Source organism: Urocitellus parryii, chromosome 8 (genome assembly GCF_045843805.1).
Source record: "Urocitellus parryii isolate mUroPar1 chromosome 8, mUroPar1.hap1, whole genome shotgun sequence".
NCBI lineage: Eukaryota > Metazoa > Chordata > Mammalia > Rodentia > Sciuridae > Urocitellus > Urocitellus parryii.
Window position 1 is genome coordinate 40,605,705 of NC_135538.1, and position 144,179 is coordinate 40,749,883.

The following is a 144,179-nucleotide window of genomic DNA, read 5'->3' on the forward strand; positions in this document are numbered from 1 at the left end:
TATGTTTAGCAACAGAAGACTATCAACATACTTGCATAAGCTTTTTTTCATAGAAAAAAATAATATAAGAAAAAATAAATATGATTTTCATATTTTTTATCAGATTATTTCTAAGAAAACAACATTGAAAGATATCATAAGTTTTCAGACTCCTAAAAATATGTTTTCATTTTTAGGGACAAAAAAGGAAAAAAAGTTACCCCAAATAATCACTCAATGTTATTCAAGTCCTCCTCCATTTATTTCTCCCCACCATCAAGTTCATTCATTCATTCATTTATATGTTTATTGAATATATATTAATGCCCAGACACATCAGAGCACACATGCTTCTCTGAAAAAGATCATTAGGAAAACAAATCAGAGCTTCATTAAAATTTTCAGATACATAGTTTTCAAATGACTTATTTAGTTTTTAATAATAGCAAAATATTTTCTTTTAAAAAATCAGGTTATTCTGCATAACCAAAAATTACAAAAAGATTAAGGAGAACCAAAAATTCATTAAGCCGGGCAAGGTAGCACACACCTGTAATTCCCAAGGTTCAGGAGGATCACCAGTTCAAAGCCAGCTTCAGCAATTTAGTGAGGCCCTCAGCAACTGAGTGAGACTGGTCTCTAAATAAAATACAAACTATGGCTTAGGATTTGGCTCAGTGGTTAAGTGCCCTGGGTTCAATCTCTTTTTTCTAATAATAATAATAATAATAGTGATAGTAATAATAATTATCCATTAGCCAAGCAATGACAAACTTTGCAGTTATAACCAAAAATCATAGCACTTCTGGCAGGCTAAATAATGGTTCCTCCAAGAAGTTTACAATCTAATTTCCAAAATTTATGAATATGTTGCATTATGACACAAAAAGGACTTTGCAGATGTGATTAAGTGAAGTATCTGGAGATGGGAAAGTGGCTTGATTATCCTGGTGGGCTGGATGTAATCACAAGATAAAGATGCAGGCAAGGAGGGTCAGAAAGAGATATGACAACTGAGGTAGAGGTTGGAGGTTAGGATGATAAAGGAGCTAGCTAGAAGCAAAGGTTTCAAGGCAGATGGCGGGGGGGGGGGAGAGAGAGAGAGAGAGAGAGAGAAATGAATGAATGAATGAAAAGCTTCCAGAAGGAATGAATGCCAGTCAACACTCTGATTTTCACCCATGAGACCTATTTGGGACTTCTGGACTTCAGGTAATAAACTTGTGTTGGTTTAAATCACTAGTTTATGTAATGTATTATATCAGCAATAGGAAAAATGTATGACATCTTTCTGAATACTTAACTGTGTGCCATTACATACACATTATCTCATTTAATCATCACAAGAGCCTATGAGGTAGATACAATTACTCTCCTTGTTTCCCAAATGAAGAAGAAGAATGAAGGCAAAACTTTTAAAAATTTGCTCAAGAGACTGAACTCTTAATCCTCACTAGATATTTCCATGATGAAGCAAGTTAATGTGAAAAAATACCAACCTAATAGCAATTTTATTATTAAAATATTCTGTCAAAATGTTCCTAATTTTTTTTTAATTTTACTTTGTTATTTGACATACATTTTATAACTTTACATGATTATGAACTTGGAAGATTGCTTGACTTTCCCAACAAAAGCAGTTACTTTTGTTTATTTCTGAATGCTGCATCTCATTTCTGACATTTTCTATTTGTTTTATTTCTGAGAATTTGGTGAGATTTCTGCCATTGTCTTGCCCTTTCTCAGAATTTAACCAAAACAACCAGCCATCGCTATACACAAATGATATTTAAACAACTTAAGGTTAAATGGTTTATTTGACCAAAAATACTTGGGGAATGGTAAACCTAGTACTGTTTAAAAGTAACAATTGTTGGAACAGAATATACATATCAATTTTATGTTAGAGCCAAAAACTTCATTGACTTCTTTTTTAAAAAATTACAACTTTTTCTCAGCATCAATATAGAAAAATATTTTTTAGCATATAACATTGGCAAGCTCCTGTTTAGAAACCATGTGTGCTTAGTCAAACATGAAAAACACCTGTATGATTACATTCTGTTTGTCCATACACAAATGAAGAAATCACCTGCATACATATTTGAACTTCTTACAATTTTCTATCATGCAACAAATTCTACATAATCTTTTACTATTACTTTCAGTAACTATATGTGTTATGTGTTTCATTTGGTTAAACAAAGATGAGCTCCACTATATTTACTATGTAAGTATACAGTCTATTTAAGTACTGCTTTCTGCTCAAAACAAAACAAGAAACTTACATGCCCTTTTTCATGTGCCTTTATTTCCAAAAGGTTCATAGACAAGTTAAACACTCAAATTCAGTGCACTTTTTCTCATGTACAACTAAGAAAGCTATATTGTTCTGTGGGATGTATTTCCCTAGAGGTTAAAAGTGAAGCATTGAAGCCTTAAACTTGATAGTAAGATATCTGATTCTAGATAATACAAAAGTAACACTTGCTTCTTTATTTTACTAAAAGCTAAATTTTCCAGTTGTTTATTTCGAAAAGAATAATAGCATGAACTTCTAACACTGCAGAATGAGAACTGCCAGTTAAGATGCAATTGCAATGATTGTTACTGGTGAGAATGCAAAAGACAAAAATAGCACTACTTGTTGACAGATTACAGATGGAGCGTGGGTTCCCAGAAGAAACAAAAATCACATTTCAGTTTCAACAGTAAACACACTTGCTATGGAAATCTCTGAGGAATAAAAATATATTAATTGTTGCAGTCTTATTCACACAAATCTATACTTTCTGAGCTGAATTGTTATTTTTATACTTATACCTGTAGAATTATTTATCAAACTTTCTAAAAACCTTCAATACTAAATGAACATTTTCTTGTTAAGAAATGAGATGTTACAGATTTTTAATTAGTATGCCAATATTTTGATTGTTGTTTTCTAAAAGAAAAAAAGAGATTTATTTATTCATTTATTCATTCAACTTATTTTATTGACAGACCAGCCTAAGCCTTCTATCCTGAGGTGACAGAAATGCATAAGGCATGTTGTCACTGTCCTCAAGTAGCCAAGTCTAGTTTGTGAGAAGGGACCTAACAAAGTAATAATAAAGTGATGTTATGTTCAATCATGTAAAACTGCATAGGTCACATATAGAGTGAGTAAGTGATGAGACTTAATATTAGAGATGACCCAAGTAAAAAGAAGGCAGATTGTCAAGAAATTTTTTTAAAGGTGAAACTATGCTTAGTTTTATTGGATGAATAGGTGTCAGATGAAAACATTTATGGCAGAGTGGGAGGGAAAGGAGTGCTGAGAACATATCAGGTTGAAATTCATGAGCAGATATCTTTCCAAAACACTGCACAATATTTTTTTTCAACAAAATTAGGAGACAGCTAAAACCCTGGCAAAATTGGAGAAAAAGCTGACAAAAATTACTGGAGATGAAATAAGGATATATTCAGGAGGAAGAAATAACAGGGTGCCTTGGCTATAGATCCCAGAAATAAACAGAAAAATCCACTTCTCATGGGGAAAGGACACACTTTAAAGTAAAAACCTAAATTTGTTATTCACGGTGGTGTAAATGAATACTACGCAATGGTTACAATGCTTCTCTGGACTGATTTAGACATGAAAAGTAGAGATAGGATTAAGGGAAAGATCTTGGAAATAAGTTATAGATAAAGGAAGAAAGCAATGTAGAAGAAAGGAGAAAGAAAAGAGAAACTTGACAGGAAGGTAAGGGATGTGGTGGGAAAATTTCTACCTGATAAAGAGAAATAAAATATAAATGACACCCAGTTCCCGCACTCCCCCAAATCCTAGGTCAAAAGGAAAGTTTCAAAGGTGGAACATGGTCCTGGCATTCATTTCTCCATATGAAATGTCTTCGATTATCAACTCCTGGAGGTGGGTGGAAAATCACCACTTAAAGTATTAAGGAAGTCAGATGTGGTGGTGTATACCTATAATCCCAGCTGCTTGGGAGGTTGATATAGGAGGATCAAAAGTTCAAAGCTAGCCTCAGCAAAAGCATGGTGCTAAGTAACTCAGTGAGACCCTATATCTAAATAAAATACAAAATAGGGCTGGGGATAATAGCTCAGTGGTTGAGTGCCCCTGAGTTCAATTCCTGGTACCCCCATCCACCCAAAATGTGTTAAGGAGCACAGAATCTATATGAAGATTTTAAAAGAAATAAATGAGAAAATAGATATGAAAACAAATGGAAGATGAAAATTAAGGACCAGAAAAATAATGACATCTAACTGATAAAAATAGTTAACTACAATCTTAATTAAACAAATTAGCCTCCATGAAACAATAGTACAAAACAAACATAGGTATAAAATCTTAGTGATTAATGAGGAAATAAAAGGAAGAGAGGAAATATGAAATATCAGAGGTCAGGTGCTAAGTGGAGAAAAACTCAGAAAAACAAAATGCTTAAAATAATTAGAAGATAGCATAAATGGAAGATAGGCAGAAGAGAGTCAACATATAAATAATAGAATGTTTGTAAAAAATGATAACAAATAAAAATATAATGTAAGATGACTTTCCTGAAAGAAATAAAACTTGAATCTACCCATGTAAGTGTTTACCATGTTCCAGGGACAGGTGACTCAGAATCTCCAATACAAAGATAGATACTAGTAAGGTTACTGGATTTAAAATTAATTAAATAATACTTTGGAGATGGCAGGTTTAAAAAATCAGGTTAATTCTACAACCAGAGACACGAAAAATCGTGCTCTAAATGTGTACTATGAATTGAAATGCATTATGCTGTCATATATAACAAATTAGAATAAATAAATAAATAAATATATTTTTTAAATGTAGATTAATTATAAGGGGAAAAAATCAGACTGACATCAGACACCTTCACAAAAGCGTACTAAAATTTTTAAAAGACTGGGAAACACATTAAAAGCCCACAAGAAAAGAGAAGGTAAACCAATAATGATATTTCCAGTCAAAATATTGTTCAAATGTAAAAATTTTAACATTTTTTTAAACAAGCAAGAAATTAAGGAAACTGGCTGGTCATGGTAACATACCTGGAATTTGGAAGACTAAGGTAGGAGGATCATGAGTTCAAAGCCAGCCTCAGCAACTTAGTGAGGCACTAAGTGACTTAGTGAGACCATCTCAAAATAACAAATAAAGGGGCTGGGGTTGTAGCTCATTGGTAGAGCACTTGCCTAGCATGTGTGAAGTACTGGGTTCTATTCTCAACATCACATATAAATAAATGTACTTTTACATAACAGAGGAGCTCCCTCAACTCATAAATGCCAATTTTCCAGTGAACCCCCAAAGGATGTCTGCTTTTTGGTCATGCTATGGGAGATCATAGAGCTCTGATTTGTGCTTTGAATAATCCTGGAAAATACAAATCTGTGTCAGCATTTGCTCCAATTTGAAACCCAGTGCTCTGTCCTTGGGGGGAAAAAAGCCTTTATTGGATATTTGGAAACATTTGAATAAATGAAAGGCATGATGAGACCTATCTTGTGAAATCCTATCCAAATCAATAACTAATTGATCAATAGAAAGATGACCAGTTTCTTCTAGATGGACAATTACTCCCCAATAATTTCATAGCTGACTGTACAGAAAAGATATTCCTTGTTGTTTTTAGATTACAGGATAGTTATAATCATAGCTATACTTCATTGCAACCTTTATTACTGATCACATCAGAAATCATGGGAAATACCTGAATGCATGAAACACTTCTGATAAGACAATATCTTTGAGATTATAAAAATATAATAAATAGAATTGCTAAGGAAAAATGTTCCAAAACATAACTAAAATTGCTAAGGGAAAATACTTCAAAACATTGGATTTCATAATGCTAAAAGAACTTCACACTATAGTTAATCACCTGAATAAATATATAAAAATTTTTTTTAAAATAACCTTAGAAAAGTCTTTATTTCATTGAAATTAAGAAACCTCAATACAAGGTTGGGGATATAGTTCATTGGTACAGCACTTATAGCAAGTGTGTGACCCTGGGTTCAATGGAAAACATAATATACCAAAATTTGTGGGATACAGCAAAAGCAATATGAGGGAAGTTTATAGCAATGAGTGCCTTCACCAAAAAACATAAGCAAAGACTTCTCAAATAAATAACCTGGTGAAAAATGCCAAGGTGTTAGAAAAACAAAAACAAACCAAACCCCAAATCAGTAACAGGGAAGAAATAATAAAAATCAGAAAAACAAAACAAAACAAAAACTAAAAGAACAATACAAAGGTTTAGCACAACTAATAAGAGTTTGTGTTTTGAAAAGATGAACAAAATTGACAAGTTTTTACTTAAACTAACCAAAAGAAAGAGAAATACCTAAATAATCTTAAGAGATGAAAAAGGAGGTATTATAACAGATACACAGAAATTCAAAGGATCATTGGGAAATATTTTGAAAAACATTCTAATACTCTAATTCTAAAATATTCTAATATGTTAATAAATTGGAAAATATATAATAAATGGAAAAATTTCTGGACATATATGATCTATCAAAACTTAGTCAAGAAGATATTAAAAATCTAAATAGGTGCAAACCAAGAAATGAAATTGTAGTAATAATAAAAAGTCTTCCAACAACAACAAAAAAAAACAACTGAGGATCAGATGAATTCACTGCTGAATTTTGCCAGACTTTTAAAGAAGAACCAATAACAATATTACTTAAACTATTCCATAAAATAGAAGTGGTAAGAGCCCTTCCAAACTCACTCAACAAAGCCAGTATAACCCTGCTACCAAAACCTACAAGGACACACCCCCCCAAAAAAAAAGACAACTATAACCCAATATCCCTGATAAACAAAAAATGCCAAATTCCTCAAAAAAATCCTTGAAAAAATTAACAGCACTTTAGAAAGATCATACATCATAATCAAGTTGGTTTTAGTTCAGAATAGGTTTATAAACACAAAATAATAAATGTAATACAGCACACAGAACCAGGGATAAAAATCACAAGAACATTTCAACAGATGTAGGAAAAGTCTTTGATAAAATTCAGTAACTTTTGTGATAAAAGCTCTGAATAAATTAAGTAAAAGATCATACTTCAACATAATGAAGGTTCTATACAACAAGCCCATTATACTTAATGGGGAAAAACTGAAAGCATTTTCTCCAAATTAAAATCAGGAAAGAGATAAGGACGCTACTCTTACCCTTATTACTCAATTTAGTACTAGGAATCTTAGCCAGAGTAATCAGACAAGAGAAAGAACTAAAAGACTTATAAATAGGACACAAGGAGGTCAAATTATCCCTCTTGGTAGATGATATGATTTTATAAATAGAAAATCTAAAAGGCTCCAAAACAAAAAAGATTTTTATAACTGATAATCTAGGAAAGTAGAAAGATATAAAATCAACCTACAAAAATTATTAATTTTTCTAAACCAATAATGAACTCAATGAAAAAGAAATCACAAAATCAACCCCACTCACAATAGCCACAAAAAATAAGACACCTAGGAATAACTCTACAATGAAAATTACAAAATTTTGAAAAAAGAAATTGAAGAAAACACTAGAAAGTGATAAGACCTGACATGTTCATGGACTGGGAGAATTAATATTATTAAAATGGCCATACCACTCAAATCATTGCAATCCCCATCGAAACACCAATGACTTTCTTCACAGAACAACAAAATCCTAAAATTCATATGGAAGCACAACACATCCTGACTAGCCAATGCAATCCTGAGCAAAAAAAAAAAAAAAAAAAAAAAAATGCTTCACCATCACAATACAGGACTTCAAAACACACTACAGAGCCATAGTAACAAAAATAGCATGATATGGGGGGAAAATCCAGACATATAGACCAATGGAACTGAAAAGAAAACCCAGAAATAAACCATTAATCTTCAGCTAACTGATTTTCTACAAGTGTGCCAAAAAATACATTAGTAGAAAGGATATCCTCTTCAACAAATAGTGCTGGGAAAACTAGATAATCCCAAGTAGAAGGTTGAAACTTCCAGTCTACATGAGAATCAACTCAAAATGAATCAAAAACCTTAATGTAAGACCTGAAACTGAAACTACTAATGGAAAACCTAGTAAACATGAGGGTTAGGCACAGGTGATGATCTCCTGGTTAGAACTCCCATAGATCAGCAAACAAAAGTAAGAACCCACAAATGGGATTGTAACAAATTTTAAAAATCTATACAGCAAAAGAAACAATCAACAGAGTGAAGAATGGGAGAAAATATTTGCTAGCTATTCATCTGACAAAGGATTAATATCCAGAATATTTAAAAAAACTCAAAAAAAACCTAACAACAACAACAAATAACCCAACCAATAAATGGGAAAATGATATGAACAGATACACTCAAAGAAGTATAAGTGGTCAATAAATGTATGAAAAATGCTCAATATTGTTACCTATCAAGGAAATGGGAATTAAAGCTACAAAAGATGCCATCTCACCCCAGCTATTATAAAAATAATAATAATCACAAATGTTGGTGAGATTGAGGAGAAAAAGATAACCCTTATATGCTGTTGGTAGGAATGTAAATTAGTACTGCCATAAAGGAAATCAGTACAGAGGTTCATTAAAAAAACTAAAAATAGCTGGGCCGGTAGCTCACGTTTGTAATCCCAGTGGTATGCTCGAATTCAGGACCCCCAAAAGACCACCAGAGACCAAGATCGATGTAAACAGCAAACAGGTGTTTATTGCAAGCTAGCTCGGTCCTCCACGCACACACAGCAACTGGTGACGCTGAGAGGCCTGGAGCCCAGGGTTTGCAGCAGTTTTATACATTCTTTGGAGAAGGCAGGGACCCCCACATACATCATAGCATCTCTTAGCAAATCATCATATACACTGCGGGAAAATCAAATAAAAACTCTAAAACATGATTAGCACATTCACTGGCGGGAACAAGTTGGGTAGGGGTGATTGGTTACTACAAGAGGGAGATTCATTTGAACTGATTGGTTTAAGCCAAAAGGGGTGTTCATGCTGAACTACATGGTTTCCCAACACATTATCAACCACCATAAACTACTGGGAGGGTCATCTGGCATCCCAGGTGTTTCCCTGTCTCATGCTGATTGGTGGCTGCTAGGGGGTTGCTATGGATCCCCACCTAGCCTGACTGAGTCAGGGACACCTGGCGCAGGAGATCTCTCCTGTTATTTGTAGATAAACAACTTAGCAGGGTGGGAATGTGCCTAGGAGTGCTCTGTGGGTCTTTCCAAAGACAAAGGTGATGTCCCTTCCTTGGACAGTTTTTGCTCTGAGGTAGAGGCTGGTTTTTCACCAGCAGTTAGGAAGGCTAAGGCAGGAGGATAAAGAGTTCAAAGCCAGCCTTAGCAAAAGCAAGATGGTAAGCAACTCAGGTTTTGGGGACCGCAAATCAAGTCAAGATGGCGCCTGGCAGTTTGCCAGAAGGAGTGGTTTGTAAGGCAACGCCACCAAGCCATTGAGATGGTGGGGATTTCTTATTGGCTGACTGCTGTATCTAGATGATACTAATTGAGTCAAGCTGTATGTAATCAGTTAGGTATATATACTTCTGCTGTTCCGCAATAAAGCAGTTTCCGCTACCATGGGTTCCCACTCATTTCCCACTGAGTGTTCCCCCCCCCCCCCCAATAAAGCAGTTCCCGCTTCAACTTTCAAGTTGCTTATCACCAGACTGCAGCAGTCAGGGAGATCTGTTTTTAAAAATACAAAATATAGGACTGGGGATGTGGCTGAGTGGTCAGGTGCCCCTGAGTTCAATTCCCAGCACCCCCCCCCACAAAACAAACAAACAAACAAAGCTAAAAATAGACTATCATATGATCTAGCTATCCCATACATGGGTATATATCAAAAGGAAATGAAGTCTTCATACAAAAGAGATACCTGCATACTCATGTTTACTCTGACACTATTCACAATATTTAAGATGTCCATCAACAGATGAATGAATAAAGAAAATATGGTACATATAAACAATTATTATTCAGACAAAGAATGAAATTCTGTTATTTTCAGAAAAATGGATGTAATTGGAAGAAATCATATTAAACAAAATAAGCCAGACAGAAAAACAAGTATAGCACATTGTCTCTCATATGCAGGAACAACAACAACATCAAGACCTAAAATTAGAACAGAGACCATGAGGAACTGATAGGGACTAAGAAGGGGCAGGGAGACAGTAGAAGGGGGACAGTTAGGGAAAGGATGAGAGAAGAAAGGGTGGATGTGATCAAAGCACAATATATGCATGTAAGGAAATGTCAGAGTGAAGCCCTTTAATTTGTACAATTAAAGTGTATTAATTATAATATAAAAGTTAAAAATATCCATATAGCTAATAATATTTGTCCAAAAAGGAACTTTGGTTTGTATAGAGGGGAATGGGGGAGGGGTGGGGTTTTTTGTTGGTTTTTTTTTAGTTTTTTATATATTCTGGATATTAATCCTTGAATAAAATTATTTTGACTGACATAATATTTGTACATGTTTACAAGGTACAATATTATGTTTTTATTCAGATTCATATTTAGTAGTGACCAACTCAAGGAAATAAGTTATTTGGAAAACAATAAAAGTAGTACTTTCATAGCAATTGATATCAACAGAAAATGGAATGCTATTGAGGGAAAAATCTATTGCTTTAAAATATAGAATGAGGAAAAGAAATGTGGTTTCATATTTTAAAAAATTAGAGCTGCAGCTGTAGCTAAGGGTAGAGTGCTTGTCCAGCACACACAAAATCCTGGGTTTAATCCCCAGAACTGCAAAATAAGGAAAAAAGAAAAAAATATATATTGAAAATATTCCTGGGAAGAATAAATGATTGAAAAATGAAATAAAGAAAAAAAGAGACTGAAGATGAACATTAATGAACTACATGATACATTCAATTTCATTCATTAAGCCAGGGACAGAAAATGAAAATGACTTCAGTTTAACATAAGTGTTTGAAGCAAAAACAACACAATAAGGCATTGTTAAGCCTGTAAAGGAGAGGAAATACTCACAAAAATATTTAATTCATTGTTTTTTCTAACCTATTTGTGAGATGTCAGCTTGAAATGCTAAGTTTTAGGCCTTGCAAGTTATCCATCCAAAAGCCATCATCTCCATAATTACTCACTATAGAATGAGACTGCCAGGAAGACTGTTCGAGAAGGATACTATGCAGTGAATATTCATCTAAGGAGGCATAATTCACATCACTGATGCTTTTTATTAATTGGGACACTTTTAATCAGATTATGAATTTTATTAAGTCTATTGATGGGAAATTTGCATATTTGTTTCCTATGATATTGTATTGAAAGATTTTGGAAGTAAATGTCTTTTTTAACAGGATTGGTATGTATTTTCTTTTTTTTCCTTAACTTTTTATTAGCACATTACAATTATACACATATAATAGTAGGATTTGTTGCATATTTATACATACACACAATATCACATTATAATTTTGACATTTTGGCTCCCTAATAACTAAAACTTTTAACTCAATTTAAACAACTATACCAATGGAAAGACTGCCTGGTGTAACATACATAATCTATGCTATAATGAGTACACTACTTTTTAAAAATGACCAATGATGCAACATCCTGGTGAAGATTTTATTAATTTGCTTACAGTACTGGGTGATGCTCTTGCAAAATATATATGACAAAATGAAAAAGCAAAAAGATGGAAATGTAGCCTACAATTTGCCAGCATGTGAAAAAGACAGAACAAGATGAATGTGTATTACTGAAATTGATGTTATAGCCATATACGTAGAATGGTTAAGGGGGTCATGTTACTTTTTCTTTTTTTTAATTAATTAATTAATTTTACAGTAGAATGCATTTGACATATACCATTTGACACAAATGGAGCACAATTTCTCATTCCTCTGTCTGTACATGGTTCAGAGTTATTCCAGTAATGTAATCATACATGTATATAGGGTAATAATGTCTGTCTCTTTCTACAGTCCTTCCCATCCCCACAATCTCACCCCTCCTCTTACTCCCCTCTACACCATTCAAAGTTCCTTCATTCTTCCCTACCCCCCACCATTATGGATCAGCAGATGTTAATCAGAGAAAACATTTGGCTTTGGTTTTTTAGGACTGGCTTATTTCACTTGGCGTGATATTCTTTAGCTCCATCCATTTACCTGCAAATACCATAATTTCATTCTTCTTTAAGGCTGAGTAATATTCCATTGTGTATATGTACCACATTTTCTTTAACTATTCATCTGTTAAAAGGCATCTACAATGGTTCCATAGTTCAGCTACTGTGAATTGAGCTGCTATAAACATTGATGTGGCCATGTCACTGTAGTATGCTGATTTTAAGTCCTTTGTGTGTAAACTGAGGAGTGGGAAAGCTGAGTAAAATGGTGGTTGCATTCCAAGTTTTCTGAGGTATTTCCATATTGTTTTCCATAGTGGTTGTACCAATTTTCAGTCCCACCAGCAATGCAAGAGTGTACCTTTTCCCCCCCACATCCTCATCAACACTTATTAATGCTTGTATTCTTGATAATTGCCATTCTGAGATGAAATTTTAAGAGTAGTTTTTTGTTTGTTTGTTTGTTTGCTACTGGGGATTTAACTCAGGGGCACTCAACCAATGAGTCCTATCCTACTGTACTTTATATTTTATTAGAGACAGGGTATCACTGAGTTATTTAGTTCCTTGCTTTTGCTGAGGCTGGCTTTGAACTCATGATCCTCCTGCCTCAGCCTCCTGAGCCACTGGGATTACTGGCAAGTGCCACTGGCTTTAGAGTAGTTTTGATTTCCATTTCTCTGATTGCTAGAGATGATGAACATTTTTTCATGTTTGTTGATCGATTTTATTTCTTTTGTAAAGTGTCTGTTCAGTTCTTTAGACCATTTGTTGATTGGGTTACTTGTTTCTTTGGTGTTGAGTTTTTTGAGTTCTTTATATATACTGGAGATTAATTAGTGTGCTGTCTATGGTGCGTGTGGTAAAAATTTTTTCCCATTCTGTGGGCTCTCTCATCACACTATTGTTACCTTTGCTGAGAAGAAAATTTTAGTTTGATCCATCCTATTTATTGATTCTTAATTTTACTTCTTGTGCTTTAGGAGTCTTGTTCAGGAAGTCAGGTCCTAAGTCAACATGATGAAGATTTGAGCCTACTCTTCCTTCTATAAGGTGCAGGGTCTCTGTGTGAGAGTCTAAGTCTTTGATTCACTTTGAGTTGATTTTTATGCAGAGTGAGAGAAGTTCAATTTCATTCTGTTACATATGGATTCCCAGTTTTCCCAGCACCATTATTTGTTGAGTAGGCTATCTTTTCTCCAAAGTATGTTTATGGCACCTTTGTGTAGTATGAGATAAACATATTTATATGAATTTCTGTTTTTTCTATTTTGTACCATTGGTCTACATGTCTATTTTGGTAAAAAAAAAAAAATACCATGTCTTTTTTGTTAATATAGCTCTGTAATATAGTTTAAGGTCTGGTATTGTGATGTCTTCTGCATCACTCTTCTTGCTAAGAACTGTGCTAGCTATTCTGGGTCTTTGATTTTTCCAAATGAATTTCATGATTAGTTTTTCTAGTTCTATAAAGAATGTCACTGGGATTTTTATAGGAATTGCTTTAAATCTGTATAACAGTTTTGGTAGTAGGGCCATTTTGACTAAACTAATTCTTCCTATCTTCTGAGGTCTTCTTCAATTTCTTTCTTTAGTGTTCCGTAGTTTTCATTGTAAAGGTCTTTCATCTCTTTTGTTAGATTAATTACCATGTATTTTATTTTTTTGAGGCTATTGTGAATGGGGTGGTTTTTCTAACTTCTCTTACAGCAGATTCATTGCTTATGTTGAGAAGTGAATTTGATTTATGGGTATTGATTTTATATCCTGTTACTTTGCTAAATTTATTTATTAGTTCTAGAAGTTTTCTGGTAGAATTTTTTTTTTTTTGGATCTTCTAACTATAGAATCATGTCATCAGCAAATAGTGATAGCTTGAGTTCTTCTTTTCCTATTTGTATCCCTTTAATATCTTTCCTCTGTCTCATTGCTCTAGCTAGAGTTTCAAAGACTTTGTTGAATAGAATTGGTGGAAGAGGATATCCCTGTCTTGTTCTAGTTTTTAGAGAGAATGCTTTCAATTTTTCTCCACTTAGAATGATGTTGGCCTTCAGTTTACCATAGATAGCTTTTACAATATTGAGGTCTGTTCTTACTATCCCTTGTTGTTTTTCTAGTGTTTTGAACATAAAGATATACTGTATTTTGTCAAATGCTTTCTCGGCGTCTGTTGATAAACATATGATTCTTTTCTTTAAGTCTATTGATGTGATGAATTATGTTTATTGATTTCCATATGTTGAACCAAACTTGCATCCCTGAATGAACCCCACTTGATCATGGTGCACTATCTTTTAATTGCATATTTTCTGATTTTAATTTATGCAAGAGAATTCTTTACAATTACTGAACATCTTTGGTATGACTCCTCTTGAAATATTGCATTGTGTTTAACACTAATTTCAAAGAATACCTTTCCAAACATTTAACTTTGGCAATACTTTTGCCATTGGAGAAAGTTAACTTCTTAAAGTTAAAAATTATTAACTAATGAGGCTGAGGTTATTGCTCAGCGGTAGAGCGCTCGCCTTGCACGTGCAAAGTCCTGAGTTCGATCCTCAGCACCACATATAAATAAATAGTTATTGTGTTCAACTACAACTACAAAAATAAATATTTTTTTAAAAGATAGCTTTTTTAAAAAAATTATTAACTAGTTAAGGCCTACAGTCTCCTTGACTATTACTTTGACCTCCATGTTTAGCAATCCTTTTTGTGGAAAAATGAAAAATTTGCATTCTCAAAAGATTTACTAGAAAAAGAAGATGAGTACCTGTTTTATGACAATTTTAACAAATTTTACTGACAAGTACTTATTTATTGTGATAACAAATTCAAGTTTTCTATTTTTTAGTATTTTTTATTTGTGTATTTATATAGAATTATATTTTATTATTGAGAAATAAGCAATAAGCTAAATTTTAAATTTTTCTTGAGGACAGAGGAGCTTCTAAACTAGAGGTAGCTCAGTAATAGACCAGAGTTTGGCTCAGATATGATCAAAGGTTATGTCCTCCAAGGGGAACATATAAAAGCATTAATGAGAAAACCTATCATGGTCTCCTGTTCCAGGAGATGATTTAAGCAATAACACATAACATAATTCTCACAGTGAGCCTGAAGAAGACTATGATGGCCAGCGGGGAAGTTTGTTTCTAGGGCAGGCTTTCTTCACTATGGGGGAAAAAAAGAATTTTTTTTTGGGGGGGGGGGGAGGGAACCCTTTTCTTCCTCTCAAAATTACCATGCTTCAATTAGCTTTCCCAGAAACGCCCTCTGTCCAAGTTAGGTTATGTTCTACATATTTCTGTTATCACCTTTTCCTGAGGTGAGAATCTTTTCTTTGATAAGATTTTCAAAAGAAAAAAAAACAATCTCTTAACATACAATGCCTGGGAGTTATAATTTGATAAATTAATATGAACAAGAAAAGGGCTTGTCTTTTCTTGGGGAGCCTGAAGCCCCCATCCTATTTCACTTTCAGAAAACTGGAAATATTTGACAAGAGCTGGACATAGAGTTTAAAAGATTAAGAAAATTAGAGGGAATTTAAGAACAGGGAGACCAAAGAAAATAAAGTCCCTGTTATGTAGGAGTAGCAGCTAATACTAATTGACCATTTATCTTGGGTCAGACATTATTCTGTGCACGTCACTTGTTTTCAATTACTTTTTACAGCAATATAAAGAAGATAGTTATGTTTTTCCATTTTAAAATTGGGGAATTAGAAGCACAGAAAATAGAATTTGCCTAAGATTAGACATTTAATCTGAAATGGAGATAGAAATTAAGTAAAGGCAGCCTTATTCCAGATTCAAGTTAGATCTCTAAAACATTCATTTAACTTTGCTAACAATAAAATTTTGCATAGAGATCCATTGGGAAAAGTTCATCTTCTGTACTTCATTACTATGTGAGAGTTACTTCCTAAAGGTTAATTCCCATGTACCATTATGTTAACTGACACTCATTATGTTTTTTTCGACTTATGAAATACCATCATTCGTAATTGCTAGATTGTGGTACAGTGTTCAATTCTGCCTGAATCAAAGCATATCACAGAATTGAACCATGGGATGCCCTTTCATGGCATCTAAATTGCTGTATGAGAATTATAAGGAAGTGAAATGTGCACAGCATTTATATTAATGGTGCTGGGGACGCAGTCTCCACAGCAAAGAAATCAGGTAGACAGAACTTTGTCCTCAGCCCTATGATCTGAGAGGATTTAAAAACCTGGATGATTTCCAAAAAGATTAGATTTTGCTACAAAATATAAGTCAGGTCAAATTAGGAAGGAAATTCCCTTCAGGAGATGATAATGGAAGATGGCTTATGGTTGGTTCAAACATGAGCTTCATCCGAAACTAAATCTTTATTTTAAAAGTAGGGCTGTTTCGGGAGAAGAGGTGCAGATTGATCCATGAGCAATAATATCGAAATAAGTGAAAGTCATCCCTAGCTATACCAGGATTTTGAATGAAAGATTGGCGAAAATAATAGAACAAATGACTCAGATGGATGCTACTAAGTAGCTAAGTCTAGCATGTTTTGAAGATGATGCAGAATGGGTTATGGAATACAAAGATGTGAATGCTAGGAAATACTATGGTGCTTTATGGAGAAATACGACCTTATGAGTTTATTTATTGTGTTGGAAAAACTAGAAAATTGTCTACACTTTTGATTTTGCAGTTAAAGTAAATCTTTGCTGTTTTAGACTTAAGGGTAAAACTGTGAAAATCGTACCCGAGGGTTTTGATCACTCAGTATACAGAACTTTATGTATTAATCTGCAGAAGTTTTATATAAGATAATAAAAAACACAACAGTAAAATGAGGTTTAGAGAACTGGGTGAGAATAAACAGTAACTGTCTGAAATCACTTAAGATCAGGTTATTTACAATATGAGGATCTCTGGGGAGGATTATTCTGTTATACATTTAATTCTGATGGGAAGCAAGCTAAGGCCTTACAAATTCAGGTGAATTTTAAAAAGACCAGGATACGTTAGTTAAAATCGAATTACAAAGACAGGTATGGTGGCACACATCTGTAATCCCAGCATCCTTGGAGACTGAGGCAGGAGGATCAAGAGTTGAAAGTCAGCCTCAGTAAAAGCAAGGCACAAAGCAATTCAGTGAGACCCTATGTCTAAATAAAATACAAAATAGGGCTGGGATGTGGCTAAGTGGTCGAGTACCCTTGAATTCAATCCCCAGTACCCTACCACCAAATATATATATATATATATATATATATATATATATATATATATATACACACACACACACACACACAATATGTACACACACACATAGCATTATGAGATATTTGGATTGCTTGAAAATAAAATCAAATTTGACAAATTTCATAAATAAAATATCACTATGACAACCTGAATAACTGTAAGAATATGATATTTGCCCTTCTTATAAATATCTAATATTTGACTTTTATGCATAAAAAGTCAGTCCAGATGAAGTAGATTCAATACCTGAAGCTTAACAAAGACTTAAAACCAAAATACCTAATCACTTAGACACTAAGAAAAGTGTTTGCTTGTATACCATCTGGATTACTGCCTCATTTTTCTCCTTTAGCACTTAGACCTGTACTATCCAATATGAGAACTTGCCATGTAATTGTTCCAAATTGAGATGTACTGTTAAGTGTATAATACCAACTGGATTTCAAACACTTAGTATAAAAATTATACAAATATATCCTTTTAAACAATGGATGTGTAACCGATGTGATGCTGCAATCTGTATACGGGGTAAAAATGGGAGTTCATAACCCACTTGAATCAAAGTGTGAAATATGATTTGTCAAGAACTATGTAATGTTTTGAACAACCAACAATAAAAATTAAAAAAGAAAAAGAAAAGAGAAACAATAAAAAACAAATGTATCCTATTAATAATTTCATATTAATTTTATGTTGAAATTGTAATATTTTGGCCAAATTGGACTAAACTAGACATACTATTACAATTAATTTACCTGTTCCTTTTCTTTCTTAATGTGCCTACTAGAAAATTTTTAATTAAAAATATGGCTCTCATTTAATTTCTAATGGAAAGTGCTAATTTAGACACTGCCTTAATAACACATTTGATAAGGATTTAAAATCTAATGAAAACAAAAAAAGAAGTAATTAAGTTTCTTTCTGTACTATAACATTTTGGGTGAATGTATGCTTTATTTTAATGGAAGTTCCTCAATATATAATTTCCATTATATTTTGTTAATTCCTATGTGAGGTCAATAAATCTTATTTTAGCCAACTGCCCTTGAGATGCAAAATGTTTTAGAAATGCCAATAGCATTTTTCAAGTAGTCACTCCCTTCTCAATGCTTATAAGATAGTATATTAAACATCAGAAACATGCTCAAATTCTCTACCACTTTGATATTGTGAATATGTGAATATTGTGATATATGGTGAATATATAGTTCTTCCTGAATTTACGTATGTTCTTCTCTAAATAAATATATTTTTAAAATATTTACTTCACCAATATCAATGTCCCTGGTTATCATGGTAATTACTGGCTTACATTTTGGCAAAAGAACAGAACATGTGTGGAAATAACTTGATATTTTAACATTCAGGTAATTTTTTAGAAGAGGTTTTTAACTTCGACATAATAGCTTAGTTTCTGACTTTTCTTTCAAAATATCAAGTCTGAATTCCCTTACAAAAGTTGTCTTTAATCAAGATGTGATCCCTTTCAAATCTAAGTTCATACTGACCCCTATGGGTTATCACATCACAAATTCTATTATTCCTACAGAAAATTTTGTTAAATATTTAGACATGTTTACATTTAGAATTTAATATTTTAGGATGAAAGTCATAAAATATTTGTGTGTCCTCTTTCCTTTTATAATGGGAAACAAGTTATCCACAAATTCATCCATTTGCCAATTTATTTTGGGAGGCCAAGATATTGAAGTCCTCATTAGTGTTCAGTGTTGATTTATTGAGAACAAGGGAACTATGCAGCTAATTTCCAGCAAAATATTACTTTGCCCATCCTCAAAATTTTTCATAAACACAGTCCATTGAAAATTTAACTTTGAAGTTTATACATATATTTGTAAAAAGGTATGATGGATTTCATCACCAAGGTTGAGTCTGATTCTAGTTAACTTGCAGAAAGACTTTCATTCTGTTTTAAACTGGAAACTTTTAATGTGATGTGTAAGATTTTAAACCATTTCCTTATAGGTTTGACTACTGAATTGCAGGAGGTTGTGAAAAGTTAAGACCTTTATTTTCCTTGATGTTGAACATATTGTTTTATTGCTATGTAGGTAAATTCTGCAATAAAAGTTATTATTTCTGGTAGATATTTTTCCAACACTTAAATGACTAGTAGCCATATATTTCAGAGTATCTTACTTAGTTACATAAATGTAAATTTTGTACCTAAGTCATCTTGGGGATTATACTGGTCATTACTAATTTTTATTAATATACTATTGGAATTTTTACTATTAGCAGGTTAAGCTTAAATTTTCTCACTAACAAAATATTAATATACAATTAATAATAATTATGTATGAGTTATAGTGCAATATTTTGATAAAACTATGCAATGTATACTGATCAAATTAGAGTAACCTTGTTATACTTTTATCAGGCCATTCATGCTGTAGAGCTTCAGTTCTTTATTTATATAATGTGAGAAGGAACCCAGACTATCTCCTGAGAAAAATATTGCCTACAGTATTACAGAATTCTCAGACCACTTACTTCTGTGCATCTTTATTCCAACATGTATCTTTTTACTCCTGAATTTCTCTAAAAGACTATTAATTTTACATTCCAAATTTAGTATAATGCTGGAGCTTATATCTTATTCTTTTTTATTGATTTTTTAAAAAATAAATGACAGCAGAATGCATTATGATTCTTATTACTTGTATACACACAATTTTTCATCTCTGGTTGTATATAAAGTATGTTGACCCCAATTTATGTCTTCATACATGTACTTTGGATAATGATGTCTATCACATTCCACCATCCTTGCTAATCCCCTGCCCCTACCTTTCCCTCCCACCCCTCTGCCCTATCTAGGATTCATCTATTCCTCCCATGCTCCCCCTCCTTATCCCATTATGAATCAGCCTCCTTATATCAGAGAAAACACTTATATCTTATTCTTAATTGGAAACAGAGAATTCATGCTCAGATTGTTGACAAAAAAAAAAAAAACATGTCCTTGAGTTCTCTGACACCATACTCAGGCCAAAAATATCAAAACAGGTATTCTAGGAGGATTCCAGGAGGCTGTACAGTGTATGTTTCCTTCAATCAGTATTTTTTAAAACTACAATGCACATGATAGCAATTCTGGAATATATTAATATGCATTTTTTTGGAAAAGAAAAAGGTCAAGTAACTTCAGAAAACATTAGGAGAGGGTAAATTCTTAGATACTTCAAAATGCTAATGTGAATATTCATCTAAAGAGAAGAATGTAATATGTAGAATCATCCCAACTTCTTGGAAAACTTTCAGAGGGTGGGCCCTTAATATTCTAATTTTTTAAGAAATTACCCATTAGTGATCTTCTTAAGTTGATCTCTGAATCAGGTCAGCCCATAAAAAAACTTGAGTAATTAGACACCTTTTTTTAATGGTCCTAATTTACTTTTACTTATTTGTCTGTGGGCATCATGACTTATGCTAAAAGAAAAACCAAGAAAAAATTGTGCTCCTATTTAGGCATTGATACACAGTGAAAAAAGTAAGCTTTGAATTGTTTAGGTTCAAATCTGAAAAAGGCGTCATTTTAACTAACTTTTTTGCACAGCTGGCATGAAGGAAAAAATGTGGTGTCTATAATTTCTCTAACTTATAAAAATCTCCATAATTTATATATTGTTGTGCCCATTAAAGATATGTGTGAATCACTTAAATAAAAAAAATAAATTCCATAAAAATACTGAAGATTCAATGAATTTAACCTGTTTTATGTACTTCAAGGCTGACTGTTACATTCAGGAGAGATTAATAAAGACTTTTTGCATTTAATACTGATAAACATCTAAGAAAAATTTATCAAATAGTACAGGAAAGAGCAAATATCTCAGGAAACTTCTTGAATATAGAGAGATGAGATTCTGCACAAATTTAAACTTTAAGAAACCCTGATCAATTTACTCTTTATGACCCTAAAATTATTCACATATAAATATTTTTTATCTCCTTCTTTGGTACCTTGAATATTGTAAATACTTGACCTAATAGGATTCATTTCTTCTATAATTAGCAATATATATTAAGTTTAGCAGAATTAAAATAGGTTGTAATTTGCATTTCCATCTTTTAAAAATTTACAGATACTTTTTTACGACTAATGTGCTTCCTTCAGGAAGGAGAAGCCCTTAACTTGGTGGGTGTGGGAGTGAGGTTGGGTCCAGGGTTAAGGGAGGCATCCCCCTCCCTCCAGCCTTAGTGGGTGTGCCTTGGGCAGCAGCGGTGGCGGTTGTGGAAGTGGGGGTGGTTAGGGAGTTGGAGGTGGTTAGGGGAGTGGGGGCGGGGGAGACCCAGGAGAGGATGCCTTTCCAGTTACAAGGCAGGAATCACAACAAACACAGACGCCATGGAAGCACTATAACATTACTTCTCATATCAACTTAGCTGCCCCTAAGGAGACTGACTGCATACTTATATAGAAACTAGTTGAGACTCTGAAGCCCTTTGGGTTTTTGAAAAGAAAGAGCTGCTGTAGTGCTGGATTTTAATTTGGGGGAAACTAAATAACTTGGTGAAAGAGGGGATACTAGAAATCAGTGAAAGCAAGAACCTTCCACAATCTGTAATCATTCTGTGATAAATTGAAATTACAAGAAGTTAAAGATTTAAGACTATGTAAATGTTTGGGCTAGTGAAGAGGCATTTGTACCAGTTATCAAACTTTGTTTCTATGAGGTAGAAACTGATATTTTGTTTACAAGATTAGCACTGCAGAATATTCCAGATTTGAACCTTATGAGACCACAGTCTGCTTAAAGATTTAGATGTGAGATGCATACATCTTAATGATTGCAGGGTAACCAATGAAATTTTACACCCAGTAACAAACATGAAAACTTCAGGTTATCTCTGAGAACTATCAAACTGTGGGCCAAATGCCACAACATCTATTCCAATATATTAGGCTTCCTCAGTGGTTATTCCTGGGCTATGCTAATAGCAAGAACTTGCAAGCTTTATCCAAATGTAATAGCATCAACTCTTGTACATAAATTTTTCTTGGTATTTCTACATAGGAATGGCCAAACCCAGTGCTATTTTAACAGCCTGAAGAATACAATCTTAATTTGCCTGTATGGGATCCAAAGGTAAACCCCAGTGATAGGTACCATCTTCTGCCTATAATTACACCAGCATACCCACAGCAGTACTCCATGAACTATCTGTGCCTTCACCTACTAGTGCTATGAAGACCAGTCCATTGAACAGTTCTGGCAGCTCTTAGGGTAGAAACAGTCCTGCTCTAGATATGGATGGTCATGGTTGAGGAGTTTAAACAAGATCTTGCTATTACAGATGAAGTTTCACTGAGTAAGGGAGAATGGTCCAAACTTTTTGAAGTTCCAAACTTCTTTCCAAAGTACAAGCGTTATATTATTTCTAGCAAGTGCACCTATGATAAAACAACACCTAAAATGGGTTGGCTTGGTGGAATGAAAACTTCGAATCTTGGTTGGCAGTTTGGAGAAGAATGAATTTATTACACTGGCTCATGTGAATCCTCAGTCATTTCCAGCATCCAAAGGAATCCTGACAAGGAAGAATTTTGCATGATGTGGGTGACTGGGTAAGTGTTTAAAAAAACAGAAAACTCTGAAAATCTCAGTGTTGAACTTACCTATTACATTCAGGCTTTCACAGATATAGTTTATAGGCAAGCAATAAACAGCAAGATATTTGAGATGGATATGAAAATTGCTTCAATGCATGTAAAAAGAAAGTAATTCCATCAACTGCTACCTAATCATTTGCTTGAGAAAAAAAATTATTCAACAGGAATCAGATTAATGGCTCTAAATGGCATCAGCCTTGACTTGTCTATGGACAGTGATTGCAGAATATCTGTGCCTTCACCTACTAATGCTATAAAGATCAGTCCATTGAATAGTTCTGGCAGCTCTTAGGGTAGAAACAGTCCTGCTGTAGCTGTGACAGTAACATCTGTGACCAATACACAGGCTACTGAAGTTTCTAAGCCACAAATAAATTTCAGTGAAAGCTCGGGGTACACCGAGTGAAAGCATTCCTTAAACTGCTGCACACCCAGCCATTTCTCCACCACTAAAATTACTCCAGTTAAGGGATGTCACACACACACAAAAAAAAAACTAAATTTATTTTCAGTCATGTCAAGTCTTATATCCTCCATTCTCCTTTTTTAGCATTTTGAAGATAACAGGTTGAGTTGGCAGATATTGTTTTCTGAAGTTGAGTGTAGTCTTTGACTCTTAGGCTATGTATTAATTAAGGTTTTCTTTTCACCATGACTTTATAATGTCTAGTATACAATATTTCTGCTTCCCAAATCAGCTCTGCACAGTCACCTTGCCTTCCTCCCACCACTTAAGGAAAAAAGAGGTCAACTAACAGGTGAAGTGTAAAATGTGTCTGTGTTTTGTGTAGCTTCAGAGTTAGATTGATATTGCTAGGCATATATTTAGTCTTATCATTTTGTTTATACATTGGGGAAAATTTGTTTATTAAATGTTTCATGTAACTATCCAAGTTTCCAGGCTAGAAACTTGGACTTTTTCTGTTGTGTTTTTTTTTGTTTTGTTTTGTTTTTTTTTTTTTGGTAGCAGGGACTGAACTCAGAGGCATTCAACCACTGAGCCACATCCTCAGCCCTATTTTGTATTTTATTTAGAGACAGGGTCTCACTGAGTTGCTTAGTGCCTCACTGTTGCTGAGGCTGGCTTTGAACTCTCGATCCTCCTGCCTCAGCCTCCTGAGCCACTGGGATTACAGGCGTGTGCCACTGTATAGTGACTTTTTAATTCTAGTTTTCATAACCTGGAGATCAGACTGTTGCTTTTGCATGATGTATGTAATGACTCATGACTGGAGTCTGCTTTGTTTTATAGTAACTATAACTTGTATTTTTTATGAGCTATTTTGTAAACAGATGATGTATTTCTCCATTGAAAATACAATAAAATTTTAAAAAGCAAAAATAAATAAATAAAAAGAATATGCTTCCTTCGATTTTTGTAAACCACTGATAATGTAAACAAGGATGCAAGATTGTCCTTTAGGGTTTATCAAAATAACTAGGAATAGTAGGTAATTCTGATATTTAGTAAGGGGATCAAGATGGTAATCAACCTGTCTTGTAAAACATAACCTCACATTATAAAGTATGATACAGCCAAAAACATCCTTGTTGAGAAAAGTATGATGACATACTTTTAAAATATGAACAAAGCCTAATGATTAGAGTGAGAATATAATTTATCATTCAAATTTGACAACTCAACTGTAAAATATTTATTAAAAAAATAGACCATGGACAGCACAAACAGGTTGAAGGAAAGAACAAAGAAACTTACTCCTCCACATATCAAAACTTATTTGCAAGAAACTAATCAAAACTACATATGAGAACCATAAGTACAGACCATCAATCCATAAAACAAAACAGAAATTTTAGAAACAGACAAATGTAAATGGAAACATCAAATATGACAGCAATGGTATTGTAGTTTAGAAAGGGTGTATTATTCTCTAAATTATTCTATGGCAATTGTGTGAAAAACTAAAATACAATTGGACCAGTGTATTGGAGTTAGCTCAAACCAGTCAATTTCTAAGTATTCAAGAATATCAAATACACATTGTTAAATCATTGGTAGCTGGAAATCAGCTGCAGTGGAAGTATTTGTACAGAGCTAGTTTACCAGCACAACACTAATTGTATTTATACCTTATGTCAGACATAAAATCAATTCTATGTGGATTAAAAATCTAAGTGTGAAGAACAAATTTTAAGACTTAGAAGAAAATATATGGAGGAAAATATCTTAACAATTTTGGGACTGGAAAGGATTTCTTAACAACAAACAAAGTCATGTAATTCAAAGGACAAGTATGTTAAATATGACGATATAATAATCTTGAAACTATAATGAGGGGAGTTATTAAAGAATTTAAAAACTGAAAAAATAATCCCAAACTGGGTCGTGATGATTACAAGATATATAACAAAGAATTCATATCCAAAATGAATGAAAACCATCTATAAATCAATAAAGAATATATAAATAACTGAAAAATTGCATAAGACTTGAAAAGTAACTATATATTGAAAAAAACCTGATGGCCAATAAACAAAGAAAAGTTCTTAATCTTACAGTTATCAAGGAAATGCAAGTTGATAGTATAGACATTTCACTCAAACATAAATTTCTCCCAACTTATTTAAAGTGTGTCATCATTATACAAAATACATGTATGAAGATTTGAATTTGGTGCCAACATACCTTATATACAGAGATGAAAAAATGTGGTATATATGTGTATTAAGAATTGTAATGCAAAAAAAGAGTACAATTTTAATGGCATAATTTGGTGTGAACACACTTTATACAGAGTTACAAAAAGTGTGCTGTATATGGGTAATAATGAGTGTAATGTATTCCATTATTGTCATGTATTTAAAAAATAAAGAAAAAAATAAAGTGTGATAAACACAAATGTTCACAAATATGTAGGGCAATTCATACACTAATGAAGGTATGTTTGGGAAAACCAATTTGAAGAGCAATTTGTGATATGCAGTCAGTAAACTGAGGGAATCATAGCACAAATTATTAGTGGTCCCTAACATTCATTTGTTATCATTTCTTCCGGTAGGAGAAGGAGCAACACAATCAAGAACATTTGTAATTAAAAAGCATAACATTTGTAATTTTTCATGTCTTGAAGATAATGAAAGGTTTTTGGATTTGACATTATTCTGGTTACCCTGTTATGCTTTTAAAATATTTCAAATTTGAAAAAAAATAGTTTTAGAGTGATACCTCACTTTTGGATATGGCACATTTAAGTGCCTATTAAACATCCATATGAAAAAAAAAAACAAACTTGTGTATGGAAGCACTGACTTTATAGTTGAGACATCACTCTATTACTAAATATGTATTTTACAAGTGGTGTCATATAAATAACTATAGGCATATAAAGACAGGTCCCCTAGATCCAAAATTGCAACTGAGTAGGTGATCTATAAAAAATGAAGATTAAATGTTATCTGGGCCTCACCCATACAAGCACCAGGGGTGTGGGAAGAAAACTTCCAAGCTATGATTCACAAAATTAGTCTTCCCCAGGATATAGACTAGAAAATGTTAGGAAACCTAAGGAAGTCATCTGAGAAACTGATGTTTCCCTTTGTATGAGGCTATGTCTACCCTAGGTTAACAGGTTACAGATGTTAGTGTTGATAAGGAAATTAGCCTGAGTTGGTTTTCTACAACACTCTATACATGGCGCTATCATTTATAAAAGCATGTTATATCATTTAATTCCTCAGTTCTAGAAGGTTCATCTTCACAACTCTCTTATTAATGAGGATACTAAGATTCTGAGGAGTCGAATATCTCCTTATATTCAGAACTTATACTGAAAGCAGGGTTTAAAATGCAGAACTTGGCGGTCAAGGGGTGTGAAGATGACAATTACAATCAGTGAGAAGTTACAAACTAAGTTGATAGCTTCTCCCCACTTGATAATTATTCCATGTGTTAAAAATAACTTTGGTTCTATATTAAGGAGTCCGGTAATTCTCAACCATTTCTTTTTGGTTATCTTCTTCAGTCCTATATTTTCAGTATGACTGCAGTGTAAATTACTTTAAATGTCGTGTCTCATTTCTGATTTTCAAGCTTGCATGTCAAAAGCAAATGAGTTATATTTCAGACTTTAAGTCCAACATTTGCAAATTAATATTTTCTTATCCAATACCATTCCTTCCCCCCCGCTTTTCTTTTTGCTCCTAATCAATTAATGATTGCAGTTCTCCCATATTGGTAGGTATTACCCTACCTCCACTACGTAATTTTGGTAGCTATTTTGTGACACGTTCTAGTTATTAGTTATGGCAATAACGATTTCAAGTTTAAGTTATTCATGTGTGCTAGACTCCTCCTCTAGAATATTCTCAAGGACCATTCTTTATTTAAAAATAAAAAAAGAAATTTTATGTGAATATATTCCCTGAGAATGTGCATTATCACCTAACAGGCAAGGGTTCCACATATTTCAACAGCTAATGACAGCCAATAAGATGTTTCATTTTTAATAATTAGTATGTTTCATCTAGGAATTTTTTAAAATGTGAAAACTTCATATAACATCTTACTAGGACAAGAAACTAAAATGTGCATCAGTAACAAACAGAAGTGATACAGAGAACTGAAAGCACCAGATGAATATAAACATCCCAATAAAATTTGTCCCAGGTAGTTAGCTGCAGGAATAAATTGCGTACGAAAGAAGCAAAACAGTCGCTAAAGGGGAGGAAATTAGAAATAAGTGGAGGTGGGACAGATAAACACCGAGGTAGAGAAAACAAGCTATCTTTAAGCGGAAAGGTAACTGATGGAGGAAGGCAAAATGTCAAACACCACTTCAGTTCTGTGTTCTATTAATGCTCAAAAGCAACTAAATGGTAAGTAAAGGTTCTCCTCACATTGTTTTCTTAATTTGAGAAACTACGTTCAGCCCTACGTAGCCAGAGTTCTCCAAACAGCAGTCTGCAGGATAGGAATCTATCAAGAAGCCAGAGTAGGTCGCCGCCCAGGGGTGTGCACGCTCAGTGTCGGCGTAGTTCTCGCGTCACATCCCAGGAACGCCTCGCAGGAAGTGACGTGCCACGGAGGGGCGGGCTGGACTCTGCGCAGGAAGTGTCTCTCAGATAGTAAATAAGCCCTGAAAAGCAAGAAAGAGACTGTCTCCATTTTGTCGGCGCTCGCAGTTCTTGCGACGCTGTGAAGATGGGCAGTGTTCTGGGGCTGTGCTCCATGGCGAGCTGGGTGAGTTGGATCTTTTCAGCGTCCCGGATGCTAGCGTGAGAGACAGGAGAGAGCCACCAGAGCAGGGCTGGGTGAGGCCCAGCGGGAACGAGCTACCCCACCCAACAGGCAGTGCCTTCTGTCCCCATTTTCTTCCCTTCTCCTCTGGTCACTCCGATTCAATTTCTGGGCCTTGGGCCTTGCGAAGAACTTACCATGGGGGTCGTGAGATGCAGTGCAGATTGAAGGTGAACCAGATCGCAAAGATGGAGCGAGCAGTAGTCCCCTCCCGCACCGGTTTCATAAAAACTGCCTCCCTTTCTTTCGGACCCTTTAGGTAGGCCGCCTTTTGTGTCTCCCTAGGCCTTCTCTTCAAAGGCTTCGGCCTTTCCGTCTGCCGGGAACTCTTATCTTTTTTTGTCATCTCTAACCGGGCGACCTCAGACTGCGGCACTGCCATCCCTGGACCAGGCCTCTTTGTTCTGACCGGCCGACTACATTTAAGAAGTGTCCGTTATCTGTGACAGCCTGGCATTGATTTAGTGATACCATTTCTGAAATAAACAGTCTTAGCTGTGCCACTGGGTCTTTGGCCTTGATGACATTAGGAAGTTACTGTGCTTCTCAAGTAATAATTTTACACACCTGGAAAAGCTGTTCAGTTTGGTAGTGTCAAATGTCTTTTGACAAAAAGCATGCATGTGCAATCCCAATTTTGATGTGCTTTTGGGGGTGTGTTTCATTTTCGTTAGTTACAGAGTCGTAAGTGTGAAACCATTTTCATTTATAGTTGCAAGATTTCTTAATCCAGGTGGCACACATAACCTCAGTTTTTAAAAGCTAACTTTCCCTCCTTCCAAAAAAATTAAGACAGAATATTGGCAGTACATTAATAAAGATGTAACTTTGGGTGAAGTATTTAGATTAAAATGTTGTGATTTTTAAATTCCATTTCTAACAATTGCTCCTCAGACTACCTGAGTAATTCCATTAATATACATTAACCCATATAGTGATTATTTTACATACCTAACATCTTTTCAAAAAACGTTTTATTGTGGCTTGAACTGTAAATGTTAAATTTTAATCAAAAAATTATATCGAAGTTGTTAGTCTAGCCCATTCTCTTGACTATGTTGTATTCTTGCAGTTGAGTATGGAAACCTATTTTTATCCTCTAAAATATTGAGAGTATAGTTGAGTCTATATTGAGAATTTTATACAAAAGGGATGAGTTTAGTGTAATAAGAAGTACTATATTTAATAAGTGATTATCATGAGATTGTTGTCCTTAATTTTTTTGGTAAGATATTATGTAATCATATTTGTAATATCAGATTTTGTCCAGTTTTCTTTGTAGATTGTATAGACTTAAAAAGAGGGATATGTGTTTTCCATTGTATTCTCATTCTTGAGTTCAGTGGTGAACAACATTTTTTGTCTCCAGGAAAATTGATGTATGTAAGTTTTAAGAATTTTTTTTTTTATGTATGTCTTAAGTCAGGAAGAAGATAGCTTTAGAGGATACCTTGAGAACAAGTATATACAACTACTTTTGTTGACTAGAAGAATGCCCTTGATAAAACTGACACTGCCTTTTAGTCAGTGTTAATTAGATACTCTGAAAAGGTAGTATCATGTAAGCAGTTTTCTTACCTTATGATAATGAGGTCTCTAAAAAATAGAGAAAGCTAGGTGACCAGCATTGCATATCATGCTTCTAAGTCATTATGGCTGACTTAAGAATTCATAGTGTGTAATATGAGTCCATTCTTTCCTATGTTTTTTACATGCTTCTGTCTTTTTATTTCTGAATTATGCAATTTTAGTGCATATCTGTAGTAATGAGATTTGCCTTCTGATACACAAATCCATCTCCTTCCACATTCTAAACAGTTAATATGTTCATTTACTTAGAAGTTTTAATGAAATTAAAATTATTCAAATTTTCAAAACTCATTCACATCATTAAATTAGTCAGGTAATATAGAACTACAAACAAAACAACCTCATTTTTTTTTTGCATAGATTTCTATAGGTTTAATCAAATTTAGTGAAAATCATTTTCTTATAATTGTGGAACATTTTTGAACTATGAAAAATATGAAAGAGAAAAATTACTAGTCACTTTTAATGAGGCACTTCCCCCATCCTAATCTTGACATTGGTCATTGGTATTGGTGAATAGAAGAGTGACTGGACCTTGTAATTCAACAATTATCATTTTTTTGCCCAAAGAGCTTGTAATTACTGAGTGCCTATTTTTTTGCCAGCCTCTGCTAGTTTTTATTTTTTAATACAGTGACATTTTTTTTGTAGAAATGATTCATAGTTGCTGTGAAGAGCCAAGCAATTCAGACTATAAAGAACATTTTTAAATCACCAAAAAAATCCCATCACCAATTTCTTCTGTCAATGCATATACACAATAGATGGATGAATAGACTATTGTAAGCATTTAAATGTTAGCTCTTTTATTATTTTTATTACGTAGAATGTTCATTAGTTCATCTATGTATAAATATACAACATTTTTTCCTTTCACCTACAACTTTTTGTATTCATTGAAGTTATTGCTTGCTTTATTTTCTGTGTATTTAACTAATTAACCCCAGACTTTTCCCCAGCTCTTAATTTTTAGGAAAGGTAGCATGCTAAACATGTTATGCAGAGCAATAAATTGAGTTTATCTTTAATTTAACCAAAGAAAAGGTAAACTTAAAGAATTGCTGATTTTTTTTTTTTTTTTTTTTTTTTTAATCAGGAAGAGTTTCCTAAACAGGTACCTCTAAGGAGGTGATTCTATAGCAGTAGCTTTCAGTAATGCTTGATTTTGTCCCTACACCTACTGCTGGGACATATGGCATTGTCTGCAAACATTTTTTTGTTGTTACAGCTTGAGGTGAGGAATGCCACTTGCATCTCCTGGGTGGAGGCCAGGGATGCTATTAAGTATTCTGCAATATACAAGGCAGCCCCCAGCCATGAAGAATTATTCAGCTCAAAATGTCAGTAGTCTCATGGTTGAGAAATCCTAAGTTTAGACAAAAGATTGTATGAAACACTGATGTCAGACACATTTTAAGGACATTTTAATTTTAAATTCACTAATAAAGAGGTATAAAAACTTAGTATTCATCCATTCTTCTGTATCCTAGCTTTTTTTAAATTGATTTTAAAAAAAAATAAATGACAGCAGAATGCATTACAATTCTTATTACACATATACAGAACAGTTTTTCATATCTTTGGTTGTATATAAAGTATATCCTAGCTTTTATTAATGACCTTTTAATTCAGAATTCTACAAGCATATTGTTCTTTGTGATTTAAGAAAAGACAGTGTACTCACATTTTCACTTTTGGGAGGCAGTGTTTCTTTAAAATATTATCTCAGTATTTCTAAGTAACATTTATATAATATATGCCTAATTTGGAGGGCCTTTTAGTTTGTTTTTGTTCTATTTTAGACATTGTCATCTAACTGGAAGATTAAGACTTAACACCTGTTCCTTGATTTCAACTGGCCTTCATCCTGCACCCTTACCAAAGTCATACATACATAATTATTATGTCCCCTTGTCTTTCCATAATACTTATAATTTTAGTTAAACATAAGTTGTGACTATTTAAATGAGTTAGTATATGTAAAACTATTGTAAGCATTTAAATCTTAGCTCTTTATTATTTTTATTACTTATAATGTTCTTTGTAGTTCATCCGTGTAATAAATATACATTAATTTTTCCTTTCACCTACAACTTTTTATATTCATTGATGTTATTGCTTGCTTTATTTTCTGTGTATTAAACTAATTAATAACCCCAGACTTTTCCCCAGCTATTTGCATGTCTAAGTAAGTTTAGATGCGTTTAATGGTTGATCTGTCCTTTGAAGTTAGGTCTCCCAGGAGGTAGACATGCTTGCTGCCTGAGGTTGTGCTGTTAGTCTTGCCAGGCTGCAGCTGCCTTAGGCATGAAGGCAACTACCTAGGACCATGGAATCTTGGTGTCACCAGGCTGCTGTGTACTGTACTCCCCCCACACAGGAATTTCTTGCTCCTGCACCATGGACAGTATCCTGATCAGCCACCCCCTGTACCCTGAAGTGTTACTTAACATTGAGCACTCATCCAGGCCTCCAGCATCCTCCTCTGGTTGACAAAGGCAACAGGGCAAATGCTGTTCCACTTCTTCAACTCCAAATCTCTCATCAATAGTTTTGAGATTGTTGTCATGGCCTGTATTAATCTTTCATTGAAAATTAAAGCATCTGGAAGAAAAAGAGATGTGATTAATGTATTCTATCACCTCTCCCAGTTAAGAGCAGAAAGAACTCCCAGCCCCTGATCATTGATCAGAACTACATTAACACCAAAAAAAGTTTTAAGGCAGAAAAGAGGCTGCTAAAGGAGATGGGACATTGTGTTCATGTCAACTATCCCCATAAGACATTGTGATTGTACTTATAAGTCTTAGAATGTGAAGTTAGTTAAACCCTGGTTCATGCTGCCTGGAATTTTATGGAAGACAGTCTTTGAATTTGAATCAATGAATCCATATTTTTATTCAGTTTCAACCAAAGACTATAACATTTGCTAAATGTAAAGACTGTCAAAAAAGAACCACAGGATAGACAACAGACTTCCAAAAGCCCTTACAATGATGGAAGAAAAGACAGCAAAGAAGCAGAAATAAGAGAAGTATAAATTGGTCAAGGTCAAGGACACAATAGTTCTAGAGCATGTAGTATAAGAAGATATAATAATAGGTGGAGTTGATCTGGAACTTACAGCTTGAGATGAAGTAAGTCTCACACTCAAGTGAAAAAGCCCTTGAAGACATAGTCATATTCCGGTTTAGGCCAAACATCCAAGAGATGATTATTAAGAGTTAATATAGAAATGTTTATAAAAGAAAAAAAATCCCATTCTTGATCTCAGAACAAGTCTTAGGGTCACTCAAATACTTCCAAGAAACAGGCATGAAAAGGCATCATAGGAACTTAATTGCAATTCTTATATCTACTTTGGTAAGGTTATCTGTTTAAATGTTTTGACCATTTTTTAATTGCTTGGTTTGCTACTGAGTTTTGAGAGTTCCTTTTAAATTCTAGATGAAAATGATTTATCATATACCTGACTTCCAAGTATGAGGCATATAGCCTTTCATCTTCTGAATACTATCTTAATTTTAATGAGGCACACATTATCAATTTTTTTCTTTTGTGGGTGGTTTTGTATTATAACCAGAAAATCTTAAGTGAATTTTCATATATGGTTTGATTATAAAGTTCACTTTTTAAAAATATATGGATATCCAGTTACTTCAGCACCATTTGTTAAAATATTATTCTTTCCAATTTTATTTGCTGTGGCATCTTTGTCAAAAATCCTTTGACCATAGTTGCAAGTCTATTTCTGTACTCTGTTCTTTATGTGTCTATTCTTTTCATCTATAGCACTCTGTATCTGTACTGATTTCTATAGCTTTAAAGTTAATCTTAAAGCGGGGCATGGTGGCACCCGACTGTAATTCCAGCAGCTTAGAAGGCTCAAAGCCAACCTCAGCAATTTAGCGAGGTGCTAAGCAACTCAGTGAGACCCTGTACCTAAATAAAAATTAAGAAAGAGGGCTGGGGATGTGGCTCAGTGGTTAAGTGTCCACTGGTTTCAATCCCCAGTACCAAAAAAATACAAACAAACAAACAAACAAAAAAATCTTAAAATCAAGTAGTGTGAATTTTCCAAATTTTATACTTTTTTTAAAAAACAGTTTTGAGGTATTCTAGATCCTTTTCCATATGCATTTTAAAGTAACTAGTTTATTATTAAACTATTATTGGGATTATCATTGGAGTTGGTTTGAAACTCATCAGTTTGTAAAGAATTGATATTTTAAAAATATTGAATCTTCTCATCCATGAACACAGCATATCTTGCCATTTATTTAGGTCTTTGATATCTTTCACCAATATTTTGATATTCATAACTTGAATCTTATGTATACGTTGATAGATTTATACCTATGTATTGCTTTTATTATTTGCTTAATTTAAATTTCTAATTGTTTGTAGCTATCATATAAAAACGTTTGATATGTGTATGTTAACTTTTTACTTTATGACCTTATTAGGTTTGCTTGTTAATCATAGTTGCATTTTTATAGTTTGTTTAGGATTTTCTGTGTAGTCAATTGTATTAAGTGTGAATAAGATAGTTTTATGTCTTTCATTATGATTTGTGTGTCTTTTTTGTCCCCCTCATTGTACTGGCTAGGATGTTCGGTGTGAAAGTATGAATACAAGTGGCAAGCGCAGATTTCTTTGCCTTGTTTCAGAAGTTAGGGGGAATACATTTACACTTAAAGCATTAAATGTAGTTGAGAGCAACAGATACTTACAAATGCCCTTTATCTAGTTGAGGATGTTCTGTTCTATTGCTTGTTGCTGATATTTGATCACAAATGGACATTGAAGTTTGTCAAGTATTTTTTTTACATTTATTGGGATGAACATATAGTGGCTTTTATTTCATCTTAATCTGATGAATTTCATTGGTTAATATTTCAAGTTGAACCAGCCTGATTTTCCCAGACTAAACCTATATTATCTTTTGGCTTGAAGTGTTCATTGGAAGTGTGATTTCTTTCTCTCTCCCTCTGTATAAAATATGCCTTTATTTTTCTGATTGTCATTGTCTTTAAGCAGTTGATTGTGGTGTTATTGATATAGTTTCATGCTTCTTTTGTTAGGGCTTCATTGAATTTGGATCTGGAAGTTCATAATTTTTGTTAAATTTGGGAAATTTTGACAATTTCTTCTGACTGGCAGAGACTAGTTTTACTTATATTCATTTTAAAGTTATCTGGCAACGGTGTGATGCTTTTTATCAGTTTTTCATCTTGGATCTTTTCTATTGCTGTATCTTCAGATTAACTAAACTTTAGTTCTCTGTCTTACCAGTATTCTTTGGGTTAAGATATTTAAGTTGGTATGGTTCTTTTAAATTATCTTTCATGTCCCTCCTCAACTTGTTTTCCTCTATTTCCTTGAGCATGTAATGTATACTTATAATAATATTATAAGACCCTCTTTATTAACTCAGTAATCTGTTATTTCCAGGTTGGTTTTGACTAATTGAATCTCTTTATAGATTATATTTACCTACTTCTTTGCATGCCTGCTAGTTTTTTAAATAGATGTTACAGAAATTTTACCTTGCTGAGTGTTAGATAAGATATACTTACATATTTAAAAAATAAATTCTTGATCCTTGTTTTGGACATAGGTGAGTTATTGGGAGAGAATTTGGTTTTTTCGTTACTTTTAAGCTTTGCTAACTGAAACAAGTACAACCTTAAATAAAATGGCAGATTTTTTTTTTTTTTCCTTTCTCCCCTGTGTTATTTCTCTGCCCAGGGCTTCAAGGATTAAAATATGTTTTTTTTTCACTCTAGGTGATAGAACTCCCAGGTACCAGCTGCCTCGACCCACTTGAGTAATTTTTGCAAATGCACATGTCAACCAGTGCTCAGCTAGAGCTTGCTGTCTGTGTAGCTTTATCTTCTCCAGGATTTTGACCTAGGAATTCTAGTTGCCTTAACTTCCCCAAATTCCCAGTTATCTCCCCAAGTCATGTAGACCATTCCTGCACTGGCATTCTCCCCAGGAAGAGAAATGGGCCAATCACAGAGCTCAAGGTGTCTCCTCTCAGAAATTGCTGTCCTACATTTATTGTTATTGTCTGAAATACTATTGTTACATTTATTTATTTATTTTTCCTTGTTAAGGCAGGAGGTTGGTCTGAATTTTGGTACTTACTGCAAGTCTTATTTTTCTTCAGTTTTATGTTTTTGTTCCTTGGTACCAAAGTTATTCTTTAAGTTTGTTTTTCCACTTCTCATTTCTTAGCTGTGTGATTCCTCTTTCCATCTTCTGCTATTACCTTTTTTAGGTTTCCCTTTTTAATTTTTTAAGCCTTTAGCTTTTTCTCCGTAACTCAAATGAAATACTTATAGGGAATTTTCTTACTGACTTACTATTTCAAAGTTCTGTCTATCTTTCTTTATCTGAAGGGAGATGTTTATTTTTAATTTTTGGTAAGAGTAGGCTTATATATTTGCTGTGACATACATTTCTGATCTACGGATGCTTAATATACAATATCTCTGTTTTCTGTGTTTTATCAGTTATTATGAGTCTGTTTTGTACAGTACTTCCTTCCTGTGACTTGTATATAGGTATGTATATTATGATAGCTGAGGACTAAGGGACAGGGACTCTAAGTTGACTTAGCATCTGTGCTACTCACTAATATTCTATATCATGGCTAAATTTTGTTTCTTGCGGATTATTTCTCTCCTTGTGTTATTTGAAGTAATTTTATTCATTTTACTTGGAATAGAGATCAAGGGCTTTTTATGCTTGACTTTGTTCTTTCTTTACATAAAAGTTATTAAGTTTTTTTAGTTTGTAGATAATACATATGAATCAAATACTTTTTGTACCTTGGTAATTGGTCAGTCCTCCCCCTCTTTGAACAGGTTGGATATAAAATTTCATTAAATAATTTAAACTGTACTTATAAAATAATTTTCTTTTTCTCAGATACCATGTCTGTGTGGTAGTGCCCCATGTTTGCTGTGCCGATGCTGTCCTAGTGGAAACAACTCCACAGTGACTAGATTGATCTATGCACTTTTTTTGCTTGTTGGAGTATGTGTAGCTTGTGTAATGTTGATACCAGGAATGGAAGAACAACTAAATAAGGTTAGTTTTTTTTCTTACTGATTGATTACTTGAAACTGTAGAATATGCGTAAACCTGATATTTGGGTATTAAAAAGAGACTAATGTAAAAATAAATAATGTGTAATTACAAAAATTTTAGTAGCTCATAACTTTTCGGAAAGAGACAATATAAGGTCGCTCATTAAGTTTTGTGATGGTGGTAGAGAAAAGTGCTATGATAATCCAAGGAAAGAAATGATGACAGAATCTCATCATGTACCATGGAAAAGGGGCCATAATTTCGCCCTGAAAATGGGACATTCTAAAAATAAGTAGAAATTTTATTTGCATAGATAGAAAATTAGGAAGCATCTCCAGCAGAGTATCTATGCTTTAGGAAGATTAATACTGGTAATTAGGAAGGATAGAAGTCAAGCAGTTAAATCCGGAGGCCATTACATTGATTAGCGCTGTTTTATAGAATACTGATTAGCATTTATATTCTAATCAATTAGATTACAGTATGACTGCAGTGGTTATTAGTCATTTACGATTCCAAGTTAAAATAAAATTGATTAGAATATTGATTAGCAATATTTTATAGAGGCCTTAAACTAGTTTTTTTTAATATTTTTTTAGTTGTAGTTGGACACAATATCTTTATTTTATTTTATTTATTTTTATGTGGTGCTGAGGATCAAACCTAGCACCTCACATGTGCTAGACAAGCGCTCTATCGCTGAGCCACAGCCGCCGCCCCAGCCCCTTAAACTAGTTTTTTATGGGTATAGAGTTGACTGAATCTGGCTGGCATTTAAATATTGATAGTGATGGAATCATAAATAACAATCAGGATCTGATCCTAGAAAATTGGCAGGAAGGTATTACTGTTAACCCAGAATGAAAAATAAAGGTATTTTATTTTTTATGTTGTTTTTTTTTTTTAAAGGGAATCAGATTGTGAAAGGAGCTAGGAAAAATATAGTAAATTTAGTTTCTAGCACATGACATGGAGATTCTGCATCACATACATGTGTATATTTATATATCTTAATTTAGGCTAGTATAACAAGAATACCATAGGCTTAAACAACAGAAATTTTTCTGATGCCAGCATGGTTGAAGCATGGTGAAGGTATTCTTAATAATTTGCAGAGGGCCATCTTATATTCTCATATGGTGGAAAAGAACATATAGGCTTCTCCTTTATCTTTTTATAAAGTCACTAATCTCATCATGAAGGCTTTCTCCTCGAGATCTAATTAACCTCTCCCCAAACCCCACTTCCTAATAATATCCCATCAAGGATTAGGATTTCAACATAGGAATTTTGGACAGATGTGTACTGTTATGTGAAATACATAACAGTACACATCTGGCAGGAAGCAGAAAACATGTTGTATAACTCAGAGAAATCAGAGATAGAAGTTATCTTGGAGTTACAGATAAAAGTTGAAACCCTGACAGCATCTGCTGAACAAGACCATTCAGAGTGAGCAGTGCTACTAGAACTTTGCCAAAAGTTATTTAAGGGGTTGATAGAGAAAGGAGAACCTCTGAAGGAGCAATAAGAACAGAAGAACCAAGAGATGAACAGGCCTTAGGAGTAGACCTTAAGACTTGAGAACTCTTACATGACTAGTGTCATGAATCTTTCAAGTGTTGGGACTGAAAGGAGTGTTAAGAAATAATTCATTGTCAAATATATGAATAATGTAGTTATGGACAATACCCCGGGTTATTTTAAAAGTCTTTTTTGTACTGATTACCGTATGACATTTTCTTTTGGGTGGTGCTGGTGATCAAACCCCAAGGCGTTACATATCACACAAGCTCTATGCTACTGAGCCACATCCCAAGCTCCTTACAGTTTGACTTTGTGAATGGTTATCAGTCTTTCTCAAGATTCCAAGTTAAAATATAAAATGACTGCTAGCCATGTTAAATCAAATCTATTCATGGTTAGAAATAGCACTTACAGAATAAGGGACCAAAATTCAAAATGAACTTAACTTTAGTTCTTAGAAACAAACTTGGTTATTCTGATTCTTTAAAACTTTTATTGACTTTTTTTTTTCTCTTAATTTAGTCTATCACGGGGCTGGGGATGTGGCTCAAGCGGTAGCACGCTAGCCTGACATGTGTGTGGCCTGGGTTCGATCCTTAGCACCACATACAAAGATGTTGTGTCCGCCAATAACTAAAAAATAAATATTAAAATTCTCTCTCTCTCTTAAAAAAAAATTTAGTCTATCACAGTAGAATACAAGTTGTAAAAATTGAGAATAAATCTCCAACTCAAACATCCAGTTTAGGATTAACATTGGTGTTTTATCATTTGATCACATAGAAGTTTACCTCTTTTTTAACTTTATCTGATTAAAATATACCAGGCTTGTGCTGGGGCTGTAGCTCAGGGGTAGAGAACTTGCCTAGCACATGTGAGGCACTGGGTTTGATCCTCAGCACCACATAAAAGTAAATAAACAAAGGTATTGTGTCCATCTACAACTAAAAATATTTTTAAAAAATACCAGGCTTAATCTTGATTACATATTCTTCATAAACTATAAAGAAAACTTTAAAATTTTCAAATCTTTATTTGATTACAGAATTTTCATCTTTTAATGAAAACATATGGATCACAAATTCATTTTTGTTTTTTTAGATTCCTGGATTTTGTGAGAATGAGAAAGGTGTTGTTCCTTGTAGTATTCTGGTTGGCTATAAAGCTGTATATCGTTTGTGCTTTGGCTTGGCTATGTTCTATCTTCTCCTCTCTTTGCTAATGATCAAAGTGAAGAGCAGCAGTGATCCTAGAGCTGCAATACATAATGGGTGAGTTTTGAATAAACTTCAATATAAAATTCTGGATAGCCTCTTCACTAATTCTGCTTAAAGAAATTTTAAAGTAGCCAGGCATGGTGGCACATGTCTGTAATCTCAGTGGCTTAGGAGGCTGAGGCAGGAGGATCATGAGTTCAAAGCCAGTCTCAACAACTTAGTGAGGCCCTAAGCAACTCAGCGAAACCCTGTTTCTAAATAAAATACAAAAAAGAGCTGGGGATATGGCTCAGTGGTTAAGTACCCCTGGGTTCAATCCCTGGCACCAAAAAAATAAATAAAAGAAATTTAAAGCAAAACAAATATAATTTGCAGAATTATTTTGTCTGTTCACGAGTAAGGTAAGAAAACTTTTGCTTCTACTAAAATATGTCATATTTGGGTGTTAAGTTACAGCTTTGGGTTATTTGTTGGTATAACCTGTTATTTATAATGTTTTACATTTTAATCTTAAAAAGAAAAAATATATATATGTATGACTATTAAGAAAGAGCTGTTCCTTCTCCTTTTAGCCTTTGCTGGATCACTGCTGTTAAAAGGAATTCTCAGTTTGCTAGACCTACAATGTAGACAAAATGTAAAACTTTATCTCTGGAACAGGGTATTGTGATCAATTGTACTGGACAACCCAGAAAGAAACTTCGCCCTCCCTCCCCCCCTGCATTAATGTTTTAAAAAATATCTGCTATTGCTTTTCTGGTAACACCTAGGAATAAACAAATGGAATATTAATATTAATGAGAAATATGATGTGATAGTTTTTATTTCATCTTTTTTTTTTTTTTTTTTTGTGTGTGTGTGTGTGTGTGTGTGTGGTGCTGGGGAATTTAACCCAGGGCCTTGTGCATGTGAGGCAAGCACTCTACCAACTGTGCTATATCCCTAGCCCTCTCGTCTTGTTCTTTTACTCATTGATTGTTTAAAATTATTGTTTTAAATGGAGGCATTTATCATATCTTTATTAAAATTTCATTTTTATATTAATTTTTTAAAACATTAGTGTTTAACCTGTATACTTCCTCAGTTTTCTTAAAAAGGATTTTTAGTATCCCACTTCTTATATTAAATAAACAAATATTCTTATGAGTTAATTGCAAATATACCTTTCTTAAAACTATCTAAAATGCAGTTTATGTAATACTCTTTTATGATTTTCAGGGTATCCTCAGAAAGAATTGAACAGTTTTATAAAGTGTGAAGTATAGCTGTTCTTTAAGATTCCCTTATAATATTTCATATATGAAATTATTTGGGCTGGGGATGTGGCTCAAGAGATAGCGCGCTCGCCTGGCATGCGTGCGGCCCGGGTTCGATCCTCAGCACCACATACAAACAAAGATGTTGTGTCCGCCGAGAACTAAAAAATAAATATTAAAAAAAATAAAATTCTCTCTCTCTCGCTCTCTCCCTCTCTCTTTAAAAAAATAAATATTATATTTATTTTCATTTTAGATTCTGGTTCTTTAAATTTGCGGCAGCAATTGCAATTATTATTGGGGCATTCTTCATTCCAGAAGGAACTTTTACAACTGGTAAGAATTTTTTGTTGTTGTTTGGTATGATATTTTATGAATAAAACTGAAATAATAATTGTTACTTAGCTCTGTAACTCATTTTGTTTACTTTTTTTTCCCAGTTGCAAAATCAAGGCTTTAAATTCTACTTTCCCTTTTGTGTACTGAGATTGTGAAAGGAAATAATAATAACTAAATTCACTTATATGTATGCTATTTTTTTCTTTCAGTATGGTTTTATGTAGGCATGGCAGGGGCCTTTTGTTTCATCCTCATACAGCTAGTCTTACTTATTGATTTTGCCCATTCATGGAATGAATCATGGGTTGAAAAAATGGAAGAAGGGAACTCGAGATGTTGGTATGCAGGTAAGCTTTCCTCTCACAAAACATCTATGATGTACTAGAACTTTTGTAAAAACAGGCATGAGACTAGAGGGAAATCACTTAGGATTTTTTTTTTTTTTAAGTTTTTATTTTTTAGGTGTAGATGGACACAACACAATGCCTTTATTTTTTTTTATGTGGTGCTAAGGATCGAACCCGGGTCCCGCCTGTGCTAGGGGAGCGCCCTACCACTGAGCCATAATCCCAGCCCAACACTTAACGATTTTTGGCTTTTCATTTTAAGTTTGTGAATAACACCACATCACACTGTATCAGCAATTTAACTTGTTGAAAATCTTTTGATAGATTAACTGGGAACATATCTAAGAATCTAAATAGGAATAATGTTTCAAAGCCTATTGCTTAAATCATGTGCAATTTCTAGCCTAACTTCCTGGTTTATAATCAGGTTAAAAGTAAAATTTTAAAGGGAAGAGTACTCCTAGAAATAAACATGGTGATAGAATTTATAAAGAACAACAAACAGAAAAGGTGTAAAAACTTTGGGATGTTATTTATATATATATATATATATATATATATATATATATATGTATAGGATTCCTGTAAAGGATTCTATTATGTGTATCAGTTAACTCCTAAGGAGATTTCTATAGTAGGGAAATTAAAAGTTTATTTATTTATAATATATTTATTTATAATAATGAGCTTGAGTCTTACGTTTACACTAAAAATGTGGGTCAAAATTCAGATGCTTATAAGAGCCAAATAAGTAACAAAAATAAAGGAAGAGAAGAGAGTCTCAATCCTTGTGCAAATAGTAGAAACTGCGATGAATAGGAGAGTATGACTGTCCCAACTAAAGTGTAGTTACTGCTCAGCTCCATGTATTAATTGTACTCAGAGAACATGAACTCATCTTTGTTTGATCCTTTTGGTTTTTTGGGTTTTTGTTTTGTTTTATTTTAAGCCATACATTTGAATTTTTAGGGAAAGTAATCTGGGTTTTAGGTAACAAAAACTTAAAACAGTACAAGCCAAATCCAGTTAATCTGGTAACCTAATTTTTCTCTCACACACCTAGTTTATGTTGTTTGGCTTTTAGTCTTTTGGAAATTTCACTTACCTAGCCTCATTCTTCATTGAAAAGTCTAAGAGTTTCTGTCTGTGTGTTCTTTGCTATTTCCCCAGGGCCTGGAATGTTGTAGGCATTCAACAGACAATTATTGAATGGATGCCTTGTCAGTGAGGGAACTCTAACAAATTCTTACACATTGAACACATATTAGCACAAAGAAAATGCATGTTTTGTATATTGAATTTTAAGATTTTAGTTGTTAAGGAAAAGCATCATTGTTTTGTAGGTTCAGCATTAACAATGAAAATATTTTTGTTTTTCCATGCCCTATGTATAACTGAATAATTATAGTTCTTTTAATAGTATTCTTGTTCTAGTTACCTTTATTCTGAAAATAATGCCTAATGTACATGAACATGGTTTGTAAATTGTTAGATAGATATTCCTCATGAAAAAATCATACTAGTGTTATCATACTTGAAAATATGTACAGACTGTAGAATTATTCAGTGATAGAATTCAGAATGAATTTTCTTCCTTGCTTTTGTAGCCTGCATTTGTTAGTGACTTAAAATATAATTTATTGATAAATTGATAGGAATTCATATCAGTTCCTAATATTTGTGAAAAAATCTTATTATTTAATTGTATTATTTTGCACAGCCTTATTATCAGCTACAGCTCTGAATTATCTGCTATCTTTGGTAGCCATCGTTTTGTTCTTTGTCTACTATACTCATCCAGCCAGTTGTTCAGAAAATAAGGCATTCATCAGTGTCAATATGCTCCTCTGCATTGGTGCTTCTATAATGTCTATTCTGCCAAAAATCCAGGTATGCTCTTCATAGTATCACTTTTTATGAAACTTACACCTTTCTGAATCTTCATAAATCTCAAATGATGTCAGAATATTCATCCATATTGTTTAACATTTTGTTTATAGGAGTCACAACCAAGATCTGGTTTGTTACAGTCTTCAGTAATTACAATCTATACAATGTATTTGACTTGGTCTGCTATGACCAATGAGCCAGGTATGTTTTGTTTTTATTTATTTAATTTCAGTGAGTCCCATAGTATTTCCTTTTATTCAGAGGTGGTTATTTGGGGAGGTTAAGCTACTTAAAATTTAGGCTCCTAGAAGAATAAAGCATGTATATAACATCATTTCAGGGCTGGGGATGTGGCTCAAGCGGTAGCGCACTCGCCTGGCATGCGTGCGGCCCAGGTTCCATCCTCAGCACCACAAACAAAGATGTTGTATCCGCCGATAACTAAAAATTAAATATTAAAAAAAAATTCTCTCTCTCTCTCTCTCTCTCTAAAAAAAAAAAAAGTAACATTTTATCCTTGAGGTATTACAATTTTTTTTCACTAATTTTTTTCCTTCACCAACAAAATTATAAGGAAATTATAAGAAATAAGAGTTATGTATAGGAAGAAAAATCTCATTAAGTGATTTTTGACTTTAGTATAATGTTTTTCACATTCTTCTTTTTCTCTGACTCCCTTGAAATTGAATATAATTGGATTTTATAACAAATCTTTTTATTGGCATTCCATGAGAACAATAATCAACATATTGTTATTTGGGGAGATAGATTACTTTTAGAAAAGGAAGAAAATATTCTTTGCCTAAAATAAATATGTATTATTTATACGTATATATATATATGTATATATATACGTATAAATACATACATAATACATATTTGTGTACACACACAAAAGAAAAATGTTCTCTGAATCTCATTGAGTTTACAGAATTTTAAATGCTTTATTACTTGTCAGAGAAAGATTTCTAATTTTTTTCCTTAGTGGTTATAGAAAATTATTAGTCATTTGTGTTGGAGATGAGCCTTCTCTAGTTTTCAATAAGATAATGAAGACTACCAGATCTGGCTTTGTGGGAAGAAAAAATACATATATTTTGGACACTTTAATAAACTTTGACAATCTTTTTTTTTAAATGTTAGGTTATTATATCTCTTTTGTCATTTCTTCAAGAAATCATTTCTTGCTTTTATAGTGTACTTCTGACAAATTGATAAACTTTATGAAGTCAGTATTGTAATTCCATAACACATGGTAGAAAAGCCAGTGCATTATGATTTAGAACATTTTTTTCCTAATTACTAGAATTTTACTAACATTAGATCATCTGAATTTATCCATTTTCTATATATGAAGAGATTGTATCTTTCACAGGTTGAAAATAGAATGAACAAACTTTCCCAAGTGCTTCTCTGTAAAATGAACAGTATAAAGCAAAAACAAAAAATCTTTTGTTAATGAATACAAATTATCCTCAAGAATTTTATTGTTATAATTGTGCTTTTTCCAGCAAAACTTTTTGAATTTGCAGTGGTAGAAAGAGAACCCTGTGCCTTAAGTAATTCCGTTATTCTTAACATTTTATTTTGACTTTCATTTACTTTACAGAAACAGATTGTAACCCAAGTCTACTAAGCATAATTGGCTTTAATATCACAAGCTCTATCCCAAAGGACGGGCAGTCTTTCCAGTGGTGGCATGCTCAAGGAATTATAGGACTAATCCTCTTTTTATTGTGTGTGTTTTATTCAAGGTAAGAAAAACTAATTTTTTAAATAGGAAGTCAAGCTATTGATTTAGGAATCACTTTTGAAAAAATCATTTACTTTTTGTCATCTCTTTAACACAGCATCCGTACTTCAAACAATAGTCAGGTTAATAAACTGACTCTAACAAGTGACGAATCCACATTAATAGAAGATGGTGGAGCCAGAAGTGATGGATCACTGGAGGATGGTGATGATGTTCACCGAGCTATAGATAATGAAAGGGATGGTGTCACTTACAGTTATTCCTTCTTTCACTTCATGCTTTTCCTGGCTTCCCTTTATATCATGATGACCCTTACCAACTGGTACAGGTACTTATATTTTATAAAAACTTAAGATGAGAGAATTCTGATTTTTTTCTTATAGTTGTTTTAAAACATGATTGGATTCAAAATACTTTTTAATCCTCTAATATATTTCAAAATTTACAGCTAAGTGAACAGTGAGAGCAGCACAAGAAATGCAGACTTGACTTTCTTGCTTTAGCAATAATGGAAACATTGAAATAGTTCCAAATTTTGAAGTGACTGAAATAGAAAATTTAAAAATCTAAAGTATGATTTTGTGCAAAAGATTAGTGATTCTCTTCAAGATATCAGGCAATTCTGTTTAATTATTTTTTAATGCATAATATTCTTAGATAATGTGTAAGATTACTTTCAGTACCACCTAAAGATGAAGAAAAAAGATTATTCTTTGCTGCCTTTTTTTTAAGAGCAGCTTTTACTGATATTTAGTACTGAAAATGTTTTTTAAAATTCCTATGCCATATCATTAAGCTGCAAGAATCCTAATAGTTCTCAATAATTCAGTGTGGTTGTTAGATAATAGTAATTGTTAAGACTTATAGAGCAAAGATTTGTTGGTATATTTCATTACTTAAAAGTCAGCTCAATTTGGGGTCTGTTTCTTACCCAGTCTGTAAATCTAAGAAGCAAGGGAAGTGGGTGGAGATAGGTTGGGCGTGGTATACCATATACATTCTGAACAGTCTTCATGTGTATTATCTGTTTATACAGAGGTCACATTCAGTTTCACTTGCAAGAAATATATAAAGTAATTCAGAATCATGCAAAAGAACTACTTAAAAGGCTTTGTTCCTGGGACTGGGGTTGTAGCTCAGTGGTAGAGTGCTTGCCTCTCATGATTGAGGCACTGGGTTCTATCCTCAGCACCACAAAAAATAATATTGTGTCCATCTACAACTAAAAAAAAATATATTTTTTTTTAAAAAGGCTTATGTTATTTCATTAAAAGAAACACCATTAAATTTGTGGAAAGCAAAGCAGCAGATTGTTGCTACTAAAGAATATTTCTGAATAAAGTTAGTACCTTTATGGCTGATGATACAACACTCTTCCCCCACCTTCCCTTTTTGTTTTTTCTTAAATTTTAGGTATGAGCCCTCTCACGCAATGAAAAGTCAGTGGACTGCTGTCTGGGTGAAAATATCTTCTAGTTGGATTGGCATCGTGCTGTATGTTTGGACACTAGTGGCACCACTTGTTCTTACAAATCGTGATTTTGATTGAATGGGACTTCTGGCATGAAAGTCCTACTTTGGTCATCATTTATTTGAAATTAACAGTATTCCCAACTTTTGTAAATTGTGTATGTGTGTGCTTCCTGTGTAACTTCTCTGGTATTGTTCTGGCATGAATTAGATTTTATTGCTTGCTGTTTTATTCATTATATTTTGCCACGTGCATTGATCATGTGAATTAGAGTGAGTTGTAAAGGCAGAGTTTTATGAATAATGGTGGTGATTTTATTAATAAAGTGGACATTGGTAGGCTTATCTCTCTCTGCTCTAAGTATGAAATTAAAAGTAAAAACAAAACTGTCAGTTTGCTTTTAAAAGTTTGCTAGACCTTCCTTAAGCTGTTTTAGAAAAAGCATAAAAGTAAATGTGTATGGCTGCCTTTTGAAATATTTTATGTGTTGCCTTATGGGAGACTATGAAGAACATAGTTATTCTAAAATTGTATAAACAAGTTCACTTACATGGTTAGTTGTCTTAAAAATGCAGGTCACTCAAATTCATTTAAGATTTACCATTAGTATAAAAGTAGAGAACTTAGCACAAGAAAGGTATATTCAGTGGACAGTGGTGTAGATTATGGATAGAGGTTGAGGCATAGAACCTTCAAGAAAAAAGTCAGATGGTTGGTGGTGGTATTGAATACTCAGTGAGATTAGAGATTGTTATCTTCCTTGGGTAGATATGATGTCCTTCTTCAACAAAATGAACTTTGTTTTGGTCATTATAAAATCACTCGAAGTATGGGTTTAAATTGGAATGCCGAAGGATTTAGACAATGTTTTAAAAAAAGTGGATTAGAAGGAAGTTGTTGGAACTTAGGAAGTTTTGCAATTCAAAAGTGGGAAACTTTTGATAGAGCAGAAATTACAAAATACTTGGCTTCAGAAGATAATACATTGATAAAATCTAGTCAAGTTCTCATTTGAAAATTGAAGAAACTGAAAGACATAAATAGCTCCAATTGATTATTAATATTAGCATCCTGACATTGAAGAAATTTCTATTTAAATTACATGCATAATTGATTTTGTATCATATTAATGTTGGATAATTTATGTAATATGTGTTGCTACTGTCCAGCATGCTTTCTATCCATAAACTAAGGCCAGAATGATGGATTATTATAAACTCTTGCTTACAGTAATGTATTACACAGCTCAACAGATGTTTAAAACTGCTTTTGTATTTACTGCCAGGCAATTGAAATATATGTTATTATAATCTTTCACCTTGAAAAATCAAGCAATGTGACAGTTAATTTAGATTAAAAACTCTTAGAAATTTGTATAATTATCTAACAAAGCTTTTAAAATGTACTTTTGCTTCTTAAAAATATTTATTAATGCAAATGGAGCATAACAATTAAGTTTAATTCCCCAACTTTATTCTGTGTTAATATTGTATTCCACAATTTTGAATGGCTGTGTTCTCCTAAATAAATGAATTCAGAGAAAGTGAGAGTGCATTAAATTCTTTAGTAATTAAAATTGAAGGGACTTGAATACTCAGATCTTCCTTTTTCCTATATAAAAAAGAACCTGGCACTGGATAATTAACTGGTCATTTTCTGGTTTGACAACTGAATTGTTTTCCAGGTGGTTTTTATCCCTTTGGTTGTCTTTATATAGAGAGTCCTTCTTAGTTAGGCATGACTGTAGCATTCCAAACATACATATCACCCCCTTTTTTTTTTTTTCTTAACACTTAAGGTTTTAAAGTGCTGCATATACCATCTGTTATGAACATATACTGGAAAGTTTAGCTGTTGGTCACCAGCTCTTTCTTGTCCTACTTAACATCCCCCTAAGGCAAAAGAAAAATGGAGGAATGAAGCATCTTCCTTGAATCCAGATAGTATAGAGACTTACCCTTGTAAAACACAAGTCTGATTATTTTTAAAGAAATGCCATTAATTCCTCCATCTTCATGTGAGCTCTTCCCTAAAGTTGATCCATGTGAAAAAAAATGCATCAAAACAAGGTACTATCCCTTTTAACAATTATTCTTTCCATACTTAAAAGAAAGATACACATCATCTTCATTATAAATTTTACCAAAGCACTTGGGGAAAATCTATAGATTGTTTTAATGTCCCAAACTGGGATAAAAATTTACTTATTTATTTATTCAACAAAATTGAGTCTTTAAGTGATGTAGCATTTAAAAAAAAAAATTAATGGTGAATTCTAATGGAGTCCAAAGGATTGAAAGGTTTGTCTCTTTCTCATCTGAAGTCTAAAATTAGTTTCAAGGACTAATGGGTGGCTCTAAAAACAATGATTAAGGAAGCCAAGAAAACATACATACATATATATATATATATATATATTTTAGTTATAGGTGAACACAATGCTTTTATTTTTTAATGTGGTGCCGAGAATCGAACCCAGTGCCACACAAGTGCTAGGCAAGCACTCTATAACCTCTGAGCCAAAACCCCAGCCCCAAGTTTCCTTTTGAATATATATTTGGAAGTCCTGATAGCCAGGGCGAAATAAGGGATAAGGAGGAATGCATGGGGAAGATTATCAAAACAGACTTAGGATAGTACTATACATCATTTCTTGATATTTATTAGAACTTAATTGTATGGTTATTTCATTGCAAAGATGAAAATATACTGTTCTGATAATCGGTATAACTGAAAATGGACTTTTTAAAAATGTCTAGAAATATTAGCTAAAAGAAACAACTTCTTAGCTGCAGATAAGTGTTAACAGGAACATCCATGTATAACTTTTCACACAGTAAAAATGGGTATAAAATTCTTTGGGGAAGCCAGGCAAATATGAGAGGTCAAATCCCTCTAGTATTCTTTTTTTTTTTTTCCCTAGTATTCTGATTACATTTAAAAGAAGCATGTAACTGCTGTTATTTTAAAACAAAAATCTTAAATTCCTTCAATATTTAAACTTAGAAAAACCTTAAAAAGGACCAATGTAATAACATTTTTCAGTTTTTTTAGAGTGATTCAATTGGGAAGCTCCAAAATGCCCCCAACAACAAGGAACTTGATCATATCCCACAATGAGAAAAGCAATGAGAATGTTTCTCTCCTGTTCATAAAATCTTTATTTTAACAAGCTTTGGAAAAGTGACCTCTTTGGTTCATGCTGAAAACTGTTCCAGGGTCTTGAGCTGAATCATCAAGATCCCACTGTCAGCCAAGTATTTCAGGATCTAAATAGGGAAGCGTTTTCCTATCCCTCTGTGCTAGGCCTTTGTTTTGCTTTATGATATTGGGAATGAAACTCGGGGCCTTTTGCCCACTAGAGTAAGCCTCACTTTGAATCTTGATAGAAAAGAAAAATTTGAAAGATACAATATGGTCAATGGAAAAAAGGTCTTCCTTAGAATTTCTCATTAAATAGCCCTATATACAGATATTAACTGTAGTGCTTCCAGCACTCTGCCTTAAAGGTAGAGTTCTTCAAGTGATAAAGTACCCTAGTCTTAGATATCTCAAATTCTTGTAAGCACCTGTTTGGAACAGAGGAAGTCATTTAATTATTTCTCCTGTCTTCTTTAAGAGCAAAAATTACAAGGCTCTAGTGTTAGCCCCTGATAATTTTCTTTCTTTAGCTACAAGGAGGAGAGGCATATAAGATCTCTCGGTTCTTTATTAGAAACACGGAAAGCAAGTTGGTGTTATCTTTTAAACAAAGTAAAACTTTTAAAACATTAAATTTAGAAACACTATATTCTATTGTTACTGCAATATACTATCTACTTCATCAGACAAGGCAAAGATCTTGGTGTTACATTAGATAATAATGGACAATACATAGTTTAAAGTCACCTTCTTCCTTTCATGTGGGTATTACCTCCAAAAAAAACACATAACAAATACCAGTACTCAACATTCATTATTATTTATTTTACTAAATAGTATGATTCAAAAAAACACAAAACCAGAAAACTTTTACTTAAAACTAGTCCAACTAGTGGATGAGACTCCCAACTCATCCCCACATTCTTTCTATGTATATGGAGCTGGAGCCATAAAAATGAGTATTTGTGTACACTTTGCACTTCCTGTTGAACATGAATGAACTCCAAACATAAATGTACTTCTTCGAACCAAGAGAGACAAATGAAGTTTTACAAGATACAGGCACTTTATGTTCCCAGTTTTAAAAATAAGCCAAGTGAAAAATATTTAATAAAAATAATTGGAACAGAGAAAGCTTTAGAAGTTCTATCATTAGTTCTAGTGACTTACGCTCAAACGCAGACAGACACCATCAAACAAGTTAAACAAAAATAACTGTTGTTAATGGTCATATCTGTAAAATGAAATCCAAATTACAACTGGAGAAAAATGGCCATCTGAATCCAACTTAAAGATTTGCCAATAATGTGCACTGAATTTTGTGTATATCTAGGCAGCTGAGTAACATTTCAAAGCTTTGCAAGAGTGTATGGTTAGTGAGAAAAGCAAAAGGTGCTTTTATTCCACAGTATCTGATTAAACAAAACAAAGCAATTTACAAAAGAAAAGTACCAAATGATACTTTAAAATAAATAGTTCATCATTTTGATGAATATATACATGTTGAGTCCACTTCTTAGGGATTTAGCTATCTAAAAGTGGCATGTCACTATCCAGAGGTGCAGGAGCAAGTTCACATAAATAAAACAGTGTAGCTTCACTAGCTTCAGCTTCAGTCAATGGCTCCAGGCGAACAAGCTTACTTTGGGTTGGTTCTGGGTCCAGGCTGCTATCCAAAAGCTCATCAACTTCTATGGGTTTATCTACAGAGGACATAACTTCTGATGATGCTGTTGTACTCCCCTGTTCAACAGCAGAAGCAGGATTCCCATCGAGGAATGCAAGAAGTGGAAAGGCAGTGTACTGGATAAGCTGCTTATCTATAAAGATTAAAAAAAAAAAAAATTATAGCCAAACAAATGACATGATACTTTGTGTAAAATTTTAAATATGCAAGTCATAAAAGTTAGTCTTATTCAACAATTAAGAAACAAAGTTATTTCAGGTCTCCTAAAGTTAAATAGGAAAAAAAAAAAAAGAGAGAAGACCTTAAGAACTATTACCTCACCAATTCAATTTTTTCTATATGCTAGAATCTTCCAGTGTGTTATTACAACAAGACTTTTCAAGGCTTGCATTAGTTTCTACTAAACTATACAAACTATAAATATCTCTATACCCACCTGGTTTAGACTTAGATTTTCTTCCTTCTTCTGAAACTGGTTGAACTACATTGTTCTTGGTAGCTTCTAATCCTTTATTCTCAGACTGAAAGGGGGGAAAAAAAGGTAAGAACACTTATTTCATATTTTACATATTCCTGAAAAAATCAAAAAATTAAAAATTGATACAATATGTAAATACTGACATACTATCTGAAATAAGTGGAAAAGGAGAATATAAAGAAAAACAGAGGGGAAGAGAGGAAAGATTGGGAATAGATGTAGCAAGAAAACTTGTCATCAAGACAATGAGGAAAAAAAAAAAACCTGAACTATGATGATAAGTGTAAAAAGGGGAGGACATTTCAATAGTAGAACAGACAGATGCTCTCAAGGATACAAAAATAGGAATGAATTAAAGAGAAGTGGTTTCAAATGCTAGTTGAAAGAACATTTAAGCAATTAAATTCATTTTAAATGACTTTGACTAAACTATATCACATTTCTCTTATAAACAATTTTAAGTACAAATTAAACATATTTGGAACAGTTCATGATGACATGGTCACATCCTTATAAATATCCCTAAACTTGGAAGCCTCAAAGTTGAGATGTTTCTTCTTGTCCTTTTTGTGTCTTGAGTTCTTTTCTGTCATTTCAATCACTTTTTTCAACTACACTGTCCTCTCTTCTTATATATAATTATAATAGAGAAACAAATCTTTAATGTTGTCGAAGTTCTTCAGGGATCTTTTCAATGATGTTCAAACTCAGATGCAGAAGTTCATAAACTTTTTTTTGAATAGCTGCAAGTCTCAGGTATCCACAAGTCCCATATTTTTACATGCTGGTTAATTATAGATAGCGTAACAAACATCTATATAATAATTCCTATATTCTCCCTTATATTCATCATAAAATAAAGCAGTACAAGTTTTCAGGATTCAGAAAAGATAATGGTTCCAAGATAAAAACTACTAAGCCTTTCCAAGATTTTACATAAACATTAATACAATATTACATTTTATGCCTTCTAAAATAGGTATTTTCCAAGGATGCCACTGTTGTTATTCTAAAACATCAGAACCAGGATGATAAATGGGTTTCATGTACCATGTAAATTCTTACTCATTAGTGTGTACCACTTAGATTGCCATAGTGAAAAGTAGAGGCTTTTCTGATTAATAAAATGTTATAATCTGTGTCATATAACCCTTGTCGTGACCAGGGCAATGATAGCTGATATGCTTATTATTTGAAAACAATCTGAATTCAGAAACATAATGAACAGTTACTCTCAAATTTAATTCTTTCATACTATTAAACAAAAGGCAATTTGCTGTTTAATGCTATTTCTGAAAACTGCATTCAAGTTATTGGCTTTTAGAATAAAGAGGATAGGATGATCCAAGAATAACTCAAATGTCCAGAAATAAACAGTAAAACACACTGACAAACTTAATATATAATATGGATACATTCAACTTAAGGTCTATAACTCAGTCACATTCAATAATATGATCATATTTACTCAAACAGCTGAGCTGGTCAACAGAATATTTTACTCATAAGCCCAGGCAAATGAATTTGGCCAAATGTCAAATTCAGCACACTGCCTATTTAATAAAGTTTTCCTGAAACATAATCTTACATTCTTTTAAATACTGTTTTTAATCTGCTTTTGCACTACAACTGCAATATAGTGTAGTTGTGACAAAGAACATATAGCTTGCAGAGTGAAAAAATTTACTAGGTGGTCTTTAAGAAGAAGTATGCCAATCCCTGATACAAATCATCCGAACCCTGAAATGTATACTCAATTTCCTAGTTCACAAACTCATAATTCTTCAGGCTTTAAATCAGGTAGGCCATAACTCTGAAAATATTAAAAACCCAGTCAGGCTACATTCTCATCACACATGGTAATAGAAAAATTCAACCCCATCAGCCTAACCACTCATATTCAAGATGTGCTATAAATCTTTAAACTACAAGAATCAAAATGGAATTCTGCCTTACCCAATTTAAAATTTGAACTTGATTTACCTATGTATTCAACCAAAAGCAAAGGTTAAAAAACAATTTGGTATAAATGCAAGATAAAGGAAGTACATTCCTAGTCAAAACAATAAACTGTACAAAGTAACAGAATTTGTGAACATCTTCTCTAACAACTTCAAATTATACTTTCTATTCATCAAAAATCAGTTCTAAAGATCTCTTCAATAATTGCTAAGCCCAACTAAAATTCCTATGTTTTTTTTAAAAAGATGAAAACCTGCCAGCCAAGGTGCCACAGACCTATAATCCCAGCTGCATCAGAAGACCGAGGCAGGATCACCCCCAAATTAAAGTCAGCTTCAGCAATTTCACAAGACCCTATCTCCAAAAAAAAAAAAAAAAAAAGAAAAAAGAAAAAAGAGGCTGCGGATGTAGCATAGTAGCAGAAGAAAAAAACTGTATATATATAAAACAATTCTTATAAGTTAAAAGAAGAAAAAAGAAGTCAGCCAGGATTACATGCCTGCAATCCCAGCATTTGAGGAGGCCAAGGTAGAAGTATGGTGAGTTCAAAGCCAGCCTCAGCAAAAGAGAGGCACTAAGCAACTCAGTGAGACCCTGTCTAAATAAAATAAAAATAGGGCTGGGGATGTGGCTCAGTGGCAGAGTGCCTGAGTTCATTCCCTGGTACCCAAAAAAGGGAGAAGTCCAGAATCCATAGTTCACTGTTTCAATTTGCCTTTCCTCCAAATAGTACAAACTTAGTACAAATCCCTGAGTTTTTAATGTATACTAATAAAATGAAGGAAGCATTTATGGAATAATACAGGTACCAATAAATTTTCAAAAGAAATCTCATGTTGTTTATAGAAGGAATAAGGATACGGAATGAAGCACATAAAACACAGAGAAATCATCTATTATTCACTTCTATCAATGATACACCTGAACAAGCCAAGGTCAAAGGATTTCTCAGTATCAAAAGAGGCTGATTTCATAATGAAAATTAATCTCATATGTGTCAGTAGAATTAAGCAATGATCCACCCCACAATCAAAAGCTCATTTTTCATCTAGAATTTTACTATTTTCATTACACATATTTGGTCAGAATATAAAGTGGTTGTGTTTTCATTTTCTCTTTCTTTTTTGGTAACTGGAAATGATATTGCTCTCTACTTAGTAGGACTTTTTTTTTTTTCAGATTTTTATAGCTATGGGTCCTGAGCAACATGAATTAAAACTTACTTTTGTATTATTGATGTAATCTGTGGGATTCATCTGCACAGAACTAGTGAAAAGCTGAAAGACCAAACAAGAAAGATGATAAGTTTAAAAAATATTTAAAAAGAATTGTGTGTTCAAAATTTTTATATAACCATGTAGAGTGAAGAGATGTAATACCTGCACTAGGAAGTTTCTATACAGTAAACTTAAGTTTGGAAGAGAAAAGCAAGAAAGCAGGGAAAAAAAAAAAACCCACAAAGAAACAAAGCAGAGCAAGGTAGCCAATGCATTAAATGGAATCTGATATTGTAAAATTTATTAACACAGTCGGGTAAATCACTTAAGACAAATGGTGTTTTTCCCTAACTCCCCTTTCCTTTACTATTCTCCATTCACATTCATTTTTTTCTTCCTAAATGCCTTTGGCCTTATGTGGTCCCCAGGGCTGGGACTTGTGCCCTGACAATAAGACTTCACTGAATAACCTGCTAGGTATTAGGTAAGAAATTTATAGAATCTGCTGTATGACAGTGGCACCTAAACCACACATAAAATGGAGCCCTCTAACAATGTGGCACACCTACTTCTTGATTTTTTTTTCACCTCGCCTAACAAAGTCCTTAAGTACTAAGACCACTATCTACTGCACTCCTTAGTCTAGCCAGTATGTACATAATTTTTGTTTTAAGCCATCAGCCTCAAAGTCAATTATGCCAGAGATTTACTAAACATCTAAGAAATGATTGAAATCACGAAGAACACGAGATAAAGACATCACTCCTGCTCCTAAGAGCTTACAATCTAAAAGATAAGACCAACACTGAATAGCCAAACATATGTTTAAATACAATTCAGTATTATAACAAAGGATGTTGAGGCTCAAAAGTACTAAGGAGAAATGAGAAGGGAAGAGAACACACACAGAGAAACACGTAGGATGAAACAAAAAAAGACCTTGATAAAGCTTTGTGATATGTGTCAGTCCCTGGAGAACAGCTAGGACTTGAAAAAGAGAATGAAGGGATGAGTACATAGGAATAGCATTAACAACCACAACGAAGACAGAGTATGTTCCAGAAACGGATAAGGAAAGCACAAATAATGCTTAAGTTTTGACCTGAACAGTATTTATGTACATAGGTTCAAAAAATAAACCCATTCAATTGATGAGGCTGCATCTTATCAGCAACAGAACTTTGGGAGTTGCATGTGGTGAAATTGCAGATATTAAGTTAGCCATTTATAAGAATGAGCACAGCAAATGGTTCACAGGATAAAATGAAAGCAGAGAAGCCATAGGAATACCCTTTCTCCATTTTCTCTAGACTTGCTTTCTCTCCTTAAGGTTCCATACAGTTCATGGTAGCCCTAAAAATATCTCTGGCTCTTTCTTACTTCTTTCTTCTGTTTCCATATCACCTATCGAGTTCTGAAGAGAAAAAGAGCTCAGATCCTTGAGAGTAGATAGTAACACATGACTACTTATTTATTCCAGTTCAACCTGTCAGTACCACAGAAGCCCAATTACATTTTGCTTCTGCTGAGGGGTGGCATCTGAAAGTGCCAGCAATATAAGCTCGTCTCTTCCCTTCTTTGCCCCATGCTCCCTACTCACTCAGGGATCTCTTATATATATTCCCAGCAGATATATGTGATAAAGCATTAAAACAAACAAACAAACAACAACAAAAAAAAACCCCACCACCACCACTAGTATGATTACATGAAAAACTGACACAGCTAGTTGAATTCGAAGGCTACTCTCCTGCTGACTCTACTCTGGATCACCCAATACTAAACATAGGAGAGAAGCCAAGAACTGTATATTCGTATCTTGACTATCTTTGCCATTTCAGAAAACAAGGCAATCATAAGTGGACTTTCTATTTATGACAATATAGCCTTATTCAAGGATAAAATAATAAGGGTTTTGGATGAGGTAAGTTAACAATTGAAATATAAAGCTGGAATGGCTTGTGAATGTTACTTTGGAAAACAGGACTTAGTGAATGATGTGATTAAGAAAAGAAAATCAAAGCCAGGCATGGTGGCACACGCCTGCAATCCAGCGGCTCAGGAGGCACAAGGATCACAAGTTCAAAGCCAGCCTCAACAACTCATCAAGACTCTGTCTCAAAATAAAAAGTAAAAAAGGGCTGGGAATGTAGCTCAGTAGTTAAGCACCCCTGGGTTCAATCCCTGGTATCAAAAAAAGAGAGAGAAAGAAAAAGAAATCAAGGTAATTCTGTGACAACTTTCTTGGCGGACTAAATAAAAGTCAGATATTACTACAGAATACAAGAAAGCTGTAAAAGGTCGCTAGTTTAGGGAAGAAAGAAAAGTCTGACATAAACACAAATCATCTGAGGCAAGATCTGATGACTTCAAAGGCATGAAAATAGAATTTAAGACAAGTTTACTTTCAAAAATGTTAAGCACTGGATATACATACTTCAGAGCAATCTTACAAACTAAAACCTCTCCATGTACAAAAAGAAGGGAGATATAAAAAATAAGAGGACAAAAATTGTAAGTCTTGAGAGAATGTTCATAAATAGAAGATAACAGGATCTTCCAGTAGCCTGGTGAACTGATTAAAAAAGCAAAGAAGAAAAAAAAATGTAGCTGCTCATTTCTACACCATTATAGTGAAGAAGTAACAAAAGCAGACGGAAAAGTAAATGAGCAGAGCAAAATGTCAACATGCTTTTTTTTAAGATGGGAAAGATCTATGCCTATTTAAGACAAATAGGAAAGATCAAGAATAGAGATTGAGGGGAAAAAAGAGAGAGAGAGAGAGAGAGAGAGAGAGACACAGACAGAGACAGACAGACAGAGGAGAGGAATAAAATTGGCCTTAAGAAAAAAAGACCTAGTCTAAGAAAGATAGCGTAGGATACTGGGCCTCAGATATCAGGGAACCAGGACAGATGGATTGTTCTCTGTTTAGGGGGAGTTGACAACAATAAGATTAATGTTCAAAGTAGAATTAAAATGACTTAATGAAGTATGCAAGGATTTATCGGTGGCCAGAATGATGGGATTTTTATTTCATTCTTAGTGACCAAATGGACAAACATTCTGAAAAGTCCCTGGATTCAAAGTGGTAACCGTAGCTAAAAAAATTAAAAAGGGCTCAGTTTACTGTTAACAGGATAACACGAAGTAGGTCATCAATGGAGAAGCTTAATTCACTTAAATGGGAAATAGCAGCATGGGAAGGAAATATTCAAAGAAAGTGAAATATATCTTGTTTAGTGATGACAGTTTGGAAAGGGTGCTAAAGCCTTTTAACAGTGACAAAATCCAATGACAAGTAGAGATGTAAGGTGGTAAATCAATAAACTGGAAATAAGACTGCAGAGTAAGTAAGAAATCATTCTTTTTAGCCTTAATAAGAGGCTCCTACAAGGGTAAGACTGTAGAATCTTTTGATATTGAAAGAAAGCTGTACTTTTGGCAGGAAACATACACACCAAAAAAAAGTAAAAACCTCTTTTCAGAAGAGAAAATAATTCACAAAAGAAAAATGGAAATAGAAAACAAGATTCATTTGAACAGGACCAGGCCAGAGCATAAACAAAGCTTTGGATAATGGAGGGAGTAGCATCATGAAACAAAAAGAGAAGGGAATGAGAAACATGGTTAGTGCCAGAAATGGTAGGTAGAATTCATAATCCAGACAACACTGAAGTCAAGTTCAGAGAGATGGTGATAAGAATTATAGCAGGGAAACCTGGAGACTCAAGACATAAAAATACAGCAAACAAAATAAATTTGAGTGAAAAATGTTAATTCCCAAAGTATTAAGAAATATTTCCAAGCTGTCTCTTGACTAGATACTATTACCAATTTCCATAGATCTGTATTCAGTGACAATTTATTCCATAGTTAAACAGAACAACAAGTCCAGACAAGACATGGATTTAGGTCTGTTGAATAGAACTGATATATTATTACAGAGAATTAACTGAACTGCTACTCAGGCAAGTAGTGATCATTCTCTTTCAATGTCCCAAACCCATTTGTTCATCCTGTCTCATAAAACCATTCATTTTAAAAAAGAAAAAGCACAAACAGAGCAGATACAAACAATACACATTGATTTTTTAAATAATATACCCCCAATACACAAATTAGTAGAGCATAGCAAATATTATCCAAAGTACCTACATCAACCAGGAGATCTGGGTCTATGCTAAACTGTCTTCCTGACAGCATAGCTTGGAAGTCCTCTAAACTGCAATCAATACTGTCAAGATAATCCAACAGTTCAACCCTAAGGAGAAAAAAGAAAAAAAAAAATTAAAAAGTAAATATAAGTTTTCCTTGTTCTTACATTTAAAATAACCACAGAAATTGGCTAGGCAAAATACTCCTAGAAATTGCTGAGTCCTTAACAGTTCTTAATCTTAAGAGATCCTATTGAAGATTTTAGGATATTGAAAATTTGATTAACTGAGATATAGCCTTTATACAAAACTTCAGTATACACTGAAAAGTAGTTCTGAAACAACAAGTCTGATTTACATTCTTCTTCAATACTATTACAAAATGTTTGATCTGATTACTACTAATTACTAATGTTCTTTATGCTGTAAGTCCCTATTAATATGGAGAAACTGTATTAATCCATAGTCATGGTATGAATACATAACACACATAATCACAAACACCTTAAAGATACTCAAAACAAGTATTTCATTAAAGAAATAAGAAAAACTGCAGAGGAATATTCCAAGACTCTTCTTAAGACAAATCCCTTTCATTAGAGAACTCCGTTTTGACAAATAAAAAAGTAGATTAGTAGGTTTATCATCTGAAATGAAGATCACTCAAAAATTGAATATGAAGAAATCAATTAACTTTAGATAACATCTAGATAAGCACTCACTTTCCTAAAAGATTGATGTTATCATTCAAAATGGAATCCATCATGGTCACAGGATCTTCTGTGGTCAGACTGGATGAACCATTTAGCTGGACAGCACTAGACATGAGAGGGTTGATGCCATCACTGTCTGAACTTAGGGATTCTCTGGCTGGTTCACTCAGATCTCCACTCTGAATGACAGGTGCATACTCATCTTCATTGTCATCTTCAACAATGACAATATCAGGGTACTGGCTACAGCTAGACCAGCAATATGAAAACAAAGAAGCAGTTACATTTGCAGACAAATTCAATAAAATTACTCTATCCATTTATTTTCCAGATACTCTTTCCAAACCATGTATCAAAGGCTTACGAACCTTGGGTATGTAGCTAAATCACAAATATTGACACTGTACAGAATATAAGACCTACAAAGAATCAATGTAAAGTGTTGAACTCTAAAATAAAAAATAAATTCAGCCACCCAGGTATAGTTGCACATGCCTGTAATCTCAGCAATTCAGGAGGTTGAGGCAACAGGATCAGAAATTTGAGTCCAGCTGCAGCAAATTTAGCAAGACCCTCAGTAATCTAGCAAGAGTTAAGGGCTGAGTATATAGTTTAGCAGTAAAGCCCTCTTGGGTTCAACCCTCCAGTACCAAAAAAAAAAAGGATTTTCGTTACTTCTTTTTTATATGGTTAAATAAACTAGCTTAATTATCAGTTGAATATTCCAAGTATGAGACAAATGTTAATTTATCAAAGAACAAAGTGGGTGTTTTTAATTTTAGCAACTTAATAATAAAAGTGACAAATAATTTCATAAATTTTATCTCAGAAACTCCTTACTTGGAGGGATCAGATATAACATCCTCATTAGTTTCTGGAATAACTGGGATATTTTCTTCATCCGCATTATCATCAGTAACATCATAAATAATAATGTCATCTGAAATCCGCTCTCTTGGCTTTAAACCTTCAGTCCTACTGTGTGGAACCTAAAAAGTCAGAAAAATAATATATCTAAATATTGAAATCACACTACTAGGATATCACTTTAAAACAACCAGAAGCATACTAGTTACTAAATACTGGGGAAACAGTAATAAGCAAAACAACTATGTCCTTTGTCCTTATGTAATTTATACACTATTAATAATAACAATTCAGTTATGAACTTACAGAGGCATGTATCTATTCATAAAGGCATATGATTTGCATTCTACTTTACTACTTTTACTGTAAGATCCCTGAAAATAGCATGTCTGTATCTATGGGAAGACTTTAAATTCTAAAGTATTTTGTATAGTTATGAAGAAAAAAGTCTCAGAACTTCATATATTTCAAGCATAAGCAGATGGCCATTGTATTGAGGGCATTATTTCATTTCAAGCTGATCTGTTTGACACATTTTATCATTATTCATTAAAGGTTTCACTAAAAGAAAAATGGCACTTCAACTATTCTAGTTAAATGTCAGTTTGGAGTATTAACAATAATTTTTTATTAAGCCACAGATACACTCAGGCCATACTCATTTTTAAAAGTTCAATTCTCTAAAGCAAACTAAAATCATTATTACAATCTAACAATCCATAAATTTCAACACTAGATAACAGGTAAAAGATGTTAAGTACTTTACAATATATAAATCCACTTAATTAGGAAAAAAAAAAGACTTCATCCACTTTAGTCCTACAAACAAAACAATTGGGAATGCTTATTTCTGAACAGTAGTAGGAAAAGGAATCAGGTCTAATATTAATTGATTTGTCCCAGAAAACATAAATGAATCCTGTTAGTTCAATAATAAATATGAAGCAATAGCCTAACAAAAAGCCCTCTATGTTTGATCCTCAGCATCTCCAAAAAGAAAAAGAAAAAAAAAATGACAGCAATAATAAGATTGCATTAGAGGTCTGGATTCTGGACTAGTCTAATCTTAGTCTAATCTGTAATGGCAATGGATAGAAGTTAAAACAAATTATCCACATAACTTGAAGCAAAAATGAAGGTAAACAAAAATATTTTGAAATTTCCAGAGAACAATCAGTCGAATCAATGTACATTTATAAGTTAAAAGCAAACTAACAGAAAAATATATAATCACATTACATTATCATAATTATCACAATGTTCAATTTGTATTTCACTGAAACTAAATCTGTTTTATAAATCTCAAAAGTAATACCAAGTTTAAAAAAAGCAATACAACAAAGTAATACGTACAGAATGATATCATTTACATAAAGTTTAAATACATGCAAAATAATATGAAATATTGTTCCTGAGTTCAAGAGAATGAATCAAGATAGGAAAGAAAAACTTGAAAACAGAAAACTGGGACAACTATATTTGTCATGATTTATTTCTTCAAATAATCTAAAGCAAATACTGAAAAATCTTAAGACTTAATAAGGCTGGTAACAAGGCTGGGAAATGAGAACTTGACACTTTTATTCACCAAGCTTCTTTTACCTCATAAAATACTACCATAAAAAATTTAATTGAGATATTTAATAAACACAAAATAATATACATGAATTACTTTATGATGATGATTATCAGCTGGTTCTTTGACTATGTGCTGAAATAAATTCTTCTTCTGGGCTCCATTAGTGTTCAGAAGTAGAGGCCTGGAAATCAGAAAAATATTCATTCAGTTTCATGAGGCAACAATATGAAGAATTTAAAATGTTTTAAGACCTTCTGTAAAAAAACACAAGGAACTCTTTAATATAGTACATTTTTATAAATAGAAACTGGGAGATAAGAATACCTGGAACTTATAGTTCTCCCTTCTTTAATGCTACTGTTTCTATAGTAAATATAATAGACTACGATCTCCAGATAGACTTCACTGTTTAATGCATTGTACAACTCTTACAAACTATCCACAATAATAAATAAGTAGGTAATAGCAGAAGAACCAGTACTAGCCTTGCAGATAATCTTTCTCTACTGACATTAACAGGTATCACAAACTATGGCTAAAATACAGGTTTAAAAAGACTGAAAAAATTGTGATTTTGTTTTTTCAATGAATTGCCTCTTTTTTAGAATTTCTCTCTCAAGCTCTCCAATGTTCCTTTAAACTGCTAAGTAAATGATAGTTTATTAGTATGTATGCCTATGCCTATAAAGTGACCATTTAGGCTATCCTTACTTCTCAAAAACACCACAAGGATGACAGGAGAAGTTGAATATCAGTACTCCAAAAATCCAAAATCCTACAAAATCCAAAACTTTTTGTGCACCAATATAATGCCATAGGTGAAAATTCAAAACCTGACCTCATGTGATAGGTTAAGGTCAAATTCAGGCATTCAACACTTAGTTTACCAGTGTCCATAGGAAAAAAAGACCATCCAGTCCCTTCAGCTACTTGATACAAAAACTTTGTTTACTTTGTTTCATGCACAAAGTATTTTAAAATATCGCATTAAACTGAATAAGTCGAATGTGCACATAAATGCATTTCACATTCAGACTTAGATCCCATCAGAAAGAATCTCACATTCCAAAATCTGAAAAATAAATCAGAATCTGAAGCACTTCCGATCGCAAACATTTCAGGTAAGCAATACTCAACCTATAAGTCAATCTGGAGATGTTAAGAACTTATCAAGGGAGGACTATTCTTTGGTTCATTAGGAATATACTTGGACCATTCATGGTTAAAAAATAAAATGTCTATTTATGGTTCAAAATGTTTTATCATAAAAACTTACCTTTTGCGTTTTAAACTCACAAGTTGGTTATTCTGAACCAATGTAACAATAAATTGGACAATCTGAAAGGAAAACATGAATAAAAATGTTTCCACCACTCTTTTAACTTTTTAGTCCACATTACTAAGTTTTAGAAAACTTAATCAGATGATAAATGTCCTCTATTCTAAGTCACATAATTTTCACACGTCTTAACATTTGAAATTCAGATGTATCTCACAACTTATGCATAAACACACCAGCTTGCCAAGATGGCGAACTAGAGAGAGGCTGCATTCCTTGTCTCTCCGTGCCTTGGGATTTAAGCAGAGGAAATACTGCTTGAATTCTGATTCCCAGCTGCTTACCCCTCATTTGTTCATCACAACCGCCCACTAGCATATTGCCTTTAGAGCACAGATCACTCACTGACTGCTGCTTATAGTCCACCATTTCCTGCCTGCCTATCCCCCACTGCCCAACATCCACTGGAATATTGCCAACCCTTAGCTTACAGAGTGCCCACAGACTGCCCACTGGCCCCTGCTGCCTGGAGGTCCACTGTCACAGTACCCGTAAGCTGTTACACATGGCCGCTGCCATTTTGGGACACCCTACAGGGCCTGGAGATATATTGTTGGGGTACCTGCAGGTCTGGTTATACCTGAGATCTTTCTGTTGGGTGTGCTAATGGCTTGCCATCTGGCTGCCTCTTTGCAGTGTCGCTCCTTTGTGTGAGCACATCCCTGGTGGTCTCTCTGCCAAGTTGAAATGGCATTGAGACCTTGGGACTGCAGTAAGGCAGAGCCTGGGGAAACCAAAGCCCAGGTCCTTTAGGTTGCAGTGGGGTTTGTGTGGGCCAGTCTGGGTCTAGCAAGCCTCTGGAAAGCAGGAGACTATGGGGAAGCTGGGGGAAGGTACAGGTTGGAGGAACTGGAGAAAACCAGGCTCTCTCTGCAGCTCAGTGAGTCCTGGGGACAGAAGGAGCTGGCAACAACAGGTGGGAAGACTGGAAGAGGGTGTCAGAGCACCTTGCTATCAGCTCACCCATAGGACTGGAGCTGCCATCAAACTTCAGACAAGCCCACCTATCAGTGGAGAAGGGAAGCTGAGAAAATTTTTCAAAGCCAAAGGACTCTATCTTTTAATTTTCCAATGAACCTTTTCTTTTTTTGCCTTTTCCCTTCTTTCACATCTTTGAATCCAAATATTTTTCATGCATCAGTTTATTGAGGAATTCAATGTCTGAATAGTGTATTACAGTTCTGTTACACATTCTTATATTTTTACTTTAAAAAAAAAAAAACTGTATATTTGTTCTCTCACCTGTCTCCCTGAATTCTTTCTCACTTCTCTCATACTAATAGCCAATCTCTATTATTTCTTCCTCACTCTTACTATAAATTTTTACCTCTATCTTCTCTCCTTCTCCCTCATAATCATCACATCTTACACTACTTTTGTCCCTCACTGTCCATCACTAGAAACAGTAAACTGTTTTTAGAGAACTTACTATTTATATTGTACACAATAACTGAACTCATGATTTCTGATTATTGTGACAAAAATGTAAGTGCCTTAATAACAGTTATTTGGTTTAAAGGTGTATACTGATTGCACTGAGTGCTGTTAATGCTGGTCTCTGCCTTGAAGATACTTTGAGGTATTAGAAGCCTTCAAGGACACTATAAGATCACAGGATACAAACTGTACTACCTCAGATCCAAAGCACTAGATGGGAAGACACAAACAACATGAAAAAACAAGGGAACAAAGCGCCAAGATGTTCTAACAATAGAATACATAGACAACACAATAAAAGTAATGTCAGAGAGGGAGTACAGAAGATACAAAGTTATGCTGATCTTCAAAATAAAGAATGGTATTGGAGAGAAATTATAGGAGGTGAAAGATCACTTCAATAAAAAGGCAGAGATTTTGAAAAGGAAATCATGCAGAAATCCTTGAAATGAAGGAAATAATAAACCAAATTAAAATTTCAATAGAAAGTATTACCAAAAGACTAGACCACTTGACAGAACCTCAGGCAATGAAGACAAATATATACTCTTGAAAAAAGTTGATCACACAGAGAAGATGGTAAAAAACCATGAAGAGAACTTACAAGAAATATGGGATAACAAGAAAAGACCAAATTTGAGATTTATTGGAACAGACGAAGGCATGGAGATACAAACCAAAGGGAATACACAATCTTTTCAAAGATGTAGTATCAGAAATTTCCCCAAATCTAAAGAATAAAATGGAAAATCAACTACAGGACTCCAAATGTACAAAATTATAGCAGACCCACATCAAGGCACATTATAATGAGAATGACTAACATAGAGAATAAGGATAGAATTTTAAAGGCTGCAAAAGAAAAAAAAATCAAATTACATATGGAGGAAACCAATTTGGATTTCAGCTGATTTCTCAACACCCAGAGGTGCTGGAATAACATGTATCAAGCTCTATGAGAAAATGATGACAAACCGAGAATTTTATATCCAGCAAAATTAAGCTTTAGATGAAGATGAAATAAAAAATTTCTATGATAAACAACAGTTAAAAGAATTCACAACTAGAAAGCTGAACTATAGAACATTCTCAGCAAACTATTCCATGAGGAGGAAATGGAGAAAAACAATGAAAACCATCAAAGGGAGGAGCTACACTAAAGAAAAGGTTAATCAAAGGAAAAACTAAGTCAGGTTAAAAACAAAAATTAATTCAAAATGACTGGGCATACTATTCATATCAGTAATATCAATAATATTATTACAAATCAATAATAACCCTGAATATTAATGGCCTAAACTCATCAACCAAAACACAAGACTGGCAGATTGGATTAAAAAACAAAAAGAAAAACCAACAAACAAAAAAACGGTATGCTGTCTGTAAGAGACTCACCTCCTGGAAAAAAGAAGAGACTTCCGTCCTTACATCAGAGAGACTGAACTAAACCAAAGTTAGTCAGAAGGGATAAAGAAATGACATTTCATACTACTTAAGGGAATCATACAAAGGACACAACAATTATAAATATTTAGGCCTCAACCAATGGAGCAACTACATACATAAAACAAAGAACCCTTCTCAATTTCCAGTGTCAAATAGTCCACAAAACAATATTCTGGTGACTTTAACACACCTCTCTCACTACTGGATAGATCTTCCAAATAAAAACTAAACAAAGAAACTATAGAACTAAATAACATAATCAATGATTTAGAGTTGACATATAGAGAGTATTTCATCCATCATCCAGTGACTAAACCCTCTTCTCAGCAGAACACGACCTAAAACAGACCATATGTTATACCACAAAGCAACTCTCAGCAAATTAAAAAAAAAAAAAAAAAAAAAAAAAAAAACCAACCCCCAAACCAGACACTACACTACACTGTATTCTACCAGAATATAATGGAATGAAATTAAAAATCAATGATGCTACTCATATGCCTAGAGACTAATCAATATGCTATTGAATGACAAATAGCAAAAGAAATCAGTGATGAAATAAAAAAAAAATACTTAGAGGTAAATGAGAATACAGATAACAACATATCAAAATCTCTGGATACTAGGAAGGCAGTGCTAAGAGGAAAGTTCACTGCACTGAGCTTTTTCATTAAAATAATAGAAATGAATAAATGACCTAACATAACATCTCAAAGCTCTAGAAAAAGAAAAATTAAAAAGTCAACAGGAAATAATAGAACACAGGAAAAAATTAAAATCAGAACTGAAACAATGAAATTAAAACAAAAGAAACAATTCAAAAAATTGACAAATGAAAAGTTGGTCCTTTTAAAACAATAGATAGAATTGATACACCCTAGTCACACTAACAAAGAAGAGAAAACTCAAATTACTAAAATTCATGAAGAAAAGGAAATATCACGATGGACACCATTGAAATACAGAACATAATTAGAAACTATTTTCAAAATTTATACTCAAACAAAATAGAAAATCTTAAAGACACTGACATATTTCTAGAGACATATAATCTACCCAAACTGAACCAGGAGGACACACACAATTTAAACAGATCAATTTCAAGCAATGAAATAGAAGACACCATCAAAAGCCTATCAACCAAGAAAAGCCCAGGACCAGATGGATTCTTATCCGAGTTCTATAAGACCTTTAAAGAAGAATACCAATACTTCTCAAATTATTCCATGAAACAGAAAAGTAGAGGAATTCTTCCAAACTCATTCTATGAGACTAGTATCACCCTGATATCAAAACCAGACAGACACAACAAGGAAAGAAAACTTCAGACCAGTATTCCTAGAGATGCAGAAATTCTCAATAAATTCTAGAAAATCGCATACAAAACTATATTCAAAAGATAGTGCAGCACAATCGAGTGGGTTCATCCTAAGGATGCACGGTTGGTTCAACATACGAAAATCAATAAACATAATACATCATATCAACAGACTTAAAGACAAGAATCATGATTATCTCAATAGATGCAGAAAAAAACATTTGAGAAAATACAGCACCCTTTCTGTTCAAAACACTACAAAAACTAGGGATAGTAGGAACATACCTCAACATTGTAAAAGCTATCTATGCTAAACTTAAGGACAACATCATTCTAAATGGAGAAAAACTGAAAGCATTCCCTCTAAAAACAAGGCAGGGATGTATGTCCTCTTTCACCACTTCTATTCAACATAGTTCTTGGAACTCTAGCCAGAGCAATTAGAAAGATAAAAGAAATTAAAGGGATACAAATCAAAAAAGAAGAATTCAAACTACCACTATTTGCTGATGACATGATTCTATATTTTAAAGATCCAAAATTCCACCAAAAATTTCCTGAACTAATAAATGAATTCAGCAAAGTAGCAGGATATAAAATCAACACCCAAAAAATCCCAGTGATATTCTTTATAGAACTACAAAAACAATGATGAAATTCATTTGCAAAAATAGGAGACCCAGAATAGCCAAAGCAAACCTTAACAAGAGTAAAGCAGGAGGCATCACAACACTTGACCTTAAAACTATACTACAGAGCAATAGTAACAAAAACGGCAGGGTACTAGCACCAAAACAGATGCGTAGACCAATGGTAGAGAAAAAAAGACACAGACACAAACCCACATAAATAGATATCTCATACTAGACAAAGGAGTCAAAAATATTCACTGGAGAAAAGAGAGCCTCTTCAACAAATGGTGCTGGGAAAACTGGAAATTCACATGTAACAAAATGAATTTAAACCCCTATCTCTCACCCTGCATAAAACTCAAAGTGGGTCAAAGACTTAGGCCTTAGAAAAGAGACCTTGTGCCTAAAAGAAAAAAAGTAGGCCCAAATCTTCACCATATTAGCTTAGGAACTGACTTCCTTAACAAGACTTCTAAAAGGCAAGAAATAAAATCAAGAATCGATTAATGGGATGGATTCAAACTAAAAAGCTTCTTCACAACAAAGGAAACAACCAAGAATGTGAAGAGACAGCCTACAGAATGGAAGAAAATCTTTACCACATACACCTCAGATACGGCATTAATATCCAGAATATATTAAAAACTCAAAAAACTTAACACCAACAAAACAACCCAATCAATAAATGGGCCAAGGAACTGAACAGACACTTCAAAGAAGAAATACAATCCCAATCAACAAATATAGGAAAAAATGTTCCACATCTCTGGCAATTAGAGAAAAGCAAACCAAAACTACTCTAATACTAGTCAGAATGGTAATTATCAAGAATATAATAAAGCGCTGGCAAGGAAAAGTGGAGGAAAAGGTGCTCTTATACATTGCTGGTGGCAAAGTAAACTGGTGCAATCAGTGTGGAAAGGATTATGGAGATTCCTCAGAAAACCTGGAATGGAACCACCACTTGACCCAGCTATCCCACTCTTCAGTCTATACCCAAAGGACTTAAAATCAGTATACTATATTGACACAGACACATCATGTTTTACAGCAGCTCAATTCACAATAGCTAAACTATGGAACCAGGCAAATGGATGGAACTAGGGAACATCATGCTAAGTAAAATAAGCCAATCCCCAAAAAACCAAAGAATAAATGTTTTCTCTGATAAGCAGATGCTGATCCATAGTGGGCACAGACAGGTAAGAAAGAATTAAGGAATGTTGGATTGTGCAGAGGGGAATGAGGGGAGAGGTGGGGCAGTGAGGATGGGAAGGAGGGTAGAATGAGACAGACATTATTACCCTGTGTACATGTATAATCACACTAATGGTGTGACTGCACCGTGTAGTCAGAGGAATGAGAAGTTGTGCTCCTTTTGTGTACAATGTGTCAAAATGCATTCTACTGTCATGCATAACTAATTAGAACAAATTTTAAAAAATAAAAGGGAGACCAGTAGACTAGAAGAAGGGGATGGGGGAGGGAGACAGTAGAAAATGAAATTGATTAAATTACACTGTTTTATTGTGTGCACATATGAATACATTATAATAAATCCACTGTTATGTAAAATACACTAATAGAAAAGGGGAAAAAAATAAAACACACCAGCTTTCAGGCAGATTTTTTTTTTTTTAGTTCCTATCTTTTACTTAAAATGATTTCAAGATCACATTATGCAAAATAGAAAACTGGTGTTTGACAGGAAACATTTTCCTCATACTACGTAATATAATTAGAGGCAAAAGGAATTGCCAGTTCTCAGAACAGATCATAAAATTATGAAGTCAGAAAAAGCTGGTTCTATGAAGATTATTGTTGACACCCATCTGTGAAACCTCCCTGCTCACAATCAAGATATGCTGATTTAATCTTTGACATGTGATTAAATTTATAGGAAAAACTTAAAACACATCAAAACATGAAGAAGCTTTCAAATTTTTTAGCACTGTTTCTTAAAGTGTGATCCACAGCCCAGCAGCATTGGCATGGGAACAGGTTAGACATGTAAATGATCAGCCCTATTACAGAACTGATGAATCTGAAATTCTGAGGAAGGAGCCCAGTAACACTTGTGTTTAGTAAGCTTTCCAAGTGATACTGCTGCATGAGAAAGAGTGACTCAGGGTATACCTTGAAATTACATTATCAACTTTCTACGTAAAGGTGGTAAAAAATTAAGGATCATAAACTCAACTATAAAAAGCAGTGTATCAAAGAGAGGCTAGGAATAAAGGCCAAAAATGTTTGAAAAACTATTTAATTCTGCAGAAGACTCACTTACAAGCTTTATGAAATAAGTACATAATTAAAATAGAATATTATAAATTAAAAATACCTTAAAACTGTACATCACCCTCCAAAAAAATGGCTACAAAGTAGAATGCTTTACAATCAATATCAACTTTTCAATGAACAAATATTAAAACATTTTAACTGAAGAGTTAAGACAGCATTAGAGTCTATGACAAAGACACTAAATTGTTTATTTTAAAAAAAAATGCTAACAGCCAGTGAAAATGCAACATTGAAGGTTACAGATATCTATGGAACAATTGAACTTCAATTTTTTGAATTCATAAAATAAATATTATCACAGGTTTCTAAAAACATCAGTGACTGAATTTCAGAAAAAACAAATCACTAGCCAGGCATGGTGGTGGCATGCCTATAACCTAGTGTGTCTCAGGAGGCTGAGGCAGAAGGATCCCAAGTTCAAAGCTAGTCTCAGCAACTTAAAGCGACCCTGTCTCAAAATTAAAAATAAGAAGGGCTGGTGATATGGCTCAGTGGTTGAGCACCTCTTGGGTTCAATCTCTGGTATCAATCAATCAATCAATCAATAAATAAATATCACTGCCCAAAATTCTTTATACATCTCAGTTCCTCAGTTCTCTTGACACTGGCATCATGATCTATAGTGCTTTTTCTCTGAAGCAGATAGGCATCAGACTTTAAAAAAAAAAAAAAAAAAAAACAGTACTATGGATTGAGTTATGTTCTCAGCCCTTTATTTTAAATTTTGAGACAAGTCTCCCTAAGTTGCCCAGGTTGGCTGCCAACTTTTTTGCCTCAACCTCCTGAGTAGCTGAATTACAGGCATCCACCACTTTGCCCAGCAACATTTAACATTTTTATCATTTAACTTCTGTACTTGACAACTCCTATAACTGGTACCTCAATATACTTATATACTTAGTATATACTCATATATACTAAGTTAATCAAAAGCCAACATTAAATAGCTAACTTAGGAGCCAATTCCAGGGGCACATTAAAAATCAGTGTTTGTCATCATGAATTATGCAAATCCACTCACCAATACACATATATTTAAATATAAATTTGATGAAAAAATGTTAGTGTTCATGAAAAACTGAAATGCAATGTAACTATTATACTAATAATTCTTGTTTAAAAAAAAAACCTACAGATGAAGGTGTATTTTTAGTTAACATTTAATCAAAATTGTGTTTTCTGAAAAATATTAAAGTACATATTAAAATACATGTCTTCTTTTAAATCAGATATTCTTAACAGGGGTATGCATTAGAGACCCCGATAAAAATGTTTAAAACACATATTTAAACTAAACACTTAGATTTGAATTCTCCTATACTCAACCTTAATTTGCACACTGATTAAAAAAAAAGAAGAATCTATTTTGACTACAGGCCAAAGGCTGCAATTACTATTTATTTCTGCTCTAAGTTTGCTCCACTAGACCCAGATCCTGTCAGTCACAGACCTATTTTTAGTTCAAGGGCCTTCCAAGTAGGAACAAGCTGAAGCTCTCCCCCATCTTCCCATTTAAAAACCTGCAGCTTAGAGTCCATTTACTCATAAGTAAAAAATAGCTGCCTTAATTATTTTTATATTTCATCTCTTATTAACAAATGAAAGTTGATATGCAACCATTAAATCAGAAGAACACATTTTAGGTTCAATATAAAATCCAAGATTCATTTTACAGCATTAATGATTTTATTTTATTATGGTAATCATTATATTATGACTTTATGCAGAAACTAATAATGGCATCCACTGAAAAATCCTTTTGAATTCCTAATTGGGTCAAATTATTTAAAAATTAACTATGCCTATTATAGTAAAAAGTAAGGGGAAATCTCCCACAAAACATAGTAGGACTGTTTTATAATAATAATAATAATAATAATAATAATAATAATAATAATAAAAAGTGCTAAGAAATTGGCTAGCGTATTAATTAAGTATCTCAAAATTGTTATGCCAGGTAAAAGCTACTGAGATATTATATGAGAGTATAAAACAATCATCATTAGCTATGAGAAATGTTTCTGCTGTTGTTAAAAAGGATATATAACACTTGGCTTGTCTTCAAAATTTTACTTTTGTGTATTTAATACATAAAAAACTAAGATCAATTACTAACTACTCAACAGAGGTTTTTTTGTGTTACACACATAACTCATTAAACAAATGCAAATGATAGTCACAAGGAAAAGAGCTTCTTACCTTTCGAATAACTTGTTGCTGCTGTGCATGCTTTGCTCTTAATTCAGACACCTCCTTCCAAAGGGACTCATTCTCACTATTATAATTAAAAAATAAATAAATACATAAAAAAGATTTAGTCAGAAAACCAAACCCCAGTATCTTAATTAAGAATACTAGAGAATTTAAAAACACAAACCTAGAGAACTTAACTATGTTTGTTTTCACTATGATATGTATTTTTATGAGACCAAAAAGCTGGTTCAATAATACAGGAATGACAACTATCTCAACACAACTCCAGAATCATTCCTTCTTAAATGTATTATCTGCTATTCATGGCAAAATACACACACACACAAAAAAAAAAAAACACTTAAAACACACTTCTATATCCATATAGTAGCAAGCAATTTACTCCTTTTGATAATGTGGTTCATTACTTTTTTAAATGTTCATCACTTAAGTGAGGTTAGACTTTGTGAATCACCTTAGGAAACAAAAGTGACATTTACTGAACACTTGATGTGCTTCAGGCACTATGCTATGCTAAAAGTTTCAATTAAGCATTTAAATTTCTCTAAAATCAGCCAAGTAAGGAAGAATTGTCTTGAAAATTAGGACACTGAGGTATAGAGAATTTGTGGGAACCTGCCCAGTGTCACATAGATAATTCTATAACTGTTAAAGCCAAACTAAAGTGAGACTCTCAAACTACCTTGATAACTGTCTCAAGCATATGCAAACCACTGTTTTATTTTTTTAAAAGATGGAATATTCAACAATGTCAAACCAATAACTTGCCCAATACTAAGATTCTTTTCCTTTGCCGTTTCTTAATTGAAATTGCACTGTGAAAATGGTGAGAAGATATAAAAGATAATCTACCAATTAAATAATTTTCAACTTTTGTTAATCTCCACAAAAGCTATTTTTCTCAGTCTGAATTATTACAAAAACAAATGTGGATTTAAATACACAGGTATATGAAAAGGAGATTTTCTTTAATACTTACTTACTGAATAACTGCTATATTTTTTCAGACGCACCTTTAAAGATGCTATTATCTGCCTACTAAAGGAGGAGATCATTGCCTCTAACACTTAAAGGATGATCTGGGGATCTATTTCCTTAAGAGCTAAACTGAGATTCAAAGAATTAGGTCAAAGTATAGCCAACAGACACATCCTCAGTGATTAAATAAAATATGCAAAATGGAGAAATTTATATTTATTCAAAAAAAGAACCAAAGCCCAAGGTTACTTTAAAATATAGTTACAAATATGCAAATCAGTCCATATCTGAAATGGGTGAAGAATACATCAAGGAACTACTCTCAAGCCCTTGGAAACTATTAAAGGGAAAAATCTCAGCTGCTTACTAAGAGTAGTAATACCTCCCTCCCCGCTCTCTCTCTCTCTCTCTCTCTATATATATATATACATATATATATATATATATATACACACACATATATATTTATTACTTTGGTAAGTTAGGAAAACCTATCAAGTAATGTCATAAAACAAAACAAAGCATATTTTTGAAGAAAAAGGTTTAAATAACATTCTCCCACACCTATGCACCTATGCAGAACAAATATCAAGTAGGGCAAATCTCTTGGGTTCTTTTATTCCCTACTTTTTGTGTCCTACTTTTTCCTAATAGAACTCAAGGAAGAATTTTAAAGGAGGAGGGGGGAAAAAAAAGGATGAGTAATACATAAGATTTTTTGTGTGTGCCCTCTTTTGTTTGTGAACACCTAAGTAGAAATGTATTTCCTACACTAAAGATTTATTGTTTCTTCAGTAATATTTGTTTATCAAATTGTTTTGATGTTCTTAGGTTCATACGTGATCCTGACCATCACAATGAAAACATATTATTAAAGTTAAGTCTATGACTACAAATCAAAAGTAATAAGAACCAATGCACCAGACAACTCCAACACCCAACACATTAGTATTATATTTGGAAGAATGGTTTACCTTTTTAATTCTGAAAGTCTGGACTCAATTGTTTCCTGTTTTATTTGAACCTTCTGAGCACTACTTATAATTTTTGTTAAATCTTCCTGGCGAATTTTATTTTCTTCTGGTTTTGAAGATGAAACCTTCCAAAAAGCAAATTTAGAAAATCAAAAATACACTGCACACCCATGATTATAATTCAAAGCTTCCCTATTATAAGAACTTTTTGTGATCTACTCAAAGGGAGATTTTGTTCTAAAAGCCCAGGGTGGAATTCTAGGAAAAGAATACACTTCACAGCTCATCGAGAGAGAAAGCAAGAAATAATCAGAAAACAAAACAAAACAAAATTTTTAAGTTTCCATGAGCAGTAACATCTTAGGGTTTTTTTTTTTCTTTTCCTTCTGCCAAATTCCCTGTAATTTTCTCAAGCCTTTTTATTACCACATTCCACTTTTAATTAAATTTATACAGTAATGGCTACATGGCAGGTCATTTTCTTTCATGGTTTACAGCCCTTTTATGGATTTAGTAAAAATATCTTATTTCAGCAAAAGATATTCATTCAAAAATGTAATAATTAATGCCTACCATGTACAAAGGACTTATTCTGTACAATGGATATATATCAGTAAACAACAAAAAAAGTCCTACAGTGAGGACTTTTTTTCAGTCAACAAAGGAATGAACCTTCCTATTATAATAATGACTCTTCATCCTCAATCAGAATGTTGTAAGCATTTTCCTTTCATCAAGAAAATGAAGAATGAGCTCTCACTACAGATGAACACAGGGAAAGGTGGAGGATAGAATATTTAATTAAAGTTTTATTGGTCTGATTCATTCTAACAAAGAACACCTGTGTATTTTCTGTACATTCTGCATTACAATAGCTAAAACTGCTCATTGGTCAATCATACATGTCAAAATCTTAGCTAAATAATGTTAACAACAACTCACCTTCCTTTTAATGTTCTCCAACAAGTCATCCTGGCCTTGTTTGAAGTAAGGATGCTGAAATTCAACAGGACCATCTCTTTCCTGCTTTACTATTCCAGAGTCAATATGTACTACTTTACGGAAACCATCTGAAAAAAATAGAAAATTTACTCACACTGGAATTAGACAACAGTCAAAAAGTCACAATACTTGTGTGGAATTTTCCTTTATCATCTTAATAAGAAAAAAAATGGTTTAATCAGTAATTGGTTAGCAGAACAAATAAACTGCTGTGCATACTTACACATATTTAGTTGCCTTACAAAGCTTGCCATGTTATTGTGCTTGAAATATTTTGGAAGAATTTCTTTTGCAAATCTTTGTTCATCTAAGACCAGAAAACTTTGGCCATTCTAAAGAAAACCAGAAAAGGTCAATTAGTTAAGGTTCTCTGGCACACTCATATATATGAATCCCAAACCTGTCCTGACCAGTCCTTCCATGATACCTTCAAATCAAAATTCTATTCCTGATAATGGCAACAACAACAACAAATTGCAATTAAGTGCCAAACTGCAATTAAATTTTTTGATATCTACCTGACACCAAATACTGCATTATATCATTAGCATTTCCATTAAATAAGAAACATAGACCATTTCTGCTATCTTGTATAACAATAAAATAAATAAATTAAAAGGAAACACATTTTATCAGTATCTGTAGTAGACACTCTACTAAGATGCACTGATTACAAATCAACTGCAAAACTCTAAGCTATATGTTTACTACATTAACACTGAAAGTTAACAGTGGCCAGGTGAGGAGGCCCAAGCCTGTAATCCCAGAGGGTAGGAAGGCTGAGGGAGGAGGATCTAATAAATATCCACAATACATACAAAACTCCTACAATTCAACAACAAAAATCAAAACCTAATTAAAACAAAACAAAGGACTGTAGTAGACCTTTCTCCAAAGAACATTTACAAATATAGTCAATAAGCACATGAAAAGGCACTCAATATCACTAATCATTAGAAATAAAATCAAAACCACAATGAGATACCTACTACTTCGTAACCATTAAGATGGTCATGAGCAAAAAACAAAAAATAAGTATTGATGAAGATGTGGAGAAATTTGAACTCGTGTGAATTGCCAATGGAATATAAAAGTGTGGCTACTATGGAAAGAGTATAGTAGTTCCTCAAAAAATTAAAACAATCACTATAATATCTAGCAATTCCTGTTATAGATATGTACTTAAAAGAAGAAAAAGAAGCATAAACTTTGAAGCTCACGATAGCATTATTTATAATAGCCAAAAGGTAGAAACAACCAAAATGTCCAACAGTGGAATAGATAAACAAAATGTAGTATATACAATGAAATATTCAGTCTTAAAAAGTTAGTCATGATACATGCCGCAACATGGATGAACCTTAAAGACATTATGATAAATGAAATAAGATAGTCACAAAAGTATAAATACTATGCAATTCCACTTACATGAAATATCTAGAAAAGTCAATTTCATAAAAACAAAGTGGAATGGTGGTGGTTAGGAGCGGCAAAAAGAGTTGGACATTACTATTTTGTGGGCATGGAGTTTAGTGTAGAAAGAAGAAAAACATTCTGAAGGTAGAAGGCAATAAATGTTACCTAACAATGTGAATGCATTTAATGCCACCAAACTATATCTTAACAATGGCAAAAACAGTTTTATGCCATTTACATTTTGCTACAATTAAAAAAACAAGTGGGAACATCGATGATTTGGAAATCAAATACTGAGCTTTTCAATAAAGGTGCTAGACAACTGAATATGTAGGAAATAGTGAAACCAGATCCCTCAAACCACACACAGAAATCAATCCCACCTGAATTCAAGACATGAAATGCAAACCTTTAAAACTTTTGTATTTCATGTGAAATGCAAAACCTTTAAAACAACCTGCAACTGCAACAGAACAAAAATATACCAGTAACAATACAACAATGTTAAGAATCTAAAAAAAGTTTTAAAAATATACAGGACCTAAAATACACACAAGTATACACATACACAGAATCTTTAATACTAAAATAAAGAGGACAAATGTGTTGTAAAACTATTAATTCTCCCTAAATTAACCAATATGTCAAATTCTCTCTTAATTAAAAAAAAAAGATTTTTAAAGTAAAGATGAAGCGGTGCTATTACAAGATACTTAAAAGTTTATTTGTAAAAAGAAACAAAAAGCCAGGCTCAGTGGTACACACCTGTAATCCCAATAGCTCAGGAGGCTAAGACAGGAGGATCACAAGTTCGAAGCCAGCCTCAGCAAAAGTTAGGCACTAAGCAACTCAGTGAGGCCCTTTCTCTAAATAAAAAATACAAATTAGGGCTGGGGGTGTAGTACAGTACCTGAGTTAGATTCCTGGTACTCACACCCAAAAAAGAAAGAAAAAGCATGAACCACAAAAAATTGATAAACTATACTAAAATTAAGGAGCGATACTCATCAGAAAAGGTACATAAGCCACAAACTGGGAGAAAATGAAAGCAACACATATAACCAAAACATGAATATAAAGTATAAGGAATTCCTGCAAATAATAAAAGTAAAGACAAATAAAAAAATGTACAAAACAAACATGTCACAGAAAACATATGGCTAACTGAACATGAAAAGATTTTATAACTTACTAGTAATTGGGGAAATATAAAAATCTCACTGAGAAAACATTTTATATCCTACTGCCCGCAGCCAGCTCGGGCAGCTAAACTAGAGGTCGCTCCAGTGAATTTCCTAAGGTATCAAATAAAACACAGACACACAATTTACCTTTAAATTCAAACCCCAGGAATTAAAGCTCCTCTGCCCTCAGCCTCAAGCTCCCCAAAAGGGAGAGCTAGGAATGTCACAAGAGGCTGGCAAGAGAGAGCTAGCACATTCCGGAGTGGTCTTTTATTCAGGGGGACTCTGGTTCTTAGAAATTTCCATCCAAAAAAGGTCAAAAGGGCCAGGGTTACAAGGACAGGTAAGGTAACTAGATCCCTGAGGATGTAGGAAGGCATGCCCAAGCATGAAGACACACTTGGCAGTATTTTTACTACTCTCAAGATAAGGGCCACCATCTACAGTCACTTGAAACTGGTCAGATCACTGAAAGTGACTGACAGGGCCTCAACCAATCAGGAGAGGAAAACTCTGGTCACATGACATGGTGGCCACCCACAATATCCATTAATTGTTAAAAATTAAGAATGATAATATACAGTTTGAGGAAGAAAATTAACTGAGAAATTCAAGCACAGCTAATAATAGGAGAGTAAATAGATTTGATCTCTTTGAGAAACAATGTGCACTATCTTAAAATATTCATGTTCTAATTCCAAGCAATTAATTCATATATAGACATACCTTACAGACACCTGATATAAAAATATTAGTAACAGCATGTGACACAGTTGATCATTTATCTTCCTAAACCATTTTCTTTCATTAACTTCGATGACCTTACTCCCTGATATTCCTCTTTTTCCACTGTTTGTTCTCAGACTCCTATGCTGGCTTGTTCTTGACTTTATATTCTGGATGCTGAATACCCAATCTTTCAGTTCCAGTTGCTTCATCAGTTTTCCCAGATTTCATTCAGCCCCATGACTTTGCTGCTCACAAGCGCCAAACTCTGCCCTGAAAGCCAAACTCATACCCAATAACTCATACGCAACATTTCCACTTGGATATCTCAGGGTAGGGAAATCCATCAAGCTATTCAGAAATATTCCTGTTCTTCCTGCACTGCATTTCTCTCACCTTTTTTGGGGGGAGGGGAAAGGGGAGGGGGGAACTACTATGACCAGTGATTGAACTCAGAGAACTCATCTGACCACTAAGCCACATCCCCAGCCCTACTTTATATTTTATTAGCCACAGGGTATTACTGAGTCATTTAGTGCCTTGCTTTTGCTGAGGCTGGCTGTGTACTTGTGATGGTCCTGCTTCAGCCTCCCAGGCTACTGGACAGGTGTGCACCATGGCACTCAGCCTCAATGATTCATTTTTAATCTCAAATTTAAAAACAGTAACCTCAACCAACATTTCTGTTCAGGCCAAATCTGAATCATTGTTAATTCTTTGTTCTTTCTGTACAGACAATTTACTAGCAAGTCTTAAAGCTCTACCTCCAAAGTGGAAATCAAATTTGACCTCTTCTCAGACCACTATGAATACAACTAGCCTAGTTTCAGCCACCATTTTCAATACCACACTGGAAAACTCTCAGTCTTCTAACTAGCTGCCTAACATCCAATTTCCCTATTACAACCTTATGGTGCTAGACCATCTGCTTCTACTTTTCTGATCTCTCTCTCCTAGTCTCTAAAAGATATATCAACAACATGGGCCTTCTTACTTTCTTAAACATTCCATATTCAAGGACTTTACATTTGCTATTCCCCCTTTCTGTGATCCGCCCTTTCTAATCACTTAGGTCTGTTCTCAAATGCCATCTCTTTAATACAGCTTTCCTTCTCACCCTTCCGAATATCCACAAATTTCACTCAGTGTATGTGCCAATTATCAATTTATTGCTCCAAACACGATATTTTTTGTATCTTCTGCAAACATGGAACAGGGTACCTTAAATTCTAATAGCCACAATTAACTCTTTTGTGGCAGAAGATATTTGAGAGAACCTGCAAACAGGTTTTCCAAGCACTTAGCTCTTGTAATGCATGATGATAGGAAGCAAACAAAGGACAGCAACTTTCCCTGTCACTCCCTCTTACCCTTGGGCAGTGAAATGTCCCTAGCAATACCTCTCCCAACATTCACACTTGGATATGGAAATCCAAAGAACAAATTTACTCTAAAACAGGGGGCTGAATTTTTCTTAAAAGGGCCAGATAAATATTTTTTGCTTGTTGATAAGGTCAAGATTTTCTCTGTGTAACAAAAAAAGCAGCTATAGGCAACATATAAATAGACTGATCATGGCTATGTTCCAATTAAATTCATAAAACAGATGACTGGCATTTGGGCTGTAGTTTATCAATCCTTGCTCAGAGTTCTAAATGTCAGATTTCCAGTAAGTTCCACCAGTCCAACACAAATGACTTCTCTTCCATTCAGTGAAATATGGCCACACTTTCTCCAACAAGGCCAGGATCCTAGCTTTGAGGGAAGTGTCCCTACTATGGCATTATCATAGCTATACCAACACTGACTGTTCCTACTAACTACTCCTATATTCTTTAGAGTTTTCTTTACTCCAATTCCTATGAAATAGTAATTCTATTAAACTTTCCCTATTGAAAATATTCTGTGGATGTTGTCTTTTGATTGGATCATAACTGACAGACTGTTAACCTGTTTGCTCTCCTTTATGGTACTTATCACTGCTCAGTTATTCATATTGGCTTATTTTATCTATCAGTACCTTCTATTAGAATGTAAACTCCACGAACAAAAGCACTTTGGTTCACTACTGAATAAATTCCTAGTACCTAGCATACTGGGCAGTAACAGGTCCACAACAAATATTTATGATTAACTTACTAAATGAATCTTTAGTTCAATAAACTCAATCATATCTGTTGAATCTCAACTCTTGGATAATATCAAATAAAGATGAAAGTTTCTTATTTGAATTTGCATTGTCTTCCTCACACAAAGCCCTCATTCACTCCTATCATTCTGTGTCTCTACTTTGGTATTCCTTCAGTCTCTACTCTAAAATTAATAAATTACATCTTTGAGTACAAAAATTCAACCTTATTGCCATAAACCCATGAGGCTCAAGCAATTCAACAGTGAATTCTCCCTTCTCCCTAAACATTTTACAAGGGTCAGAAAGCCATTACTGAGTGGGACAAGAGATTGGTACCTTCTCCTCCATCCTTACCCATAAATGTTGGCAAACTTTCCAAAAGTAGTCAGTAGCCATTGCTAATGCCTAAATTAAACTTTTGGCACTCTTAGTGTAGAATGCTCAAAATGTTCATACAAATAATCTAATACTTTAGGATCACTGAAAACAATTTCCAGAATATAAATGTGCAACTTTAACAAGTCTGTAACTTTTCAATGTTCACCAATTATTTCTTAAGTCTTTAACTCCTCTTTTACATATACAAATAAAAATAATTTGCAAATGAGTCTTCCAACTTTTTTGCAGGCCCATCTAACTTGGATTTTACCCTTACTTTGCCATGTTTATGTTTCACTCTGGAATATCAAAATAATGCAATGGTTGCCGGGATATTCAAATTCCTTCAAAACAGCTAGAAGACACTACAGTTTTCTGGTTTGCTCCCTCCACCTCCTATTTCTTTATTCATCTGTGCTGATTTGAGAATACTAGAGAATTGCCAAAAGGCACAAAAAAGTGGAACAAATGGGTATGAGGTCTCTAGTGAAATCGTGCATCCTTCTCAAGCAATTTGAGAAACAGAGACAAAGGTAAGAACACTGACCTTATAGTAATTTCCTTCTTTTATGCTACTTTATAATAATTATCAACATTCAATAGCAGTAAAAGCTGTTCTTCACTATCAATGACAAGAACTTTCATTTAACCTCCATAACCTCTTGCTTCTGAATATCAGGTTTCCCCAGTTTCTTCCTAGCTAAACATGTGCCCTTCTCTTTAGGATATATTACATTTTAAAACATGCTTTAGGTTGTCTGAAAATACTATCTCTTTTCTTGACTGTGGAAATAAACTGTTTACCAGAACAAAGAACAATTATATGAAATTTTGAAGTTATGGGAAATGTTTAAAAAAAAAAAAAGACAACTTTTTGTTTGGGGAGAGAATAAAGGAAAAACTGAAAAATGTATAGTGTGTTTTTCTTAAAGACCTTGGATCTAAAAACTTATTAAAAATTTTGAGTCAGTAACAAATTTAGTATAATTCTGATCATTCACAATATTATTTCTGTTTAATGAAGAGAGGATTATTTCACTTAATTTTGTCAAATTTCAACAAAAACTAAAGTTACATAAGTCTTTAGAACTGTTAAGCCAAACTTTCCAAACTGCAGCTGGTGAGTTTTCTGTCCTTGCCTTACACTCAAGTTAGAGATTATTTTCCGCCACTGGGGGAAAAATGCCTAAAAGATTGCTTGGTTCCCAAAACATCTGCTTCTTCTAAAAGGCCTTAATACGATTTTCAATCAGATACTATAAATGCTAAATTACCTCAACAGAAGTGCAGCACAAGTATGGGAAAATAAATAAATAAAACAGAAACAACTATAAATAGCAACTTTTAAAAGATACGGGTAACTTATTTTGGTTTTTCATCTAACATCACCGTTTAAAAGTTTTACCTTTCAGTGTCAGCATTGCTTTTAGAAAATATGTGTGACAGCAAGATTGAAGATAGGCAGGTGCACTAAGCTACTAGGTTAGTACTAGATAACATTTATCCAGATTTATCCACTAACTTGTGAAGGATATCATTTTTTTTTAAAGAGAGAGAGAAAGGGGAGAGAGAGAATTTTAATATTTATTTTTTAGTTATCGGCGGACACAACATCTTTGTTTGTATGTGGTGCTAAGGATCGAACCCGGGCCACACACATGCCAGGTGAGCCTGCTACCGCTTGAGCCACATCCCCAGCCCCATGGACATCATTTTCATATAAAATTAAACATTGAATAGGCATGGTGGAGCACACCTGTAATCCCAGCAGCTCAGGAGGCTGAGACAGGAGGATCTTGAGTTCAAAGCCAGCCTCAGCAACAGTGAGCCACTAGGCAACTCAGTGAGACCTTGTCTCTAAATAAAATACAAAATAGGACTGGGGATGTGGTTCAGCAGTTGAGTGCTTCTGGGTTCAATACTCGGTACCAAAAAAATAAAATAAAAATTAAATATGGTGCTAATCTCTATATTAACTTTAGTACAGTTGGTGGAGCTCAGAAATCTAGAAGATTGACCTTGGGGATCAGAAATCTATGTTAAGAGGCTGATCTCCAATCTTGACTAGCTGTGTAACTATAGCTAAGTAATCCAACCTGTCTAAGCCTAGAATCCTCAATTATGGTAGGTGAGATGGAGTTAAACTAGATGATCTCTAAAATTCTTTTCAAATGTTCTTTATCATTTCTACCACTAGCACAGGGATTTCACTCATTCATCAAACACTAAACACCTATTGTAACTCTGGCACAGACACAGACCTGAGTTCATTTTCATTTTCCTACTGGTATATTAGAAAAATGAGTAGTTAAAATATACACTAAGCTGGGCACAGTGTCCCATGCCTGTAATCCCAGTAACTCAGGAGGCTGAGGGAGGAGGGCTGCAAATTCAAAGCCAGCTTCAGCAACTTTTGAGACCCAGTCTCAAAATAAAAAACAAAAAGGGCTGGGGATATGGCTTAGCAATTAAATGCCTGTGGGTTCAATCCCCTGTGCAGAAAGAAAAAAAAAAAGAAAAAAAGCTAAGACTTAATAATTTAATAATGGAATAAAAAATTACTGTCTTATTTCTTTGCCTTAAAATTCATGATATTAAGTGTTTGTGGATGAGTATGAAACTCTGCATTTGATACTTCAGAGAAAATGTTATTAATATACTGGGCTTATGAAAATTTATTGGACTTGCCACTAACATAATAATAACCTTTTATTAAAACCAATTACCAATATATTTAGGTACCATTTCTAAGTAGTATAAACAAGGCTTTTCCAAGTCAAAAAGGTATGATAAAGTCAGCTCAGGCAGAAAAAGTACCTCAATTTCTAACATGAATACATAGATGAGTAACAGTCTGTGCTGATCCATCCTTGTCAACTTTTAATCCTTCTGATGAAAAGCATGAGACATCTGTTTATTTTAAGTACATCCTAGTGGCTGGCTTTCTTATTTTCACCTTTCCTTGCACAACTGTACAGAATTCATCAAATGCTTAATACGCACAGCTTCACCCAGAAGGGTTTTAAAAAAATCCAATTGACAACACAAGAAAATTAAACACTAGAAAGTTTAAAAATTAATAAATGACACTAAGAATAGTCAAAATCTCATATGCTTGATAACCATATTAAAAATAAAATTGAAAACTATTGACAACATTTATTTAGCACGTAACAGGTGTCAGGCATTATGCTGGTAGTTTTGACTTGTTCTCGAAAACTCCATACATGAAAATATTGCCAACTAAGTAGATCATCTACAGTTAAGAAAAACCCAAAATGCCTCATAAATTGATTCCAATAATCCAAGTGTCTACTAAAGTAAATGTAGTGTCGATGTTAATAATCATTCTGTCTAGAATCTTCGTGTTTGGAACTAGAAAGGGTCTCTGGTCATGGAGGCAACCCATCCATCCATCCATCTCATGCACAGAGAAACTTAGACCAGACTGGATAAGAGGCTTGAGTGGGGTTATCCTTGTTTGGAAGCAGAGTCATGATCAAATAATCTAGGCACCCATATTCCATTCTGCGGGCAACTGTTTGGGGAAATTTAGTAATTCATCCTTAGCGCCTCATCAAGTTACTGAACACGGTCTATTAACACTTTCATTATCATAATTATAAAATACCCGATTACACAAACCAAAGAATACTTTGCCATTTTCTATTTAATGTTTGAAAAAGCCATTGATAAGCAATAACCTGCGTTTAAACATCTGCCTACTCCCCCGACAGCTCTCCTCATAAAAGATCCCAGATGCAAAGCGAGGGGTGTGTGCGTGTGGTCAGGTCGCTAGGGTACAGATTTCCCCAGCTAACCCCGCGCCGAAGAGCCCGGCCTGGATCTCCGGTTCCGATCCCTACCCGAGCCGGATGGAGGATGAGTGTGCAATAACGTGGCTCCCGCGCCCTAGGTACGTCGTCTGCCTAGGCTGCGCGGGGCCGGTTCGGAACGCGACCCGGCCGGACCGTTACGGGCCGCCCCTCCCCCACCGCGGCCCGCGGCGAGCGGTGCGGCCGGGCCCCAGCTCCCCTCGTGAACAATACCAGGGGTCCTCTAGAGGCTGCGCGCAAAGGCCGCGCGCGGTGCCGCACAGCCGGCGCGCGCCGCAGACCTGGCAGGGAGCGTCGAGCCGCAGGCCGCGAGGGACAACCCCGCGGGAGGGAGCGGGAGGAGGCGGTTCGGAGGCCGCGGTGCCCCGACCATACCTGGCTCCAGGTGATGAACTCGTTGGTGTGGGTTTCCTCCACAAGCGTCCACAGCTTGCTGAGGAAAGCTGGCACGTTCGAACTCTGCTTCATTGTTAACCAGACGCAGGAATTCCGAATTCTACACCGGAACGCAGCGGCGGTGGTGGTGGTGGTGGTGCTGGCGGAGGCGTCGGCGGCAGCGTCGGCGGCGGCGGCGGCAGCAGCTGCTCCCCGAGAATGCCCACCACGCAGGCGCAGCAGCTCTCGGGCCCCGCCCCCCACCCAGCCCCGCCGGGCGCTCAGCTAGGCTAGGAGGCCCGGCGACCGCACGTGACAGACAAATCTCTGTGCTCCGCCCATGCGCGCTGGTCTCGCGCCGGTCCTCCGCGGAGCCAGTCCTAGGCCCCAGCCGGGCCACAGAGAAAAGTGATTGGGTGCTGCCGGCTTGATGGGCGGGAGTTAAAGGGGGCGCTGCCTTTTATACGGGAGATTTCCCTGTAGCGGACCTTCAGCTTAGGAGAAGACACTTAGTTGTTTCTACTGGGAAGGGCATTGAATTCTCTGGCTGTGCCAGAAAGGGCTACAAAAAGCCATCAGGGGCTTTTCAGTCATAAGTTTAGCAAGCAAAGTGTAATTTGCATCTGGGTAGAGGAAGGGATAAATCACGTGAGGCAGAGGGCAGCTTTCCAATGTGATGTGTTAGGCCCAAATAGAAACTGTTAAAATAATTAACCTTATCCTTAAAGTTTAATTAGGGTAAAGCGACTCCTTTAAAATATTCATCGAAAAGAGGAATTTAAACAATAACTATTTTGTAAATACGGATTACTGTAAACCAGGCACTGTAATAGGCATGCTGTTACATGTTGTTTATAATTATGCAAACATCAGTGCCTACTCTCTGCCCAGCCTAAAATGAATTAGCCTAATTTCTTTTCTGGGGAGGGGGTAAGGAGAGTGAGGGGGAGTTTAGTAGGCAGTGACAGAATTAAACCCAGGGGCACTTAACCACTGAGTCACATCCCCAGTCCATTATTATTATTATTATTATTTTGATGTAGGGTCTTCCTAAATTGCTAAGGGCCTCACTAAATTGCAGAACTTTAGTTCTCCTGCCTCAGCCTCTGGAGCTGCTGGGTTTACAGGCATGTGCCACCAGGCCCAGCTCATTGTCTAATACTTTATATTATTTTAGTCAAATTAATTGTTTTTTTCAGGTACACTGTAGGTACATTTTTATTTACCCGAAATAGTTTGGCATATGGAAAAAATTACTGGGCAAGGAAAAAGTAAGTCTGAGTTTGGGTTCAGCTTCAGGGACACTTTAATGTATGTTAAATTACACTGGTACTGTGTCATTTGGAAGAATTCTTTAATGTATCTGCAAAGTTTTTTTCCCATTTCTTCCTTGGAGATAAGAATATATTTTCCCATAGTTTCCCTAATAATATAGCTGAAAAATTCTTTGAAAGTATGAAGAATTGTGCAAAATTAAACTTTTAGCTTTTACAATAGTCAGCAAAAAATAAGATTTGCAAATAAAGATAATTAGTTTCCTACCTAGGTATATGTAAAATAGTCTATTTTTAAAAATGTACATAATTTCCAATGAGCACATATTGATTGAATACTGACTTTGTGTTCAGCACTGGCTTATTCGATGAAACAAAATCAGATGTATGAAGGGATACAAGTAATAAAGGAAGTGCTATTTGATTAGTTTGTATATATGACAAGGGCTTTACAGCTCTTATTCAATCCCCACAACCATCCAATCATTGAAGCTTCAAAGTACCTCATTCAGATTCTGATTCAATCAATTATGCAAAAATCTGGTATCAACAGTGTAACCAGACTTAATGATTAATAATTATTTTCAAGGATAAGAAGACTGAAGCCAAAGATGAACTACACAGAGGTTTCTACCTACATTCCTTTCTGGACAATGTGTTGATTTTTCTCCATTTTGGAATGGTATTTACCAGATCTAGTGCCTCTTACATCAAATGTGAGTGAAAATACCTCCTATACTTACTTCACAGAGTGAAACTCAACGAACTGACATTTTTCTCCACAATCCTACAGATACCTTTCTAAAACACAAATCTGAAAACCTTATCTTCTCTTTGAAGTCATTCAGTGGCTTCCCATAATTTCCAGAACTAAGTCTAAACCTTTAAGATGGCATGAAAGACCTTCAGTGTTCTGATACTACCTACTATTCGAGTCATGGTCCAGTACTCTTCACACGTTAGCCTGAGCCACACCTGACTGCTTCACTGCTGTTATTTTACAAGTCACATTCTTTCACACCCCTGTATATTTCCACCACTGTTGCCTCTCCTGGAGAGCCCTTCTGGTTCCCCATTATACCCTAAATTCCTCCTTAACGTTGAAGGACAGTTGCGCACAGATCTCATCTCTTTGGTGAAATCTTCCTTGGTATTCTTTATTATAGCACTTATTACATCATATTGAAATGTATGTGCCTTTTTATACTGGACTATGAGAATACTTTTAATATAAAGACTGTCATAATTACATCCATTCACCTACAAAGCTATCACAGTGTTTTGTATACATCAAACTCAATAAGTATTAGTTGAATAAATCAATGAATTCACAGATAAGTGCTAACCATCCATTTAGTCAAGCTTCCTTTTCCTTGAAAAGGCCAGGATAGAACTGAATGACTTCTGACCTTTTAGATCAAAGTCAGAATCAAGCACTGGCTGGGACACATTAAAGACTTGCTAATTAATGACAGAACTCTTGCTTTATAAAGCCCTTATATGTGGTGATTGTTAGATTTGCTATAATTTACTCTAAAATACTCCTACTTAAACAGTAATATGTAGTGTGACCCTTAATTGTAATTTGCACCCTGGGGATAGTTAATGGTTGAAATACTCTAATTAGGAATACAGACTCCAGAGGCAATTGGTTAGCATTTGAAAGATGTATCAAATTCCTACTCTCTGAAAGCATTTAAAATCAGCATCAAAGTTTTGTTAATTAGGATAATATATGTGAAAATGAATCTGTGTGTGAAATGAGTGAAGTTCAGGATATTTGTGTTTACTAAGAACAGTGTACACCTCCACTTTGGACTAAACTGGGAATCCTGATACTTGAGCAATAACACCCTTCTTCTGAAGGTGCCCTTGTCCCTGACCTTAGGATTCTTATCCTCTTAATCAAAGCATTTGGGTGATCTGGAGCGAAAGTAAAAATGGAGACTTTCCTACAATTTTTTTTGCCATAGTTTTCATAAGACATAATAGGTTAGGGATGTGGTAGAGTGAATGCTGGTAGCATGGGTCCTTGGGTTTGATCACCAGCACAAAAAAGAAAAAGAAAAAAGACATGTTTGGTAAAATATCCAAGAAGATCAAATTTAATTATTATTGTCTGGTATTCTGTTAATGGAACAGTGATGTTTAAAATAATTAATGAATAAATACATAATTATTAAATCATGTTTATTCCATATACTTATTTTTTCTTGACTTTATTTCAACAAAGTCACTGATTAGGCTGTCATCATCAAAACTGTTACATAATCTGTGTTGTATGGATGTTATTGATCAATCTATTAAAAATGTGATTGCACTCAAAGCACAAATGTGTTTAAAAACCAATCTATTTTCTAAAATTATTAAAAATAAATGTTGAATGTTGAAAAATTAGGTATGTTCATATTTTGTTATATTCAGAATTGTTACAAAATTAAAATTCAATAAATTATATTTAATAAATTTTAATTTTTAAAAACTATTCACATAAATATCATATTTTAAATTTAATATTTTGAAAGAAAATCAAATGGATTAAATGCTTCAAAAAATAAACTCTCTTTTACTCTGAAACAATTCTGTCTCTGGCATGGATAGAAAGTAGGGTAACCTAAAATCTTGTATTTCAAAGGCATAGGAGATGGAGTGATGTTAAGAACTGTAGGATGCCAACACAGTGCTAGATCCCAAGTGATAGAGGGGCATATTTCTTCTTTTTTTTTTTAATATATGAAAAGACACTTTATTATATTACTAAATAACATATTAATGAATACACTAGATTGCATTTTCTCAAATGGCAAATGAGACACCAGATAACATTTTTCTTTGATTCTCCCAGGAGTCTCAATATCATCTGTCTTTTGGTTCGGATTCTTGCGACATCTATGATACTGTCCATGAGGATACCAATGATGTTTAGTAGTAAAGAACATTTTCCTAAATTTTTCTATCATGAGTCCTTGCTCAAGGTGTTCATCTTTTTCTTCTAATCTGGTTTTTAGCACTTGATCATGTGTTTCTTCATTACTGTGCACAGGATCTGGTTGAGGAATAGGTTGTGTATGTTCTTATGGGATATCCACAGAATAGGACACCATACTAATGTCCTGCCATCAGGTGTCAAAGCAAGCTCTACTTTGCAATTATAGGCATCTGGAAGAGAAGAAAATGAGGATTTATGACAAACACCAGAAAAAAACTCTGTTTTGAATTGGAAATATGCTTCCAGAGAATTTTCTTTGATATCAGCCATTTGAATGCTATCACTGCCATGGAGTTGTAAAGATGATCAGACCATATGATGAAAGATGTTCTGAAGAGCAACCACCTTTAAAATCTGCTTCTAGGCACACCAATTTTTATTCCAGGAGACCGCCTCCACCTATTTGATTCTTAATGAGTGTATGCATTAGGATATTCAAGGCCTTCTAAAGTCCTGGGTTCTAGGCAGAGAACTGCTCTAGAGTATGAAAGTAATACATCTAGATTTTACCAACTCTCTTGAACATTTGCTGAGACCTAATGTTGGAACATTGCAACATCAGTGTACTTCACCTGGTTTATAGAATGGGGTAATAACTTTTTGCATGTTTTTGGTAACATATCTTTGTAACTGTGGCAGAATAGCAACTGATTCTTAGTTCTTCTACTTGATGGTACTGTTGTGAAAAGAAAATGAGTGGACTTTCACTAATTCTGATTCTTTGGGACTACAAAAAATCCAATCACTGAAATAGTCAAATTGGCTTAGCTTAGTCATCAAGAATGTAAATCTGGCAAAATTCTCCAGATTGAAGCAACAAAACAGATCCTTACATTGAACTATGAGTTCAGTTAGATGGAAAACTGAATTTCAGTGCTGGATTGTAGGTTTAATTGCATGGCACCTTTCAGATATTAGTGGTTAAGGATATATTCCAAGATATATTTCCAATCTCTTATGATAAAGACCTCCTAACATCACTCTGTGAAGAACTCCCATTTCCTCCGTATAAGTTCTATACCATTTATTTTCTTGATCTACTGGAACAACCTACCAAACATTTGTACAAATTACCTCATTTGACACCTGGTGGCATCCTTTCAACTTTGACATAATTGGTAATCTAATACCAGATTTATATATATATTTATTTATTTATTCATATACATATATATATGTATATATATATATACACACACATATACATATATATGTATATATACACACACATATATATATTCACATACATGTAGATGGTTTTGTGGATTATTTTTATGCACAGGTATTTCACAATTTTTTTTCTGAGGTGGAGTCTTACTATGTTACATAGATTGGTCTTGAACATTGGGCTTAAGTGATCTTCCTGTCTACTCTTACAGAGTAGCTAGGACCACAAAAGTGCATCACTGCACTTGCCTAAAAAAAAATCTATATTTACTTTTAATTGTGGTAAATATATATTGTATAAAGTTCACTATGTTAACTTTTTTTTTTTTTTTGGTACTGGGGATTGAACCCAGGGGTATTTAACCAGTGAGCCACATTCCCAGCTTTTTAATTTTTTTTTATTTTGATAGAGAGTCTAAGTTGCTTAGGACCTCGCTAAATTGCTGGGTCTATCCTTGAATTTATGATCTTCCTGACTCAACCTTCCAAATCACTGGAAGTACAGACTTGCACCACTAGGCCTGGCTGTGTTAATTATTTTTAAGTGTTCAATTTAGTAGTTCAGTACATTCATATTGTTGTGTAAACAATCTCCAAAACTCTTTTAATATTATAAATGTAAAACTGTATTCTCATGACAACTACCATTTCTCCACTCCCCCAGTCTCTGGCCACCATTTACTTTCTGACTTTATAAATTAGATTACTCACATATATCTGTATCTCATATATATCTGTTCATACAGTATTCATTTTGGAGAATGGCTTATTTCACTTGCCATAATGTCCCCAAGATTCAACCATGTTGTAGCATGTTTTATAATTTTCTTTCTTTATAGGGTAGAATCCTATATGTACACACACACACACACACACACACACACACACCACTGCATTTTGTTATCCTTTTATCTGTCAATGGACATGCTAGTTGCTTCCATCTTTTGGCTGTTATAAATGGTGTTGCCATGAACATTGATATATATATTTTGATGAATTTTGCTTTTCTCATTTGACAACACTTGGTGAAAATTCTTTCAATTGGCACAATTATAATTTACTCCTTTTAATAATTTCATGGTGCTCCACAATGTGTTTAGAGCAGAATATATCCAGGCTACTGATGGACATTTGTTTCATTTCAAGGAGCTTATTTATTTAATTATTTACACCCCTCCCACCTGGGATTAAATCCAGGGGCACTTAACCCCTGAACCACATCCCTAGCCCTTTGTATTTTTTATTTTAAGATAGGGTCTCCCTAAGTTGCTTAAGACCTCACTAAGTTGCTGAGGCTGGCTTTGAACTTGTGATCCTCTTACTACCTCAGCCTCCCCAGATGCTAGGGTACAGGCATGTACTATCATGCCCAGCATTTATTTACACTTAAAGATCCTGAAAAAAAAAGGAGAGAGAAAGAAAGAGGGTAAAGAAGGTAGGAAGGAAGTAAGGAAGGGAGGGAGGGAGGGAGGGAGGGAGAGAGAGAGAGAAGGAAGGAAGGAAGGAAGGAAGGAAGGAAGGAAGGAAGGAAGGAAGGAAGGAAGGAAGGAAAGAAAAGAAAGAAAGAAAGAAAGAAAGAAAGAAAGAAAGAAAGAAAGAAAGAAAGAAAGAAAGAAAGAAAGAAAGAAAGAAAGACTGGCTGAAAGAAAGAAATCTCAAGCTTAAATCCTTAAATATTGGTGCTTTTATTTCTTTGGATTAGTGAATTCAGATCTTCATGAATGATTTACATAGCAAATCTATATTTTCCGTTATTACCAGCATACAAAAAGAAAGTAACACTGGTTAAAAAAAAAAATTCCCCTATTTGAGCCAAGAGAAAGCTATTGTATATGCATCCAAGGCTATGACGCTCCTAGCAACCAGAAATGTCAACATCATGCTTCTATGGCAATAGCAAATATTTAAGCTTGACAAAAGAATCTGATATTTGGTGCTCAGGGGAGATTTCACCATTGGATAGAAATGAAAGAAAATTCCTTTATTCTTTGGTATTTTCATAACCATTATTGCAACACCAGGAAACTAAATCTTGTAACTTTTTGGGAATTGGTAGCTGAAGATATATTCTATATCTGTTTTGGACTAATTTCTTTATGTTTTATTTTTCACTAGTTGAATTAATAATTTATGGTAACTATCTCCTGTAGATTTACTCAACTGCAAGAGGAGAAAAGCAGCTAATATTTATGGAGATATTTACGGGCATTGAGATCCAAAGAATTTTGGTCATATTCCCACAGGCTCACAAATCAGCATGTTTACGTATGGAAATATGTATGTACATATGAGAGGGTACTGGGAGCGTGCAAAACATTTCCACTTTGAAGCCTATGTCTTTCCACTATGTTGTTTAGGATTTATCTTATGATGGGCCTATTCTATGATGGATGAAACCTGGTGTCTCAAGTCTCCTGTATCTAATGTGTCTGGAATAAGTGCTTGCCATCCCCAGTCCAAAGTGGTAGCCTTCCCTTTGCTTCTTTTTCTCTTCTCAAGCCTATAACTGGGCTGCAGTTTTCTGATTTGGTGCAGATTTGGGCCTCCAGTGTATACCCACTTGGCTTGGCTGCTCTCTTAGCTCTTACACATGGTTTGTCACAGGCAGACTGACCTTAGGGGCCAGTTAAAAATTAAGACTATTATAATAAATACAAGAAAGTACAACAAAATGCTGCTTTTTCCAGGATAACTGTTTTGACATTTTTTAAATTACCAAAATCTGTAATAACAAATATGCTACTCCCACAAACAAACAAAAACATATTTTGGGTCTCCTGTTTTACCTAGAGCTTAATTAGGTAACTGAGTACTCCAGACCTGAGTCTTGTTTCAACCAGATAGATCATTTGGATCTTGATGCAAGGTGTTATAGGCTGATTCATGCTCCATAAAAATTCATATGTTGAAATTTTCACCCTGGTGCTTCAAAATGTGACCATACTTGGAGATGAGGTCCTTCAAGGTCATATCCACCCTTCCTACTTCATTTTTATTTTTCTTGTTTTCATTTTATTTGTTCACTCTATAATTATATGCCATCTTAATCTAAAAAATGAAAATTATTTTTCTCCAATTTATTTATATCAGTAGGACATGTGGATGGATTGAATCCAATATGACTGGAAGAGCATACAATACAGACAACACACAGAACAAGGGGTGACTATGTGAGAACTTAAGGAAAAGACAGTTAGTTGGAAGCCAACAAAAGGTGCCTTATCTTGGATTTTAATCTCCAGAATTGTGAGAACAGATTTGTGTTGTTTAATCCACCTAGTAACTCTAGCACACTAATATAGTAGGTGAACAATGTAGCAGCCTATTTGGCTTCCCTGCCTTGGGTTATCTGTCAGTGCTGTCCTCAGTAGAGAAGTTCGCCATACACAGAGAACACCGGATCTGCCAGTGTTCACTCCCATCTGGTCTGTAGCCAGTTTTAGCCCTGGTTCTTCCTGTTCTCTCTCTCTCCCTTGCACACTGTTATTACTGGAAACTTCTGTAGTTAAGACTGCTCATGTATGCTCTGCAGGAGGTTCATGATTTCAAACTACACCAAATTCTCCAGACATCCCCAAAGCCCAACTATTATGCATATTAGAACAAGTTTAACCAAAATATTTTATTATGATAGTTGATTTATAATGACTGGATAAATTAATACACATTTTAAATTATTATTAATATTTGTATTTAATAACAAAAATTAGCAATTAGATATTAAAGCATTATTCTTGCCCTAGGTGAGCCAAGAATTATTTACCTATATTAAAATTAGAATTATCTGTGTGATATTTGTCATTAATTAAAAAAGAGTTTAATGATTATGCAATAAAAAGTCCTTGATAACCTAAGGAAAAAAATTGACCTGGATGTTTTAGAGGTGAAACCAATTTTTCCTCTTTGCTAGCTTCCTGCTTTTGAATTAAATAAATAATTGCATGACTTTATGTTATTTACTTTAAATTGAAACTGTACATCAAAAGATGTCACTCCTATGCTCACTCTGCAAAAGGTCCTCATTTGCCTCCAAGAAACAACTTTTAATGCCTATAAGAGCCTACCTGATTAGTCTCTCCATGACCTGTACCCTCACCCCTCCAGCTTCTCTCTTACTACTCTCATTTCTGTCCAGATAGAGTGGACTCTTTATTGTTCTTTAAACATGTCAGGAGCATATTTCCCTAGAAATTTTTTAATGACAGCTTCCTCCGTCTGGAATACTATTTGCCTATATTTCCTAGAGATAAAAATCCCCTTAGTCTTCGCTCAAATGTAATATTTTCCATAAGGCCTATCTTGATCAACCTATTCAATACTGCAACTATCTCAATGTCCCATCCCACACACTTGTAATTTTTTTCAACAATAGGGATCTTTGCTTTTTCACAGATGTAAATCCAAAATTCTAGAAGTGTGCTTGGAACAGTATAGGTGCTTAATAAACATTTGTTGGAAAATGATAAGTAAAAAGAACAGATTTTTATGTAATACAGTATTTGTAAACATTATTTATAAACTCACATTAATTGTATAAATTAAGGGTTTCACTGTGACATTTTCATAAACTCATATACATGTTTTGATCATATCCACCCTTCCTATTTCATTTTTATTTTTCTTGTTTTCATTTTATTTGCTCACTCTATAATTATATGCCATCTTAATCTAAAAAATGAAAATTATTTTTCTCCAATTTATTTATATCAGTAGAAGATGTAATAGGCAAAACAGTACATACTTGAAGTTTGGTAAACATAGATTTAAATCTTAACTTTATTACATTAACAAAAATGTACTCTATGAACCTCAATTATTTACAAAACCCTCTAAGATTGTTGTAAAATTCTAAATAAATTTATTTTCAAATTTATTGTGAGTAAATGTATAGGAAATTGTAGATGTCGAATAAATGTTCCCTGATACTACTGAATAATGTTGAAATAGTAAAATGCTGTGTTTATTTGAGCATGTTTGCTCAGATGTCTCCTGAGCTTATTTATAATGTTCACTTTCCATTAGCTAATGGGTAATTACATCTCATGCTATTTACTTTTTCATTTTTAAAATATGTACCACATTCTTTCACTGTCCATTAGCTGACCTCAATTTTATTGATTCCATGGACACATCAAATGAGTATCCAGTATTCGATGGTCCCTACCAAGAAAAATATGAGCTAGTGAAGGTACAACATGAAGACATACAAAATAATTGGAGAAATATTAAATATTGTCTAGGTAAAATTGAATTTGAGTATAGTGAAATGAAAGATCAGAGTGGATTGGAGAGATTAGAAAACTCTTCATGGAAAGAACAGAGTATTTGAATGGATACCAAATAACCAACAATGGCATCAACAAGAAGAAGCATCTTTATAGTATTTAATATGCTCCAGGAACAGTTACAAATTCTCTGTCTTTATTAACTTGCTTAATTTCATTATACCCCTATGAATTAGTACAATTTTAATTTTTTTTATAAATGATAAAAGAAGCAGAGTGAAGATTGGTAATTGCAGTTTTCAATCTTCCTCTTCAAGTCTACAGAAAGGTAAAAGAGGTTTACCAAAAGACAGAGTCTGTTATGAATATTGTAGGGAAGGAATCTATTGTAGGGAAGCAATCTTTATCGTCTAACAAGGTACACAATTTCCAGATGCTCTTTCATATTTATCTCTCGCTTCAGCACAATTATTTCTTCCTGCCTCAGTGTTATTCATCTTGACCTCTGCGTTTATATTTACTGATCTTTTACCATTCTCCAAGATCCGTCACAAAGCTTATTTCCTTATAAACATTTTTCATGACATATCCCAAGAAAAATTATTGTATTTTTTATGGTACTCATAATAAATTTATGGATATTTATTTTATTTCTTTCTTATATTATGAGCTATAGAAAAAATAAATAACAACTTTTTTTATTTTGATCTTCCTGATTCATTCCTTTAAGGCTATACCCCAAACATAGTTGCTGGCATTTATCCTCTGGCCTGTGCCTCTGGCTCCCTCTAGTGTTCATTATTTGTTACTTCTGTGATCTGTAAATACAAGAAGAAAAAGACCACCTCTAAGAGAAATGTCTACTAGAAACCTGAACCTGATTTTCAAAGATCCCAAATGGCATTTAATGTGATTAATTTCCTAGTTTCCACTTTCTCTAGGCCCCTAGTGTCATTTAATATGATTAATTTCTTAATTTCCATTAGAATTTCTCATTATTAGAAAAACTATGTTATTGAATGTATTTTAGAGTGTTGCATTTCCTAAGATCAGATTTTCTTCCCTTCCTTAATGTTATTTTTTTAAAATAAAAAATAATGAAACTCCCATTTTTACCCCGTATACAGATTGCAGAATCACATCGGTTACACATCCACTGTTTTACATATTGCCATACTAGTGTATGTTGTATTCTAAAAAAAAATAATAATAATAATAATAATAATGAAAATGACTAAATACTGTTCACTTCAGGTATGACTATACACAATGGCCTATTATTTATATTTATAATAAGCTCATAACATTTTTTAAAAGGTAACTGTGATATATACTTACAATGTAATATCATTTTACAATAAAACTGGAAATAAAAAAAGATAAAATATGAACACATAGCAAGTGCTTCTCTTGAAGGTATAATTTTACAAAAAAGTATACAGATGTTAAAGGCATATGATTTCTCCTATTTATTTAAATGATTCACTAGGATATTGGAAGTTCAGAATATTTCTATATTATGGTTTTTATATCATTAAGTACTTTTAAAAATTATTCTCTTAAATTAAAAACACATGGTCCCTTCTGAGATGTTAGGAAACAAGTACAGCACCTTATAATATTTAATGTTTTATTTACATTAATAACTATGTTATAGAAATCAATAACATGTCTGAAATTCTGTTTTTATAGGCATGAATCCATTGAGTATTAAAAACAGGCAAAATAAACTTCAAAGATGCTTTAGAAATGACAAGACCAGTCCTCCCCAAGCCTGCCAACATCAAGAAAAAATACTAAGGGAAACAGAGAAACTGGCACAAAATGAAGGCGACTCGAGAAACAAAATTACTATAGGTAGTGTGATATTCTGACTTGGATCTTAGAATACAATAAGATATATTGAAGTTAGAAAACATAAAATGTGAATGAAGCTGTAGTTTATTTAATAGTAGTGAACAAATGTTGGTCTTTTGGTATTAACAAATATATCTTGACACTGTAAAAAATAACATAAGGGGAAATAGAATGGAGAATATTTAGGAACACTTTGTGTTATCTTTGGAACTTTAACAAATAAAATTTTATTCCAAAATAAATTCATATTAAAAATTTCAAGTTTAATTAAATTGATCAATTTAATTAAAGAGATTTATGGTAAATTAAATTTTTTTTATTTAATAGCACTCATGTTTAATGCTTTAATTCAATTTTACTTTATGTAGATTTTTAAATTAGTTCTATAGCAGAGCTTAAAAACTCATGGGATGGGGCTGGGGATGTAGCTCACTCAGTAGTAGAATGCTTCCCCAGCAGGCATGATGTGTGAAGACCTGGGTGAAGCTGGGGCACCAAAAAGAAAAAATGTGGGATAAATGTAAATTTGGCATCTCTAGGTTTTGGAATTGACTCTTTTCAATATTTTAAAAAAGTATTTTTTTTTTTAGTAATCAAAGCAACACATATCTTTTGTTAGAACAAAAAATAATAAGAAAGGTGACTAATGAAAATTAAGAGCCCTGTAACTGCTTTCCCCATCTCCACCATATCACTCATCAAGAGACATTGAGATATATATTTATATTTATTATTTGTATGTGGCACTCATAATGCACCAGACCACATTATAAGTGACTTACATATATTGACTTATTTAATGTTCCTAATAGACATGAAGAGGCCACACAAAATGAACATGTACCGCTATTATTCTCATTTTATAGATGAAATAAATGATGCACAGTGGTTTATCTTAGCTGTCACACAACCAACATACCACTAAGGTATCTTCAAAATATTCTTATCTTTTGTATTTCTAGATTTACCAATTGTGAAGGGTCTATTGGCTTCTTGCAATGATAGATGAAGATTTAGCTCATTTTTACCAAGCTCTCCTATATCCTGATCTTGCAATTTGTTTTAATAAGAAAATCTGTCTTCTATAGAATCACTTTAGTTCCTGCCATTTTAAGTTTTATGCTACCTCAACCTCTCGTTTTTCCAACTGTGGAGAGTGCCTTTTCTCTTTCCACTCTGTGCTACAGGAGCAGCTTCCCTGCTTATCTGGTCAGTTCTACTTTCCCTTCTTTCCTTTCTACCTCCAGACAACAAAGCCACATCCCCAGTCCTCTTGACCTTTCACTTTTAATGAGGTTCACACCACTGCATTCTACTCTATAGCCACAAGACTTTCGTACTTTCTCTGTAAGTTGATTCTAAAGTACAAAATTCAACAGAGTGTTAACACTATTATGATCCTGTAGGTATTGTTGAAATATTATGTTAGGAATGCATTATATTTGTATTTCCTTTCTTTTATATCTTTTTTTTCTTGTAGTTTCTAATTTTTTTCTCTTGCATCATCTATCTTTCTTGGATTTTAAATTTTATTAGAACTTCCTGTCATGACTCTTTGGTATTGTAGGTCTTTTTGCCACCTAGTTCCTGCTTGGAGCTCTCCAACTTCCTGATCCACCCTGCTGTCATCCTGGGACTCACTATTGCTCTTCTGAAGAGGATTCATTGTTTTTTTGAACTTTCCTCTTTCTTAGTGTATTCCCTCCTTTTGATGAATATTTTACATCAATTCTAAAGAAATTTCATCAGAAAGCACTATAATAACTGAACTTACTCATTACTTACATGTCAGAAGATATCGATTTTTTCCAGCTCTCATATTTGGTGAATGACTTTGCTGACTAGAGATTTCTGGGTGAAAAATTATTTTCCCTCAAAATTTTGAAAACATCCTTTCATGATTTTCCCTGATCTAGTACTGCTGGTAATTCTGATGATAGTCTGGTTTTTTTTTTGTTGTTGTTGTTTGTTTGTTTTTTAGGGAATTTGTTTTTATCTCCACACTGGACAACTTATTTATAAATTATATTTGTATGTTTTATATTTATAGTTTTGAAGTTTTATAATGATATATCTCAGCCTATGTCTTTCTTTTAGCTATTGAATCAGATACATCATGGATGCTTTAAATTTGTTGTTGTTGTTGTACCGTGGATTCAACTCATGGGCACTCGACCACCGAGCCACATCTTCAGCCCTATTTTGTATTTTATTTAGAGATAGTGTCTCACTGATTTGCTTGGCACCTCGCTTTTGCTGAGTCTGGCTTTGAACTTGTGATCCTCCTGTCTCAGCCTCCTGAGCTGCTGGGATTACAGAGATGCACCACTGTGTCGGCATGGATATTTTCAATTTGCTGACTTCCATGTAAGAAACATTTTAGCTGCAGGAGATTTCTTCTATTTTTATTTATTATTATCACCTTTTCCTGTTTATTCTGTGCTCTCTAATGTTGGACATCTGCAAGTAAACCATGTCTAATTTTCTCTTATATTTTCTATGGCATATTTAATTTTATTATTCTGAAGATTTTTTAATATTAATATTTTAATTTGCAAGAACATACTGATTTTTTTGTGGGGGTACTGGGGCTTAAACCCAGGAATGCTTCACATCTGAGCTACATCCTGAGCCCTTTTTATTTTGAGACAAGGCTTGCTGAGTTGCTGAGTGAGGGTGACCTTCAACCTGTGATCTTCCTGCCTCAACCCTCTGAGTCACTGTGAAGACAGGCCTGTGCCACTAAGCCTGGCTTTCTTATTTCTAACAACATCTTGTACTTGTACTTTTTGTTTGTTCTGTAGATAAGAAAAATATCTTCCCAAATATCTTTGATGGTACCATCAGAAAGGTACCTATATGTCCATCCGTCCTTCCTTCCTTCTTCCTTTTCTTCTTTTTTCTGTGTTGATGAATTATCTCTTTTTTCTGGAGTCACTTTTGCTTATTTTGAGCTTTCTCATATTGCATTTTTTTCCCTTCACATTTTTGGTGGTTCTTGCTGTCCGTTTGCACTATGAAAGCAGTAACAGAAAAGCCAGGTGAGTTTCTGTCAGGTGCTGTTATTGCACTAGCAAGCTTTGTTCTAAGATATGTGGGTGGGAGCTAAATATTATAATTTTAGACTCCTGGATGTCAAAGTTCCAACTCCCACACAAGCTGCCCTGCTTCTTCCAAAGAACCATGTTAGATTTTATAGAGAAGAATGGCAGGTTTTACTCCTTCCTTCCTTCTTCCTTCTTTTCTCTTCTCTATCTCTCTCTAGTTGTGATGGGGTACATCTTAGGCAGCAGCTGAACCATCTAAAAAAGCATATGGGTGAAAGAGATGGGTTTGGGGGAAGGTGACATGCTTTGTTTGAAATCTTTCAATTAATCTCTCAATTTTTAGCCTATGCCTTAGTTCTGTTCTCCAGGTTGATCAACCCTTCAAAGTTCTCAGTTCCCCGGATTCTGTGGGGCAGAACATCTTGCTACTTCTGCCTTTTCTATGTGAGCACTTGATAGCACTTTCCATTGCCTTATTTATCAGGCACTGGTTTATCGTTTTTCATTCTTCCCAGTATTTCTTGAAATTACTTCTCAAATGCCCTCTTTTCCCCTCTTTTTCTCATGGCTGGCCTAACCTATTTTGTGTGTGCATGTGTGTGTGTGTATGTGTGTGTGTGAGAGAGAGAGAGAGAAAGAGAGAGAGAGAGAGAGAGAGAGAGAGAGAGAGAGAGAGAGAGAGATTATGTGTATACCTTTACTACCAGTTTTGTTGGTTTGTGGCAAAGAGAGAAGATAACTTGGTCCTTTATCTTTTTCCTCCCATTAGAATGAAGAACAAAATTACCATTCTTGTTCATGGCTGCTGTGTGGTGAACTGGACACAGGCAATGGTGTGGAAGGGAGATGAATTTGGTAGTTAAGGCAATTGCTCGCGTGTGGAGTGTTAATAATTTGCACTAGAATTGCAGAAGTGGAGATGGACTGGAGTGAACAGATTGGGGGTGACTTTACAGTGAAATTGGCGATCTGGATGATGCACTAAATAAGGAAGTAGAGAGTTTTCCAAGGATGACTTCAATAATGCCACAGAATAAAGAGGTGCACTTGAAGTTTGGGAGACACAACATAATACCTTTGAGCATGTTGAGTTGAAATGCCTTTCAGACATACACACATAAATTATAAGTTGTCTTTTGGATATTCAGAGGTGAGATCTTTGTTACAGATATTAATTCAGAGTCATTGGAATATAACTGAAATTTTAAATGAGATTTATTAGGGAGAGGGCAAATACTGAGAACAAATAAAGGCATAGATTTAGCCCTGATTGGGTGTTTTTGATATAGCATAACATGGTATTTCCTCATTAAAAATGTGTTGATAATAAATATTGTTAGAAAATAATAACACCACAAGTTCAGAGTTTCGTATTAAAAATGTTTACTCATAGGAGGTGATTCAACCATTAAAGCAACTCACTTTGTTACAGGGATGCTACGAGGCCTAGAAAGATAATTTCTAAAAATATTTGGTGAAAAATTCAGATCTTCTGTTTTTTATTTTTATTTTTTTTTTTAAATAAAATGTTCAGGTTTGGAAGTTTTTCTAATCTGTGCTTCAGTTTCCTTGTTTAGATAGGAAAAAAAAAGGAAAGACAGGTTTTTTTTCTTGTATAAACTATTTATTGACAGCACAAATGATATATTTAATTAATAACAATAGATTTGAATGTTAGAGGAAAATCTAGTTGTGCTGTCTCCAATTTATTAAAGGAAAGTAGAGTTTAAAATATATTTGAGTGATAAGTTTAAGTAATTGCAAATATTTGTGCTAGATTCTAATTGATATCTGACTTCATGTATATAATATTGGAAGTCATATTCCATCAGTACTACATGAAAATTATTTTAGGTAGATGAAATTGTCTCTATTTTACAAATCTCATAATGAACATTAGATTTGTTTCTATAACCCACACAAGCGGTTATGTTCAGTGCAAATCTTACATATTTCCTGTAGGTGGTGCACAAGGCACAGTTATGCTAGAAAATCAGTAGAACATTCTTAAGACCTTTCTATATTTTATTCTGTATCTGAATAAAACCAAATCCTTTCTATCTATTCACTATAATTTAATAATTGAGATGATATTACATCATATGTTTGAGATTGAAATGTATACAATATTTTTTTGAAAATTGCTAGTATACTCTTTTTCTTGGTATTATAAAACTAATTCTTCATTTTTAATAAGGAAAAATTTGATATGCATAAGATCCATTCTTTCAGTTATTTCAAATGAATGATGAATATCTAAATATCAAGACCACCATAACAAAACAGCTATCAGTGCAAAATGGAAGATGTATATGAGTGCAAGTACTTCGGTTGAGTTCTTCAAAGGTCTACTACTTCCATATACATTAAACAATCCTTGTCTTTTCCCCAACCCTGATCATAAGTGCAGGAAGTCTGAATGATCAGCATATGCATTTAGGGTTATCTTCCCTTTACTATAAACACTGTTGAGGATGTTTGCTGCAAAGGAGAGAAACCACCACAAGAGTGCAGGGCAGCTTCTTGTAGGAAATGATACAGCAGTGGATTAATGAGCGTTCGACTAGATGTTTGGACAGAGTTCATTTTTAAGTATCAATATGATAATTTTAACATTTTAAAAAACTTATCCTGCTTTTTTATAGCTATGTTGTGTTAGTATTATCATTATGAACATTTCTTAGGAACCTACTACTTGAAGGTATAAAATCACAGAACACTTGCTTAAATCCCAAATATATAGTGTTGAACAGTAAGTCTAATACTTCTAGTGTTCAGAGTTCTGTTGACCTCTCACACAGGAAATTGTCAAACAGGTCTTGAAAAATTATGATGGGCAAAGGCTCAGAGGAGGAATTCCTTTTCCTTTCATTTATTTTCCCTTTTTGGTTTCTTCCTCCTCATTTCCTGACCAATATTAAATTACTAAATAAATATACACCAATACAAAGTAAAGTTAAATGTTACAGAAAACATAAAATTTTTTATTAAATTAATAAAAAATAAAATTTTCCACTCCTTGTTCCCAATTTTCCCTGTCACATTTCCTAGAAGGAAACATCATTAATAATTAGGTGCATATATTCCTGCTATTTTAATTACATAAATGTTTACATATTGAAAATGAGATATAATCATACATCTATTCTACAACTATTCTTTTTATTCTTACATATTTACAAGAAGAATTATTAAGAGGTTTACAAGAAGAATTATTAAGATTATGCTAACATGTATTAACACTTCTAACCTTTATATAATACCCCTACCATCTTCAAGTATTATCAATATTCAGCTTCTATTCTAGTGAGAGCTTCACTCTAATATTGCATTTGTTGTAAACACAGAGGAGTTCCCTATGCTTTTCTAAAGTGTTTTTATTTTGAAATAATCATATCTTTATAGCAAATGGCAAAGATATGTACAGGAAGGTCCCGTGCACCCTTCATCCATTCTCTCCCATATATGGTACAGTATTAGAACCAGAAAATTGACATTGATAAAATTCACAAAGTTTGAGTTTATTCAGATTTTACCAACTATATATGTGCCTTTTTTTTTTTTTTTTTTTGGTGGTGCTGGGGTTTGAACCCATGGCCTTGTGCATACTAGGGAAGCACTCTACTGACTGAGCTATATCCTCAACCCTTATATGCACCCATTTTTTAATGTCTATGTATATACTTCAATGGAACTTTATCTTATATGTAGCATCCTGTAATTACCACCGCAATCAATATAGGGAATGCCATCATGACCACAAGGCTTCTTTATGCTACCCCTTTTAGCCCCAATCCCTCACCTCTGGCAGTCACAAATTTGTTCTTAATTTCTATAATTTTGTTATTTTATGAATGTTCTATCAGTGGAATTATACAGTATAAAACTTTTTTTGAGGTTGTCTTTTCTTCTATCTTGGTATAATTTTCCTGCAAACTCATTGATTTTGCTGAAGAAATTTGTTCTCTGCCCTTAGTACTATATCATAAATATCTTTCCATATCAGCACATAAAGACCAATTTTATATATATATATATATATATATATATATATATATACACATATATATATTTTATACATATCTCCTTTTTAAGCAAAAGTGAAGTATACACCATAAATTGTTTCACTGGTTACTTCTTTCTTTCTTTCTTTCTTTTTTTTTTTTTTTGTGGTACTGAGTATTGAATCTGGGATCTGGAGCTATGTTGTTCATGATAGGCAAGCACTTTAACACTGAGCTACATTCCCAACCTTGCTTATTTCTTACTTGGCATATTATTATTTCCCAAGTAGTAATTGTTTAATTGACACATAGGAATCATTAATATTTATTGGTTAAAATAAAATGTTTTGATATATGTGCAGTAGAAACATACATTCCTTCATTTATCATTTCTAGTGAAAACACTCAAAATGATTTATTTTAACTTTTTAGAAATACACAGTACATTATTGTTATTTATAGTCATCCTTCTTGCCATAGAACTGAACTGGATAGTATTTTTAATAGCACAGTGCTTAGTAAATAACTTTGTATTTTTTGTTTAATTGTTTTAAAATATCTATAGAACAAATCCTTAGTTACGGGTTTGTCTTTTTGATAGAGATACTGCTCTCCAAATACTGAAGTAATTTTTGTTGCCAATGAGAATGCTCCTTTTCTTATATTCTTATTAACATTGAATGTTATATCTCTTTTAGCTTTATCTCTGCCTATTGAATCAAAACTTGTTACTTCAAGGTTTTAGTTAATACATATTTAATTATAAATATGTTGTAATTAGTAAGTGAAGATGAGCTCATTTTTATATATTTTTGTTCATATTTTACTTAGGAAAAGTAAATATATATATTCAGGGAATAATGAGTAGGGTAGTTTGAAACTGAGTGAGTTACAGTGTAGAGATGCAGGGGCCAGATTCTGATCAAAGAATATGTACTTACATCGAAAGACAATGAATTAATTAAAGGGTTTGTATAAAGGTAATAAACAGTTCATCAAATCTCTTGTAATTTAGAAACTAGATGAGACCTTAGGCTATGTGTGGTAGTAGTCATGTAATGGTAGGCACTATCTCAAACAAGAATTAACAGGAGGTTTGAGTGAACAGACTATGTAAAAATCAGTAAAGTTTAAGGTGATGTGGCCTAAGCTGAGGGTAGTAGTAGATGATATTCTTAACAAAAGCATGAAAACTTAGAGAAACTGATTTGGAGGGTAAAGCTGGATGGAGGTATATGATTCTGTTTTAGACATTATAAATCAAATGAACAACTATTGGTTGAGTGCTGACAATGTGTTGGCACCATGTGCTTGCTTTTATATGTCATGTTGTTCTAAGTGCTTTAAACTTTCTGATCTTTAGTGTGAGAAAAAGTTGAAAAAATTGGTATTCTTTTTTTGGAGGGTGATAAGAAGAAAGGGGCAAATATGTTGTCATGTACAACATTAAGATTTTAAGGATTCTTATGTCAGGTACACCCAAGTTCTAGTTCTAATTTCATTTCTACTTAGTTTTGTGGACTTGGGTAATGTTTGACCCCTAAATCTCAGTTCCTTTCTATCTACAATGTGAATAATAGTACTAATTATCCCAAAGAATTGTTGCAATAAATGGAAAATTACATGGAAGAACGTTCAGTATAAGTCCTTGTATTCAAGATTATGATGATGATGATGATGATGATGATGATGATGATGATGATTTGGTACTGGGGATTTAATTCAGGGGCATTTGACCACTGAGCCACATCCTCAGCCCTATTTTGTATTTTATTTAGAGACAGGGTCTCATTGAGTTGCTTAGCCTCTCACTTTTGCTGAGACTGGTTTTGAACTTGTGATCCTGTCCCACCTCAGCCTCCCCAGCCGCTGGGATTACAGGCATGCGCCACCAGTCCAGCTTATTTATTGCTTTTATTAGTGACTTGTGATTGGGAAAAACTGATTAAACATTTTCAGTTCTCCCCTCTAGTTTCCCCTGAAAAGGATTCTGGGTCTGCTCACTTGGCTTCATTCCTCTACCACCTTACAAAGGGTTCTGACATTTCCAGAGAGCATTTTAAGTTGTTTGTTATGTCAGGTCAGGAGAACAAGTGCAGATATGGAAAGAACCAGGCCAGTGGGCTGCATGCTAAGGGGGCATCTCTCGGGAAGCTATGATTTATGGGAAGGCTCCAAAGCATCATATACAGACAGAAATGAAGAGTGAGGAAGAACCAGGAGGAAGAGGAAGAGTTTAAAAATAATGACAACAAACTCTGGGTTGAGAAATTGGATCTTAGGGAATAAGAGTTTTTAGAGACATGAAAGGAGGAAGAGAATCATATATAAAGGGATTCTGGTATGTTGTGGGCTATGCATTTGGTTCTCCTTTGTATGTTTTTTTGTTTTTTTTTTGTACTGGGAATTGAACCCAGGGGGAGCTTAACCATAAAATATAAAAAAGAACTTAACATCCCCAGTTCTTTTTATATTTCATTTGGAAACAGGATCTTGCTGAGTTGCTTAGGGCCTTGCTAAGTTGTGGAGGATGGCTTTGAACCAGCAATCCTCTTGCCTCAGCCTCCCAAGATGCTGGGATTACAGGCATGTGCCACTGTGCCTGGTATTTTCATGATACTGAATGAATGTTAAGTAAAGAATTTGTATAGAGCTTGTATTTTATTGTATGTTGTATGCCACTGTTCTTGCTGCTGGTGCAGCCCAGCAGGAGCAAAGGGTAATTGGCAAGGCACCCCTGGATCCCCTTTTGTCTGTAAACTATTAACTAACAACTCAGTGCCAGCACACAGCATGTACCAAGTAGATATTCAATTTTTTGAAAGAAGAGTGATACCAGGCTGAGCTCTGTTTTCTCTTCTTCTTAGTTCTCTTATTGGAAGCACCATCATTTTTCTGATTCCTCTGCTGTGCTCCCAAATGAAACATTTGACATCATCTACTACCCAGTAATATTGTAATAATCCATCACCAAATCCTATCCATGCTTATTTAGTAAACTTTTCTTCATTCCCACTGTGATTACTCTGGTACAAGGGCAACTTTCAGAAGTTATCTTCCGTTAGGCAGGTTAGCAGGGCTATCTGCTGTGGGGCAACAGCATGTGGTTGACCTTTAGGAACCTTTAAGAGCTGGGTTTAAAGAGGAGCAGTACATAACATCACTCAGAATTCCTTGTCTTAATTCTGATTAAATTGAAATGGACAAGGAAGTCCAGCTGGGGAGGATCTGAATGTTAGTTTTTTTTTTTTTTTTTTTTTTTTAACTGCTGGAGGTATTGGGACACTTGTATGGGTATGTGATAAAGATATTAAACCCTATAAATCTTGAACCCATAAACAGGTCAGTTTTCCCTCCCACATGCCTGTACTATAGCAGGCCACTTCCCAAAAGGCAGAGTTGTAAAATTTTAGTTGTGTTAAGAATAGAGAATAATGTGTGCTCCTTTGGTGGATTGTTCCCAAGAAAGGAAGAAGGGTAAGGGAGGAATCTCAACTCAGCTTGTCCAGTGCTTGCTCCCAAATTTATCAATATAATAATGGGCTGTGTTTCCCTCTACTTCTGTCTCATGGCCTGAATATTTATATCCCCCCCCCCAAATTCATGTGAAATCCCCAGCCCCCAGGTGATGGTGTTAGGAGGTAGGGTCTTGGGAGCCGATTGCCTCATGAGCAGCAAACTCACGAGTGAGGTAAGTGTCCTTTTAAAACAGGCCTCAGAGGGCCTCTTGCCTTTCTGCCATGTGAGGTTAAGGGAAGCACAACTATAAGGAAGAAGCCCCCATCTTACACTGAGCCTCCTGGTGCTTCTATCTTGGACTTCCCGGGCTCCAGAAGTGTAAGAAACACATTTCTGTTGCTTACTGGTTCCCCAGTTTATGACATTGTACTATGGAAGACTGAAGGGACCAAAACACTCTACCATAGTCTTAGTATATAGAATATCTTGATTGCTTTTAACCCTTTGGGTTTAATCATTTAGCTTATGCTCATTGGGAAGTGTGGCTTTTCCTTTTGGGAGAAAAATGAGCTTTCTGAGACAGTTTCTCTCTTTGTGAGGCTAGTCTCCTCTTACCAATTTTTAAACATTTTGGAACTATCAGTGACAGATGTATTCAGAAGGCCCTGAAATAAGTCAGATCAGTTTACTGTCTAAATTAACATTTTGCATCTAAGGATGATGATAGTCCAAAATTCCTTGTCCAAGTTTTGCAATGAGATTCAATGATACATTAAGACTTTTTGGTAGAAAACTATCACACAGAGATATCCCAAATTTGAATATAAGTGCTTTCTAATTATTGAATTTGGGGGAGATGCCACAGATTTTAAGTCCCAAATCAAATTATACCAGTTAAGTAAAATTAATTATTTTATTTATTTGTTTTTATGTGGTACTGAGGATCGAATCCAGTGCCTCACATGTGCCAGGCAAGTGTTGTACCATTGAGCCACAACCCCAGTCTAGAGTCAATTTTTTTCCACTAGCATCTGTGATCAGAGTTTTTCACTATAATATGTATGATTCTTTCAGTTGTTTTAGTTAAGTCTTAAATCTTGCTTTAAATGAAAACACTTATGAAAGAGTTAGTAGAAAAAAATATTATCTGAGCATCAATCCTACATTCATGCAATTTGAAAAACTGGTTGGTTCCTATCTCCTAGAGTAGTTGTCCCAAAAAGTGCGTTCCCAGATCCTTAAATTTAGTGTTCCTAAGGTCTTAATAGTAATTTTAGAGAAGGAAGTTAGATGTAGATTTTTTGGGGGGAGGTTCACACCTCAAATGATTCCCATACATAATTTTAGTTCTTTCAAATCCATGACTAGTTTGGATCTGAAATGTCCCTTGAATGTCCATGTATTAAAGATTTGGTTTCCAACCTGTGGAAGATGGTAGGATCTTTAAGAAATAAGGCCTAGTGGGAGAAACTTAGGTCACTAGGTATGTGTACTCATACTGAAATTCCAGCCCCTCCCTGCCCTTCTCTCTGCTTTCTGACTTCTCTCTGCTTTCCTTTACCACATGCTTCCACCATGATGTGTACCTCACCCCAGGCCCCAAAACAAAGGCCAACGAAATATGAACTGAAAACTCCAAAACTGTGCGCCAAAATAAACCTTTCCTCCTTTTTAGTTCATTATCTTAGGTATTTTGTTATGGTAACAGAAAGCTAATTTAAACAATGAACTTGAAAGACTGCAATATCTTCTAGAAGGAATTCGTTTTGGCATTATCTCATGATCAGATTTAGGGATCCAGGTCCTTTGTACATTTTTCCAACCTCAGAAATTATGATGGTGGTAACTTTGGTCCATGGGGTCTCATTTGACGTGCTTTATTTTCCTTTTGCATGTTTAAACCTTTTAAATTTCTGTTTTCCCCTTTGAGTCTTGTACGTCCAGCATCCTAGACCTTAGTGAGGATGACTGTACCTACAGATACAGAGTTCCAATATCTTGTGAACAGGCATTTTCTCATTTTGTATCTTTTCATTTCTATGTGATATAAATTGCATGAGTCCGGAAACCTGCTGAGAGGGAAGTTTTCCACTGGTACCTATTTAAGAATTACTCTTAATAGATTTCAAAACTGAAATTACTTTTGATTATTCTGAAAGCTCTGCCCCTTAGGGGCCTGCACGTTGAAACGTTATACTTGTCTTTTTAAAAAATTATTTCTTATGCTCAGTTTTCAAATGTTCCAGGTCCTGAGTAACAATATTTTCTTCCACATCTTGTTCTGCACCTGTAGGGTGTTTGTCTCTAATTTTATTTCCCTTTCTTATATTCCACCTTCAGAGAGGCCCTGTTGAATTTTAAACTCCATCATAAAATTGTTTCCTTTCATTCTCTGACACTGTTTCATGTAATGGCATTTTCCCTCAAGATTATTTTTGTTGAATAATCCAGATTTTTCCTCCAGATTTTTGTAGATGCTGATATAGTGATATCATCCAGACTCATCAAAACAGCTACTTCTTATATAAATATTGTTCAAGTTAAACTCTTTGGTAATCCCACTCAGGAGATATTCTCCCATCAGACCAACATCTAACACAGATTTGTGCTTTTTCCTGGCTCTGTTTTCATATGCCCCACCTTTGGTGTGTGCTTCCAGGGCACTCTGAAACTCACCTAATAATTCTTGGAATTATTCCTTGTGATGATGCACACTATGTGCCCTCCAAGCTATGCAGATTTTTATTTTCTTTACCAACTTAATGTATCTATCATAACCCTAAGGAGTTGTTCTCCAATTACTTTTGCAATAAGTTCTATATTTGCAAAAACTCTTCATTAAGAAGCCACCTCTTTCCCCCCCGCCCCCCGCATCCTGGCCAACATTTATTGTTGCTTGTATTCTTGATAATTGCTATTCTGACTGGAGTGAGATGAAATCTTAGTGTAGTTTTAATTTGCATTTTTCTTATTACTAGAGATGTTGAACATTTTTTCATATATTTGTTAACCAATCATATTTCTTCTTCTATGAGGTATCTTAGCCCATTTATTGATTTTTTTTGGTGTGAAGTTTTTGTGAGTTCTTTATATTGAAGCTGTATCTGAGGTGCAGGTGACAAAGATTTTCTCCCAATTCTGTAGGCTCTCTCTTCACGTTCTTGCTTTTTTCTTTTGCTGTGAAGAAGCTTTTTAGTTTTATTCCATCCCATTTATTGATTCCTTTTTTTTAAAGTTTTTTTTTGTAGTTGTAGATGGACAGAATGACTTTATTTTGTTTATTTTATATGGTGCTAAGGATTGAACTCAGGGCCTCACAAATGCTAGGCAAGCCCCCTGCCACTCTACTACCTTGCTACATCCTCATCCCTTTTTAAAGTTTTTGTTTTGATAGAGGGTGTTACTAAGTTATCAGGCTGTCCTTGAAATTGTGATCCTCTTGGAGCAGTTTGCTGAGGAGCTGGGATTACAGGCACTTTACTGATTGACAGGTGATTACATTTTTGGCTCTTTACTGATTTTCTGTATGCTCATTCTATCAAGACAGATTTCAAGGCTGAAATCTCTAAACATAATTGTGAATTTTTCTATTTCTTTTATAGTTCTTTCAGTTTTTGCTCTATGTAATTTCATATACTCATGGATGAGATACATAAAAAACTTACAATTATCATATTATCTTAATGAATTTATCCCTTTATCATTGTGAAATGAATCTTTGAATTGTTGGTAATATTCTTTGCTTAGCAATCTACTGTGTTATTTAGTGTTTTATCACTATAATGAAATGCCAGAAGCTGCTAATTTATAAAGAGAAAAAGGTTATCTTAGAATTTTAGATGTTTAGAATCCAAGATTTCCTAGACTCATTGGTTTGGCCTCTAGTGAAGGCAGTGGATGGTGCTGCATTCTGGCTCATTGCTGACAGGTCCTATTTGAAACTGGTTTTTCAGAATTTATGGTCAGTGATCTCCAGTCTTAATCATCATGCTTTTTTAGGCATGATGGTCAATCTGATTTGTCAACTTCATTGGATTAAAAGATGTCCAAGATTTAGAGGCTTCTGAGTGTGTTAATGTGGTGTTTCTAGAAAGATTGCCATATGGGGCAGCAGACTGACACAGAGACCACACTGAGTGTGGGCTGCATAGTCCAATAAGTTGGGGGGCATATATGGAATGAAAGCTGCAAGAACCAGGAAGCAGCAGCAAGTAAAAATTCAGTTCTTGAGTGGATTCTTCGATTGCTGCTGTGATCACCTGAGATCATTTATCTCCAGATCCTTCTTGCTTCCAAAGTAGACTCTTGACCAGTGACTCTCCAGGGAGTTTCCAGGCCTTCAGTTCTGGACTGGGGCTGCATCATTGATGTCTCTTGTTTTGAGGCTCAGTTTCTTATCCTGAGCAGCTACTGGTTCTTCCTGCTGTCCAGCCTGCAGATGGCCATTATGGAACTATGCAGCTTCTGGTTGTGTAAGCCAATCTAATAAATAAACCCCCTTGTGTTGTTTTATACATATTTTATATACGTATATATGTATATATATACACAAATATCCCCCCATTGGTTCTGTTCCTCTAGAGAACCCTTATTAATACGTCTGAGAATCTCTAGTCTGTGTTGTTTGTGTAGGGCTTTTCTTAAGATGTCTTAATAATTAGGTCCTCCTGAGCAAACATCTTTGTCTTCCCCTGAATTTATCTATTTTCCTCCTGATGTAAGAAGAATAGTTTATATGGCTGAGGTCAGGCAAAGGTCCCAAATAGCTATACTTTTTAGATCTTGCAATGCCATTGAAGCAGAGCTGTTGATCAATTGATTTGCTCTGTATAATTTTCATAAACTCCTGATCCACTGCTCATGTCTATTCACTGTCTAACAGTTTTAATTGATATTTTCTTTACTATTGATTTGTATTGTTCTTTGAATGCTTTGTGATTTTGTTGTTGTTGTTGTTGTTGATTGTCAGACATCAGGAATTTAACCTTGTATGTTTTTGAACATTTTTGGTTTTGAACATTTTTGTTTTCTTATAAATATTCTTGAACTTTTCTTCTGGACAACTGTTAAGTTACTTGGAAACGTATTAATACCTTTATATCTTCTATGTAAAATTTGTTAGATAGAACCAGAACAGCCTTTCCTAGGACTTATTTTGCCCCACTACTTGGGCAGAACTCTTCTGAATAGTCTCCTCAGTAACCCATGAACCATGAGGTTTTGCACTCTGGGTAGGGGAACAGTAACGGTCTCAGTTTCTTTGTAAACTCCAATAATATTCCCTCTGTTTCTTTCTGATGGTTCTTTCTCTAGCCATAGGTAGCACTTTAGATATCCTATGGTAATGAATACTTGTTTGGAGAGTGGAGGAAAACTCTGCAGAGCTCTGGAGAACTCTCTGTGTGAAGTTCCATTCTCTCTACTACTCTGCTTTGCAAACTCCAGCCACCATTGGCTGCTGGGAAATTCATCTGTCTTTCTGCAATATGGCTCTTTTTTCTTCCCTGGGCCATGGCCAGAAATCTCTCTCCAGGCTAGAGTTGGGCAATGGTACGGCTGATCTCATTTGTTTTTCATCTCTCAGGATCACTTTTCTTCATTGCTTCATGCTTAGTGTTACAAAATCCATCATTATATCCTATATTTTATCTGATGATTTAGTTGTTTCAGGTAGAACATTAAATCAATTCCCTGTTACTATATCTTGGTTGAATGTGGAAGTCTTAGCATAGATTCATTTCTTTCTATGGTTCTTCTCCTTTTTAATTTTGCAATTATGTGGCAAGTACTTTTTTGTGTTGCTATAAATATGGATATTTATGTATTGCTCTAGTATGCTGACTTTAAATTTTTTGGGATAAATACTGAGGAGGTACATGTGTATTGGTGAACATTTTCTTTTCTTTTCTCTCTCTCTCTCTCTCTCTCTCTCTCTTTCTCTTTGGTACCAAGGATTTTGAAAACATGGGATGCTTAAACACTGAACCACATCCCTAGCTTTTTCTATATGTATTATTTAGAGATGGGATCTCCCTGAGTTGCTTAGGGCCTCTCTAAGTTGTTGAGGCTGGTTTTGAGCGATCCCCCTGCCTCAGCCTCCTGAGCCACTGGGATTACAGGTGTATACCACCATGCACGACTTAAATGTATTTCTCTTGGGAATATAAATAGTAATTGGGTGATTGGGTAACAGAGTATATAAAGCTAAATACATATAGCTTTAGTAAACAGTGCTGTTTGGTTTTCATAAGGTTTTATACCAATTTTGACTCTTACCAGCAATGTACAAATTTTTTGTTTCACATTATTGTCGTACATTTTGTACATATTAAATTTTATCTATTTAATTTTATCAAGGCTAGCGTATATGCAGTCATATTTTATTGTAGTTTTCATTTTTTTCTTTTTTCTTTTTGGTACTAGGGATTAAGCCCAAGGACACTTTACCACTCAGTCACATCCCCAGTCCTTTTATTTTTTTATTTTGAGACAGGGTCTCACTAAGTTGCTTAGGGCCTTGCTTAGTTGCTGAGGCTGACCTTGTACTAGTGATCCTCTTGTCTCAGGCTCCCAAGTTGCTAGGATTACTGGCAAGCACCACCACACCAGACAATTTTCTTTCTTTCTTTTTGAGAAAAAGGAAAAAGAAGGTTTATTGTTTTGCTAGAAAAGGAGAAACACAGAGGACTCCTGTCCTAAAAGATAGGATTCTCCCCCATTATCAGGAACAGGGGTTTTTAAAAGAACTGATTCAGCAATTTTTATTTTTTAAAAAATTAATTAATTTATTTATTCTAATTAGGTATATATGACAGTAGAAGCATTTTGACTCATTGTACACAGTTGCAGCACAACTTTTCATTTCTCTGGTCGTACACAATCTAGTGTCTCATCTTTCGTATGTGTATTGGGCATTTGGCTATCCTCTTTTGTGAAGTGTTTTCTATTGAAATATCATAATTTTTGCATTAATTTGTGTGTACTTTGTATGTTACAAATATTATCATTTTGTAATGTCTTATGAATATCTCCTGTAACTTTGGTTATTTCCATTATAGAGGCTGCAAAATCCTAGCTGTAGGCTGTAAGCTGGAGAACCAGGAGAGTGATACCATAATTCAATCAAAATTCCAAAGCTTGTGTGAAGGACTAAGAACCAGGCGAGTTAATGGTGCTAGGTTCTGGTCCAAGCCTGAAGGTCAGAGAACAGGAGCGCCAATGTCAGAGGTAGGGGAAGACAAATGCTTCAGTTCAAACAGAGAAAGTGAATTTACTCTTCTCTTTCCCCTGGCTACCTTTTTATCCTGTACAGAGCCTCAGTGAATTGAATGATAACTGCCCACATTTGTGAGAATCTCCTTTTTTATTCAGTGTTTTGATTCTAAATGCTAATCTCTTCTGGAAAAACCTTCACAGACACATCCATAAATAATGCTTTGCTAACTCAGTCCAGTCAAGTTACACATAAAAGTAACCATCACTCTTTTAATTATCCTTTAATGAACAGAAATTCTTAACTGTGTTATAGTCTAATTTATGATTATTTCTTCATCATTAGTAGATTTTGTGTCTGGATTAAAGTTTTCTTGCTCATCTCAATGTCATGAAGATATTCTTTTATGTTTTTGATTCTTTGGGGTTTTAATTATTTTATATTCATTGCTTAATTACTTTAGAGTATTACTCACAGACCTGTAAACTTCTTGAGGCAGGCACTGTACTGCACTTACATATAAATCTCCAACACTTAGAACATTGTGTAGTACATAGTCATATAAAAAATGAACGATCAGATGACCCCAGCACTGCTATTTATATGATGATCTTGAGCAAGTCATGTAACTTTGCCTCAACTTCTACTTCATTAACAAATTTGAAGCACTTTTTTAAGTTTCAAAAATATATAAAAAGGATTTTGACAGTACTCAGTAACTACGTTGTAATTACAACTACATTAGCTGGACAGGGAAAAGAGAGAAAAATAATTGCCCGAGTGTTCTGAACAATTAAAAGTATGGAAGTTTCTTTTTTTCATCTTTTTTTAATTAAGTGATGATACTTTCTCTCTCCTTCCCTCCCCCTTTCTCTCATTTTTCCCTTCTTATTTAGAGAATTATCATAGTACAAAGAAAATTACCTTCAATTTTGGAATTGATCAATTCAACAACAATTATATTTTAAACATCTACTGTATGCTTGATTTTTTTAGCAACTCATAAATGAATTAAACTATGTTCATATTGATAATATTTAAGTGAAAGAATATATTAATTGATCTCTCCTGTTTCCTCAACTCTAAAATGGAGCTGTGTTAAAATAGGCCTACTGAAAATGAAGTAATGATTGCCAAGTTCCTAGAACATAATATATGCTTATGGAGTTATCAACAAATTATTTTTGGTACATAACTAATTTTCAATATGTTTTGGAAATATACTATACTCCAGTTGAGCAAAAGTTACTTCCACATTTGATACAGTTGTATGCTACCCATTAGTCTGTCCTTTGAGCTACCAAAGCAGGTATATGCCAGTAACCAGAAACCAGATATAAGCTGCAGAATGTCCTTATATAGCTGGAGAACTTTATACATGTCTTCAATCCCATGGTACTTTACGAACCAAAGTCTATCATGAACATGAAGAAAAGGCAAAGGGAGTGTTCAGCCTGCAGCAGATTTTTCTTTCTTAGTTTGTATTCGTTCTATTTCATAATAGCAATATGAGAGCCAAGCAAAATGATTTCTGGTTGATTTATACAGTACTTGGAAATCACTTTGCTTTTGGCCGTGGGCCTTGCAATCGTCACCTGAGGTAGGGTTTGTGATAACCACTCAGAAAAGTGTGCCCAGCAGGTTGTCATGCTAAATAATCTAGTTTTGTTATTTCACTCAGCAGTAATGTGGCTTTGAGGAAGATGAGCTTAATGCCAAACACTCTTTTCTCAAGTAAAGCAAAGTTCAGATTTTAAAGGAGTAGTTTCTCACTTTGAGAGGTTTCTGATCATTGAATATTATGTGGATGTCTGCTTTTTCAGTATGATAAAAGAGCAAACAATATTTTCATTTTCTTACAAAGCAGAAGGAGGTTCTAAATTGAAAGTGAATTTTGAAGATTTTTCTCAACATTTTCATGTTTGTCCACTGAGGTTTTTGGTAACTGAATATATGACTGTTGGGAACTAATACATATAGCTAACATATGGGGTTTTGGAGGAGTGTCAGGAGCTCATAGATTATCTGAGCCAGACACTTTCGTTGATGATAGATTAATTTCTATGAGGTCAACATGACTAGTTCTCTGTAGGTGCCAGTTAGTGTCACACAGAAGCACACACTGTTCCTTGGCACAGGCTTCTTTCAAATATCTGGTTAGCTATCCCTTACATACTTATTCAAAATTGAAGGTTGGAACTAATATCTATTATTGGAAATCAACTCAAAGTTGCATCTAATGACAATTCTGTGGAATTTCATCTATGAAATCATCTTACCACTAATTATCCCTTCTAGTAGGGAAATATGGGGGGGGCGGAATGATAAAAGCCATTAAATACATATTCAGAAAATGGTGCATTGAGTAATTTAGGGATTTTTCTAAATAGTTTTATTAATTATTTGTGCATCAGTGATATATTTTTTTGAGGGGAAAGGGTACCAGGGATTGAACTCTGGGACACTCAACCACTGAGCCACATCCCCAGCCCTGTTTTATATTTTATTTAGAGACAGGGTCTCACTGAGTTGTTTTGTGCCTTGCTTTTGCTGAAGCTGGCTTTGAACTTAAGATCCTCCTGCCTCAGCCTCTGGAGCTACTGGGATTACAGGCATGCTCCACTGTGCCCAGGTGCTCTGTGATATCTTAATAAAACATCATGGTGATTTCATAGCTTAGCTTATTAAAATCATCGTCTAATTGACATTTTTGGTTGACCACCTGCAATTGCTAGTGGCTGTAGAGTGCTGTGTCATGGTAGACTCTTTGGTATCAGAGGTCAATAATATATACTTTCTAAAGTTACTGTACAAATTGTACTTAATACCCTTAGCATCAGTAGAGGAACACAGTAATTGTTTAATCAATTAGGTTACTTTTCCTCTTGAGATTTTTATAAGTCTAGCAAGGGGGATTGATATATGTGCAGTCATTTTTGTCATTGCCATGAATATTGCAAATATTATAACTATAAGAAAAAAGATCATCCATGCCAAAATTACTTAACAATGGAGAAACCATTCAACAGAGAAACAGCAATTTCTAATGTTAGTCAAAAATGCAAAATACATTCTTATCTTTTCACTAACTCAGTAGTCTGTATCCAGTCTCAAAACAACAAAACAGGAAACTAATAAGCTTTCTGATTAAATTAATTTTGTTAATTTTCTGAAGGTATTTAATAAGAAACTTTGTTGTTTATATCCCTATGTACTTTATTTAAAAATGCACACATAAAAAGTTCAAAGTAAAAAGTCAGCCTTCCTGTGTACATGAGAAACCAAGCAGGACTCAGTTTTTATCTTTCCTTTTTACTGATAAATTTCTCTTGAGGGCTTGGAAAGTCAGATGTTCCAACTTTTATTCTTCCTGTTTCATTATTGGAGCTCATTCTCCTCTGAGACTTGTGGAAAATAGAAAAGGTAGAGGAAGGATATATTGACCTGAACCGTAAATCCTAGTTCTTCTGTGTAAGACATTTTTCTTACCATCTCTTGATTTATTTCCATGACAAGCATCCAATAAATGCTTTACACAAAGCCATGTTAGTTTTAAAGCACTTAAATTAATGTTTTGATTTTTGGTGGGGAAGGGTGAAATTCATGTGGGTTGTTGCTGGAACAAGCTGTGATTTGAGACTCTGGAATTCTCCTATGATTTTTAACCCACTGTGCCTCTCAGGGTTGGACATGCTTGTGTCATTGTTGATATTCGTTTGACTTATCTTCAAAAGGAATTGAAATCCAAAGACAAAATGAGCTTCCAGCTTGTTAGACCACCCCTTTGGCAATTTGGGATGCAGAATTGTCCTTTTGAAATAGTACTGAATCATGACTACACAAACTAATTAGTTCTGTGCTCCTGGGAAGTGTTAAAGTTTTAATTTCTTATAAAACCCCATGAAACTTCTCCTTGATGGTAGTAGTTCTCCAGGAGCATTACTAAGGTGACAATATATCTGAGCTGTATCCATTTTATACATTTTGATAGCTACTCAACATCATTTAGATTCTCCATATCCTTTCAAATGGATATTGCTACTTATCTGTTGCTTGAATTTGTTCCCAGTGAATAGCTTTAGTAGCTATTATATTTCACTCCAGGAAGATCTCTGTTTTAGAAGTGAAAATGAATTAGCTATACCTTGTAATGAAGCTTAGTAAGATGCTGGAATATAGAATGATGTATGTACAAATGATTACTATAAAATTACTGTTAAATTTGGTCTTAGCCCTGGGATCATAGGTAAGGAATAAATAAACTTTTGTGGTAAACAAAACATTGAAGTAGAAGATATAACATTTGGTTCCAAGGCTTAAAACTGCCACAAATTTGCCTCATGGCCCTGCTTAGTTAATAGATCTATCTGTGCTCAGTTTTGTCATCTATAAAATTACTGTATTCCACATGTTTCCCTCACTACTTTAACATTATGATTTAGGTTGTGTGTAAAGATCATCAAATTTCCTGCTGGTGAAAAGCCCAGAAACATCCTTGAGTACAAAAGGTTTAGTTTGAAATGATGTTAGAAAGTAGGACAAAAAACAAGAGTCAAGGCATCCTTGAATATGGCAGTTGTATATTGGTATAACATGGGAGAAAATGTTATACCAGCACAAGGGAAACCAGAGGGTTCAAAGTCTGAGCTGTCTTTGCTTAAGACACTGATAACAAAGCCTGAAGTGTAGGGCAAGTGAATGAACAAAAGGACTAATTTAAGGCAGCATCTCCAAGAAAATTTCAATAGTTGGGGTAATACTGTCTGCCCAGTTCCTTACACCCTTATGGTTCAGGTAATAACAAACCTCATTTGTTTCAGGTTTAAAATAAAACAGGAATATAGCTCATATAAATTGAGTCTGGGAAAATAGAGTAGCAGAATTCATCCTTAAATGTGTACATCAGACCAATTTTTGTCTTTCATTTACAATTTTTAATGAAGATAGTTTTTTTAATTTACCATTGAATTTGGGCACAGATTGATATTAAGGTCACATAGTGTAAAGCATAACTTAAATTGATAATTGTCCTGTTGATGGCCTCTTAATTCATGAAAAGTACTGTGGATAATGTCAATGTTTTGAACATCCATGAAGGATGCCCTGAAGTTGAGAACATAAGCTAGAAATTTGATTTATTTACAAAAGGAAAGGATAAATTCTCATTGAGATTCCCCTCCCTCTGGATTTATAGATACATTAGAGATAACAGAGAATACCCACATGACTTCTTTTTTTTTTGCTTAATAATATTATTTTAATATTGTCATGACAAAGGCACCAATTTCATAAAAACAGTTTCTGAAGCATCTCTAGTAATGAAAAATTCTTTTTAAAAATATAAGTTGGCAATTTACAGACTCTTATCAATGATGTCCTTAATATGTGTGTATGCATTTTGAAAAGCCAGTCTTTAAAATTTGAAAAAGTTTTTTAAATTTTTTTGTTAAATTTCAATAGTATGTCTCTAGCTGGTGTAGTTTCACTTCATTTCAATTTTAGTTTTACAGTTTTCTGACTTTATGAAAATGTTCACAAGAAGAAATGCTTCATTTTTAAAAATTTTTTTAATTTATTTTTTTATTGTTGGTTGTTCAAAACATTACATAGTTCTTGATATATCATATTTCACACTTTGATTCAAGTGGGTTATGAACTCCCATTTTTACCCCATATACAGATTGCAGAATCACATCAGTTACACTTCCATTGATTTACATATTGCCATATTCATGTCTGTTGTATTCTGCTGCCTTTCCTATCCTCTACTATCCCCCCTCCCCTCCCCTCCCCTCTTCTCTCTCTACCCCCTCTACTGTAATTCATTTCTCCCCCTTGTATTATCTTTCCCTTTCCCCTCACTTCCTCTTGTATGTAATTTTGTATAACCCTGAGGGTCTCCTTCCATTTCCATGCAATTGCCCTTCTCTCTCCCTTTCCCTCCCACCTCTTATCCCTGTTTAATGTTAGTCTTCTTCTCCCACATGACTTCTATAAATGAAAAATGAAAGGGAAGAATGCAGCTTCTAGGCTAAGTGATTAATTGAAGTACCTAGTGGATACATTCACTTGAAGATAATGCCATCAATATGTCTGCTGAACCCTCTCTCCTGCTTTGCAGTCCCTCTTGCATTTCTAATATCTTTTAGGCATCCAAGGTTAAAATTCAAAATCCATCCTTCACTTCTTGCTTTTCTTGTAGCCAGGCAGGTTCTAAGCCCCACTGATTCTCCAACTAAAATGTATCTGGCATCTAACTTATTTTTCCATGACTGTTGTCATCCTAACCAGCTCCCCATATATGCTCCCCATACTGCTCATTGCCTTCTTCATTAATTCTTGACATACTTTAATAAGATGAATGCCGCAGTCTGGCTACAGCAAAATAACCGGGGGGTGACGAGCAACTTGTGTACATTGATACAGCAGGAGTGGGAGCCGTTTATTGTTGGACAAGAGGTGTATATATACATTCCACACAGCTTATCTTAATTAACATAAACTAGATACAGCAGTCAACCAATAAGGAATCTCCACACTTAATGGCTCCCTGGAGTTACTTCACAAACCACTCCCTCTGCAAAATGCCAGGCTCCATCTTGACTTGTTTATAGACTCTAACAGATGAAGATTCCCTCTTATTAACTTTCTACAAATCTGTTTATCAACTCTAAACTTCATGTTTTGAAAAGTTCTTGTGATTAACAAACTGTATTTATAAGTTTGTATGATATTTAGCTAATTTATCTATTTTTATAAACCCAAGATCTATTCCCATACAACTTTTAGAATTTATATTTCTTACTAAGTTTGCCTACTAAGAATTAATTGCTGTGATTAATTGCTCTTCTCTTTGAATTTGTAAGTACTGGTTGATTTCTTGACCCATACATGAGATCTGATGTTCCTAATAGCATTTTAATCTTAATTATAGGATCTCTCTTTAATAGATTTCAGTTCCCAAAGACACCATTGCTATCTTATACTGCACTTCCTTTGGTATTTTGGGGTCTGCTTTCACCCTTTCTTTATATTCTTATTACCCAAATGTTGGTTCATTTATGAGGAGCTCTGGAGGTGACAACAAATGAAGAAGGAATTCCAGAGAGCAGAAACTAGAAGTGGAAGGCTTCATTCGAAATAAGAAACATAGATACTGGAGATGTAGACAAAGCTACACACTCCATGGACAGACACATCAATATAAAATAGAAGAGGAGTTGGGGTAGGGGTTATAAAAGATGGCTCATGGAGAAGGGAATAAGAAGGTTGTAAGAAAATTGTGGGAGAAGCTGGGATCAGTGCCAGCAGTAGAATTTTGAATATCATCTAGCCCTGGGAACTTGTTATTCAAAAATGGCCCTTAGTCTAGTAGCATGGTCATCATCTGGGAACTTATTAGAAATGCAGATCCTGAAGCTGCACTCTTCTTAGTGACAAGATCTCTAGGTGATTTGTTTTTGGAAAGGACTAGCCTAGAAGACCCATTTATTTTTGGACATCTCTGAATTGAGTATTCAGGGATGACATTGAAGATATCCAATAATAAAGCTGAGTTGATTATAACAGCAGGTTGAAAATTTACATTTATTTCCCCAATGGTTTCTTAGTGCTTCAAACAACAAAATAGATCTTTTATAGACTTTCACAAAGTTAGGGATAGAGGTGATTTGAGCTCAATGTGTGTTAGAATAATATTTTTCAGATAGCAAACTGTGCCTTACTATGGGTTGGGTGAAGAATAAATGAAATAATCTAATTATGGGCAAACCAGAGTTTTTGAGAGTCTGTTCATGTACTTAGAATCTGTAACTTTTTTGACCTTAAATCTATTCTTCCCGGTTTTTAGTGCCTCGGGACATGAAAACAGTTGGCCATCTGGTTTTACTAAACACTTTTTCACGTACGAGGACAAGATGTATTACTTGGAGCTGCTAGGAAGTGCACTGTGGAAGAATTTAGGACACTTCTCTATACAAACTATTTCTCAGGGATAAAGAACTTGGCCTGTATCAAAAGTTAAAGAAAAGTCTGTTGGGAGTACTTCTGATTCTTTCTTCATGTGCCTTAGGTATCTGTAGATGCCATATAAATAAGCATTTAATTAACTACAGAAGGTATCTGACAGTTTGAGCTACACTTGACCACTCACCCACCCTTCCCTTAATAGAATTTAAAAGTTTGCTATCCAAATTTTTGGTAAAAGTTTCTGGTTTTATTTTTCTTGTTATTTTATCATTAATTTAGAGATGATACTTGGCTAGATAAAACTATGTTACTTACCAAGAAAAAAAATTAAATCACATATTGAAAAACAATAACTATAAATTTCTGATAAAAGATTAACTATAAATTTCTGATAAAACATTAACTGTGTTGTTCAACTGAAAAGGAACAACATGAAATTATCGAAAGTAACATAATTCACTGCTAAACGTGTTGCATTCACTGTAGTGATAACAAACATAAAACCCTTTTGACATTTCTAACTTTATACTTAAAAGAAATGTTTGCTTTCCTCCTCCCCATAATTTGATCTTACTAGTCTCTAGCAGACATTATTTTTCCTGAGGATCCCTTTAAAATTTGTCATAGGATGCTTTGATCACAGTTAATAGCAGCACAGAACTATAAGGTCAAACTGCCCATTTATATTTAGAAGGATAGATCGAAACAGATATTGGCTGGCATATATATTTGTCCAGCCACAGGCAAGATTACTCAGCAAATACGTAGTAGATTGTGTTTCTTTATTTTTGTATTTTATCCAATTCTTTGTTTAACTGGTAATTTGCTTTTGAGGCAGCATCATACAGGCATTTGTCAAAACATTGACCATTGCAAGATATTAACCAGTTGCTAAATTTTAGATGTAATTCAACCAGAGGAACAAATATTTAAACTGAGGGTCAAAAGAACTAGGAAAAATTGTCACATAATGTCCTCAAATTCACCAAGACCAGAGAAGATGTATTTACAGAGAATTCATGACTTTCAGGACTCCTCACACATATAAATTCTCTTTAGAGTTTAAGTCAGGTATAACGACATAGATGAGGCAGCAACAAGGCAAAAAAAGTACAAAAGTAAACAACTAGTAGTAGGGTGGGTTTTCAGGCTTCCTTCCCCGTACTTCCCCATCCCCACCAATGGCACCCAGGGTGGCCAACCCCACTCCTTTTCAGACTTATAACTATGCATTGTGCAGTCTTCAGGGATTCTGAGATCTTTATGCAATGTTAGTGCTCCCAGAATATGCTCTCTTGGGTTGGTCTTAAGCCATGAGGGATATAGGATTCATATTCCTGTTTAAATATGAACATTCTTCTCTTTTCACCCATGGGTCCCTTCCTTGTCTTTCTTGGTGAGGTGGTATGAGGAGGGCACCATGCAGTCAACATTACTATAGGATGTGTTGTTCCGCATATATTTTGTAAGATTCTGAATGATAAATTTAATGTGGCCCATAAATGAAGTATTGCCCAGGTTTCCTTCCTCCTCTGTATAAGACAATATTTATTAATCATCATTATTCTTTGAGAAGAAAATCATCAGCTGGATGAAAATATCCATGGGCAGTATGAGGGATAATTTGGAATCATCAGTAATGATATAACCAGCATTCAGCAAATAGTATTAGGGAGCTGCATAGGTAAGAAGATGTGCATTGTTTCAACACAAACAGGTTCTGATGAGCTATGACATTGGATAATAACAGTCTCACAGTAGGAGATAATGAAATTAGCACAGTTGAGAATAAAGAACATAAGAGGATGGTTCCTAGCTCTGAACAGGAAGAGGTGACATCTGGACACTGTGAGACTTCACATGACTAGATAATAAACACACAAATACTTCTTTTCTACCCATTATTATAATCTTCATCAATACCTTGCTAATTTTACAGTGACCTATTAGATCTGCAATTAATTAATTAATTAATTTGATGCTGAAGACTCAGCCCAGGGGTGCTTGACAACTAAACCACATCCCCAGCCCTCTATAATTTATTTGAAGTCAAATTATTTAGATAGGGGTTCTAGAAAAATATTTTCCAAGGTCTCAAAAAGCTCACAGGGGTTTACAATTATGTAAGTACTTCCAGTTGCAATTTCAGGCTTTTTTTCCCCCTAAAGTTTTGATATAATTAATTTTAATACTTAGGAAAGAATAATGAATCAAACAAAATGGGAAAGATAAACTTTGCTGGGCTTCTCCTACAGCATGTTTTAATCAGTGCTGAACTTTGGAATTAGGAGTTGGAACTTGAAATTAAGATATAATTGGGTGAGGCCTTAGTTCTGCTATGTTTGTTTAATCCTCAGCAAGTCTCTAACTGCAACAAGTCTGTTCCATTTTCCTCATAAAGTTGTTTATGAAGATGGAATAAAAGAATTTTATAAGCAACTAACAGTGTTTTTCAATATTTTCATAAACCATTAAATGGAGCAGACAATGCACCAAAATTGTATGCTAAAGATACTGTTATAATTAATTTATATTTTTTTGTTATTTGGAAAATTTTTTTTGAGTTGTAGATGGACACAATGCCTTTATTTTATTTGTTTATTTTTATGTGGTGCTGAGGATTGAACCCAGTGCCTCACACATGTTAGGCAAGTGCTCTACCACTGAGCCAGAACCCCAGCCCTTTTTTTTTGTTATTTTTTACCATAAAGATAGATTGTAAAATTTTTATTTGTGCTCTTAAAAATAAAAAATTGTACTAATATTCAGTAAATCCATAATTGTTATTATACTTAATCTTGTACTCAGAATCATCACAGGGATTGACACATAGGTATAATCTAAAAGTACCAACTGATGTTCTTGTACTTCAGGTAGTGAGTATAAGAATGACTTAGTATGGGCTGGGGATGTGGCGCAAGTGGTAGCACGCTCGCCTGGCATGCGTGTGGCCCAGGTTCGATCCTGCACCACATACAAACAAAGATGTTGTGTCCACTGGTAACTAAAAAATAAATACTAAAAAATTCTCTCTCTCTCTCTTAAAAAAAAAAAAGAATGAGTAAGTGGAAAAGTAGAAGGAATCTTTTCATCATCTCTTACTCCAAAAATTTGTAGTTAATTTGAAGGAAACCAACACTCACCGAATTCCATGCTTCCTTTCATTTAATTCAGATTGCTTGTAATGGATAATACCTTTTCTGAGAGGCTAGGGTTGACCAACACCTTAAGTCCCTTTATATTTCTGGGATTCTACACATATTTACAGTAGGCCCTCGATATCTTACAGTAGGCCTTTCACATCTGTGGATTCAAACCAACTACACATAGAAAATATTCGGAAAAAGAAAAATTGTATCTATACCAAATATATAATGACATTTTTCCTTGTTATTATTTCCCATATAACACAGAATAACAGCTACTTTGATAGCATTTTCATTGAATTATGTACTATGAATAATCTAAAGATGATTTAAATTTCCAGGAGGATGTGCATAGGTTATATGCAAATATTATGCCATGTTATATAAGGGTCTTGAGCATCTACAAATTTTGGGCTCCACAGAGGGCAGGAAGGTGGGATTTGTGTATAGAGAGGTGTCCTGGAAGCTATCTCTGTGGATAACAAGGAGATAACTATAGTGTAGGTGAGAGATAGAGTCTGTCTTATATAATAGATATTCTCATACTTGATATTTGTATCCCTAGAGTACTTTTGATATATGATGTGAGCACATAACCTTTATTCTACCACCTAGACAAATACACAACCTCTTCTAACTTTTTTAATGTTTCATATTAATTATTCAGAATGTTGCATTTCATTGTGGCATATTCATAATGCTTATAACATAGTTTGATCAGATTAATTTCCTACTACCACCTTTTACTCTCCCTATGCCTCCCCTTTCTCTACAGTAAGTTTCCCTTTTACATTCATGATGTCCTGCTTCACCTCTTCCTTTAAATTTCTCATATGAGAGAAAATATACAATACTTTTGAATCTGACATTTTGCTTAGCACGATGGTCTTCATCTCCATCCATTTTCTTGTAAATGACAGGATTTCATTCTTCTTTACAGTTGAATTAAATACCATTATGTATATATACATCATATTTTCTTTATACATTCATTTCTTCACAGATACCTAGACTAATTTCATATCATGGTTATTCTGAATTGTACTACTATAAACATAGGTATGCATGTATCTATAAAGTATGCTGACTTTGATTCTTTTGTGTAAATGTCTGGAGTGGTATAGCTGGATCACATGGTAATTTTATTTTTAGTTTTTTGAGGAAACTCCATACTTATTTCCATAGTGGTGTTTCTAATTTGTATTCTGACCAACTATGTTTAAGTGTTCGTTCCCACCCCTATCCTTGTCAACATTAATTATTATTTGTGTTTTTGAATACTGCCAGTCTGGGTTGGAATGATAACCTCTTCTGACTTTAAATAAGAAGTTACTAATTCAAAGGAGTAAGATTTGGAGAAAATCCATTTTGGAGATGAATAGTGTCAGCAGAAGTGGCAGTAATACTGTTTCTAGCAGTGTTACTATGGCTTTACTACAGTATTACTATAGCAGTATTACTATGGCTTTCGATGTTCAGTGCCAAAAGCTATGGCAGACCTGCTCCAATGTTTGGTGACAGAATCAGTGGTGACTTTTATGGACTGGTTCTGGAACTTGGTCTTGCTTTGTTGCCCTCATTTCCTCCTGTTCTCCAATGCAAAGAATTGTGAACAACATTGTAAGTTCTCAAATAATACCCATTTTCGAAAAGTCGGTGTGGGTTTCTGTTGTTTGCAACTTCAAACCTCTAATGATGAAAGTTCCATGCTGCTTTAACTATTGTTTTATTGTGATACTGGAACCCTTCCCTGATTTTCTTTCCATTTAGGCATCCACTGAGGCTCTTCTCATTCTGATCTCACTTTTTTTTTTTTTCTGATCTCCTCTCCTACTGGAGACAGTGTGATATTCTTTATTGTTGAACATTTTACATTGAAAATTAGTCCTTTTGCTTCCTGGAGTCAACTTTCTAGAACAGAGATTGTTGAATGTTGTATAAAGAAGAGGCCACTATATCTGAATAGATTAAGCTCATTTATAAGTCTTTATATTTATCTTTATCTTTATATAAACATATTTTTATATTCTTTAGCAACTTCATACTTGAGATGCAGAGATTTTGCCATCAAATTATGTGCACTTATTTTTAGGTAATTTTCATTTTGTTGCATGATGAAACTTCCATTATTTAGAAACATAAAATTTCAGAATACTTTTATTGATATCCCTTCCCCCTTCTCTGGGAGTTTAAAGTTGTGCATGTATGGGGCCCAATTCCTGATGTTTTTCCATTGCAATATTTGTACTGATTTCTTCCAACCAAGATTATAACTAATTTAGAGTTTATTAAAAAGTTATTATGTTGACATTTAAACTCATTTGGTTGTAAATGTGGCAGAACTTTCTTTAAATACCACAAGGAGAAAAATTTTAACAAAAAAAAATCATTTCATAGATTTTCAATTAGGTTTTTTTTAAACACTAATGGTGACACATTTTGAACCCCTAAAAAAACCAACAAATTTTCACACTTAAAAATTGAGCTCTACTTAATTAGTTTAAGTAGTAAATCTTACTCTAAAATAAAAATGAAACCACCAATTTTGAGTACTTTTTAAACAAATTCCAGATGCTCAGTTAGTGCAATAAAGTATACTATATTGTCATACACATGCACCACTGACTCTTACATAAAATGAGTTTCCTTATAGTTTTGAAGCTTGAAAATGGAGTAGCAATTCAGAGTACAAAAGTTTCACTCAAATATTATCTAATTTTTAAAAAGAGAAACCCATGATATTATGTAGACAATTTGAGTTAGTTATTTATTCAGGAAAACACATAGTATGGAGAATCTATTAGTTTTCTATTGCTTCTATAACAAATTACCACATATATTGGATTAAAACAATTTTTACAGCTCTGCAGAAGTATGAAATGAGTCTCATTGAGCTAAAATCAAGATATAAGTAGGACTGCGTTCCTTTGTGTAGGCTGTGGAAGAAAACTGGGTTCTGCTTGTAATCCAGCAGCTCAGGAGGCTGAAGAAGGAGGATTGCAGGTTCCAGGCCATCTTAGCAATTTAGCTAGACCCTGTCTCTAAATAAAATAAAAATAAGGGCTGGGGATGTGGTTCAGTGGTTAAACACCTCTGGGTTTAATCCCCAGTATCAAAATAAATAAATAAATAAATAAATATCGGGTCCTCATGTTTTCCAGCTTTGAGAGGTTGCCCATATCCCATAACTGCCCCATTGTGTAGCCTGTTGGTGAAAATCTGGGCATAAACCTAGAAGATCATCGGAAAGGTAGATTCTTGGGCTTACCTCATACCAACTGATCTAGGATCTGCAGTTTAAACAGGATCCTCAGGTGAGATTCATGCACATATTAAAAGTATGTAGAAAATCTTTCTTTCTTTCTTTCTCTCTTCTTTCTTTCTTTCTTTCTTTCTCTTTCTTTCTTTCTCCCTTCCTTCCTTCCTTCCTTCCTTCCTTCCTTCCTTCCTTCCTTCCTTCCTTCCTTTCTTTCTTTCTTGATTCCCAGGTGTATTTACCAACTGAGTCACATTCCCAGCCCTTTTTATTTTTATTTTGAGACAGGATCTTGCTAGGTTGCTTAGGACTTCATTAAGTTGCAGAGGCTGACTTTGAACTTGTGATCTCCCTGCCTCAGCCTCCCAAACTTCTAGGATTACAGGCATGCACCACCATGCTGTGCTGTATTTCTTATTTTCAACTAGAGGCACTTCAATCATGTCTGCTTCAGTCATTGGACTACCATTAAGTAGTAGAAAGTAGTCTTTCATTTGAAGAATCATAAGGGAACTGAAAGGAATCTGAAAACCTCAGGTATGCACCATGCAGAAGCATCTCCTTTCAGCCATTTCTGTTCTCACTGTGAGCCTGTCTTCATTTTTAGCATTAGTAAGTGCCTAGTTAGATAGGAAGAATCATTATTTTCTTGCTAATTGGGAGAAAGGGGAAGGATGGGGGATGAAAAGTCACAGAAAACTTTGAGTCAATTGCTTAATTTCCAGAAAATAAAAAGAGGGAACTTGGAAACAATAGACCTGAAAACATAATCTCAATATCTATACAAATTATAGAGTGAAGTAATAAAACATTTGTGAGTATTTAGAAGAACTTTGGAGAATTTGACATCGCAATATGAGTTTACTGAGAACAAGGCATAAGAAACCTTATATTCATTCATAATGGAATCTTTAACATGGTAAATCAGAAAAATATGCTCACAGTGTATCCTGAGTAAAGCTCTAGGTATGCTTGGTGAAGCCCTTGATATGATTTGTGAAGCAATTGATACAATGTTGGGTGAGTGACAGAAGTGATGTGCTCTAATCTGATAATAACCATTGTGCCCACCAAGACTTAAGGAGAGCAGAGAGGTGTCTGTCCTTGTCTCCATACTACTCATATTTGCAAAGGCCTTTTAAGAAAAAAAAATACAACTTTTTTTTTCTCATCCTCATACAAGTTGAAAGGGATAACAAGCAGACTATATAGTTTGGAAAAGGAGAATAAAAATTTCCCATTAAAAAAGGAACGTTGTGATTAAAATCAGTGAACTTCACAGTTTGGGAGGTAAATTTCTCTGCATAGCAATAGATAGAGGTAGTGATCAGCTTGTAGAAATACAAATGCAGAAGAGATGGAGTTTTAACTAATTATAAACCCTCATAACTTAATAGGGTAATACAGCTATAGGATGGAAGGAAGGAAGCCTTCTTTGATTTTAAATTCCCAAGGCCTACCTAAAACTTAGCATTTAGTAGGTACTTGGTGAATTATTTTTTTATACTGTGCATTGAACCCAGGGGTTTTAAAACTATGGAGCTATGCCATAGCTCTTTCAATTTTTAATTTTGAGATGGAGTCTCGTTAAGTTGCTTTGGGCTTCACTAAGTTGCTGAGGCTGGCCTCAAACTTGTGATCCTCCTACCTTAGCCTCCTGAGTTTCTGAGATTACTGGCATGCACTACCATGCCCAGTGATAAATATTTGCTAAATGAACAATCCTTGAATTATACAAGCGTTAGAATTGTGTTTGGTTGTAGTAATAGAAATTTAAAGTTAATGGTATATAAAATGGCTAACATCCAAAATATTACATCTGCTTCTGAGTACCATATATTTAGTGTTACACTGACAAAATGCTATTCTGTAGGAAAACTTGGAAACCTCTTTGGAGAAAAAAAAACTGAAAATTATCTTCTGGGAATGTTTTAGTGAAATAAAACAGTAAAAGGGGATATTTTAATTTTTTGCAGTGCTGGGGATCATATTCAGGGCCTAGCACATGTTAAGCAAATGCTTTATCACTGAACTGTATCCCCATCCCCTAAGGGGATATTTTAAACAGGCATTAAAAATCCTTAAGTAAATCTAAGGATGGGCTCCTTGTTCTAATAGACAGACACAGAGCAAATGTAGGAAAGCTACAAAGCAGTAAACTGAATTGCAACATAATTTTCTAACCAGTAGAGCTGGCTAATGATGGAATAGGCCTCCCTTGGTGTTGATGCATTTTCTATTTTTGGAGGCTAAAAGTTCATTGGTTACAGAGATGCTAGAGATAGGAGTCTTCATGGCAGGATTTCTTAAAGAAAATTCTGATTCTTAAGCGTGTTCCAGCATGGGATTCAGATTTTTGTTTTTTTATCCTACTATATTATTCAGGAAACATTTATTGACTTTTCATTTGTTAACTTGTAGAATTAATATCTTCATTTTACTTCTGTCATTTGAATGAGACAAAGCGAGAGATGATGATGGGACCAGGGCATAGAAATTATAAGAAACAGGACTCTACAAGACATTTAGAATATTTACATTTCTAGGTAAACTCCTACTTGCTAGATTTCTTTGCAATTCTTGTATTGATTTCTTTCCTACAGTGAATAAAAAAAATTGATATGTTAATAAAGTAGAAATTTCTCTGAATTTCTTTTAATTCCTAAGTAACTATGGCAGATTTGTATTGTTGGAAAATGTTTTTCTCAGCTATTCACTGATTTTAGGAACAGAAAAATCTTCAGATATCGCCCAAAGAATGTGAGGACACAAAACTTACATTTATAAGAGAAAAATGGATATTTAAAATTCATGGATGTGATGATCATTGCCACTAAAAGTGTTACATTGTTTAAAACAGCTTTGCTTTTCATGTGATATGATAGTGAAATGTTATCCTTGAGTGATTTCCTAAGGGAGACAGATGGATATACAAAGAAAGCTTGGCAGGTATAATGGCTCATGGGCTAGGACACTCCAGGAAGGTGAATTAGATAGACCTTATAGCTTAGTGACAAAACCTCTTAAAAGGAGATGAGAAATAATGGGCTCAATATCTAGGTCAATAGTAACATATATTTAAGATCTAAAACATATACCACATAATGCACACCAAAAACTCATCATTGCAGTTGACCATACTCTTTTCCAAAGTGGTCATTTTGATTTACTCTTTCTGTCATGTATGCATTGCAGTTGATCCTTCTCCTCTCCAATATTTGATATTGTTAGACTTCTCAACTTTTGCTAATTGAGTTAGGTTATATTATAAGTATCAAGATTTATAGACATTTTTAAATAAAAGAGATATTAATAAAATGATAAGTCAGTGAAAAATTGACATTGCTCATTTATTCACCAAATATTTATTGTGTGCCTAATAGTTACCTATCACTAAGAAAACCATTGAAGCATATAAAGAATATTTTTTAAAAAGAAGATACAAATGCTCTTACCGTAGATTACAATATATGCAAAATTGAAGCATTCAAATATTTCAAAATGACAGTATTATCATTTTTCACTTTTTGGTTTTCCTTCTTCTCTCCCTTCATAGTTTGTTTCTATACCTTTGGACTTTCCAGGAAAGAAACCTAGAAATGACCTCTAAGTCTGTTTATTTTTGTTTTATTCCTGCCATTCATCCTGTTAGCTCATACTTTGATTGCCAGTAATGTTAGTTCTCAGTCGTTATTTAAATACCTGAGGTAATAACTTTATACAGAGTAAAGGTTGGCTCAATTGCTTTTGTACCTGTGGTGAGGCTGCACTTCATGGTGGGGTACACATGGCAAAGAAAAGCTGCTTACCTCTCTGGGCATGGTGGTGCTTGCCTGTAATCCCAGCAATGTGGGAGGCTAAGGCAAGAGGATTGCAAGTTCCAGGCTAGTCTCAGCAATTTAGCAAGGCCCAAAGCAACATAGCAAGAACTTGTTTCAAAGTTAAAATAATAATATAGGACTGGGAATGCTGTTCAGTGGTAAAAGTGTCCCTGGGTTTAATCCCCAGTGAGGGGCAGGTGTAGGGGGAAGCTATTCATCTAATGGTCAGAAAGTGAAAGAGAAAGGGGAAGAACAATGTCCCACAGTGTCCTTCAAGGTCCTTAAAGGGCAAGTCCCCAAAGGCCAGAAAATCTCACACTAGATCCCACTTCTTAAAGTTTGTACCACCTCCCAATAGTGCCAAGTTGCAGATCAAGCCTTTAATGCATGTGCCATTAGGCGACATCCCAGATCCAAATTATAGTTCTATTACAATATTCTGCTGAAGGATGATCCAGATATGAATGTGGGCAGAAGGGAGAGGAGAATTAGGGAGGATTTTTGATTGCCTGAAAAGATGTACAAAAATTGAAGAAAGGAAGGTTTTGTTCAGAACCTCTAGTGCGGGACCTTAAATGTCAGGCTGAAAAGGTGTGGGCATTACTCTGTAGTCAACAAGGAGCAGCTAAAACAATAAAAACTATTGTTTTCTGATTTATTTAGAAAGGATTATACTTGTAAGAAATTTATTAAAGCTAAATGTACAAACAAACAAAAAAAGACATATATATATATATATATATATATATATATATATATATATATATAATCTCCCTAGAATGTGTGTGTGTGTGTGTGTGTGTATATATATATATATATATATATATATATATATATCCCTAGAATGTTTGTTTGTGTGTGTGTGTGTGTGTGTGTGTGTGTTTCCATAGAGTAAATAAGAGTAAAATAGCTTGTGGTAATGAAGTCAGTATCTAAGACAATCTCAAAACTGGTATATTCCACAGATACAGCAAAATTATCCAGACCATACTGTCTAAGGGGAAAAAAAGAGGAATAAAATTAACATTCTTGACTTCTTACCTGGCATAAATTATTCTGGAGACATTTAAAGCTTACCCTAAAGTTGTATTATGTTTCCAAATAGTTTATTGCTTTAATGTTTAAACTTTTGTTTTGTATTGTATTATTTTAATGTCAAACATGATTAGTTACTTTCCTAATTTGTATATAACACAAATTCCTACCAAACCCTGTAGCTCAGTATTCACTGATTTGGACTTTTAGTTTACATTAGTCAAACATGTTTTTGGAATGACTGTAAAGATCAGCTAAAAGACCCAGAGTCCAAATAAAGTGGAACAAATGAGAATCATGCAATGGACGGAATGAAATTCAAAATCCCCGTTTCTCTTAGTAGCTCTTTACAGCATCTTTATTTTGTGACTATTTCTTAAGTGAATATTTTCTAGTGAGTTGTGAGAAAAAAAGATGCTACTAGTAAAGAAAAAAGAGAGTTGTAAATTCTGGGACACAAATATAATTTGTCTTCAGTTCTGATGAAATTTAAAGTATTCAGGGTGTTCTAGTGATTATTGGTCCTAACACTAAGTTAGTAACTAAATTTGTGACTGCCAAACAAATCTCAGAAAGAGCTTTTTGTTACTTGCAAGATAGTATCATTAATTTTTTGCTTTTTTTTTTTGTACTATGGATTGAACCCAGGAGTGCTTAACCACTGAGCCACATCCCCAGCCCTTTTTTGTATTTAATTTAGAGACAGGTTCTCCCCAAGTTGCTTAGGACCTTGCTAAGTTGCTGAGGCTGGCTTTTGAACTTGCAATCATCTTGCCTCAGCCTCCCAAGCTACTGGGACTACAGGTGTGGGCCACCACATCTGGTTTAATAATCTTAAGGAGGGGCCATCTGAAAGTTAATTATATCTAAGAAAAAAGTAAAAAAGGACATTAAAACTACAACAATAACAAGGCAACTGATTCTGTTAAAATGAAAGGATACTTACTTTATTACTGTCTCTATTCAGTCCATACAGACCAAATTAACCCTTGATATTTTAAATGATTTCCATAGGTGGATAAGTTAGTCTCAACTGGAATGATCGTTTTATGCAAATTTAGTGCTGGTAGAACTAAATTTTTCTGATAAATCTATAGATAAACTAATGCATGGCATTTTTGATTATACTGTAGAAGTACCTCCACATTTTGCTGAGCTGCATGAGCTGATCCCTTGTTGTACATCACTGTCAATGGAGAGAGGGGAAAGAAAATGTCAAGGAGGCAGAAATTGGTCTTGAAACTTTAAAACTGTAAGTGGAAAAGGGCATTGGATTTTGATACATTATGTGTAGTTTACAGACATAATTTTTTAAAAAGTAGATATTAACTTTCAAAAATAAATGATGAATCCAAAACACACAATCTTAAAGTTATATTTTTTTCTCTTAAATCCTGTGTGGAGTATATTTGCTAATGATTGGAGGAAGGCATCTTATGACATTATTAGAACAGTTTATTTTTGTATTTTATTTATTCATGTATTTATTCTTTTATTCCTACTCCTCCCTTCCATTTTCACAAAACCAATAACTAATGTGTTTCATGTATGTCCTATGCATTATACATTTAAAATATTTTATACATCTTTTACTATTAAAACAGAATTCCAAATCTAAACCAAGCTAAAAATCTACTTACACTTTTCTTTTTTTTTTTTTTATTATTGGTCGTTCAAAACATTACATAGTTCTTAATACATCATATTTCACAGTTTGATTCAGGTGGGTTATGAACTCCCAATTTTACCCCGTATACAGATTGCTGTATCACATCAGTTACCCTTCCATTGATTACTTACACTTTTCAATGATTTTTTTTTTTGTACCAGGGACTAAATCCAGAGATGCTTAACCAGTGATATTATTCTTGATATTATAAAAAATAAAAACATTTTACCTTATTTGGTGTGTATCTGCATGTTCTGTTTTTGCTGTTGTTGTTTACAGTTTTTAATGAAAAAAATGTGGAAAGTATTAATTAGGATAATGAGTCAGAGAAAAATAAATGACATATTATCCCACTGCTTAAAGATGGTCAGTTATCATATTGGCTAATACTTTCAAAACTTTTAAAAGTGATTGTTTAAAAATAAAGTTGAGTTCTTATGTACAAACAGTTTGTGGTTTTTCTCCATGAACATTATAAGAGAAGCATTTCATTTAAGCTCTTTTAAATGTAATTTTCCTCATGGTTATATTTTATTAAAGCAAAAGGATACAGATTAAACTCATAAAAAGAAGAGAATGCAGAGGCCAGAGTCTGGGAGAGACCAGGTGCAAGCATCCAGTTGACCCTACCCAGTGGAGTTGTATCACCAACACTTAATTTTCCCAGCAATGTGAAATACTATAAACACAATATTGCCAACCAAGAAAAATCAAACAAGCTTCAGGTGCAGAGTTTCTAATGGGATTCAGCCATGGAGTCACAGAGTGCCTTGTAACTTACCTTAGGTATTGAGATCCCAGGGTTCCTTAGAGTCAAACTGGTAACACAAGGCCCAATTCATCTACCTAAATCCCATGTTAGATTAACCATCTGCGGCTCCAGGTCAACAAAGACACTCTAATCAGGCCAGATAGTGTAAGACATGAAGGATCATTTCCCAGAAAGTCAGTGTCAATCTTTTCTTTGGAATGTACAGGATTTAAACCAAGTTAACCCTTTTCTGACATTGGATTCCATAATTTTATTAGTTATTTAATATTCCACTATATAATCTATCACAATTTAACCATCCTCTAAATGTTTGATTTTTGTTGTTCTATTTTTGTTATTATAAGCAATATTGTACTAACTTTTTTACACACAATATTGATCTTATATTTTATATGTTTCTTATAATAAATTTTTGTATTTGAAAATAATTTTTTAAATACTTTGCCAAGTTATTTTCAGAAAATCTCTACCAATTATCATTTTTGAGAAGTTTAGTTTGAGAGTCCATTTATTGAGTTCTTGAAAATATTATTTTTATTGCTTATTTGGTGAGTTAATATAAAGTAGCATTGCATTTTTACTTTAGAAAACTCCGTTTCAAAGTTTAAATGAGTGTGTATTTATTTATTAAGTCTAACCTTTAATCAACACTTAGTAAATTCAAGTATGTTGGACATGCTTTGCCTTAACCTATGATGATTCTTTTTCTTGTTGCTGAGATCTATTTGGGGATTTTTCTATTCCTGTGATCTCTCTATTCATACATACCTCAGAACTAAACTGATTTAATTAAATTTTGTGCTGTGTCAACTATATCACATATATTTGCTGGAACTCTACTTGAAATCTTGAAGTTTGAAAAACATTACTCATTCATTTACCCTCAATTTTGGGGTTTTTGACCCCAGAAAACTTCACTCCTTCTTCTCAGCAAATGGAATGGTGTTTTTTTTCCATGGGCAACAGCCATTTACTCTGGTCAAATTACCTTAGGAGATAGAGGATGCTTGGATGTTAAAGTGGAAAATAAGGAAATGTATCAGCAAAGCAGCTGCCAGTGACTGTAGCACAAGAAGAGGGAATCACGGACAGGTCCAAAGGAAGAGGCAAGAATTCCCTGAAGCTTTGGAGCTCTCTATGAGGAAGTGGTAGGGGAAGGAACATAGAACCACAAATGGTTTATAACCCAGAGAGGAAGGAAAGGGAACCAAGGAGAATTACCCACACAAACCTCAAGAGAGTTCTGTGAATGATAAATTACTATGAAAATTCAAAAGGATGAAATACAATTGTCTTTAATGATTAAGAGGGTTTTAGATAAACTGGGGTAATCTAAACCTTTAATACAGACCAAACTCTATGGCAGTCCTTCAGTGAGTTATATGATTACTGTAGTCAATTAGGTGTGAGATGAAAAGTAAGATGACTTCAATTCCTAGTAGAGTCACATTTGGGATAATAGTATGAAATGAGACTTAAAATTCAATAATGATCATAGTGTATTTTCACGCATTATGCTCCTGAGAAGAAGGTAGAAGGGCTCAAGTTCCGTTGTCCCTGCACAGCACAAGCAAGAAGGCATAGAAACTCAATCAGCACAGCAAAGCATCTAAAGACAAATGCCTTAGAAGGGGTGCTAGTGATTACGCTTGGCTGCCTAGTGCAGGGGCTTAATTGCAAGGATCAGATGTGTGATTTCCCCTAAGGAGAGGCTGAGGGGGCCCCATGTTGTCACTGGGTAATCGGCCTACCCTGGCTGCATCTCACCTAAAGGTCATTTTCCTGCAAGAGAAGCTTTCTTCATTATCTTGCATTGTTATCCTAAAGAAGAGAGAAAGGCAGTAGAAGGATGTGTGTGTATAAAATATGTATATATCTACCTCTCAATTTTTTGTCCCTTACAAAACCTAGCCTGAAAGATACTGTGCAAATAAGCAGAGCTGGAAGAATTTTTCGAGTTCTTAACTTGATATTTTTAGCACTTCTAATGATCAAGGAAGAATTTTGCCATTACCTTGAAAATCAGCTTATTGCTTCCGATTTCCAACCCGGCAGAGGGTTAAAGGGAAACAGCTGCATAGTCCTTTGTTGCCACAGGGAAAATACTCTCATGTCTTCTCCCCAATAAGAAAGAAATATTTTTTAATTTTACCTTTTATGGCCATTAGTTCTCCCACTATTTTAGGCCAAAGGCTGTTGTTGGTTAGCTGTGATTTTATTTATGCACATAATTAATCATGTCTCTCTAGCAGATGGTTATTTTGGATAATGATTCATAGCAAACCTTTTTAACAATCATATTATGAGATTGCAGACGGGGTGGTCAGTACTACCACAGAATGCTGGAAGTTACAACTATTTTCATTAACTAGAACAGGACATCTTGGACAGGAGGTTTTTTTGTTTGTTTGTTTCTTAATCTACATTCTGAGGTTTACATAATTTTTAATTAGAGACAGTCTTAAGACATTCTATTATTAGCCTCCCAACAACTCTTTAGTAAGAATTGTGCAGTGGCCTTACTATAGTGTGTACCAAACAAGGGTGGCTCACACTAAGTTTGCATAATGCCAGTATTACGAGCACCCAAATTTGTTGTAAAAATACTAATATCTACTAGTGTTTTAATAGATCCTTTTACTAAAAAGTGGAAGGCACAGTACCAATAGTAACACATTTTCCTCATGGTAGGTTTGGTTGATTTCACATCATCAAGTACTTAGTATCACAGAATGTAGGCCTTGCAGTTCAGTGATTTTCAAACTTTAGTATACCTAAGGATTATTTGGGGGAAGATATTGTTAAAAATGTGTTATTTCTGGTCCTTTTCCTTAGAGATAATAATTTATCCAGCCTGGAAAGGGACCAGTAGCCTTCATTTTTATCAAATATTCCAAGCAATTCTGCTGCAGACAGTTCTCAGTCATTATTTAATGAATGTTTAAGGAAGAACACAGACTTTGGGATTATTTTGACTAGCTGCTGTCCCAATTGCCAACTAGGTGATCACATGTAAGTTCCTAGTTCTTACACTCATTAGATCTGTTTCCTTGTTTGTAAAATTCCTACCTCATAGAATTATTGAGAGTTTGGGTAACAAGGTATATAAAAATTACTTAGCAAAGAGCTTTGTCTGAGTGGAAATTCAGTGTCTTTGTTAGCATTAATAAACAAATCTGGACCAACTTTACTATTTTTGTGTAATTTGATTGGAAAATGTTCAAACTGAGAGTCTGGAGCTAATTGAGGAGTCTAGGAGGAGCTGACTTATGATGAAAGGAGAAATAATTCAGCATTTACAACTGCATAAAGTTAAAAGGATTCAAGTGGTCATGGGAAGAGACATAGCTGAAGGGCATGAGGAAGGCTCAACTGACCAAAGTGTAGTGAGATGATTAGAGTGTTTGATGTGATTTGACAAAGGAAGAGGAAATTGCAACAGCCTTTCTAATAATCAGCGGGGAGGATTCCAGGTCACACTAATATGTTGGAAGGAACATTGATTTTTAAAAAACTGATAAAATACTGTTTCAATAAGAGCAAAGAATTGTTCTTTTCCTGTGTTGATATTTTAAAAAGGAATAAGAAAAAAGCACTCAGATACTTTGTCTCCAAAGAGCAAGGAAACAAAAAATTGAGTATTTTGTAAAGAATATAGAGTCCATCAGATTAATGGTCCAGATCCTGAGGTTACTATTATTTTTTAAATACTATGCATTTTTACTGAAAATGACAAAATGTACTTTTTGCATTTTAATGGTCTTATGAAGTCATAGTAAATCAACAATTATTATTTCATTGTACTATTTTAATATTATCTTATACTAAGAATTTCTATTAAGTGTTTAAATGAGAAGTTTCTAAACAATGTAAAGAACTGTTATTTTTATAAAATCTTATGTAATATTGGGCATAAAAGATGATAAAGATAAATGAAAAACCATTAAAAATAAATTTACTGGAAAATAAGTTATTTTTATGCATCGCTTATTCAAAACCTGGACTTCAAAGTCAAGAATCAGATTGTACTTTAGTTGAAGCAGAGAAACCCATATGACTTCATCCAGACCAACCTTATATTCATAGTGTGTGTGTGTGTGTGTGTGTGTGTGTGTGTGTGTGTTGAGGAAGTGGGGAAAGACTGAGAGACGGAAGAGCAGCAAGTCTTAGTTGTGAGAATGGGAATGACACAGGTAAATACAGAGTAAAGATGAAATCAAGTAAGGATTTGAAACAAAGTTAGTTATTTCCCTGGCACATTACAATGCTTTATAAATATTTATGAAATACATATATTGGCTACTAATAAGAAGAATATACATCTTTTGTGTTCATATAAAGCTAATATCTTCTAGTAAATATATAGAAAACAGTTCGGGGCTAGGATGGAGAGTATTTTCAGAGCCAGCTTTGCCTGTTTTGGCAAATAAACCAGATATTTCATGCCACGTGTTAGAGTCCTGGAAGGCAACTATCTCAGAATTTCTCCCACACTGAATGGTCAGGGTGACTAAAATCTACACCAGTGGAAGGATAAGTTTTTATATAATATTGGCGAATAAACTGTATCTACTTTAGAGGGCCATTTAAAAATGTCACTATGTTAGCTGAAAAATATGACACTTTATTATATTAGCACCCATCAGTTCTTAATATTAATTTGTTTGTGATTAAGAATTTCCAGAGGCTGAGGCAGGAGGATCGCAAGTTCGAAGCCAGCTTCAGCAACGGTGAGGTGCTAAGCAGCTCAGTAAGAACTTGTCTCCAAATAAAATACAAAACAGGGCTGGGTATGTCACTCAGTGGCTGAGTGCCCCTGAATTCAATCCCCAGTGCAAAAAAATAATAATAATAATTTCAGAAATCAATGATTCTGGGGTTAAGTGAATAGTACTCAAATAAAGAAAATAAGTAAGAAATAAAGGTGAGGGTAAAAGGCAAGGAGTTGGGGTTGTGCCTCAGTGGTAGAGTGTATGCCTAGCTTGCGTGAGGCACTAGGTTCAATTTTCAGCACCACATATAAATAAATGAATAAAATAAAGGTATATCAGCATATAATTTTTTTAAAAAAAAAGTTACATTGTTATTAAAAAAGGCAAAACTTGCTTATGTCTAAATTACCAGCGTTTCTCTATGTTATTAATTATATGAAATTTTCCTAGAGAGTCATATCAGGCAAAATAAGCCAGACTCAGAAAGTCAAGGGTCATGTTTTCTCTCATATATGGAAGCTAAAGAGGAAAGAAAGGGGGAAGAAGAAAGAAAGAAGAAAAGGAAAGAGAGAGAGAAAGAAAGAAAAAAAAGGGATTTTCTGAAAATAGAAGAGAGACCAGCAGAGGAATGGGTTTAGAGGGAGGCAAGAGGGGATGGGAAAAAAAATTTCTGGGAAATGAAACTGATCAAATTGTTTTATGTGCATGCAGGAATATGTCACAATGAATCTATTATGTTTAATTATAATGTCTGAACAAAAAAGTAAAAAAGAAGCATTTAGAATCTCTTATGTTTTTTTTTCCTTTTCCTTCCCTCTTATCTTCCTTTCTTTGTTTTCTTTTCCCTTTTGCATTTATTGAGAGTAGAATCTTACAATTAAAAATCTCATTAAGGGGTGAAATTGAAATATCCACTGGCCTGATTTAGCATCTGTTGATGTGATAGATCAAAATAATTTTGCGAACTTTGGCAGACCTCACTGGGGATAACGTATGATGGGACAGCTGCCAGTTCACCTTTGGACAAATGGATTAGCATAAGCATGACCTGAGAGGTTGTGCAAGCCCCACCCAGATTCCAGCAGGCCTGGCTGCCCTTGTATTACATGGCAAGTACACTTGTCTAGGAACTAGGGAACAGCCCATTAAAGGAGTTATAGAGAAAAGAGAGCTTTCAAAAGAAAATATCTCTAGCTCTGGACCTAGTGCAGTAATTCCTGGGAACTGAAATAAAGAAAAGCGAGTCCTAAAAATGGATTTTTTAACAACTGCTAACACATATTACACACTTGCACTAT

General features: G+C 34.2%; 2 protein-coding genes and 3 pseudogenes across 5 annotated transcripts; 3 read left to right on the plus strand and 2 right to left on the minus strand.

Annotated features, from left to right (window-relative positions):
* The first annotated feature begins 5,243 nt into the window (after positions 1 to 5,243).
* On the plus strand, positions 5,244 to 5,723 carry LOC113177012 (S-formylglutathione hydrolase pseudogene; annotated as a pseudogene).
* Positions 5,724 to 21,519: 15,796 nt separating this feature from the next.
* LOC113176604 (poly(A) polymerase alpha pseudogene) lies at positions 21,520 to 23,450 on the plus strand (annotated as a pseudogene).
* Positions 23,451 to 28,072: 4,622 nt separating this feature from the next.
* Serinc1 (serine incorporator 1) lies at positions 28,073 to 48,091 on the plus strand. Its single transcript, XM_077802029.1, has 10 exons — positions 28,073 to 28,231; positions 36,818 to 36,979; positions 39,608 to 39,777; positions 41,236 to 41,315; positions 41,528 to 41,665; positions 43,386 to 43,555; positions 43,666 to 43,756; positions 45,165 to 45,309; positions 45,406 to 45,636; positions 46,722 to 48,091. The coding sequence occupies exons 1-10, from the start codon at positions 28,193 to 28,195 to the stop codon at positions 46,855 to 46,857; spliced, it is 1,362 nt and encodes a 453-aa protein (XP_077658155.1). The 5' UTR covers positions 28,073 to 28,192; the 3' UTR covers positions 46,858 to 48,091.
* Hsf2 (heat shock transcription factor 2) lies at positions 30,245 to 86,474 on the minus strand. 4 transcript variants are annotated; one of them, XM_077802025.1, is made up of 14 exons: positions 86,268 to 86,474; positions 76,445 to 76,553; positions 76,162 to 76,289; positions 75,220 to 75,344; positions 73,253 to 73,328; positions 63,857 to 63,918; positions 62,674 to 62,761; positions 60,975 to 61,123; positions 60,144 to 60,383; positions 59,423 to 59,528; positions 55,271 to 55,324; positions 52,044 to 52,128; positions 51,564 to 51,740; positions 30,245 to 32,482 (listed from the first exon to the last, which is right to left on the minus strand). In XM_077802025.1, the coding sequence occupies exons 1-14, from the start codon at positions 86,358 to 86,360 to the stop codon at positions 32,325 to 32,327; spliced, it is 1,650 nt and encodes a 549-aa protein (XP_077658151.1). In that variant the 5' UTR covers positions 86,361 to 86,474; the 3' UTR covers positions 30,245 to 32,324. The 4 variants fall into 4 exon arrangements, with proteins under 4 accessions (XP_077658151.1, XP_077658153.1, XP_077658152.1 ...); XM_077802027.1 differs by lacking the exon at positions 55,271 to 55,324 and having other exon boundaries at positions 30,246 to 32,482; XM_077802026.1 differs by lacking the exon at positions 30,245 to 32,482 and having other exon boundaries at positions 50,725 to 51,740.
* LOC113178315 (large ribosomal subunit protein mL42 pseudogene) lies at positions 86,363 to 90,820 on the minus strand (annotated as a pseudogene).
* Positions 90,821 to 144,179: the final 53,359 nt, after the last annotated feature.

Bases quoted from the DNA above. Each gene is read 5' to 3' on its own strand.
- Serinc1 (XM_077802029.1), top strand. From the start codon at position 28,193: ATGGGCAGTGTTCTGGGGCTGTGCTCCATGGCGAGCTGG. The intron at 39,778-41,235 runs GTGAGTTTTGAA...TTTTCATTTTAG, and splicing joins AGAGCTGCAATACATAATGG to ATTCTGGTTCTTTAAATTTG. The intron at 41,666-43,385 runs GTAAGCTTTCCT...TATTTTGCACAG, and splicing joins CTCGAGATGTTGGTATGCAG to CCTTATTATCAGCTACAGCT.
- Hsf2 (XM_077802025.1), bottom strand. From the start codon at position 86,360: ATGAAGCAGAGTTCGAACGTGCCAGCTTTCCTCAGCAAGCTGTGGACG. The intron at 59,529-60,143 runs GTGAGTGCTTAT...TTTTCTCCTTAG, and splicing joins AACATCAATCTTTTAGGAAA to GGTTGAACTGTTGGATTATC. The intron at 55,325-59,422 runs GTAGGTACTTTG...TTGGTCTTTCAG, and splicing joins ACCCAGATCTCCTGGTTGAT to CTTTTCACTAGTTCTGTGCA.